The 116,529-nt window shown below is 43.8% G+C and overlaps 2 protein-coding genes across 2 annotated transcripts; both read left to right on the forward strand.

The window, feature by feature from the left end:
• The first annotated feature begins 52,265 nt into the window (after positions 1 to 52,265).
• Positions 52,266 to 93,824, forward strand: lsm14ab (LSM14A mRNA processing body assembly factor b). Its single transcript, XM_078400693.1, has 10 exons — positions 52,266 to 52,576; positions 76,694 to 76,857; positions 78,121 to 78,253; positions 79,908 to 80,030; positions 80,736 to 80,900; positions 82,137 to 82,217; positions 83,964 to 84,134; positions 84,293 to 84,470; positions 85,571 to 85,817; positions 86,518 to 93,824. Exons 1-10 carry the CDS (start codon positions 52,456 to 52,458, stop codon positions 86,539 to 86,541), a joined length of 1,407 nt encoding a protein of 468 aa, XP_078256819.1. The 5' UTR covers positions 52,266 to 52,455; the 3' UTR covers positions 86,542 to 93,824.
• An 8,352-nt stretch (positions 93,825 to 102,176) lies between these two features.
• On the forward strand, positions 102,177 to 115,167 carry ss18l2 (ss18, like 2). Its single transcript, XM_078400694.1, has 9 exons — positions 102,177 to 102,338; positions 103,995 to 104,071; positions 106,298 to 106,382; positions 106,868 to 106,985; positions 108,200 to 108,409; positions 110,488 to 110,589; positions 111,623 to 111,742; positions 112,111 to 112,238; positions 113,831 to 115,167. The coding sequence occupies exons 1-9, from the start codon at positions 102,270 to 102,272 to the stop codon at positions 113,855 to 113,857; spliced, it is 936 nt and encodes a 311-aa protein (XP_078256820.1). The 5' UTR covers positions 102,177 to 102,269; the 3' UTR covers positions 113,858 to 115,167.
• The last annotated feature ends 1,362 nt before the right edge of the window (positions 115,168 to 116,529 follow it).

Raw genomic sequence — 116,529 nt, forward strand, 5'->3', positions numbered from 1 at the left:
CTGATATTACAACAGTTACTACACTTAAATTGTAAAATAAAACACTCTGCAATTTGAGCAAGGCCTGTGCAATGAGAAAGAGTTCATATTTCTGCTTTTATTTAATATTTTCAAGATTTGCCATTTCTTTTGTGGTTTTCACACTTGAACCTAGAACTCCCTCCCCAACTACATAGTAGAAGACCTTTCAAAGAAAGATGCAGGGGTTCAAGGCAGAAGCTCACCACCACCTTTCTCAAGGGAAATTGAGGGTGAGTGATAAATGTTTTAATAAAGAAATAGTCCAAGAAAAAAAACCAATTGCACTATTAATTCTGGTTGTGAGTTTATTAAGGTGCAGAAGATGAGGAGGGGGATGGATAAGCTCACAAGGTTCCCAATATTCTAAAGCATAGGCTTAAGGTGAGGAGGAAGAGATTTAAGAGGGGACATCACAAGCAACTTTTTCCACAGAGGGTCGTCCGTATTGGAAATGAGCTGCCAGAGGAAACAAGAGAAGCGGATACTATCACAACTTTAAAAAGACATTTGGACAAATATATGGTTAGGAAGGGTTTAGAGGGATCTGGGCCAAATGCAGGTGAGACTAGCCCAATATGCCACATAGTTGGCATGGGCCTGATGGGACAAATGGCCTGTCCATGCTTTACACCTTTGTGATTCAGAGCTGAATTCAACAACCCAAAGTGAGCACCCCTTGCCTGGTTGAGTTGATTCTGACCTGGTTGCAGTTCCACAGATACAACCCAATTTTGATTCTTCAAAGATCCTCTACTATATTCATTAGCAAGTACTTCATGTGTAATTAAGGTCAGAAAAAGTCTGTTCAGCTTTTAAAATCTTTATCATCCAAATAGGAAATGCCAAACCATGAAGAATGGGAACCCTTGTAAATCCACGTTTACCTTTGATACTGCCTTGTGCTCTGAGCAGATCATTGATCAGCAAATATGGCAAACTATGAATCATCCTGGCCCGAAGCGTCCATGCCAACCTTTATGGCTATTTACACTAATCCCATGTTGATCACATCCTTCTATCTTAGGGAGAAAGTAAATGCATTGAAAGTAATTCAGAGAAACTTTACTGGAGTAATACATTCAGTGCATACATTGTCTTAGGAGAAAAGGACAGGCTGGGATTGCATCGCTAGAGATCAGAAAAATGGAAGGGAACTTGATTGAAGCAAAATGATTCTGAGGGTTTGACAGGTGGATGTTCCCTCTTGTAAAAACATCTCTTTTGTTTCTACTCTGAGATCAGGATCACTCCAGATGAAGGTTCACTCATTCTGAGATTGAAATTGACTTTGGAATGTTGTTGTTGTTTATTTGCGAATTATCTTAAAACCTAAAGTGCTGCGATAAGGTATAAATATGATGCTACTGTTGACACATGCTTCTCTCCAACAAGTAGAGGTGGAATTAACGTTTGCTGCATCCAAAAATATAAATGGTGACATTTTTATTTGGAAAAAGAATGGGAGAAATACTGAGAACTATATTCTGCACTCTGTATTTCCCCTTTTTCTCTACCTATTAATTGAGTTTGACTTGATTGTATTTATAACTAGACGGGCGTAACTAGACAAACCTCTCTCGCGGGCCCGGCAACCCTCCCCCAACTGATGGCCCGTGGACCCGTTGCTGGCCGGGGAGTCTCCCCCAGGGTCATGGGTGGGCGAGGGGGGAGAGGAAAGGGGAAAGGGAGCCACTCACCCCAGCACCTGGGCGGCCATCGTGACGGCCAGAGCGAGCCGTGGACCCGTTGGGTGGAAACCTTTCCTGCAGCGGCAAATCAACGGCGACGGCCATCTTCTTTGACCCTCTGCCACCGTGCTGCACCAGGGGAGGAAGGTCAGGCGCGGGGCATACCAGGATGGACGCTGGTCCTCCCGGCGGGGGGGGGGGTGGAAGCGCATTTATTGAAGTTTATTAAGTTAATTGTTTTTAAACTTGATCAATTGAGATGGCAGGGGAATGGAGAGTAGGGTTCCGCTATTGTTGTGCTATCGTGTACTGTTTTGGCTGTGTTTCAGGAACAAATATATCCACAAACCCCCAAACAAATATATCCACAAACAGACAAGATGAGAGTTTTAGTAATATATACATACTATCTGATTGGATAGCATGCCCATCAAAGCTTTTCACTGTACCTCAGTGGACATGACAATAATAAATCTGAACTTAAAGAACTGCACACAGTACTCCAAGTGTGATCCAGTGACTCCTACAGCTGCATCACGATGTCCCAACTCTTATACTCAACACACTTCCCAATGAAGGCAAGCCTGCCAAGCGCTCTGTCGCCGCTCCTCGGACCAACTGGAGCAAGTATGAAGCTGGATTCCAGACTGTCCTCCAGCACTGGCACAGCGGCAGCTGCCACTGCAGCAGACTGCTCTGCCACATCTCACTGCCTTCAACTCCTTCCCTCCTTCATCACAGAAATGCCTTTACCATCAGATTGTTGAAAGGCTTGAGAATCACTTTAAACCCTTTGCAATTTTAAACGTGGCACACAAATCTCTTCAGCCACAACCATCTGAGATGAATTCATTTTTAAAAGCTGAGGAAGTGTATATTTAGGCAGGCATTATTAAAAGTTGGAAGACATTTAACACAAGTGGAGACTGAATCTGAATGAATCATTTTGTCCATGGGAACTTACAAAGAGAATCACAAACATGGAAGATTTTCAGAAATAATTCATTAAGAAGTGCTGACAGCCCCACCATCGAGCCTGCAACCCACAGACGGAAGCCCGCTACAACCCGATAATATCAACACTGAACTCTCCAATTTCAAGTAAATTCCATCCCTCCTTCCCTGCCCACCATGCATGCACATTTCTCCCACCATCCAAGTCACCCTGCTCCTTTCCCCTCCTTCATGCACTCATCTTTCATCCCTGGGTCCCATGTTCCCCTCCCCCTCATCCCCTACTACCCATATTCCTCCCTCCAGTTTTACATTTCACTCCACCTCTTGTTTCACTATCTGACACCCTTTCACTCTTTTGGAACAGATAGAGATAGAGATAGAGATAGAGGGATATAAGAAAATAACTGCAGATGCTGGTACAAATCGATTTATTCACAAAATGCTGGAGTAACTCAGCAGGTCAGGCAGCATCTCGGGAGAGAAGGAATGGGTGACGTTTCGGGTCGAGACCCTTCTACAGACTGATGTCAGGGGGGCGGGACAAAGGAAGGATATAGGTGGAGACAGGAAGATAGAGGGAGATCTGTGAAGGAGGAGGGGAAGGGAGGGACAGAGGAGCTATCTAAAGTTGGAGAAGTCGACGTTCATACCAAGTCAAGTCAAGTCAATTTATTTGTATAGCACATTTAAAAACAACCCACGTTGACCAAAGTGCTGTACATCTGACCAGGAAAAAAAAGAAACATACAGTGGCAGAACGTCGAGGAGACAGACAGACAGAAAGAGAAAAATAAATGGATAATAGCTGGTTTAAAAACAAATGTCTAAACTGGCAGTAACAAAAAAAAGTAGGAGCCCCTGGTGCAGCATAATAAACAAGTTAATGCTCTAAGCTCTGTGGGTAATATTATTTAAAAATATTTGTGGGGAATAAATCTTTTGTTATGACTTAAATCACCTCCTAGATTCACGCAAACTCTGGGCAGGGGTGTGTATATGTTGAACACTCGTATAAAACACATATGTCCACCTTGTTCTCTTCAGTCACAGATTCAATATGAGATTGCCACCGGTTTAGGGACACTGAGCGTACTTTTCATGGGCAAGCTCAAAGCACACCAGTGTCACACAACAAGGCATTTCTTTGTCATTTTCTCTGTCAAACTGCAGTTCAATGGCACCAGGTATTCCCATCCAACCAACCTTAGTGGCTGTCTGAAGTTTAGGGAACCCACAGCATGCGAACTGACTGCTTTTCATGTAATTCACAGCTGTGTACAAGTTCAGCTGGTGAAAGAACTAAAGGAACATGACTGAAAGATAACACATTGTAGCTGGAGACACAGTTTGATTAATTCTCCCACAGTGATCAGAGTTAAATCTGAAACCCGCTACTCTTCAGCTCTGTGCAAATCAAAAAAATGTAGATGCTGGAAGCAGTGAACGAGTGAGATCACTGAGAAACCACAACACAAAGTGGTGGAGGGACTCAGCAGGTCAGGCAGCATCTGTGGAGGGCACGGACAGACGAGCCATGCCCAGCCTGACCTGGCCAGCACATCACCCACTTTCTCATGTCGAGGTTATTCCATCCATGTTCTCACTCGCAAATTGTTCCTATTCACTCCTGGACACCCCAGTTTGACCCTGTCAAAGACATCTCCCTGCCACTTTACTATCTACTTTTTCCTACTTTTCTGTTCTGACAAAGGTCTCCTCTCTGAACCATTGACTCCATGTCACTTGCCACAGTTGCGACCTGACCTACTGAGTAATTCCACCATTTTCTGGGGTTTTGTCTTGCTAAATGTGATGATTCTTCAGCTCAAAGAGCTTGTCCTTCAACTCGTTGAACAGTAACTCCAGCAGGCTCATTGGGCCAAATGGACTAGCTGGCTTTTGTTGCCCACAATTCTTCTTTATACTTCACCCCAGCCTATCAGCACAGTCTTCTGTTCCTCTCACCCAAGTGGACTGATTGAGCCTCGTCCTAAGTATTTCTCCTCAGCTTCTGTGCTCCACGGAATAAAGGCCTGGCCTACTCAAACTCTCCCTATAGCCTAAGAGTTCTGGCAACATCCTCGTAAATCTTTTCTTAATTTCCAGCTTAATGGCATTTTTCCTATAGCAGGATGAACAAAACGGAACCTAATGCTCCAAGTGCAGCTTCACTAACGTCTTGTACGGTGTGTTTCTATGAGCTGAACATACAAATCTCTTCATCAAATTCCAAAACCATAACCCATCTACAGCAGCTTTCACGTAATTCATTTTGTGTGTGGGGATTGAGTTACACCCCGTGTCTCTTCCAAACATAGAAGTTTGTGGAACCCGATTTCTTTGCGTCTATAAAACTGCTGCCATCTGACATCAAGCAGACCATCCGTACCTTCGCTGCTTTTAATAGAATTTCTCTCTCCTGATTGTCCTTCGTTTGTTTCTCGAGCTGCTCCAGATGTTCCAAGAATTTCAATTGTGTCTCTACATCTGTTGCTTGTTCATACTATTCAGGGTTCTGCGGATCATTTGGAAAGGAGAAAAATACCTCAGAAAATGTCTCATGCGTTGCCAACAGCAGCCCATCCCCCAGGTCCTCTCCCCACCAGCCCTGAGTAACGTTCCCTTGATTACACCCAGCAATTATCAGTCTGCAAACGCGATCATTCCATGTTTAACAGAGCTAACCAAATTTCACAGACCATTAGTTGATATTGAAAGCAGAGAGCATTTGGAAGCAGCAAAGTTTAGGTTTACATAAAACTTGCCCTCAGGTGTTTCACAGATAGGTTTCAGGAAAATGGTTGCTTAGCCAGGAAGAGCGGACGGGGAGGAATTTGAAGGATTGACCCAAAGGCTGGTTTTGACAAGACTATATATTTGAAAAGAGTGGGGAGTCGGAAAGGATCGGAAAGCAAATCTCAGAGAGCAGAGACCACATGAGATGAAATGATAGGATGATTCACAAAAACCACCGGGTGGCGCCAGCAATGGCTGCCTCGCCAATAGTCTGTCTCGTCCATTCACTTCTTTGTTGTTTTTTAGTATGTGTTAAATGTATGTTTTTAATGTTCTTTAGCTTGTCTTATGTGGGGCAAACTTTTTTAAATCTCTTACCACGACGGAGATGTGATTTTTTTCCATATACTATAGTATCTCTGTCCACACTGTGGCCTAACATCGAGGAGCTGGCGGCACCGACTTCGGGAGCTCCAGCCGCAGGAACCTGCAGGACTTAACATCGTGGAGCTGGCGATCCCTGGAGCTTTGACCACCCCGACACGGGATCTTCAATCGCCGGCTGCCGGGGCTTCGATCGGCCCGACTATGGATGGTTCGACTGCCCCAACTGCAGGAGAATAAAGAGGAAAGAAGATCCGACTTTATTGCCTTCCATCACAGTGAGGAATGTGGGGAATCCGCTATGGTGGATGTTTATGTTAACTTTTATGTAGTTGGGTGTCTTGTTGCTTTTTTTAGTATGGCTGTATGGTAAATCGAATATCACTGCACCTTAATTGGTACACGTGACAATAAAAGACCTTGAACCTTGAACCTTGAACCTTGAACTTCCCTGGAGTCGAGGGAAGTGTTGAGGATTCCTAGAGGCGGACACAAAATGCTGGAGTAACTCAGCGGGACAGGCAACATCTCTGGAGAGATGGAATGGGTGACGTTTCGGGTGAAGACCCTTCTTCAGACTAAAGAAGGGTCTTGACCCGAAACGTCACCCATTCCTTCTCTCCATTGATGCTGCCTGTCCCGTTGAGTTACTCCAGCTTTTTGTGTCTATCTTCGGTTAAAATAGCATCTGAAGTTCCTTCCTTCACATTTCTGGAGGCAGCAGGGTCAAGGTGCGGGAAGGCTATGGGGGGATTTGATAAGGAATTCCTTGTATATGCACATACTTGGCCAATAAACTTATTCATTCATTCATTCATTCATTCAAATTGATATAGTTATTGGTTGGCAAGTCATTGTTGGTCAGCAGGAGCTGAGTAAATCTTGTTTAAACCAAGATGCGGGTAAAATTGTAGACACTACAATATGTTACAAGCAAAACACCATGTATTTATATAATGGTTTGCATGACCTTGAAGCACTCCAGACTTATCATATCATATCATATATCTACAGCCGGAAACAGGCCTTTTCGGCCCTCCAAGTCCGTGCCGCCCAGCGATCCCCGTACATTAACACTATCCTACACCCACTAGGGACAATTTTTTTTTTTTTTACATTTACCCAGCCAATTAACCTACATACCTGTACGTCTTTGGAGTGTGGGAGGAAACCGAAAACCCACGCAGGTCACGGGGAGAACGTACAAACTCCTTACAGTGCAGCACCCGTAGTCAGGATCGAACCTGTGTCTCCGGCGCTGCATTCGCTGTAAAGCAGCAACTCTACCGCTGCGCTACCATGCCGCCCTTCTTCCCTTTGCACTACCTGTTGTACTTGTGTATGGCTTGATTGCACTCATGTACAGTATGGTTTAGCTGGGTAGCACAAAATGTTTTTCACTGTAATTCTTTTACCCTCTCCCGTTGGGTAGAAGATACAAAAGTTTGAAAACATGTGGCAACAGATTCTTCTTCTCCTCACTTCAATCTTGAACAGACCTCGAGTCACAGAGCTATACAGCATGGAAACAACCCATTTGGCCCACTAAGTATATGCTGACCATACAGGGCTGGTACCATTTAGAGTTTAGAGATACAGCACAGAAACGGGCCGTTCGGCCCGTGCCGGCCAGCAATCATCATGTACACTAGCACCATCCCACACACTGGGGACAATTTTACAATTTTACCGAAGCTAATCAATCTACAAACCTCACGTCTTTGGGATGTGGGAGGAATCCAGAGCACCGGGAGAAAACCCATGCGGTCACAGGGAGAACATACAAACGTTGTACAGACATCACCCATGGTCAGGGTCAAACCCGGTTCTCTGGCACTGTAAGGCAGCAACTCTATCGCTGCTTCACTGTCCTGTCCCTGCGTGCAATCGCATTTGCCTGCATTTGGCCCATAGCCTTCCTTCTGCTTCTTCTTCTTGCGTTTGAGGCAGCAGAAGTTATGTAAGACCCTCCAGGCACTGTAGCCAGTGCAATGTGCTGTTGTCGAGGGCCATGAGGTCTACCCCTCCACCGGGGAGGACAGCGCAGTCGAAAATGACCATAGCCCTCAAAACGTTTCCTATCCATAATCTATCCAAATGTCTTTGGAAAAGCCTTATTCCATCTGCACCCAACTTCCAAACCTCTAATCTAAAGTCTTTTCAGCCAATGTGATTATATTCCTCTCAAATACCAATCCAACACTTGACTTTCACTTATTAGTATCCTGATTGCATCAAACCTCTGCTGGCAATCTTCCACTTCACCATATTAAAAAACTACTCAATTTCACATGTTACTTAGATGCTTGATTCTTTTCTAATCAACTCAATTCACAGCACAGATTTTAATTTTATTTTTAATCCCTTCAAATATTTGTCCAACCTCTGGGTTACTTCTGTTGGGTTACCTGTTGGGTTACTTCTGTTGGGTTACTTCTGAAGCCACAACAATGACATAAAAGTCACTACATAATTATAGGATAAAGAACCCTTTGTGATTTTTGCACTGCCTTCCCCTGGAGGTTCCTTGATTGTTGCATTCTTTAGCCTTCCATTCCTTCTCTCCCGAGATGCTGCCTGACCTGCTGAGTTACTCAGCATTTTGTGAATAAATCGATTTGTACCAGCATCTGCAGTTATTTTCTTACACTACTGGTTTGTCCATGCTAATTGTTTGGCCCATCTGCACTAACCCCATTTGCCTGCACTAGGACTATATGCTTCTATGTCCTATCTACTTAAGTGTCTGTCTAAATGCCTCTTGAATGTAGTGACTTATTTTGACTCTATCACCTCCTCTGGCAGTGAGTTCCAGATACCAACCATTCTTTGCGTAAATAAATTTACCTCTCAGATCCCCTTTAAAATTCCTTTCTCTAATCTTAAACCTGTAGCCTCTAGTTTTTGACACCCCTTCCTGTGGCTATTCACCTTATCTAAGCCCCTTCTTATTTTATATATCTCTGCGAGTTCACCCCACAGTCTCTGAGGCTCCACGGCAAAATGCCACAACCTATCTACGGCACAGTGACATAACGGTAGAGTTGTTGCCTCACTGCATCAGAGACCGGATTCATTTCTGACTACGGGTGCTGCCTGTATGAAATTTGTACATTCCCCTGTGACTGCACGGGTTTTCTCCGGATGCTCCGGTTTCCTCCCACATTCCAAAGTCGTGCAACTTTGTCGGGTTAATTGGCTTCTGTCGATTGTCCCTAGTGTGTAGGGTTAGTCTACGGGTGATCATAGGTTGACATGGACTCAGTTGCGGAAGGGCCTGTTTCCACCCTATATCTATTAACTAAACTAAACTATCCACCCTCTCCTTATAAGCTTCTGAACCTGGTAATACCCCTGTAGATGTCTGCAATGTCATCCTTCCTATAGCAGGGTAACCAGAACAGAACTCCAACTGTGACCTTACCAACATGTTGTGCATCTGTAACATGATGTCCCAGCTCCTGTGCTCAGTACCCTGATGATGATGGACCACCTCCACATCTTCATCTGGCAACTTATTCCAAACACTCACCATGGAATAAGTTGCCCTTTGGTTCCTGTTAAATTGTTTCCTTCTCACCTTAAACCTATGCTCTTTTTGTTAGACTCCCCTGGCATGGGAAAGGACTGTGGATATTTACCTTAATTTTATTTTAATCCCATGAAATATTTGCCCAACCTCGATCAAATTCCTGTTGGGTTACTTTTGTGTCCAGCACTTCATGATTTTATAAACCTCTATCATGTCATCCCTCAGCCTCCTACACTCCAAGGAAAAAAGTCCTAGTCTATCCAGCCTCTCCTTATAAATTGTTGTCTATGTCCCTACCATGGGAATGCAATTCAGTCAGTTGCCCTGGCATCTGCACTGTTTGGTAATACATCAACATAATACCTTTAACATTGAGAACCCACCAAATAACATAATCAAAAATAGTTAGAATGGACTACTATCATATCATTAAAACAAAATGAAGCCTGCACTGGAATAAATGGTTGAGTGATAGTTTCACAAGCTACTAACCGGGTCACACCAGATTAACATAGATTACAAAATCCTGAGAGCATCCCTGTGCTTTCAAACCAATTAAGTAATGATAAAGTGTGCAATTTTAAATTAGCAAGAATAGGGGTTTGAAAGTGAACACAGAATGTGTTAATTGAACATGGAATAAATTTGAATACTAAATCAGAGCAGATTCCATTACAAAAAATATTTTTATTTCATTTGGTTTATTATTGTCCCATGCTTTGTTTTATAACAAATGCAAAGCTTTGTTTGCGTGCTATCCAATCAAAATCAGACCATACAATCAAGCCATACACAAATATAACAGGTAAAGAACATATAACAGTACAAGGGAGACACAAAATGCTGGAGTAACTCAACGGGTCAGGCAGCATCTCTGGAGAGAAGGAATTGGTGACGTTTCGGGTCGAGACCCTTCTTCAGACTGATGTCAGGGGAGGGGGCGGGACAAAGATAGAATGTAGTCGGAGATAGGAGGACTAGTGGGAGAACTGGGAAGGGTGATGGGATAGAGAGGGAGAGCAGGGGCTATCTGAAGTTAGAGAAGTTAATGTTCAAACCGCTGGGGTGTAAACTACCCAAGTGAAATATGAGGTGCTGTTTCTCCAATTTGCCCTGGGCCTCACTCTGACAATGGAAGAGGCCCAGGACAGAAAGGTCAGATTGGGAATGGGAGGGGGAGTTGAAGTGCTGAGCCACCGGGAGATCAGGTAGGTTAGGACGGACTGAGCGGAGGTGTTCAGCGAAATGATCGCCGAGCCTGCGCTTGGTCTCGCCGATGTAACAGCGGATACAGTAGATGTAACAGCGGATACAGCAGCGGCTAAATTAAAACAAAAGATGAAGCATACAGATTAGCCAGAAAAAGTAGCATACCAGAGGACTGGGAGAAATTCAGAGTCCAGCAGAGGACAAAGGGCTTAATTAGGAAAGGGAAAATAGATTATGAGGGAAAACTGGCAAGGAACATAAAAACAGACTGCAAAAGCTTTTATAGATATGTCAAGAGAAAAAGATTAGTTAAGGCAAATGTAGGTCCCTTGCAGTCGGAAACAGGTGAATTGATCATAGGGAACAAGGAGATGGCAGACCAATTGAACAAATACTTTGGTTCTGTCTTCACTAAGGAAGACATAAACCGTCTGCCGGAAATAGCGGTGGACCGGTGGTCTAATGAGATGGAGGAACTGAGGGAAATCCAGGTTAGTCGGGAAGTGGTGTTAGGTAAATTAAATGGATTAAAGGCAGATAAATCCCCAGGGGCAGATAGGCTGCATCCCAGAGTGCTTAAGGAAGTAGCCTCAGAAATAGTGGATGCATTAGTGATAATTTTTCAAAACTCTTTAGATTCTGGAGTAGTTCCTGAGGACTGGAGGGTAGCTAATGTAACCCCACTTTTTAAAAAGGGAGGGAGAGAGAAAACGGGGAATTATAGACCAGTTAGCCTAACATCGGTAGTGGGGAAAATGCTAGAGTTAGTTATTAAAGATGTGATAGCATCACATTTGGAAAGTGGTGAAATCATCGGACAAAGTCAGCATGGATTTACCAAAGGCAAATCATGTCTGACGAATCTTATAGAATTTTTCGAGGATGTAACTAGTAGAGTGGATAAGGGAGAACCAGTCGATGTGTTATATCTGGACTTTCAGAAGGCCTTCGACAAGGTCCCACATAGGAGATTGGTGTACAAACTTAAAGCACACGGTATTGAGGGGTCAGTTTTGAGGTGGATAGAAAATTGGTTGGCGGACAGGAAGCAAAGAGTAGGAATAAACGGGTCCTTTTCGGAATGGCAGGCAGTGACTAGTGGGGTACCGCAAGGCTCAGTGCTGGGACCCCAGTTATTTACAGTGTATATTAATGATTTGGACGAGGGAATTGAATGCAACATCTCTAAGTTTGCGGATGACACGAAGCTGGGTGGCAGTGTTAGCTGCGAGGAGGATGCTGCAGAGTGACTTGGATAGATTAGGCGAGTGGGCAAATGCATGGCAGATGCAATATAATGTGGATAAATGTGAGGTTATCCACTTTGGCGGCAAGAACAGGAAAGCAGAGTATTACCTGAATGGTGACCGATTGGGAGAAGGGGAGATGCAATGTGACCTGGGTGTCATGGTGCACCAGTCATTGAAAGCAAGCATGCAGGTGCAGCAGGCAGTGAAGAAAGCGAATGGTATGTTGGCATTCATAGCAAGAGGATTTGAGTTTAGGAGCAGGGAGGTTCTGCTGCAGTTGTACAGGGCCTTGGTGAGACCGCACCTGGAGTATTGTGTGCAGTTTTGGTCTCCTAACCTGAGGAAAGACGTTCTTGCCTTAGAGGGAGTACAGAGAAGGTTCACCAGATTAATCCCTGGGATGGCGGGACTTGCATATGAGGAAAGACTGGATAGACTGGGCTTGTACTCGCTGGAATTTAGAAGACTGAGGGGGGATCTTATAGAAACATATAAAATTCTTAAGGGGTTGGAGAGGCTAGATGCGGGAAGATTGTTCCCGATGTTGGGGGAGTCCAGAACCGGGGGTCACAGCTTAAGGATAAGGGAGAAGTCTTTTAGGACCGAGATGAGAAAACATTTCTTCACACAGAGAGTGGTGAGTGTGTGGAATTCTCTGCCACAGAAGGTAGTTGAGGCCAGTTCATTAGCTATATTTAAGAGGGAGTTAGATGTGGCCCTTTTTGCTAAAGGGATCAGGGGGTATGGAGAGAAGGCAGGTACAGGCTACTGAGCTGGATGATCAGCCATGATCATATTGAATGGCGGTGCAGGCTCGAAGGGCCGAATGGCCTACTCCTGCACCTATTTTCTATATTTCTATGTTTCTATGAGATTGGAGGGGGTGCAGGTGAACCTCTGCCTCACCTGGAAAGACTGTTTGGGTCCTTGGATGGAGACGAGGGGGGATGTAAAGGGACAGGTGTTGCATCTCCTGCGGTTGCAGGGGAAAGTACCTAGGGAGGGGGTGGGTTTGGGTAGGAAGGGATGAGTGAACCAGGGAGTTTCGGAAGAAACCGTCTCTGCGGAAAGCAGAAAGGGATGGAGATGAGAAGATGTGGCCAGTAGTGGGATCCCGTTGGAGGTGGCAAAAATGTTAGAGGATAATATGTTGTATGCGACAGCTGATGGGGTGGAAGGTGAGGACAAGGGGACTCTGTCCTTGTTACGAATAGGGAGAAGGGGAGCAAGAGCGGAGCTACGGGATATTGAGGAGACCCTAGTGAGTGCCTCATCTATAATGGAAGGGTGAACAGGCTCTTCAGCCCACAATGTCCATGCTGAACATGATGGTAAGATAAACTAATCTCATTTGCCCACACATGATCTATATCCCTTCATTCCCTGCATATCCATGTGCCTATCCAAAAGCCTCTTAAACACCACTATCGTATTTGCCTCTACCACCACCCCTGGCAGCATGTTCCAGGCACCCACCATCCTCTGTGTTAAAAACAATCTTCCCACACATTTCCTTTAAGCTTTTCCCCTCTCACCTTAAACCTATGCCCTCTAGTCTTTTACATTTCCACCCTTGGTAAAAGGTTCTTACTTTCTAAGAGAAAAGTACCAGATATTGTTTTAAAAATCTGACAAATTTACAATTGGAGTAGAGATTTTTTTTAAATGGAACTATAGGATCGGATTGTAAAGACAGCAAGTCTCAGAGTCAAAGCATATGGTGAATAAAGCTGAGTACAGCAGGGCTGGCTGGGCTTAGACTTTCACATCGCAAAAGCGTAACCTCGCAGCGATTGAGGGTTGTATGCAGTCGACGTTAAAACTTTGTCTCCACAGACCTGCTCCATTTCCTCTGTGTGACCTTACACTGTGCTCAGAGCTGCCATGTCTGGACTGAGCAACCGAGTAATGACAGAACAATGAACAAATGGTACAACAAATGCAACACCTCACACTTGTCAGAATTAAATTCTATTTCTTACCCAGGAGTGGGAACCAAAATGTGTCTGTGGCTCAGTTCTCAGCACATCTGCACCAGGCCCACAGTGGTAGTAGCAGCTATGTAGATACATGCCACAATCTAATAAACTGCTGGAGTTGGTGAGCATTTACTTCACCCCATTAAATGTACCGTCGAAGCCAAATATGTCATAGAACTTCCCTCAGGTTGTCCTGAAACAAAGGTCCAGCAAAATGACATCAGTCCCAACCTATGCTCAGTTTCCCTTGAAGTTCCTTCCAGAAAATCATTAGCCCTTTTGACTCAGTAAACAAAGGAGGTGAAGAAAGTAAACTGCAATCATATTTAAAGATATGATCCTTCTTCCACGAGCTCTCTTTAGTACTCATCCCTGAAACTCACCTTTGCACACTCCTACCAAAGTCAGTCCTTGGGTCTACACTGACTCTTCAAAAGAATTGCAATGACAATCATCCTGGTTCCACATCCACAAGATCACCTCGCTGGGATAACTGAGGATTTAGTTGAAAGGAAAGCTCACAGCTACTGTAGAAATCATTGCAACATGGCTAATCCGAAGAATGGAGAGGAATGATACTCAGAGGGGTTCCATCTATACGATTCAAACTTTTTGTTAAGGTCAATACAGCTATGGCGCAAAAAAATGATGAAAGAATAGGACAGTATGAAACAAGAAGATGGTTTCTCTTGGCTGAGGATTGAAGATGACAGACAACAGATAAATGGCTAAATTTAAAAGACTCGGATTAGAGGAAGATGCTTGTTCACAAAGATTTTGATCAAAGCATTCAAAGAAAAATTGGTTTGAGGCAGACACTATATCAACACAAATAACTGGAAGAAAGTGGGTAAGGCAAAGTGATTTGAGGATTGCAGTAAAGAGTACAGTAGTTGCAATGAAGATTTGGCTCACATTGAGCATGAACTCCACTGCAAACAATCTGGGGCAAATGATTAATCCTTCTCTCCCGAGATGCTGCCTGATCTGCTGAGTTACTCCAGCATTTTGTGAATAAATCGATTTGTACCAGCATCTGCAGTTATTTTCTTATAATCACCTGATTACTTGGACATTGAAAAACCACAATATATGTTTTTACACAATTCTCGGCAAGTCACGGCCCTGAGTTTTTCTTTGCTGTTCTGAAAATCTAAAAAGAATAATTTTAGTCAAGAGTTTGAAGGACATGAAACCGAAGTGAACAGATCAAGTTCAAGCTTATTGTGAAGCGTACAAGTACGGTGAGGTATAGTTTAGAGATACAGCACGGAAACAGGCTCTTTGGCCCACCGGGTCCACGATTACCAGCGATCCCCGGACATTAACACTATCCTACACACACTAAGGACAATTTTTACATTTACCAAGCCAATTAACCTACAAACCCGCATGTCTTTGGAGTGTGGGAGGAAACTGAAGATCTCGGAGAAAACCCACGCAGGTCACGGGGAGAATGTACAAACTCCGTACAGACAGCACCCATGGTCGGGATCGAACCCAGGTCTCCGGCGCTGCATTCGCTGTAAGGCAGCAACTCTACCGCTGCGCCACTGTGCCGCCTCTAAATAGAATGAAAAACCTTGCTTGCAGTAGCATCACAAACACATAGCCACTGTGTAAATTGTCCTTAGTGTGTGTAGGACAGTGTTAATGTGCGGTGATTGCTGGTCGGTGTGAACTCGGTGGGCCAAAAGGGCCTGTTTCTGTGCCGTATCTCTAAACTAAACTAAACTAAAGATAGACACCAAACAAATTATACATAAATTATACGTAACATTCTAAAAGAAAGACTGTGCATTGATGCAAAAAACAATTAGAAAAACAAGTTCATGGTCGTGCAAGAGGTCGTCCATTGTGTTCACTTGTTGAGGTGGGATTAGGGTTGTGCAGGTTGGTTCAAGAACCTGATGGTTGTAGGAAACTCGCTGTTCCTGAACCTGGTGGCGTGGGACTTCAGGCTTCTGTACCTCCTGCCGGACAGTGGCAGTGAGGAGAGGGCACGGCCTGGATGGTGGGGATCCTTGATGATAGATGCCGCCTTCTTGAGCCAACACTTCATGTGGATGCTTATGATGATGGGGAGGACTGTACTCGTGATGGACCAGGCTGAGTCCACTACTCTTGCAGCCTCTTGTGGTCCTCTGTTGGAATTGCCAAACCAAGCCCTGATGCAATCAGTCAGTATACCTTCTGCAATATATCTGTAAATGTTTGTAGAGTTTTTGGAGACATACCGAATCTCTTTAAACTCTTAAGAAAGTACAGACAGCGGCAAACCTTCTTCATGGTTGCGTTTATGTGGTGGGCCCGGGACAGGTCATCTGAGATGTTAACACCCAGGACTTTGCAGCTGCAAACCCTCTCCATCACCAACCCACCAATAAAAACTGGAGCCTAGTCTCCCGACTTCCCCTGACATCAAGATGCACTCCATCCACAACCTAAATGAATGAAGAAAAAAGGTAAATAAGCAACACTCCTACTCTCACGGAAATGTATACAAGTGAAGTCTAGAACAACAACTCCGCACAAGTTAACTGAGATCTGAGGCACATGTTTTGGACACATATGCAAAGAACGCCTCTCATGGAACGCTAACTGGAAAGGAGCAGAGAAATAGGCGACAAATCCTTTATTTTAACTGTTATAGTAAAAGCAAAATATAAAGAGTTCTGTCTCCAATAAATTCCTTAAACGTCTTCGTGCCATAATGAGTAAGGCAGGCAGCACACAAGCACTGTTTGATTGCACTGGGTGAGTCACTGTACTGAACAAGTAAAATGTATTTTTAAGTTATTTGCTGTTACCATCAGCTAGCTGCAGAGTGAGCAACGCAAATACAAATACTTGTGTTTACTCTATTCGTAACTACGCAGAACACAAGGCCACATCAAAACTGACCGTAATTTTATGCTTCCAGAGAGGAGTGTATTAATCGCACTACTGAGTGTAAGTGATATGAGGACATTGCTGGGAAAATGAGAGTGCAAGTTATCTCCATGCCCTTCAAGCATAATTGCGCCATTTATAAGAGACTGCTGGCCCACTTTCTTTCTCTTCACCAGCTGCTGCTGGGGTGATGTTCCATGCTACAGGCTGCTCATGACCAGGAATATGCATGACGTTAGGTAAAGCACATCAGATGATTTGGGCTCCTGAGGCAACATTGTCGTGACTAATCCTGCACCACCATTCCATTTACATCTCCCAATATCCTGAGCAAAACTCAAAGTGCTGGAGTACCTCAGCTGGACAGACAGCATTCGTGGAGGCAAAGGACAACCCACGTTTCGGATCGGGACCCTTCTTCAGACCCAAAGCGTCCCCTTTCCAGTCCCCCCACAGATGCTGCCTGACTCACTGAGTTACTTCAGTACTTTGCACTTTGCACAAGATTCCTGCATCTGCAGTTCCTGGTAGGATACAATAGCCCGACTGACACTTTCCTGCAACAATCAGCAGCTAGCAGCCATGAGCACGTACCCATAGGTAAAACACGTGAACCTCAAACAGACCACTTTGAGATCCACAGAATCAACATCTTTGCAGGTACCATCACAACTTTATGTAGGTACTATTGTAACGTTTAGCAGGTACATGGATAAGACAGGTTTAGAGGGATTATGGGCCGATTGGACTGGTGTAGATGGGACATGTTGGTCGATGTGGGCAAGTTGGGCTGAAGGGCCTGTTTCCACGCTGTATGACTCCATGACAGTGACTCTATGATCTCATGTTCTGCTCCTCGTGATTCCATTGCATAGTGGCTTCAGATAAAGAGGAGATTCGCAAGTTTCTCAACAAAATAAAATTAACCACACAATACATTTGCATGCCTCTGATTGGAACTCAAAAATTGATATTTCTAATATTTATGAGAGGCATGATCAAATTTCTAATTATTAGCATCAAGCAGAAGTCCAGATGTAAAGACAGAGGAGCCAGCAAAGGTACCTTCTATAGATAAGTGTGGCACGGTGGCGCAGGGGTAGAGTTGCTGCCTTGCAGTGCTTGCAGCGCCAAAGACTCGACTACAGGTGCTGTCTGTAAGGAGTTTGTACGTTCTCCCCATGACCGTATGAGTTTTTGCCGAGATCTTCTTACACTCCAAAGACGTACAGGTTTGTAGGTTCATTGGCATGGTATAAGTATAAATTGTCTCTGGTGTGTGTAGAATAATTTTAATGTGCTGGGATCACGGGTCGGTACAGACTCGGTAGGCCGAAGGGCTGTATCTCTAAACTAAACTAAGAACTAGACCTAAACCTCCATGCCTTCAGAGAAGGAAGCAAATTAAAAGGAAGGCTTGTATTTACATAGCACTTCAAGGAAAGCTAATTAAAAACATTTGAAAAGCAGTCACTGTTGAAGGAAAGACAGCAGCCTACTTGCACCGAACAAACGGTTGATAGATATAGACTTGTTCAAAATGTGAGGGGAAATTCCATTGCTTGATTTCAAAATAGTTCCTTGGGATCTTATACCAAAAGAAAAAACAGCTCTTGGTTTAACCTCTCATTGAAATGATAGCATCGCTGACAGTACTGCTCACTCAGTGAAGGGCCAGCCTGGATTACCTGCACAAGTCTCCACAGAGGTACATCTTTTATTTTATTTTTATTTATGTTATTTTTTTTATATCAAAAAATACTTTATTCAAGTAATAAATATTTACAAAACATCTTCTTTTTAACAAACCCCATCCAACATTTCCGGAGGTTACACATTCAATACAGGTATTCATTTCCAAATTTACATTGTACTTTACACAGTATCCAATATTTGGAGGGGCGTCTCCACCAGACCCTGCCCCCACAGTGGTACATCTGACCGACAAGTAAAACTACTACACGAGGCCACAGCTGACACCTTTGAACAATCAGTAGGTTCTTCAAAATGGCAACAGCAGCAATGAGACGTCACACGGAGCAGTTTAAAATAAGACAAGCAGATCTCAACACTGCTGCTGAGCACAGGGACACCTGCCACATGTACCATGTGTGTTTCCATTCCGTGTTGTGCTGTTGTTGTCAATTTTCCGATGACCATTTTTAGCTGTTCTTGTGCTGCGTGTGAAACTGTGTTTACCATGTCAATGGGAACATGCGTGACTCCAAACCGTATAGCTGCAAAACATTTTGTTTAAAATAGACTCTCAATTATTTTTAAAGAAAAAATCAATGATGACAACTCAACTGAATTAAAATAGTACAAAAAACAATGCCAATGTTCTTCATGTCACTCAGAGGCAAGCCGAGCTCAGGGAGATGTTGTAGTGCATTTACTGTGGGAAGAGTTTGCAGTGGGGCTGAGCACTGGGGCTGAGAGGAAGGATGGAGAAAGATTCAACTTTAGAATATATTTAAATATCCAAAATTGTATGGTGGCCGATCACATAACTCTGCACACTGTATTCCATTCTTAATCGATTGTAAAGCTTTTATCTATTGGCGTAGGCAGAAAAACGTACAGGTGATGGTGGCACAGTGGTGCAGCTGTAGAGTTGCTGCCTTACAGCATCAGAGACCCAGGCTCGATCCTGACTACGGGTGCCATCTATACGAGTTTGTACGTTCTCCCTGTGACTGAATGGGTTTTCTCCAGGTGCTCCGGTTTCCTCCACATTCCAAAGAGGTACGAATTTGTAGGTTATTGGCTTCTATAAATTGTCCTTCGAGTGTAGGATAGAACTAATATACGAGGTGATTATTGATCAGTGCAAACTTGGTGGGCCGAAGGGCCTGTTTCCACGCAGTATCTCTTAACCAAAAGGTACAAGCTATTAGCCAAGATTTCTCAGAAGCAACATATTCACTGTTTGCTGAACACCAGCAATGGCACTCTACTTACAGGAAAGACACAAAATGCTAGAGTAACTCAGTTGGTCAGGCAGCTCTCCTGGAGAACATGGACAGGTGACATTTTGTGTTGGGACCCTCCTTGGGAACCCGGAAGAGTGGAGGGGCGCATGAAGCAGGGCAGGTCACAGGTAAACACAGGTGAGGAAAGGATTTGATAAGCAGATGGTTGGAAAAAGACCCGAGGTTACCTAAAGTTGTAGAATTCAATGTTCAAGGACTTACATGAGGTGAGAAGCACACGAGGGAAGAGGAAGGATGGCAGGAGTCTCTGCATGATTGTTTGGACATCTCCCCTTGGCCTCCAAAGAAAATAGTAATAGTGAAAAGTTACTGGTGGGAGTCGTATAAAGGCCTTGTAATGGTAACTGTCAGCCAGGACAGGTATTAATCAAGAAATAATGTGTGCTTGTGAGAAAGATGCTGCACTAATCATGGACAATTTTAATTATCATATAGATTGGACAAATCAAATTGGCAAGGGGAGCCTTGAGGATGTGTTTGAGAATGGGCTCCAAATGACGACTTAAGAGCAATGCATTGATGAACCAGCCAGGGAGCAGGCTATTTTAGGACTGGTATTATACAAAGAGGCAGCATTAATTAATAATCTCGTAGTAAAGGATCTCTAGGAAGGAATGATCATAATGTGGTACAATTTCAAATTCAGTTTGAGGGTGAAAATCCTGGGGCTGAAACTAGTGTCCTCAAGTTAAATAAAGGCAATTTCTTCGGATGGAATTGGCAAAGGAGACTCAAATAGATGAAAGAATCAGCGGACCTCTCAAGTGAAGTCGAGTTTATTGTCAAATGTATAAGTGCAGTGAGGTGCAGGTACAATGAAGATCTTGCTTGCAGCAGTTTCACAGGCACATTAACAAATGCACAAAAACATAAATTATACATAAATTGCACAAATTCTGAAAGAGCGTGAAAAGAAAGAAGACAGTGCAAAAAACAAGAGAACAGGCCAAAACATAATTAGATACAAAACAAGAATTAGCTTGCAGTGATTAAGGGTCAAGAGTGTTCAATTGTCATAAATACGGAAACAGTACATTGAAATTCTTGCACAACAGCACAACAGGACTGTAAATACAGTACTCAATAGATAGCCTAATAAAACAAACCAAAATAAGTTCAATAAATAAAAACAATATTAGTGCAATTCAAAAGCATAAAGTCCCGAGTGCAACCGAGACAGGTCTTAGTTCGAAATTTAGTTAGTATTTGTAGTGTTCAATAGCCTGACGTTTTTTAGGAAGAAGTTGTTCCTGAACCTGAAGGTTTGAGGGAGGTTTAGGGTTGTGACGGTTGTAGAAAAGTCGCTGTTCCTGAACCTGGTGGTGTGGGATTTCAGGCTTCTGTACCTCCTGCCCAAACTGAGTAGTGAGAAAGGCCCAGATGGTGGGGATTCTTTTCTGACTTTTGCAATTCTGATCCTAGGTCCTAAACCTCAAACATGGATTCTGATTCTTCCCCCAAAGGATGCTACTTGACCTATGCAGAGCTTCCTCCATTGTTCTGGTTTGATTGCACAACTTACAGAGCCGTACAGCACAGAAGCAGACCCTTCAGCCCACCATGCCTACGTTGGCAAAACCCATCCAATCTCATTTAGCAAGATTTGGTCCGTAGACTCGAATGTCTTGGCAATTCAAATGTTCGTCCAAATACTTTGTAACTGTTTTAAGAGTGACTTTAAATGTGAGATTTTAAAAAAGCAATAATTAAACCCTTTAAATGCTCTGATGAAGCAAAGCATGTGCAACTTAATTAAACACATTCCAATTAATTAAAAACTGTAAACGAGCTGAAATCCACTTCTCCTTTCCCAGTTATTCCTCTCTCGAATTGTTGTACGGAACTGCTGAATGCAAGCCAGGTCAAACCTGGAACATGTTCAGCAGGCACACTGCCCAGTGTAAGTGCAGGGACTCAGCTGAAGTTGGCACTCTGCCACCTGGCTCCAGTAGAAGACCACAGCACAGCGGCAGCAATGACATCTCAAGATGTCCCACAATCCCAGGGACAATTTAATGGCCCTTGGAATGTTCTGGATTGTCAATCAAGCCTTACTTGCAAGAAGATTGGGCCTCTGTGATCCAATCTGTTCCACGTTCACACAGCTCAAACAAAGTTCCATCACGCAATTACCAACTTTCTGAACTTAAACTTAGAGAAATGGGTCAGATCACCTTAAAAGCTTAACAGTGATTTGCACTAAGATATCAGAGCATCTTGGTGCAAATGTAACTTCCAAACTGACAATAAAATGTTAACAATGAAAACTATGAAGATGTACAGAAATGAAAGGAGAAAAGGGGGAAGGAGACTTCCAAGGCTTGAGTCCCCACAGTAGTAGAGTCAAGAGACAGCAGATGCTGGAAGTTGGGGTCTACACTTGGAGTGCTGTGTGTACTTCAGCACGCCCAGCTCTAGGAAGGATATCATTAAGGGTCAGAAAGGGTGCAGAAGGACGAGGATGTTACCGGGCTTCCGGGCCTGAGTTATAAGTGGAGATTGGATAGGTTGGAACTATTTTTCTTTGGACCAGAGGGGCATGGAAAAAGTGAATGTTCACTGTCTTATTCCCAGGGTAGAGGATTATGAAGCTAGAGGGCATAAGCCTAAGGTGAGAAGGGTGAGATTTAACAGGGACCTCAGAGGTAACATTTTCATTCAGAGGTTAGTCTGTATCTGGAATGAATTGCCAGAGATATGTACAGATATGTAGGTACAGAGAACGTACAGATATGTAGGTTAATTGGCTGGGTGTATGAGTAAATTGTCCCTAGTGTGTGTAAGATAGTGTTTATGTGCGGGGATCGCTGGTCGTTGCAGACTCGGTGGGCCAAAGGGCCTGTTTCCGCGCTGTATCTCTAAACTAAACAAAAACTAAATTAAACCAGGTGAGGAAACAAAAGTACAAACACATCGATAGCAATATAACATTAAAGACAACTTAATCACGCAAACATTGCAGGCTTTGGTTTTTTTTTAGTGAATTTAGCCAATGCTGTACAGCCCTCGTGCCTCGAGCGACTAACAAATTCTGCACACATGCCGTGAATGGCCAGACCCAGTCAACATTCACAGGATTAATGGAGGCTACTAGCTGCATGCCTTCAGGCCCAACTCTCAGACACTGCTTTGGCCGTAGGAAAGGTTAAAGGTTCAAATGCAAATGACGTCCAATCTGTGTTTCTTTGTCATAGCATTCCACTTGCAACAGACGTGTTTTTGTTTCCCACCACCCAGGTCTCGAGGTTCAAGTTTTCAATTATTTTAAAATACTCGCTATCATTTCTCCTCAATGTTTGAAAAAAAGCAAAAACTTAAGCAGAGCTGTTAAAAAACAGCAAAAGACAAAATAAAGTCCCGTTTAAAAGGAGTTATGCCTGTGACAGATTAATTAACAAATTTAATAAAGATTTATCGATTTATTAGTCAAAGCCTTAAGCGCCTTTCTGCAATCGAGGACATTTGTAATACCAAGTAAGCCTCTTCAAATTAATATATTCCATGCAGGAACTTGATGTGATCAAACAGCTTTTACCAAACTCGTCAAATGCTGCCCTCCTGTGTGTAACTGGCAGTTTTACACCCTCAGACCTGTGCACTCTTCGAGATGAAAGGTAAAGAGGCGATTCTCCACCGGAATGAGCCCTTCTCAGATCGCTAAGCTCGTTTTTCAGACTATAGAAACAAGGAACTGTAGAAATTGCTTTAGACAAAAGGGCACAAAGTGCTGGAGTAACTCAGCTGGTCAGGCAGTAACATGGACAGGCAACGTTTCAGGTCCTGACTGAAACGCTCCCTATCTATGTTCTCCATAGATGCTACCTGACCTGCTGAATTACTCCAGCATCTTGTGTCCTTTTGTTTTTCTGACTGGTGGAGATCTGGAGGGATCCTTTGATTCCTTGCACCAACTGCAACTTAACCACAGAGGAGAGAAGTTGGCATGGCATCTTATTGCAAGCCTCCAAGTTCTTTGAGACCGGTGTAATATTCTGAAAGTTCTCCCGGTCTTTGTGCAAGGGTCAATACATTTTATTCACCGCTCAAACTCTCCTGCAGCCCACCTCGTTTCTAATTTCATCAAAAAGAAGATAACTGCGGGTGTTTTGTAGCCAGGTTATCTGCTGTTGCTTACAAGGGAACAAGGTGGGAGGTGGAACCTTGGCCAAAAGACAACGTTATTGTACTTGTGATACCTCTAAACTTATCGGAAAAAGTACCCCAAACATTTGGGGAAGAACACGGACAATACTGCATGTGCGGTGCTTACACCTGGAATATCCACCAAGATTACTGCTGATCTGAGTTTTAAACTGTGACCCTTTGACCAGAGGCAAAAGCATTACCAACCCTACACCTGGGAAATGGTCATGAAAGCTGCACCTGGACAACCTCCCTTACCAACAGTTCTCTTCAGTCAATCACGCTTTTATTCTCCCCATTTCATGCGCCCCATTTCACCCTGCACGTCTTTGGCAACGCTGCGCTTACAGACTTGGCCATGAGCATCTCTTTCTCACTGTCTAGCATTTACTCCCTGCAGCAAAAACAGAAGACTCAAGATGCAATGAATCACAGTTTATATCACACGGATATAAAGCCTCCGTCTCAGTCTTCACGTGCGTTGCAATCCCAGCTGAAACACCGTCCTTGTTAAGAAATTACATGGAACTGCTCTGTAGACAGGAACCATCACTCCGGTCTAATGTGATACTGATTACGTGACAATGAATTCTTAGTTTCATCTCATGGCTTAAAATGGATTAAAATAATTTTCCTGAAAGTGACAGCATTGCCTTCTTCCCCAGGCTCAGCTCCCAGGTTACCTCAACAATTCAATACTGGGCTCAAGGATTCCAGAAGGCAAGAGCAATCTGCTGCAGTGAGTACAGCCTGCCTGGACTTTTCCTGAGTGGGTTTGTGAATATATTGCAAGCACAGCACAAAAAGCCCACAGGCTTTTATTTTGAGTGATGTCCATCTAATTGGTACCACTTGGATTCCTATCGGAATCTGATTTCAACGATGGATATTCACCGCACAATTGGACATGCAGCTGGATTCAATGGCTCTGGCACAAACTTCCCCACCAACCAGAAACTCCCGCCAAACCCCAACGTATATGCTCACCATGTCCCTTATAAAAGGGCTCCACACATAGTATTTACAGACCACTGCAAGTGTACCAGTGCAGCGATTGCAAGCCCCAAAGCCACTTCACTGCTCGCTCTGTTCAGTCCCCACCATCTGCCAATGCTTTTTTTTTAATGTGGTTATATGACACAAAGTATTTCTAGCAGGGAATCAGGCCATTCAGGCCTCCTGGCTGATACCAGTGCATTACGTGAGCTGATTCCCAATCTACTTCAGTTAACCTTTCCTCTCTTTTATGGGTATGGGATTTTTTTAAATCTGCATCTCAGCTATTTACCTTTATTATTCCTTCGGATAAGTAAATGCAAGAGAGGTTGGTGATCAGGGGAGGCAAAGCAGGAAAGAGACCAGAAATATTTCTGCTCTGGGGAGCCTATAATGGGGTAACATTGTATAAAGATTATTTATTTCACAAAATGCTGGAGTAACTCAGCAGGTCAGGCAGCATCTCAGGAGAGAAGGAATGGGTAACGTTTCGGGTCGAGGCCCTTCTTCAGATTAGATTAGATTCAGGATGGTGAATGTAGATGCTGCTAAAAAGTAACAGGTTCTTCCCAAAACAGCAAAGGATGCCGAATCATTTGGTAATGTTAAAATCTGAGAACGATAAATTATTGTTCATTGAAGGTACAATAAATGAGCCGTTATTTCATTCAATGCCAACTCAGAGGCAAATTTTGTTTTAATGGAAAGACACATCAGGTTAGGCAGCATCCATGAAACATAAGACATAGTCAAAAGTCTGAGATTGAAGACTCTTGGTAGAGTTTCCATCATCCAGAGTGGTTTGATTGCTGTTTACTCGAGTTTCAATGGGTTTCTCCTATTTCGATGACCATTCCGAAGGATCATTCCATGTGGAAACATGTCTTCCACTTAGCCCAAGCTTTGTACATGCATTCAACTTACAATGAATGGAATCCACTTCCAGGTTCAGCAACTAACCTGCACAAGCAGGGATGAGATATTATGGCCGAGCAAAGCATCTTGGGTGCATAAAAAATGTTTTATGCTGTTAAGGCCCGGTGTGTTGAAGTTCATGCAACTGTGGGGTAAATGCATGATTTGAGCTCAGTGAAGGCACACTCCATCAACTGTTAACCATGTCCTTTCAACTAGGCACAGTCAAACAATTGTGGCACTCAGTTGAGAAAACAGTGCCACCACAAACTTTGGATTCAACAGAGAACAAAATCAGAATACAAGTAAATAAATGGATGGTAGAAATAAGGAACTGCAGATGCTGGTTTACAAAAAAGGCGCAAAGAGCTGGAGTAACTCAGCAGGACAGGCAACATTTCTAGAGAACATGGATAGGTCAAGACCCTTCACAATCAAATGGATGATATTAATATTGGTTTATTATTGCCATTTTTATATATTTTTTATATAGATATATAAACTGCGCTCCTCAAAATCACAAACGACATTCTCCTCTCCTCCGACGCTGGCAACCTCAACATCCTCATCCTACTTGACCTCAGCGCCGCCTTTGACACCATAAATCACTCCATTCTCCTCACCCGACTTGAAACCTCCCTTAACATCACCGGCACAGCCCTATCCTGGTTCAAATCTTACCTCTCTGACAGACACCAGTTCATCTCCATTAACAACTGTAAATCCCCCACCGCTCCCCTCCCCCAAGGTGTCCCCCAAGGCTCAGTCCTTGGCCCCCTCCTCTTCATCCTCTACCTGTTCCCCCTTGGTCAATTAATCCGTCGTCATGGTCTCAACTTCCACTGCTTCGCCGATGATATCCAGCTCCTCATCTCCACCAAGTCAATCTCCCCCACCACACACTCTGCACTGACAAACTGCATTACTGAAATAAAATCTTGGCTTCAATCAAACTTCCTCAAACTCAATTGCAACAAATCTGAAATCATCATCATTGGTCCAAAAACGCTCACCAAATCCACCCAAAACTTCATCCTCAACATTGATGGTCTCCCAGTATCCACCTCACCTCACATCCGGAATCTTGGAATCATCCTTGATCAAACCCTCTCCTTCGACAAACACATCAAACACATCACAAAGACAGCCTACTTCCACCTCAAAAACATTGCCCGTCTCCGTCCATCCCTCTCCTCCACAGCTGCAGAAACCCTCATCCACGCCTTCATCACCTCCCGTCTGGACTACTGCAACAGCTTCCTCTATGGCGCACCCTCAAAAATCATCAATAAACTTCAATACATTCAAAACTCCGCTGCCCGTCTACTCACCCACACCTCGATCCGTGACCATATCACCCCCGTCCTTTATAAACTCCACTGGCTCCCCATCCCCCAGAGAATCCAGTACAAAATCCTCCTCATAACCTACAAAGCCCTCCATAACCTGGCCCCATCCTACCTGACCGACCTCCTCCACAGGCACACTCCCACCTGCACCCTCCGCTCTGCCGCTGCCAATCTCCTATCCCCCCACATCCGGACTAAACTCAGATCCTGGGGGGACAGGGCTTTCTCCATCGCTGCTCCCACCCTATGGAACTCACTACCCCAAACCGTTAGAGACTCCCCCACACTCACCACATTCAAAACATCGCTGAAGTCTCATCTGTTCAGTACTGCCTTCAACCACTGAAGGTCACCTCACCTTCTGTCTCCTTTCTCTGTTCATTTATTTATTTACTTATTTATCTATTTATTCATTTCCCTATGTTCTCAAAATCTCTGTAAAGCGTCTTTGAGTATATGAAAAGCGCTATATAAATAAAATGTATTATTATTATTATTAGTTGTTGTTTTGCATGCAATTCAGGCAATTCATAGCAAACATGATTACAACAGGTAGTGCAAAAGAATAAATAAATGGTGCAGAATATAGTTTTGCAGTTGAAGTGAAAGTGCAAGGGTTGTAAAAAGGTAGATTGGGAGATCGGGAGTTCATTCTTAGTATATGAGAGGTCTGTTCAGGAGCCTGGTAACACAGCAGTGAAGAGCTTGTTCCTGAATCAGGTGGTATGTGTTTTCAATCCTTTGTATCTTCTGCGCAACAGGAGAAAGAATGACCAGGGTGTGAGTGGCCCTTCAATATGTTGGTTGCTTCCAAAAGCATTGTGCCATAGTGCCAACTGATGGAGGAGAGACATTCACAACTCTGCAATTTCTTGTGGTCTTGGGCACAACAGTTGCCATACTAAAGTGTGAAGGAAATCACTGGATCAGATGAAAGGTGAGCAACTTCCTTTCTGTTTCGCCACCAACCACACCCACTGCATAATACAAACATAGTTACAGTCGCCACGGTGCCATGACGATCAAGAAGCATATTATTAAAGCTGGTCAGGTCTATGTCAGCTCTTGGGAAAACAATCTACTCAGTTCTGCTCTCCTGACCTTTCTCCTGCAAATTATTATCTCGCAAATGCAGTGTCTATTTAGTTCCCTTTTGGAAGTTGTGACCAACTTCATCAGCCTTACGGGCAGCAAAGTCTACATCATGCCACTCTATGTGTGTAAAAGCTCACTTCTTCCCTTTGTTTATTTCCTCATTAGTGTAAAAGTCAGCTTCTCCATTCCAATCCAACTGTTGAAATCAATCTATTCTGCAAATAGAGTATTGTGTGTGGAGAAAAAATGAAGCTCCCATTAATCCTCTTCCTCTACCTTCCTTCATACGCCCACACCCCTCTTAGATCTTCCTATCACATATCTGTCCAAATGTCTTTTCAAAGTCAGAGTTGTACCTGCTTCTGTAGCCTCTTATGGCAGCTCATTCCAGATACTGGTGATGTTGAAAAATCAGAACAAAATACAGAAAACTGGAAATATTAATCAATTCGAAGGGTACTTGTGGAGAGAAGTGGGTTAATTTTTAAGGGCAGTATCCTCGATTAATATTTTTGTTAATGAAAAAAGAGGTCATGAGGTAGTATAGTACTTTGATTTAGGTCTTAAAACTGCCACAATCTCAATAGTGGGGAACAAGCTCAAGGGGTTAAATAACAATTGTTGTTATGATCCGACTTTTATTAAGAGATTGGATTGGTAGCTGAGCAAGGCTGAAACTGATCAGAAAGGTTTGATATGGCATTATGACTAGTTAACAGCAGGTTAGTGCTGATCATACCTGGTCTGATAGATGTGGTGATCACCACTGGTAATTCCACTCGAGTTATCAAACCAACAAATTGCGTCTTCAGTGCCTGTGCTGGAGACTGGACGATCTGTTAAAGACCAGGTACAGTGAGACTTTGCAAGAGAGTGTAATTGTGCACAACATTCTCTACCCCTTGCGACTGAGGGCTTCCTGGTCCACTTGTGACAGTATTTTTGCACAACCTGCTGTGCATACCTTACAGTTTCTTACATGCATACGTTGGCCTTTGAAAGGAATACAGATTATTGGGCACAAGGGAGCATTTTACTGCACGACTCAATGTTTCTCTTTCATATCAGTCAAATACAGCAGTTATGAAAATGGTGCCCACCTATCAGAAAAGCAGTCAGCTTCTTCAGCATATAAAGCAGCATGGATACTGCAGTTTAAATGCATAGCTTTTCACCAAAGCCACGATTCTACTATGCCTCCAAATTAAATTTTCTGTGAAGCCTGCAGGGTAAATCTCAGCCCAAGAGCAGAGTTTGCATTTTAGTGAAGCAGCAAAATTAAACAGCAGATTCTTCTCAATGCAGTTCATTATTGATTGAGCTCAGATTTTACACCAAACTCAATAAAAAAGGGGGGAAGTCCAAACTTCCCTGCCCCTGTGGGAAGGGGTATCTTTCATTCTATGCCCCTCTGGAAAATGAACTCCTCCATCCGCCTTTGGCAAAGGAGGCACCTCAGACCTGCTGCCTGTTATTAATCTTTAGCAGTTGAATTGTTTCTTTTCCAGCATCGTCATAGAGCTGTGCAGCACAGAAACAGGCCCTTCGGCCTACCTTATCCATGCCGACCAAATTGACATCGTCCCATTTGCCTGCATTTGGCCCATAGCCCTCTAAACCCTTCCTATCCACGTATCTGTCTTTTAAATTTTATAATTGTATTCACTTCTTTAGTTTTCTCTGGCAGCTTATTCCAGATACAGACCATCCTTTAAGTGGAAAAGTTGCGCCCGAGATCTCTCTGAAATCTCTCCCCTCTCATTTTAAGTCTCTGCCATCTAGTTTTAGAATCCACTACCCTGGGAAAGATTGTGAGCATACACTTTATCCATGCCCCTCATAATCTTGTACACGTCCAAGGTCACCCCCTCAATGTCCTACACTCTAATGGGCCAAATAGCCTTCTCCGGTTCTGTTCTTTTCACACTGCTATTATCGGGTATGAGATACACAAGCTTGAGGTCCCACACCATAGGGTTTAGGAACAGCTAACTTCCTACAACCAGGTTCATGAACTGCCTGCATAACCTAATGCAATCTCAACAGAACAGTACAGTCCACCTCTTACACCACTGTGGATTTGTTTTCTTTCAGGTTTTATTTTTGCACTAATGTTGTAGGGTAGAGAATAGTAAGGGCCAATAATTAATAAATAAGGATGTGGATTGTGCTAATGTGGTACAGGGAACCGTAGAAAAAGCCTAAAAGTAGAGACATGGAATGCAGCAGTGACAACACCAAAGATCCAGGAACCTTATTAATTATGTTATAGTGTACACCCATCAATGTAACAGAAAATTGGATTAACTCTTAACGAAGTTAGATTTGTGCATAATCATCTCATTCTGTTTGTCACCTAATTAAGTCTTTCTGAGTTCCATTCTGTACAAGACCCCATTTTACTATTTATCTAGTTTCTGTGTAAGATCTTGTTTTACTGTTAGTCAAGATTCTGTGCAAGACCTCACTTTATTGTTAGTCAAGATTCTGTGCAAGACCTCACTTTATTGTTAGTCAAGATTCTGTGCAAGACCTCATTTTGTTATTAGCGTTTCTGTAATTAAGACCTCATTTTACTGTCAGCTTTCTGAATCATCTTGTCATCAGAGAATATAAAAACTATACCAAACCCATACTTGGGAGATCAGCTTTGACTGGTCTCCTGGTGCACACCGGTTTTAATAAATCGCCTGTTACTTTGAACATCAACTCCACGTGGCCTTTCCATTTTGCTCCTACAAACAATGTCTTTTTCTGCAGTCTTTCTTTTAGAACTTTGTGTAATTTGTGTACAACTTGTTTTTGTCTGAATCTATATGGATGTGATGTTGCTACAAGCAAGATGTTTTCCTTGTACCTGTAGCTCACCATATTTGTGTATAGTAAACTTGAGTAAACAGGTTCTATGATTCAAAGTCTCCACAATTGCCAGAAATAGTCTCCATGCATCCCATCAATTCCCTTTAATATCTTGAAAGACCGTCCAAGTTGGCCATCATTTTAAATTCCTGATAAACATAGGCCTCAGGTGTTCTCTCATAATTCCACACTTGAAGTCCAGATTCAATCCTTTAATCCTAAGAAGCCCTTGTTCCTTCCCTTTGGTGCAAAGCTCTGGTATCCACAAACAAAATTGTCATTGTCTCTGTCTAAAAAGTTAAAGTGACCCTGAAGTAAACAGCTTCAGGGAAACAGGCTCCTCCACAGAGTTACAGACGAACCACCTGCAGAAGAAATCTTTTGTTCTTCAACCTCACTTTAATCTCTTTTGAACATTTTACACATCTGCTCACCTTTCACTGTGACTTTCTCATGACAATGTCCTCCCTCAGATTCATGCAACAAATCAGTGCGGATCTTTTATAAAAAAAGTACCAAAAACTGCACATGCCTCTGAGACTCTCACCTGACTAATACCAAGCACTCCAGAATGCCCCTTTACGCAGGGTGACATTGACATTTTCCAGCTTCAACCCTCACAAATGGATTAGTTCACCCTAACATTAACCCTCTGGTTGCAACACACCTCTTCAATCTCCTGTCCTCCTGCAAATCTTAGTCATACAAACATACAGCACTGAAACAGGTCTTTCAGCCCAATGTGCCTGTGCCAACAAGGTTTTGTAATTCAGTCCCACTTGCCTGCATTTGGCACATATCCCTAAACCTTTTATATCCATGTGTCTGTCAAAATGTCTTTTTATATGTCGCCATTGTACTCACCTGTACTTCTTTTAGTGGCCTATTCAAAAGAAGTGTTATCAAATTAGTGAGACATGATTTTTCACACACAAAACAGTGTCGACTATCCCAAATCAGTTCTCGTCTTTCCAAATTCTGGTAGATCCTGTCCCTCAGAATCCCCTCCAGTAACATGCCCACCACTGATGTCATGCTTGCTGGCCTGTAGATCCTTGGTTTGTCCTTGCAGCCCTTACATATAAGGGTACAACATTAGCCACCCATCTGTCTTCTGGTACGTCCCTCATGGCTAAAGATAATGGAAGTATCTCTGCCAGAGCCCCAGCAATTTCTTCCCTCACTTCCCACAATGTCCAAAGATAAACTTGGTCAAGACCTGGGGATTTATCCACTTTAATATTCTTGAAGAGTGGTAGCACCTCCTCTTTTGTAATTTGAGTTTGGTCCAACACATTACAATTCATTGCCCTCAATTCCTTTGCTTCTGTATTTATTCACAAGAACATGACAAGTGAGAGATATTTATTTAACGCCTGGCTCATTTCCCCTGGATCAACACAAAGATGACCACGTTGATCCTTAAGGATGCTCTGAATATAACTGTAGGGTCTTTCAGGATTTACCTTTACGACTTCCAGAGCTATCTCTTGTCTCTTTTTGCCCTCCTGCTTTCCCACTAAAGTGTACTCTTACATTTATTATATTCCACGTTAATTCGAAGGCACAAGTTAGTTTATTCCAGCCCCAAATAATTGCATCAACGGTGCCAACAGTAGTCAAAATATGCATTGCAATATTTTAGCAATATACCAGAGGAAGCTACAATTGTAACTTTCAAAAGACAATTGGACAGATATATGGATAGAATGGGTTTAAAGGGATATGGTGAAATGCAGGCAAAAGGGACTTAGTTGGCATGGACAAGGTGGGTCAAAGGGCTTGTTTCTACAATCCACGACTCTGTGATTATACTGCGCACTTTGTCCCTCTGGGTAGGCAGTCCCCCTCACAACACACACCACACCTCCACCTCACCCACACTCCCCACTGTTGCTCCTCACAGAACCTAATTCACACACGACCGATTCACACTCACGATGCTAAAAAAGACTGATATTACATCAAAACAAAGAACAAAAAAGAAACTGCTAAAATCTCTGTCTGGTGCCAACAAATCTGCACGAGGCTTTTCACATCCTGAGAGGTGCATGCTGACTGCCCACCGCAAGCTGTATGTTTGATCAAGGTTGCTAGAGAGTTCTCGTACTTCTTCATGTTTTCTTGCATTTCCTGGAATTGAAGAAACAGAGTTTGTACATAAATTAAAACTGTTTCCTCGTATTCTTTACATAACTTACTCCCTTCCCCCAAGGCATGAGTGATGCTGCACTTGGACTATCGCATTCAGTTTTGGTCAGCCTGCTATATGAAAGCTGCCATCACGCTGGAAAGAGTGCAGAGAAGATTAGGGAGAGATTGGGTAGGCCAGGACTTTGTTCCTTGCAGCCAAGAAACAAAATAGACTGCAGAAAGTGGTAAGCACTGCCTGGTCCATTACAGGTACTGACCTCCCCACCATCAAGGGGTCTACTGAAGGCGTTGCTTCAAAAAGGCAGCCAGTATCGTCAGAGAGCCACACCACCCTGTCTATGCTCTCATCTCGCAGCTACCTTCGGGAAAAAGGTACAGCAGCCTGGAAACCGTGACCTCCAGGTTCAAGAACAGCTCCTTCCCAATAACCATCAGCACAACACTGACCATAATCCTGCTTTTGCAACCATTATCCTCCTTGGACTTGGTTTTGGTTGCACTATGTACCTCAGTTTTGCACTACTTGGTAAGGTTCCCAGGTATTGCTGATTACTAGTCAATTGTGTTGTTGATTATTGTACATCTACCTGTGTGTTATTGTTAAGGGGCAGAAGATAAGAATTTCAATGTTCCATTGCTGGTACAGATGGCAATTAAACACTCCTGACTCCCCCAACATGGGATTCAAATTACCCCCTCAGTTACTCTTCACTTCCCTGTTCCTACGTCAAACCCTATGTCGCACAGAATGCCCACTCATTTCCCCCCATGCCAGAACACAACAAGCTCTCCCTAATCCCCGCATATTGTTAACCATGATAAATTAAAGCACAATGCTCACATCTTCTGCACGTAGCTGCTTTGGGATGTATTCACCCGCCATAGATTAACAACTGCAATCTCCCAGGACAATGCCACATCGCAAATGCAGCCTTACTACAGTCAATCTGAAGAAGGGTCCTAACCCAAAACGTGGTCTATCCATGTTCTTCAGGGATGACCTGCTGAGTTATTCCAGCACTTTGTGTCTTTTTTTTTTAATACTAATGCAGCCCGGCACTTACAATGTGAAGTACAAGAAGACATGCCACTGTTCCCTGCCAAAGCTTAACCTCAAAATTTAATTGTCCTTTTTCATGGGCAGAGAAATGTTATTAAGGTGGTGCGAGTGGGTTGATCCTGACTGGGTAATGAAATTGTGCAATCACCAGAAGCAAAGAAAGCAGGTCTGGGGAAGGTTGCTCTGGTAACCATTTCCAGAACAATCCGCCAGTCTGGAGGCAGGTTTTTCACCTAAGGCACTGGTTACAAATAGAAAAGGCAATGAGAGAGAGAGAGAGAGAGAGAGGGGGGGGGGGGGGAGAGAGAGAGAGAGAACGAGAGACAGTGAGAAAGGAGAGAGACTTCCTTAACCAGATGTCAATCAGCTTTGCAGAAACAACAACTGACAACCAAACAAAGCTGAACCCTTCTGAAGGCTTCTCAAAATTCGGCATCAAAGCCTTTTGTCAGCTTAGTTCAAATTGCAAGGCTGTTTGGAAGTTGGAGGGCGGCGGGAAGGTTAGAAGATGGAATTCTATGCCCAACTCCAGTAGGAAAGGTTAATGGTAGATCGTCCCCAGGAATGAAAACCCAAAACTTCAATTAACAACACAAACTCTAAATAAAGCACACACTTCAGAGCAGCAGCAGGCCTCAATGCACCGTTAATTTGCTGAGCCAGCTGCCTGCATTGCCCTTAGAGTAATAATTACACTACAATCTCCTTGGAGCAACACCGGAAAATAGGAGCAGGAGTGGGCCACTCGGCCCCTCAAGCCTGTCCTGCCAGTCAATATGACCATTGCTGATCTATGCCGGCCTCCCCTCCTGTGCCGTGCCACTTCCCCACACCCTCAATGCCTCCATCTTCCACCTACAATACATTGAATGGCCGCCTCCACTAGTGGCGTGATCTGAGACAGTGTTAACTGCAGCAACATCCAGCAGGCACTGACGATCACTTTAGTGAACATGCACTCGGTCCTCCAAGGCCTGCTGGATCTCTCGATTGCTCAGCGCATTCCCATTCCCACACCAAGCTTTCTGTCCTGGGCCATATCCATGGCCAGAGTGAGGCCACACGCAAGCTGGAGGAACAGCAGCTCACATTCCGCTTGGGCAGCTTACAACCTAGTGATATGAACGTTGAATTATCTAATTTCAGGTAATCTCAGGTACATTTCCACCCCCCTCACCCTTTATCTACCCAACTCCCCCTCCACAGGCACACCTTTTTCCCCCACTCTCCCTGCCTCTTCCATCTAGTTCCTTTCCCCTCCACCACCTGCTCAATTCCCACCCCCCTATCCCTACTCAGGCCCCCATTTTCCTCCACCCCCCCAGCCCCCCCATTTTCCTCCACCCCCCAGCCCCCCCATTCATTTTCATCCACTGTCCCGCCCTCTGGTTCTACATTTCTCTCACAACCTTCCTTCCTTATCAGATTCCACCACCTGCACCCTTTTGTCTTCTCCACTTCTCACCTCCAACCTTGGACACTATCTGCACTCTTCTCTCCCCACCTGTCACCTGCCAGCTCTTTTCCCATTCTTTCTGCTTACTTTTTAATCAGCTTTTTTTCCCTCTACTCCATCAGCCTGACAGGGACCCGACCCAAAACATCATCTATCCATTTCCCTCCAGAGATGGGCCTGATGGATTGAGTTCTACCAGTACTTTGCGTTTTGATCAAAGTTCCAGCATCTGCTGTCTCTTGTGTCTCTGATGTTTATAACACTTGCCACATACATCTCCACACCGCCACCTGCAGGAACTGAGCAATGCTGCATTAATCTAAATAATTCCACCTCTAACCATTACATCCAGAAACACACCCGTGTCAAACCATACAAAGCTCCACAGTGACTGAGTGAGAAATGAGGGGTTTGGCAGACAGTTGAGGGAGAGGTAGGGAGGAGTGAGAACGCAAGCACGTTTCAGACATCAGAGACAGAGAATGGGATGAACAAAGGGCACCTGTGATCAGCTGCAGACCAATGTTGTCAAGGTAACATTTGGTTCCAAACTCAGCTGTTGGAGACATTAAGGGAACAAAGAACTAACGGAAAGGAAGGTTTATAATGGAGAAAGTTGCCAAAAGGGATCATCTGATATTTTTAATTCAATATCGTCCCAACAGCTGTAACACTCCCAGACCGAAGGGTGAGGTTCCTCACGATGTACGAGGCACATGAGTGGCTGTGGGACCAAGACAGCAAGCTCAGGGTCAGCCTTGCAGAGTTAATGTGGGCAACCTATGGAGCGAGCAACCAATCTGCCATGTACAGGTAACCACATTGTGAACACATTGAACGGGATGACATGAAAATGAATCACTATTTCAGCTGGAAGGACTGTTTGCTCCCTGGATGTCAGGAAGGAGAGAGATAAAATGTTGGCATTGGCTCGCTGTGGTTGTTGGGGTGGTGCTGTGAGAAGGGGACTGATGGGGCATAAAGGTGAAACAGGCTGTCACGGAGAGAATTTTTCCTTGAGAATGAAGGCATAGAGGAGGGTCGTTGTCTGGTGGTAGAATCCCACAGACAGAAATCCTGGAGGATGCTCTGTAGAGTGTGGAGTCTGATGGTGTGGAAGGTGGGGACAAGGGTTCCGATTCCTTGTTCTGAATGGAAGAAAAACAAGTGCAAGCAGAGTGGTGGAAATAAAGCCGAGACTATGAAGGACCTTGCAGCAACCGTTAGGCTAGTTGGGTCCATGTTGTCATGGCATGTTGGCATTGCTCAATCCCATCGCTCCCATCTTATTTCTCCATAGCCCCGCAAATTATTATTTCTTATGTGCCCATCAGCTCACCTATTGATGAGTCTATTGGTTGCTTTGTTACTTGCCTTCACTAAGGACTCCTTTGCCATAATCAATTCACCCACTGACACACCTTTGGGATGCAGGAGGAAACTGGAGTATCCAACAGAAATCCACTTGGTCATGGCAAGAACAAACTCCACAACTTCATCACACAAGGTCAGAATGGAACCTGTGCTCCTGATGTTACAAGGCAGCAGCACTAACCAGTGTAGCACCATGCCACCCAAATCACACGCGTTATAGGCCAGTGAGACACACATCAGTGGTCGGGAAGCTATTGGGGAGGATTCCTAGGGATAGCAATAGGAAGAGAATGGGCTAATTGGGGACAGTCAACATGACTCATGTTTTATAAAACTGATTGAGTTTTTTGAGGAGTCAAATGTAATTGATGAGGGCAGTGGATATTGTCGATGTGGACTGACAATGTCCCTTATGGTATGCTGATCCAGAACACTAAGATGAAGGGATCCATGGTGACTTAGTATTGACTTGGATTCAGAACTGGCTTGCTAATAGAAGACAGAGAGTTAAAGATATGGCAGACTGCAGGTCAGGACTGAAATTACTCTAACTCCGTTTTGCGACTTGAAAATGGTGTCAAAAACTTGGTACCCTTGTACACTGTCTCAATGTACTATTCCTATATACCTATTGAATATAAGAAGAGCTTATGTATAGAGATATTTTTACCGAACAGGATGCACAAAAGAATTTCACTCTACGTCGATCGGTGCATGTGACAATAAAGTATCATTGAACTAACACAGTCAGCAGTGAAGTGAATCGCCACCAGAGGGCAGCGTCCAACCATTTCACCCTCTCACTGCTCTACTTTTCAGTAACTGGCAACGTGGAGCCAAACACCTGGAACTCTGCTCCTGTTGATAAGACACAAAATCTCTATTTCAGACCTGTGTCTGAAGAAGGGTCTCGACCCAAAACGTCACCCATTCTTTCTATCCAGAGATACTGCCTGTCCTGCTGAGTTACTACAACATTTGGTGTAAACCAGCATCTGCAGTTCCTTCCCACACACTGTATGCTCCTGTTGATCACCTTCACTGATTCCTATGGCCTTTGATAAGAATTCGTAAATGCTGATTGGGAGAGGTCGGCAGCGGATAAAGAGATGTCTGGCAAGTGGGAGGCTTTTAAAAGTGAGATAGAGTTCAGGGCCAACATGTTCCTGTTGAGAGTGAAGGGCAAAGCTGGCAGGTTTAGTGAACCCTAGTTGATGAAGGATATCATGCGCTGGTCAAGAAAAAGAAAGCTGTATATGTCAAGTGTATGCAGCTTGGATCGATCCATCCCTTGAAGGGTAGGAGTACACTGAAATGGGAAATAACAAGAGCAAAACGTTTTCTGATAGGCACAGTAAAGGAGAATTTGAAGAGACGACATATGCATATTAAGAGCAAAAGGGTAACCAGGAGAATAGGGCACCTTAAGGATCAATGTGGAGCCGCAGGAGAAGGGCGAGGTCCTCTGCCTCCGGACGGCAGGGCCCGCCAGGTCTTTTGCCTGTCAGGCCGGGCCATGTCACCAAATACTGGAACAAATGTTGACAGATGCTGTATCGAATGTATCCTGACTGGTCCCATCACAAATTCCAATGCACTGGGACACAAGAGACGGCAGAAAGGGGTGGACACAGCTTTACAAACAGCCAAGAGCTATTTAAGTCGTGAGAAAAAACAGAAAGTGCTGGAGTAACTCAGCAGTCAGGCAACTATGGAGGGAATGGATAGGTTTCATTTTGGGTCGGGACCCTCCTTCATTCTTGTCACGTATGAACATGATGATTTTTCATCCCACTCCCAAGTCAAAACGGCATTGTCCATTCCCATCAGTGATGCTGCCTGATCCACTGAGTTCCTCCAGCACTCTGTTTTGTTCAAGATTCCAGCATCTGCAGTTTCTTGTGTCCTCTTGGTTTAAAGATTAGAATGCATTCTTTGCCTCCAGTATATAGTTTCATTTCATAAACATCAGACAACAGGGCTCAATGTCTACGCACACAACATCAATACTTAACATTCCTTACAATTACTTCACGATTTTCTAAAAACACTGTTACTGAAGCACTCTTTTCATGGTATGCAAGAAATGTGTATTGTGACCAGTTCCCTAGTACTGGCACTATATTTACACAGCTAATCCTACATCCAGACGCCAGGCTGTTTTTTTAAATTTGTGCACTAATCTGCTGTGAGATTAGGGCAGCTATGTTATACACAATGTATTCAGAGAGCCATCCCCCTAACACCAGGTAACCGTGCATGTAATGAAACACTGCCCAAGCATAACCAGCTGATATTTTCCTCCTTTTGCATTGTTTTTGGTGTTTTATTTTTCAGCCGTATCTCCTCAGCTAATTGTTCACTTCTCTTGTTCACTCGGTGCAGCGGGGCGAGTAAGCAGTCAGCACGAGAATTAGGAACCAGCCCAAGCATCCCTCCCACCACACTGACAACCCATGATCAGAAATTCATTCAAGTGAAATAGAACTGCAACCGTGTATTCCATTTCCCTGCAACATCTTCCTTGTTTTGCATCAAGCAGCTCCTTTACTTTTAACTGACCAGCCGCAACAGTCTCTCACGCATCTTTGCTTGAGAACAATGGTTTAGGTTTTAGGTTTATTATTATTGTCATGAGTACCGAGGCACATTGAAAGGCTCTGTTTTGCATGCTATCCAATCAGATCAGATAATGCTACACATAGGTCAAACTCAAGTACAAAAGGTGAAGCAAAGTTGAAGATACAGAGTGCAGAATATAGTTCTGACCATTGTAGCACATCAGTCGGATAGGACAGAGAAGCGGGAGAGTTTGGACCAACCACTGACCCTGGAGGAGCTGACTGGCTCCATCCGTTCCTTTGACTCGAGTAAAACTCCCGGAGGCGATGGCTTACCGGCAGAGTTGTATTCGGCTCTGTGGGACTGGGTGGGCCCGGACCTGCTGGAAGTGTACAATGACAATCTTCTAGCCGGCAGCATGTCAGACTCTATGAGGAAGGGCAGCATCACCCTGATCTACAAGCAGAAGGGGGAGATGAATGACATAAGGAATTGGAGACCCATCACATTGTTAAATGTAGACTACAAGATCCTGTCTAAGGCCATCGCCAACCGGGTCAAGTCTGCTCTGGGGCAGGTGATCCACCCGGACCAAACCTGTGCTGTACCTGGCAGGAAAATTTCAGACAGCCTGGTGCTGCTGAGAGACACCATTGCCTACGTGCAGGACAGACGGGTGGATGCCTGCCTGTTCAGCTTGGACCAGGAGAAGGCCTTCGATAGGATATCGCACACGTACATGAGGGACGTGCTCTCCAAAATGGGCTTTGGGGAGGGAATCAGAAAGTGGATACACCTGCTCTACACCGATATCTGTAGTGCAGTCCAAATTAATGGGTGGGAATCAGACAGCTTCCCCGTCAGGTCTGGAGTCAGGCAGGGTTGGCCTCTCTCCCCTGTCTTGTTCGTCTGTTGCATTGAGCCCTCAGGAAGGATGCGAGCATAAGAGGAGTGACATTGCCAGGCAGGGGGGGCACTCAGGTCAAGGCCTCCCTGTACATGTACGATGTTGCCGTCTTCTGCTCGGATCCAGGTTCAGTCCGCAGACTGATCAGCATCTGCGACCAGTTTGAGTTGGCCACGGGGGCCAGGGTAAACCGCAGGAAGAGTGAGGCCATGCTCTTTGGCAACTGGCCCGACCGATCTTCCATCCCCTTCACCATCAAGCCCGACTTCTTGAAGGTGCTGGGGATCTGGTTCGGGAACGCTGAGGCGTGTAACAAGAATTGGCTGGAGCGGATAGCAAGGGTGGGGAAGAAGCTGGAGCTGTGGAAGCAGCTCTCCCTCTCCATCACGGTGAAAAATCTGGTCATCAGGTGTGAGGTGCTCTCGGGGCTGCTGTACTTGGCGCAAGTGTGGCCCGTCCCTCCGTACTACGCCAGGGGGATCACCCGGGCCGTCTTCCACTTCATCTGGGGGTCGGCGATGGACCGGGTGCTACGAGCCACAATGCACAAGTCGGCAGAAAACGGGGGTAAAAGCTTGCCCAACGTCGCCCTCATCCTGATGGCCACCTTCGTGTGTGGCTGCATCAGGCGGAGCATAGAGCCAAGGCACGTGGGCACCAAGTGCCACTACCTGCTGAGGTTCTACCTGTCCCCGGTGTTGCGAAGGATGGGCCTGGCGCGGATGCCACGCAATGTGCCAGTCAGCTGGACATTGCCGAACCATCTGTCGTTCGTGGAAAGGTTCTTCCAGACCAACACCTTTGACCACAAGTCCATCAGGCAGTGGTCAGCACGGAACGTCCTACAGGCACTGCAGGGGAATGACTCCATGGATCCTGTGGCGTGGTTCCCAGAGCAGACTGCCCAGCTTGTCTGGCAAAATGCCTCATCGCCAGAACTCACCAACAAGCACCAAGACCTGGCTTGGCTGGCGGTGAGGGGAGCCCTCTCAGTCAGATCCTTCCTGCACCGCCGGAACCTCACTACCGGCGCATGCTGCCTTCGGGACGGCTGCTACGGAGAGGAGACGGTGGCCCACCTCTTCACAGAATGTGGATTTGCAAAGAGAGTCTGGAGAGGTCTGCAGGGGTCCCTGTCACGATTCATTCCGAGCAGCTCCGTCACAGAGGACTCTGTGATCTACGGACTGTTCCCAGGGACGCATTCGGAGACTGACATCGAGTGCTGCTGGAAGGTCATCAACTCGGTGAAAGACGCTCTTTGGTCTGCACGAGCTTTGTTGGCCTCCCGGCAGAGCGAGATGTCCGTATAGGAATGTTGCCGACTGGCCCGCTGCAGACTGCAGGAGTACGTGCTGAGGGACGCACTAAAGCTTGGTGCAGCCAACGCCAAGGCCCTGTGGGGGAGGACCACAGTCTAGGGTCCTTCCGCTGCTGGACATGGGGGGCAGGGAGAGAGACGCCCCTCCAAATAAGGGATACTGGGTTAATGTCTGTAAATGTAAATAAATGTATGTAAATTTGGAAGTAAATGCCTGTATTGAATGTGTAACATCCGGAAATGTCGGATGGGCTTGTTAAAAAAAGATGTTTTGTAAATGATATTTATTACTCGAATAAAGTATTTTTTGATATAAAAAAAAAAGGATAGGACAGAGAAACAAGGAATTGTGGAATGGCTCAAAAACAATCTTTGCATCTGCAAGTACCACTCATTCTCTGTTAATGATTAACCACATGGCAGCAATCCAAATAAGATCATTCTTTAGAAACATGGAACAGCAGATGCTGGTTTAGACTGCCCAAGTTGTCCCTAATGGTTTCCACCTTTTCTCTGTTTCTTCTTTTACCCTTAATGTACTTAGAGAGCACCCTTGGATTTACCCAAATCCTGACCGCCATTGGTTTTTCATGACCCTTCCTGGCTGACCTAACTTCCTTTTTAAATGCCTCCCTACACATTTTTTATAACTCTTTTCAGGCATCCCATGTCATTAGTTTTCTATACCTGTTATATGCTGTTTTTTCTCTTTATCCCACTGTACTCCTTCACATATTGGTCTTGCTTTTTTATTGTCATTTATTTGTTATTCAGTGAACAGCTTTGTTTGTGTGCTAACTAGTCAAATCATACTGTACTATCAAACAATACTCAAGTATTACATGGAGAAAAATACCAGAGTGCAAAATATATTATTGTAGCATTGGTTCCAGAGGAAAAGGTCAAGCATTGCAATGAGGTAGTTTGGAAGATCGGGACTACATCCTATCTTATGGGAGGATTTTTTAGATTTAGAGATACAGTGCGGAAACAGGCCCTTCGGTCCACCGGGTCCGCGCCGCCCAGCGATCCCCGCACATTAACACTATCCTACACACACTAGGGACAATTTTTACATTTGCCCAGCCAATTAACCTACATACCTGTACGTCTTTGAAGTGTGGGAGGAAACCGAAGATCTCGGAGAAAACCCACGCAGGTCATGGGGAGAACGTACAAACTCCGTACAGACGGCGCCCATAGTCAAGATCGAACCCGAGTCTCCGGCGCTGCATTCACTGTAAGGCAGCAACTCTACCGCTGCGCCACCGTGCCGCCCGTGGACCGCAATGAGAGAAAGCAAATGCAATGCTAGCATTTATTTCAAGAGGGCTTGTATACAGAAACAGGGATGTAATGCTGAGGCTCTATAAGGTGCTGGTCAGACCGCATTTGGGATATTGTGAGCAATTTTGGGCACCATATCTGAGGAAGGATGTGCTGGCTCTGGAGAGGGTCCAGAGGAGGTTTACAAGAATGATCCCAGGAATGAGTAGGTTAACATATGATTAGCATTTGACGGCATTGGGCCCGTACTCGCTGGAGTTTAGAAGAATGAGGGGGGGACTTCATTGAAATGTACAGAATAGTGAAAGGCTTGGATAGAGTGGATGTGGAGAGGATGGTTCCACTGGTGGGAGAGTTTAGAACTAGAGGTCATAGCCTCAGAATTAAAGGATGTTCTTTAAGGAAGGAGATGAGGAGGAATTTATTTAGTCAGAGGGTGGTGAATCTGTGGAATTCTTTGCCACAGAAGGCTGTGGAGGCAAAGTCAGTGGATATATTTAAGGTAGAGATAGATTCTTGATTAGTACGGGTATCAGAGACTATGGGGAAAAGGCAGGAGAATGGGGTTAGGAGGGAGAGATAGATCAGCCATGATTGAATGGCAGAGTACACTTGGTGGACTGAATGGCCTAATTCTGCTCCTATCACATGATCTTATGAGGACTATTCACAACTCTCTGCAATTTCTTGCAACTTTGGGCAGCGCTGTTCCTAAACTAAGCTGTTATGCAACCAAACAGTATGATTTCTATGGTGCATCTGTAGAAGTTTAATATTGATGAGCAGCCATACAAGTAGTATGCTTCAAAGAAAATGTTTACTAACAAAAAATATATTACATCAAAATGTTAAAAGTGTTGATGGGCTGAATATGCCAACTGCGGCTAGTAGCATGCACCCAAGAAGATTTTAGACTTATGACATAGACACAAAAAGCTGGAGTAACTCAGCGGGACAGGCAGCATCTCTGGAGAGAAGGAATAGGAGACTTATTGGACAGTCCAGGATGAACACAGGCACATCTGACATCCTGTTCCCACTCCATTCAGTAACAAGGTAAATTATCTGAATAACAGGCTGATTCATTCGGGCTTCACTACCATCCTAACTCAATTCTTTGATTTTGAAAAAAAGACAAATTTGGTTTCAACCACACACACAGGTAGGTGAATCCAGAAGCGATGGGCAGATAATAAGCTGTGGGGTAACAATACAGAGATGGATCCACTACAGGGCAAAGAGGCTACAACTGACTGGCCAACGCTTTGAGTAGCCGCGACACTGTAGTGATTCCAACATGAGGATGTGCGATCAGGTTGAAGACTGTTGGTAACTGTAGATTGTGTGATTGTTGGAAAAGTTTGTCACAGGAATGTTAACCGTCGTGCTGATTAATTGGGTCAGGGCAATACGCTGAGATTGTGAATATGGAACAAACTCAGTCTGTAATCAGCATGAAGGGTCCCGACCCGAAACATCATCTATTCATGTTCTCCAGAGATGCTACCTGACACGCTGAGTTACTCCAGCACTTTGTGTTTTTTTGCTGTCTCTGATGGTTACAGGACATGGTTAAATAATTGTGTCACTGCTGTACCCTGACAGATGGTGGTCCGTGACCAACTTGCAGCAGTCCAGATGCATTACATTGTTACGGGGATGATCCCATTCTGCGACAGCACAGTCCCGAAAATGGTACTGTTACTTAATTTGTAAGGCAATGGTAGGGGTGTCGATATCTTCAGTAGTTTGAGACTAGGGAACAAACTCAGAAGTGAACTGTCTGAAAAATTATGCCATCCCTAAACGTTACTTGTCCCTTCCCTCCACAGATGCTGCCTGGCCCACTGAGTTCCTCCAGCACCTTGTGTTTTGCTAAGAGGTAAGGGAGTCAGTTGAGGAGAGCAGCAAGAGGAGCTGATGTTGGTGGTTATGAGGATAGTGGGGACACAGCAGCAGCAATGGCAGTCCCAGAGTAAGATAGTAAATTATTTAAATAACAAGCTGCTTCATTCAATACCAACAGTAAATGTCGATGAGTCGCAATGGGACAGGTTGGAAGATGTTTACTAATACCAAAGAGGTTGTGAAAGCTGCTGTTTCCTACAAGCCCGTTGACAGTGCGTGGCAGGGTGTGGGGAGTCTGGACAGGGGCCGGGGCTGTTCCTAGGCCAAATGGCTGCAGGTCTGTCCCGGGGGTCGGGGTCGGTGCCGGCCAGAGACCATGGGGTTGCCCTTGGTGGGTGAGCTCGTTGGCGGCCGGTTCTGAGCGTCTCCGCGCCAAAGACTGGGCTCCGGGCATGAGCAGTGGACGAGGACGAGGACGATGGCGCCAACCCGCTACCGGCCCCGACCTCACGTTCCCCACGAGGGGTTACCCTGACCCTACGACCGGCCAGCTGCTAGTCGAGCGATGGCCGCAGCTCACTGCCCGCCTTTTCATCCCCTCAATGACAGGGCGGAGAACCGTCCCGACCAACCGCCATCTTCCTCTGGCGGTTACTGCGCATGCTCAGCCCTGCCGACTGGCGCCGACGTGACCTCTGGGCTGAGCGCCGCCCCTGTCACGTGATGCGGAATTGGAGCCGAGCCCCGCCCCCCCGGTGATGTCTCGCCCTGGCAATCTCGGGCACATGAGGGGGGGGGGGGGGGGGGGGGAAAAGCAATAAGCATCATTGTCCCGATCCTCCAATCTGCCCCGCTGCGTCCCTTGCACTTTCTTTAATCTCCATTTTCTCTGTTGCTGGATCACGTTCTGCACTCTGATTATTTTCCCTTTTGCTCTACCTGTTCTACTCATGCATGGAATAACAAGGAAGTGCAGATGCTAGATTATACCAAAGAAAGACACAATATTCAATATGATAGAATTATTTATCCCGGGAAGACAATAGACAATAGACAATAGGTGCAGGAGTAGGCTATTCGGCCCTTCGAGCCAGCACCGCCATTCAATGTGATCATGGCTGATCATTCTCAATCAGTACTCCGTTCCTGCTTTCTCCCCATACCCCCTGACTCCGCTATCCTTAAGAGCTCTATCTAGCTCTCTCTTGAATGTATTCAGAGAATTGGCCTCCACTGCCCTCTGAGGCAGAGAATTCCACAGATTCACAAAAGTTTTTCCTCATCTCTGTTCTAAATGGCCTACCCCTTATTCTTAAACTGTGGCCCCTGGTTCTGGACTCCCCCAACATTGGGAACATGTTTCCTGCCTCTAACGTGTCCAACCCCTTAATAATCTAATACGTTTCGATAAGATCCCCTCTCATCCTTCTAAATTCCAGTGTATACAAGCCTAGTCGCTCCAGTCTTTCAACATATGACAGTCCCGCCATTCCGGGAATTAACCTAGTAAACCTACGCTGCACGCCCTCAATAGCAAGAATATCCTTCCTCAAATTTGGAGACCAAAACTGCACACAGTACTCCAGGTGCGGTCTCACTAGGGCCCCGTACAACTGCAGAAGGACCTCTTTGCTCCTATACTCAACTCCTCTTAACATAACATAACATAACATAACAAAACTTTATTGTCACTCGGCACAACACCGAGCGAAATTTCAGCAGTCACAGCAAAAAAAGAAAAGAACACAAGACACACGACCCCAACACAAACATCCATCACAGTGACTCCAAACACCCCCTCACTGTGATGGAGGCAACAAAACTTCCCCTCTCCTCCCCCCGCAACCACGGACAGACAGCTCGACCCCTACCGAGGCAACCGACACGCACAGTCCCCGCAAGGGGATGGAAGGCCCCCCGGCCGAGCCGCCCCGGGCACTGAAACGTCCCGCGGCCGCACCGGGCGATGTTAAGTCCAGCGGCCGAGCCGCACCGGGCACTGAAACGTCCCGCGGCCGAGCCGCGCCGGGCACTGAAACGTCCCGCAGCCGATCCGCGCCGGCGATGTTAAGTCCCGCAGCCGAGCCGCGCCGGGCACTGAAACGTCCCCCAGCCGAGCCGCGCCGGGCACTGAAACGTCCCGCAGCCGAGCCGCACCGGGCACTGAAACGTCCCGCTGCCGAGCCGCGCCGGCGATGTTAAGTCCCGCAGCCGAGCCGCACCGGGCACTGAAACGTCCCACAGCCGAGCCGCGCCGGGCACTGTTAAGTCCAGCGGCCGAGCAGCGCTGGGCGATGGAAGGCCCCGCGGGCGAGCTGCGCCCCGGGGAAGAGACCTAATAAAAGAAAGGTTTCCCCCGCCCCACCCCACCTCCCCAACACCCCCACACATACACAGCCAAAAACAGAAACAAAAACCATCCCAACACCGACACAAACAAACAAAAAGAAAAAAAGACAAACAGACTGCCAGAGAGCCGCAGCCGTTAGGCGCAGCCAACTCCTCCCTCACCGATCCCTTCTCTTGTTATGAAGGCCAACATTCCATTGGCTTTCTTCACTGCCTGCTGTACCTGCATGCTTCCTTTCAGTGACTGATGCACTAGGACACCCAGATCACGTTGTACGTACCCTTTTCCTAACTTGACACCATTCAGTTAATAATCTGCCTTCCCATTCTTACCACCAAAGTGGATAACCTCACACTTATCCACATTAAACTGCATCTGCCAAGCATCCGCCCACTCACGCAACCTGTCCAAGTCACCCTGCAACCTCATAGCATCTTCCTCACAGTTCACACTGCCACCCAGCTTTGTATCATCTACAAATTTGCTAATGGTACTTTTAATCCCTTCATCCAAGTCAATGATGTATATTGTAAATAGCTGCGGTCCCAACACCGAGCCTTGCGGTACCCCACTAGTCACTGCCTGCCATTCTGAAAGAGACCCATTTATCCCCACTCTTTGCTTTCTGTCTGTCAACCAACTTTCCATCCATGTCAGTACCCTACCTCCAATACCATGTGCTCTAATTTTGCCCACCAATCTCCTATGTGGGACCTTGTCGAAGGCTTTCTGAAAGTCGAGGTACACCACATCCACCGGCTCTCCCCTGTCAATTTTCCTAGTTACACCCTCAAAAAATTCCAGTAGATTAGTCAAGCACGATTTCCCCATTCGTAAATCCATGCTGACTCGGAACGATTCTGTTACTGCTATCCAAATGCTCCGCAATTTCGTCTTTTATAATTGACTCCAGCATCTTCCCCACCACTGATGTCAGACTAACTGGTCTATAATTGAAGGAAATTGATCTGTCAACAGTCATAAAACACAAAATACATGAAACATGAAATTAAAGTGATGAGTGGAAAGGATTGGGGGCGTGCAAAGATTGGGGGGCGGGGGGTGTCAGCAGTCTACCCCACGACAGAAGGGGGAAGTCATACAGTTTGATAACCACAGGGAAGAAGGATCTCCAGTGGCGTTCTGTCCTGCATCTTGGTGGAACCAGTCTGTTGCTGAAGATACTCCTCAGGTGGACCAGTGTGTTATGGAGGGGATGAGCTGTATTGTCCAAGGTGCTCCGCAGTCTGAGGAGCATCCTCCCCTCCAAGACCACCTCCTATGAATCCAACTCAGCCCCAGGATGGAGCCAGCCTTCTTGATGAGTTTGTTAATCCTATTGGCATCTGCGGACTTCGCCCTGTTGCCCCAGCACACGACAACAAACAAGATGGCACTGGCTACCACTGATTGGTAGAACAACTGCAGCATCTTACTGCAGACGTTGAAGGGACGAAGCCTTCTCAAAAGGTACAACGGGCTCTGTCTCTTCTTGTGCAGGGCCTCAGCGTTCCTGGACCAGTCCAGTTTACTGTCCAGGTACACTCCCAGGTATTTGTACTCCCTGGTAAACTGCACATCTACACCATTGATGGAGACAGGGGACAAGGGTATTCCTTTACTCCTAAAGTCCACCAATAACTCCTTAGTCTTGTCGGTATTGGGCTGCAGCCCACACCACTCAACAAAGTATTCAGCTGCCCTCCCCTCACTTATGCAGCCCACAATTGCAGTCATCTGAAAACTTCTGCAGGTGGCAGGAGTCCGAATTACATCTGAGGTCCGAGGTGTAGATGGTGAACAGGAAGGGAGAGAGGACTGTCCCCTATGAGCCTCTGTGTTGCTCACCACCATGTCCGAGACACAGTTCTGTAGCCTGACATATTGTGGTCGTCCAGTCAGATAGTTGATGATCCAGGACACCAATGGTGTGTTCACCCGCATCTTCGTCAGTTTGCGCTTGTGCTATGGGGCCACTGATTGCTCATTTCTGGGGATTCCTGGGAAACTCGGAAGAGTCAGCAACTCTGCTGAACTCTATACTGCCCCAGATACCTTCCCCTGCAACCGCAGGAGATGCAACGCTTGTCCCTATACCTCCTCCCTCAACTCTGTCCAGTGACCCCGACAGTCCTTTCAGGTTAGGCAGAGGTTCACTTGCACCTCTTCCTACCTCATCTATTGTATCCGTTGTTCAAGATGTGGACTCTTATACATCAGCGAGACCAAACATAGACTGAATGATCATTTTGCTGAACACCTTTGCTCAGTCCGCCTGGACCTACCCAATCTCCCAGTTGGTAAACACTTTAATTCTCCTTCCCATTCCTAAACTGACCTTTCTGTCCTAGGCATCCTCCTTTGACAGAGTGAGGCAAAACGCAAATTGGAGGAACAGCATCGCATATTTCGCTTGGGCAGTTTACAACCCAGCGGCATGAATATTGATTTCTCGAACTTCAAGTAACCCCTGCATTCCCTCTCTCTCCATTCCTCCCCCACCCAAGTCGCACCAGCTTCTCTTTCTCACCCAACAAACAGCTAACCTGCAAACTACAACAGCCAAGGCGTTGTGCCATTCAAATGATGTTCACACAAGGCGTGGATTTCCCATGCTGCCAGCAACAAAATGCAGGGGACTAATTGCTCATTCCTGTTTCCTTTATCATCGTTACTCTTTTGCATATCTTTCGTTCATTGTTCTATATCTCTCCACATCATCGTCTATATCTCTCATTTACCTTTCCTGTAACTTTCAGTCTGAAGGATCTCGACCAGAAACGTCACCCATTCCTTCAATCTAGAGATGTTGCCTGTTCCGCTGAGTTACTCCAACTTTTTGTGTCTATCTTCTGATGAATAACAATTGTACAAATACTTTCTATCGATCCACATCCACCCTCAGAAAGTTAAAATAATACTCCAGGGTTACTCAACTGTTGGCAGACCAATTTCCCTCCTGGGATAAATAACATTCTATTGTATTGTATCGTATATCCCTTCTTTGTTTAGTTTAGATTAGAGATACAGGAAACAGGCCCTTCAGTCCACCATTGATCACCCGTTCACACTAGTTCTATGTTAACCCACTTTCTCATCCGCTCCCTACACACTCGGGGCTTTTTTGGTTTATAGGGACCAATTCACCTACAAACCCAGACTTTTTTGAGATGTGGGAGGAAACCAGAACACCTGGAGGAAGCTCACATGGCCACAGGGCGTGTGCAAACTCCACACAGCCAACACCCGAGTTTCTTCCTGTACAGCGATTTAAAACCTGAGAGGAATCAAAGTACACAAGAAAATACGAGCAGGAATCGGCCACCAGCCCCCTCAAGCCTGCCCTACCACTCAATATGACCATGACTAACTTTTAATTTGCCAGTTCCCCATAACCCTCAATTCCTCGATCTTTTGAATATTTAGCTATCTCCACCTTAAATATATCTAATCTCCACCACTCTCAGAGGCAGAGAATTCCAGAGATTCACCACCCAATGAGAGAAGAAATTTCTACACAACTTAGTTTTAATTGACTGGCCCCTTATTTTATGGCAAAATTCTCTAGTTCATGACTCTCCCACTAGTGAAGACAGACATCCCAACTACACTGAAAAGTCCATTTATGATATTATATGTTTGAATAAGGTCATTCCATATTCTTCTGAATTCCAAAACGCAGGAACACAGTCCCAAACGGATTAGCCTCGCTGATCAACTCTCTCATACCCGGACTTAGCCTTGTTAATATCCTTTGGATCATCTCCAATTTTAAATTGTCTAAATTTGCATCCTCTTCACAGCTGGCATTCCCTTATCTATTCAACCTGTTACAGCCTCAAAAATCTCCAGTATTATAGCATTCTATCCACTTCTAATGTTCATATTTTCACACAGTACACATGCCTTTGGCCCATCAAGTCTACACTAACTCAGAGTAATCCCATCAATCCTGTATACACATCCCCACCCATTTCATTTACCTGCAACCCATTTTCTCTCACACATCAGCTCCCTTTCTGATTCTTCTGTCACCCACCTCCATTAAGGGATAATTTAAGTAGCCAATTACTAGCATGTCTTTGGGAGTGAGTGGAACCAAAACACCTGGAGGAAACCCTCATGGGCCACAAGGAGAATGTGCAAACTCCACACAGGCAGCTCTGAAAATCAAGATTGAGCTTGGGTGCTAGACACAAAGTGTTGGAGTAACTCAGAGTCAGGTAGCACATTTGGTGAAACATGGATAGGTGACTTTTCGTGATAGGACCCTTCTTCAGGCTTGTCAAAGTTTGAAGGAGGGTCCCGACTCAAAATGTCACCTATCGATGTTGAGCCTGAAGGGTTGCAATCTGAAATGTAAACATAACCATATTCCCAGCTGACCCGCTGAGTTATTACAACAGTTTGAGTCTTTTTGCTGGAAATCGGCATCTGCAGTTGCTTGTGTCTGCCCAGACGTCTACCCTGGTTATTTCCATGCCTTGTGTCAGTGTGCAGTTTGCACATTCTCCCCATGTATGTGTGTTTCTGCTAGTTGATCCCAAATTCCTGCAGGTGAATTAGCTCCTGTAAGTTATCCTAGAATTAAGGCTAGTGGGAAAAGAATTAAAAAGTCCATGTATCAGCATGAAAGCAGAAACACAAACTGTATAGGATAATGGGACAGTTGCACACGGTGGACTGAATAGCCTCCCAAATACATTTACTTCATAAACTTGTAATATTGTGCCTGGATTTTTTTTTTAAACTGTCTATATCTCGCAAAATAAGTTAAAACACCAATTAACGAAATTAAAGAGCAACGTCGCTTTGCATTGAGCTTCACCAGACTTTCTTCCAACTTAGACCTGCAAAAGGACATGTTTATTAATCCACGGCTATCTTTCGAATAGCTGGACTACCTGGGATCAGATCAGGAGCTGCTAGTCAAGGTTGCAGTGTTGGTGTGGCGGCAGGCTGTGAGGGAGGCCCGGCCTGCTCCCTGGGATTTAAAGGCCGCCATGTTGGCCGCTGCCTGAGCAACGTCACAGAGCAGTGAGAGTGAGAGTGAGAGGAAGAGGAAGGGACGCCGATAATCGGCGTCCATCTGCTGTTCCACCAGCTCGCAGAGGGCCAGCCAGCGCACGGCGAACACCATGAGCGGCGGCACTCCGTACATCGGCAGCAAAATCAGCCTCATCTCCAAGGCGGAGATCCGATATGAAGGGATTCTGTACACCATCGACACCGAGAACTCCACCGTCGCTTTGGCCAAAGGTAAATGGCGCAGAGCGTGAGGCCCGGGCCTAGTCACGGCCTGCGCCAGGCCCAGTTCACCGAGCCCGCCTTACAATTCCTTCGCACTGCAGGCATGCCATTTACTCCAGAGACCAGCAGAAATGCCGATTATCGTTTATTTTACCCTCGAATTTAGCGAATTAAAAAAAACATGATTTAAAATGGCGGGTTTTGTCAACAGGATCCTGACTCCCTTCACTTTCATTTCATGTTGTCTCGCTGCGAGTTTTATTATGTTCTGATTTCTTGTCGTTTGCATGATTACGTGTTTTACAAATTTATGATTTGTTGTGAGTGTTTTGAGGTTTGGGTGAGTTGGTTTAAACGTAATCGCCATCCACACGAACAAAACAACTTGCTTTACTTTTGTTTATACCCTTGTCAAACTCATTGCTTTGTGGCTTCTGAATCTTTCTGACTACTTTTTAAATCAAATGTACTCCACCACTCCGATTCTTATTCCAAATTATACCCACGGATTCTCTTGATTTTGTTCTTGAGAAGTGAATTACTTGGACATTTGTGCACAACTCCACTGAAATGCCAGGAATTTGCAGCAACATTAATTTGTTTTTTTCAAAAGAAAAGACCATAAGGTGTTGTTTTAAACTTGCTTTCAAAAATGTTTCAAGTTTTTTTGACCAAATTGTTTGCAATAAGCTTGTTTCTGATTTCTACATTCTTAAAAGGAGCAGTACCAGAAAAAGAGTTGAACTTCAGTGTAATCTGCGAATGAATTGTTAGGTTGGTTTCTGAAAGCAGTTTTGTCTGTGAGTGTTTTGTTTTGGAGGAAGAGGGTTTGTCATTTGAGTCTAATAGATAATAGACCAATACTATTATAATTATGATATCTGATTATCTTGTTTATACCCCTGTCTGATTTTACATCGAAGGGGTTGATTTTATTTTGGTCCGCAGAGAAGACTTTTGGGTTGATTGCTAAGCGCATCCTTTGTACTCTCCATTATTGATTTTCTTTTGGGTTTGTAAATCCCATCAAATTTTGCCTGACATTTTGTTTATAATATCTCAATATTGTAAAGGAATTCATTTTAAATGTAACTTTTAAATGAGCAGTAGGACAAAAACAGACCATTTAGTCCAATGTTTGCACTTTGCCTCTCCTCCCCACACCCTGTCAAAACCTACTTTCCCTATCATTTTTTGCTCTGTAGACCTCAAGTACTCCCTGTGGCATAGAGTTCCAATAAGTCATTCTTTGGATATTTTTTTCTGAATACCCTGTATTTAGTCTTGTTCCTGATTTTAAAGTTCACTGATATATCCCATGGCTGTGTAATTGAACTATTTCATGGGGAAAAGTCCTGAGGTTCTTATTCTTTTCTGTCAAACAGTCTTGGACTACAAGTTTAACCATCACCTCATCAAGCCTCACTAGCACCATTTCTTAAAATGTTCAGTCAACAAATGCTACATTCTTGCACTGGTGGCCACAGTGAGAGCGATCTGAACCTGTTGTCCTCAAAGAGCTTAAACTACAGTCCATTTTGAAATGTTGTAGATATGGCATCAGTGTGCAGTGAACAGTTTGTCCACTTCCCAAGCATTTTTTTTGTACATACTTTGAGATTCACTGCATTGCTGGAGTTCAAGAGTGTTGGTTTGAGGGAGAATTTTAGTGTTTGCGTTATGGAGGGTCTGGAAGTTGTATGAAAACTTTCTAACAAATGGTTGAGATCTGAAATCTTGCAGCCTGTTTGCTGCAACAACAAAAAAAACTGCTGGAGGAACTCAGCAGGTTCTGCCTCTTGCATTTGAATCTTGAGCTAGCAGTTGGCACTAATTGGTTATGTGGGCTGAAATTTTAAAGTAAATGCCGGTCTGTCATGTTTGGTTTATTTACAAGTGATACAAATACACTACTGATGACAACAGATGAAAAGCAAAAACCTTAATGTTGGAAAGCTGAAATAAAAGCAGAATGCTGCATATACACAGCAAGTCAAGCAGCATCTGTGGAGAGAGAAACAGTACAAACATCTTCTAATGAGTGATGATAGACTGGAAACATAAATCAGTTTATTTTTCAGTACTTTGAGCATTTTTTTTGTATTCGTACTTTCAGTAAAACCAATTCCCACTACTTATGTGCATGAATAGGGCTTTGATGACATTGCACTTGGAGGAGGTATCACAAAAAGCTGGAGTAACTCAGTGGGTCAGGCAGCATCTCAGGAGAGAAGGAAGGTGACGTTTCGGGTCGAGACCCTTCTTCAGATGATGTCAGGGGGGCGGGACAAAGAAAGGATGTAGTTGGAAAGACAGTGGGAGAACAGGGAGGGGAAGAGAGGGACAGAGGAGCTATCTAAATTTAGAGAAATCAATGTTCATACCGCTGAGGTGTAAGCTGCCCAAGCGAAATATGAGGTGCTGTTCCTCCAATTTGCGGTGGGACTCACTATGACACTGGAGGAGGCCCATGACAGAAAGGTCAGACTGGGAGTGGGAGGGGGAGTTGAAGTGCTGAGCCACCGGGAGATCAGGTTGGTTAAGGCGGACTGAGCGAAGGTGTTGAGCGAAACGATTGCCGAGCCTGCGTTTGGTCTCGCCGATGTAGAGAAGTTGACATCTGGAACAGCGGATACAATAGATGAGGTTAGAGGAGGTGCAGGTGAACCTCTGCCTCATCTGGAAAGACTGTTTGGGTCCTTGGATGGAGTCAAAGGGGGAGGTAAAGGGACAGGTGTTGCATCTCCTGCGGTTGCTGGGGAAAGTGCCTGGGGAGGGGATGGTTTGGGTAGGAAGGGAAGAGTGGACCAGGGAGTTATGGAGGGAACGGTCTCTGCGTTAGCAGAAAGGGGAAGAGATGGGAAGATGTGGCCAGTGGTGGGATCCTGTTGGAGGCGACGGAAATGTTGGAGGATAATTTGTTGTATACGCTGGTTGATGGGGTGGAAGGTGAGGACAAGGTGGACTCTATCCTTGTTACGAATGGGGGGGAGGGGGAGCAAGAGCGGAGCTGCGGGATATAGAGGCGGCCCTGGTGAGAGCCTCATCTATAATGGAAAAGGGGAAGCCCCGTTTCCTAAAGAATGAGGACAGCTCTGATGCCCTCATCACCTCTGATGAGGTGAAACACCTCATCCTGGGCGCAGATGCGGCGTAGACAGAGGAATTGGGAGTAGGGGATAGACTTTTTGCAGGAGGCGGGGTGGGAAGAAGTGTAGTCAAGATAGCTGTGGGAGTCAGTGGGTTTGTAGTAGATGTCGGACACTAGTCTGTCTTCTGTGATGGAGATAATGAGATCCAGAAACGGTAGGGAGATGTCGGAGATGGTCCCCCACTTGGAGGATATATTCCTGATCTTCCAATCTATTTTGTTAGGGCTGGTGCACTACTTTATCAGCACTTTCTCTGCAGTTGTAATACTTTTTTCTGCGCTCTTGTTTATTTTCTCTTTTGCATTACCGGATGTGCTCATGCGTGGTATAATTTGCCTGGATGGCGCGCAAAACAAAGTTTCTCACTATCTCGGTACCTATGACAATAATAAACTAATACCAATAAATCAATACCAAGACCAGTGTTCACTGCAGTTTAGGGTGTACTTTTCTTGGGACAGGTGGAGCTGAAGTCCCTTGGATAGCTCTAAAGATGGAAGGTTGAGGAGAATGTGCCTTTCTTTAGGGATTATAGGAACAATTCTAGCCCTAGTGTTGCCTTGGGTAAGAGCTTTTCTATTCTGAACACAATGGATGATTGAAGAAGGCCCATGACCCGATATGTTGCCTGTCTATTCCCACGCCAGATGGTGCCTGAGTTCCTCCACCTCTCTTGTATTTTGATCAAGATTCCAGCATCTGCAGTTTTTTTGTGTCTCCATGACAGATTTCTTAACTTGGTGATTATGGCTGTTTGGAATTGTCTGCTTCAAGGGCTGTGGATGCTCAGCTTTTGAAAATATTTGTGGATCGATAGATATTGGACATGAAGGGAATCAAGGTGTGGAGTGGGATTCGGTCCAAAGATTGTGGTTGTGAGTCATCTATGATCCTTTTGCAGCTTGGTCAAGCTTTATTTATTGTGTACTTGCATCTGATACTGTTCTATTTTCCAAAAAAGTAAGGGTTACAAACTCTGAAGCTTTGCTTAAATTTGTCTTGTTTTTGCATGATGTGTTGCCAGACCATGGCATAGTCCAGCCATGCATCAAATTTGCCTGAACTGCTGAGTTACTCCAGCACTTTTTTTGTGAATCAGCATCTGCAGTTCCTTCGGCCCAAGTTGTCTATACTGAAATGGTTGGCATACTGGGCTAGTTCCATTTTGCCCGCATTTGGCCCATATTTCTCTTAAAGCCTTCCTATCCATATATCTGTCCAAATATGAGGTGAAATTTGAGAATTTGAAAATCGTTACGATATCTTCTATAGCTCCTTCTGTCAACTCGTACCAGATACAAACTTCCCTTTGAGATAAAGTTGCCCTGAGGTTCTTCTAAATCTTTTTCCTCTCACCTTAAACTTATGCCTTCCAGTTTTGGAACCCTCTACCATTTGTAAAAGCCTGTGAGCTTTCACTTTTATCCATGCCCCTCATGATTTTGTATATTTCAATAAGGTCACCCTCAGACTCCTACACTCCAAAATAAAGTCCCAGTCTAACCAGCCCCTCCCTAATTATCCTACACACAAAGTTGATAGTTCTTATTCTGAATTCAGGATGTTATTAAAGCATGCAATGGAAAGGCTGCCCCTTTAACCCAGGCCATATCAGTATTCTGGATTGGGCTGCTAGATTGCAGTTAACACTTGAGCTATACAAGTTACAGCCAATGAATGTTCCCAACACTAATCAACTCTCCTTAATGCTCTGAACATAAGGAACTGCAGGTGTTGGTTTGCTGGAGTCTGAAGAAGGGTACTGACCCAAAACGTCTTCTATCCATGTTCTCCAGACCCACTGAGTTACTCCAGCACGTTCTCTCCAATGCATGGCTTCTGGTTGCTCTTCCATCATGATTTTGATGACCGTTTTAAAATCTTCTATTAGTCACTTCTCCAAGAAGAAAAAATATATATTTTCCAATTATCCTGTCATCATGTTGAACATGTGTATACCCCAGAAAGTCTTGATGTTCTTGCTAAAGTTAGATCTTCATTCTAGCTGAGACTGAATGCAAGTTTGTTTTGTTTGCATTGTCCAAGTTTGCAAAGCAACTTTCTGAAACCTTAACTGACCTGCCAATTTGTAGGAATGCGGTTATTCCACCATCTGCAATTATTTAAAAATAGTTATGCAGCATGGAAACAGCCCCTTCGGCCCACTTCGGCCCAACCTAGTATTGGTATTGCATTATTATTGTCACGTGTACCAAGATACAGTGGAAAGCTTTGTTTACGTGCTATCCAGTCAAATTATACTATACATGAGTGAAATCAATCAATACACAAGTACAACAGTTCAAAGAGAAAAATATCAGAGTACAGAATATAATGTTTTCAGCATTATAGCATTACATTTACAGAGAAAAAGTGCAAGGCCCATGATGAGGTGGTTTGGTAGATTGGAACTGCACCTTAGTTTATGGCACCTCTAACCCAACCAAGTTGCCTACCTTAATACCCATATCCTGTGCCACTGACCAGGCCTGCTTGTGCTGATTTGTTCCTTCAGTGTCTTTGTATTCTTAGCTATGACTTCAATTAAGTTCTAGAAGTAAACACAGTCTGTCGTCTGCTGTTTTTCAAAATCACTGCTTTTACGTAGGCTACAATCTTAGTGCAAATTCCCTTATTTAACACCTGACTTTACCATTGCTGTGTGCATGGTATGCTAGAGAGTATCTGCCCTCATGCTTGGGGTGATTCCATCCTGTTCAGAAAATGTCTCCTTTCCTTCCCAGTGATGATGAAGGAACTATTATTTTAGAGCCCAGAGAGTGGGCATCAATAGAGTGAAGGGTCCCATTGTCACTTGAGGTTGCTCCTCTTGCTGCATGCATACAATGCTGTGATTGCTTGAGGAAGTTGTTTTATTTCTATTTAATTAGTCTTAGCATGTACACCATGCTGTCCAGACTAGCAGTTATTGTCCAACCGTTGAAAAGTTTGATATGGGCACTTTTTTTTACTGTAGCAATTTCATGTTCTTCATAACTGTTTAATCCAAGTAGTCCTCGACACAGGGAAATTTACTATCGTCTAGTGTAAGAATCAGGGTTTGGCTAGACAGGAATAGGATGACTGCTCTCCTTCCTTGAAGCATACAAGTGAACTGGTGGCTTATCATGGCAATCTTGCAATTTCACTGTCACCTTTTCTGAGACTTTTTATTCTCAAATTGTTTTCAAACTAAATACAAGCTCTGACTGCTGCGGAAGATGAATTTGTGGTCTGTTGATTCACAGTCCAAAACCATGGGAGCCCATGCTTCTTGCAGGCAGAGTTCAGTTACTAACAATGGCTCCAGCTACCTTTATATTGGAGACTAAACTGGGACTGAAATTGAAATAAGCCAATTTGCTTTTCCCCTCTTCTGTCATAGGTGAGACCCTCACACGTGTCTCCTCATTACCCTGCAGCTCTGCTCTTACCCACCCCCCCCCCTCCCCATGCACCTTATACAGGGCAGCGTACAACCTAGCCGTATGAATGTTGATTTTTCTATCTTCAAGTAACCTTTGCATCTCCTTTCTCTCCGTACCACCCCCACCCTAGTTGTCATATTAGCTCTATTGTCAGAGTGAGGCCCAGCGCAAATTGGTGGTCTGCTGTCTAAACACTTTAACTCCCCCTCCATTCCCACACTGACCTTTCTGTCCTGGGCCTCCTCCATTGTCAGAGTGAGGCCCAGCGCAAATTGGAGGAACAGTACCTCATATTTTGCTTGGGCAGATTACCCCCAGCGGTATGAATATTGACCTCTAAGTTCAAATAACCCTCGCTTTCTCTCTCTCTCCTTTCCTCCCCCTTCCAAGTTCTCCGACCAGATTGACTGTCCCTCTGATTACATTGTATCTCTGTTTGCTTTGTTGTCACCTTCTCCTAGCTAACAATGGTCTATTCTACATTTTCCTTGATCTGAATCTCTTTTGATCTCTTATACTTCCTTACCTCTGTAACTCCGCCTCCCGTGATGCTCAGTCTGAAGAAGGGTCTTGACCTGAAACGTCACCCATTCCTTCTAACCAGAAATGCTGCCTCTATCTTCAGCATAAACCAGGACCTGCAGTTCCTTCCTACACATACTAGTTTCACCGTCGACCTGTTGAGTTCCACTGTCTGTGTAGCTCGTTATTACCTATCCCACAGCCAACAATGGATGATTGTGGGCTCCACAGTGCCTTGATTATCATATCATTGATATCTTCTATTCATTTGTCCTAAGTACTGTCTACATCCTTCGTTTCCCTTTCCTCAGGCTCTCTGTCTGAAGAAAGGTCTCGACCCGAAAATGACCTATTCCTTTTCTCCAGATATTTGGAATCTTCAATAACAGAAAAAATGTTTGAGAAACTCAGTAGGTTAGGCTGCATTCATGGACCGATTGCGTGAATGTTTCTGTTCACGGTCACTTACTGAGAAGTAACGCCACTGAAAGGTCATTGACTGACAAGTTGAGCTGCATTGTGTTGACTGTCCAGCTAGTCCCAAAGGGAATACTGGCATTTAGCTGCTCCCATCTGTCAGTGGAAACCAATCTTAAGGGCCTGTCCCATAATCTTAAGGGCCTGTCCCATGGTGGACATAGGTTGACTTAGGTTGTCGTCTGTGTGGTCATAGGTGAACGTCCTACTCGCGACGATTGGGTCGCCGGTTGTCGGTAGCTTGTCGTAGACATTGTCATGGGGGGGTCCAGTCGCCAGTTTTTCGGGGTCCTGCTACGACTATGACAGTCGCCAGCAGTCGCCTAAGTGGGACAGGCTCTCTACTGCAACCTGTCATGCTGGGGTAGTCGCTTGTGAGACCTGCCATGGGATCAGAGACTTTCCAATGGGAATTATCAATGGGTGTTAGGAGGAATAATCAAATTGGATTTCATTTACTTCATTGTTTTTAATGATTTAACATAAGAAAAAAAAGATGCATCACTCAGTCATCCAACTGTTTGAGATAACTCCAGTCTTCAAGATTATAGCTGATCTTCCACCTGAGCGCATTGTCCTGCACTTTTCTCACATGCCTTGGTTACTTTAACATCAATAAATCTTTTGAATGAACAAATGAGCTTCCACAGCTATCTGAAATACAATGATCACCATCGTCTGATTGTAGAAATAACTCAATAACAGTCTTATGGAACCTCCCTCTTATTCTGATGCTGTGCCCTCTGGTTCGAGACCCCTTGCGCAGTCAGAAGAAAGATTGTCCTGCATTTGCCCTCTCTAACCTCTTTCAACTCTAATTCTAGAGATTATAGGTGGAGTCTATTCATCCTCTGCTCACTTGACCATCCTGCCGTTCCTGGCAATCAGTCTAGTGAAATTTTGCTACCTTTCCTATATGACAAGCACATCCTTTCTTAGACAAAGAAACTAAAACTGTACATTGTACTTCAGGCATGATCTCGACAAGCTCAGTGTAATTGCAGTAAGAATTGTTACATCTTATATTCACATCCTGTCATAATAGAGGTTAATGTAACATTTGACAGTGTATGCTGCTGACTTTGAGCTCCAGGGACTCGGATTTGATGCTGACCTCAGGTGCTGTGTATGCAGACTTTGCATATTGTGTTGATGACTGCAAAGGTTTCCTCCAGGTGCTCCAATTTCTGCCTGCAACTTAAACATTTGCCAACTGCAGATGTAAGTAAATGGACAAGGTAATTTCATAAGAGTTGTAACCTACAAGTCTACGCGCACGTCTTTGGGATGTAGGAGGAAAACGGAGTATCCAGAGGAAACCCATGTGATCAAGATGAAAATATGCAAACTCCACGGATAGCACATGAGGTCAGGATCGAACCCAAGTCTCTAGCAACTCTACTTATCACGTGTGATAGTTTGCTCACAGCAAGACCGAATAAAGAAAAATTTAGCAGGCAAAAATTATGCAGGCATTGCAAATTTAAGCTAAAAACAGAGTGCCAGAAGTACTCAGTTCTGATGAACAGGTATGGAAATATTTTTCTTCAATTACTAACTGACAAATAATATTACTAAAATATTGAGCATTTTCAACATATTTTGTGTTTGGGTGTTTTGCTTCAGATGCTAATAGGACTATTTACAACATTTTGCACCAAAGATTTACAGCTGAGCAGGTATGGTTAGGCCTTGGCATCTTTACCAAGTTATAGCAGACTTATATCAACTAAGATAAAAAGATAACACTCAAGTTAGCAGAAATTTTGGAATTGGCATCTATTTTAGTCTAATTCTGCAAATTAATTATTAATTGTGACAGTCTGAAGGAAAGGCAAATTTAAAATTGTGTGGAGATTTAATTTTTTTTAAATTTGAAAACAAAATTGTGTAGATAAGCTTGAATTGTGTTGTTTTGATCTTCAGTATCAATCACAGTAATGTCACGAGAATTTAAAGATAGTGTTAGATCAAAGGAAAAGGCTTATGTTGCCAGAAGAGCAATGAGCCTCAGGATTAGAAAAAAATCAGAATAAGCAAAGGAGGCGCAACATATTGTGTAGGAAGGAACTGCAGATGCTGGTTATACACCAAAGTGGGGTAACTCCGGGGCAGGCAGCATCTCTGGGGAGTAGGAACGGGTAAGGTTTTGAGTCGAGACCCTTCTTCAGGCCCAACATATTAACAAGGAAAGGGGAAATAGTATTTATAGTACTCTAGCAGGATACATTAAAGCAGACTTACAGCAACTCTGTGACCTACTGTGCCTTCCAAATGGGAAGACTTGAAGGATGTTAGTGTTCAGAGAGATCCGTGTGTCCTTGAACAATTTCTCTTGGAAATTAACATGCAAACAGTTGCAAGACCAGGACATTGGCCTTGGTTACAAGAGAATTTGAGTTCAAGAGCAGGGATTTCTTGCTCCTGAGCTCTGGAATATTGGAAAGGAAACAAAAAAATGCTGGGACATCTCTGGAAGTCTTGGATAAATGAGTCCCTACCAGAAACGTCTTCTTCATAATCTTCTGACTGAAAAAGGACCATGATCAGAAGTGTCACATGCATGTTTTCCAAAGATGTTGCCTGACTCATTGAGTTACTCCAGCATTTTGTGTGTTTTTTCTTGCAAACCAGCAACTGCAGTTCCTTGTGTCTGAAATATTATATGCAGGTTTGACGAGCTTCCTGAAAGAAGGAGAGTTAAGTGCCCTGGGCCAATCTAGAATTCATAAGAATGAAACATCACATAAAATAGTTGCAGAAGTTCAGACGGTAGAATGATATTTCTCCTGGCGGTGGAATCTAGAATCAGAGATCACTGTCAAAGGGAACAGCTACTTCAAGACAAATGTGATAAATGTCTTAAGAATTGTGAATTATCACCCAAGGAGGCTTTGAAGACTCTTTTGTATATTCTAGTCAGAGATCAATATTTATTTTTGGTATGAAGGCTTATGTGGTTAGAACAGGAAGTGGTGCTGAGGTAGAAGAGCAATAAATATATTGAATAGCAAGAACAGGTTAAGGGTTAAGTTTGTCTGATCTGTTCCTATTTCTTGTATCTCCTTGGTCATAGAGCTAAACAGTCCTTTCGGTTCAACTCATTCATGCCGACCAAGTTGCCTGACCAAGCTATTCCCACTTGCACCTGGCCCCATCCCTCCAATTATTTTCCTAAAATGTTTCTGATCAGTTGTCTTAAATATTGTAATTGTGCCTGCCTCCACTGGCAGCTTGTCCCATGTATTCATCACCCTCTGTGTATCTGATGAACTTGAAATATCTTCCCATTTTCACTGCACATTTTGGGAGGAAAAGGTTGCACTTCACTGTTTACGCTTCTTTCAGAACATAGTTCAGTTAGTTTTTAAAAATGTACAGGCTCCGTTTAAGTGTTTGATTTATTTACTCTTGGTCCAGGAAAATAACTTAGCTGTGCTTAATGTAGCTACTGTATGTGAGAAGAACTGGATGGCCGGTTATGACTTGTTTGCATTGTGTTCTTGTGTTCAGTTCAGTAATATTGGAAACAGGCACTTAAGTAATGTTTTTCTTGACTTTAGAATGTTTGGGAGCCAATGTACTCTTTTTGATATAATGTTGCTGTTACCAGACAAGGAAATGTGGTGTCTAGTTTGTTCACTGCAGAAAACCTAAATGCAGACTAAAAATTCGGTCTGACTTTGTGTTAATGTGATCTTGAATGCGAATTTTATCTTTACGTTCACTTGGGTGAGTAGGCAGTCACCTGGCAGAGAGATTTCTTCATCGAGCTGTGGACAACGTATTTGGCAAAGGGATGAGCAAAAAAAAAAAGTTTTTACAAAGGATGTTCAAAAATGTGAAAAGAGCATTTTCTGCCAAAAGTTGTTAGTCTTGTGCACTTCATTACCTAAATGTGGCACAGCTGCTGCAGTTGGGTGATTGCTGTGGCTTTCTGTAATTGTTTATTCCGTTTTGAAGATTGTCTCATGCTAAGACTATGCAGCTGGGTGTTAATCTGCATCTTCTCATTTGCATTGTAATTAACCTTGGTGCATCAAATGTAGAATGAAGAGAATTCTGGCTGTTTCAGTGCACGGTTAACAGGAGTTTGTAATTTATTAGATCAGGAGGATAGGTAAACAAATTTTCATTTTTCCACCCACACTTTTTCTCCATACCCACCATTTCCCTCCACAATGCTGCTGCATCTCTTTGTTGAATGATTCCAAGATTTTAATCTTCCAAAAAATGTTTCTGAAAATCTATTCCAGTTACAATTTAATTCAGATGTTTATACCTGGTACTCTATTGATCTTCAAATAAATAAAAAACAGTGCTGGAGAAACTCGACGGGTCAGGCAGCGTCTGTGCAGGAACGGTCAGATAATGCTTCGGTGTAGGGAAAAAAACTGCAGATGCTAGTTTAAATCGAAGGTAGACACAAAATGCTGGAGTAACTCTGCGGGTCAAGCAGCACCTTGGAAAAGAAGGAATGGTCTGAAGATAATGCTTCGGGTTGGGACGCATCTTGTTTAATGATATTAGCCACCACCTTTCCAACCATAAATAATGTTTTCTGTTTTTCCTCGCATTGGTTATTCTAACTGTGAATTAACTTCAGGAGATTAGTTTTCTTGTCTCACTGTCACAGGTTACTGGGTTCACTCAAGGTGAGCAGAAGAAAGTGGATCTGCTGATCTGTCGCAGTGCTGAGGGGTTGGCAATGCTGTAGTTTCGGTGACTTGTTATACTGAAGCTGCTGCACTTTGATGGTGAACTAATTCCCAAGGCACCATTGAGTAAACCAACATAACAGAATCAGATGATCGGTTCACGATCAGATGTATGGTTGTGTTCGGATTTGGCTTCTGGATGACCTACTAAATTTACAATGGTGATGATACTTCAAACACTCGATTGGCTATAAAGTAGTTTTGAATGTCACTGAAAGGAAGCATGCAGGTACAGCAGGCAGTGAAGAAAGCCAATGGAATGTTAGCCTTCATAACAAGAGTAGTTGAGTATAGGAGTAAAGAGGTCCTTCTGCAGTTGTACAGGGCCCTGGTGAGACCGCACCTGGAGTACTGTGTGCTGTTTTGGTCTCCAAATTTGAGGAAGGATATTCTTGCTATTGAGAGCGTGCAGCGTAGGTTTACTAGGTTAATTCCCGGAATGGCGGGACTGTCGTATGTTGAAAGACTGGAGCGACTAGGCTTGTATACGCTGGAATGTAGAAGGATGAGAGGGGATCTTATTGAGACATATAAGATTATTAAGGGGTTGGACTCGTTAGAGGCAGGAAACATGTTCCCAATGTTGGGGGAGTCCAGAACCAGGGGCTACAGTTTAAGAATAAGAGTAGGCCATTTAGAACGGAGATGAGGAAAAACTTTTTCAGTCAGAGTTGTAAATCTGTGAAATTCTCTGCCTCCGAAGGCGGTGGAGGCCAATTCTCTGAGTGCTTTCAAGATAGAGCTCTTAAGGATAAGCGGAGTCAGGGGGTATGGGGAGAAGGCAGGAACGGGGTACTGATTGGGAATGATCAGCCATGATCACATTGAATGGTGGTGCTGGCTCGAAGGGCCGAATGGCCTACTCCTGCACCTATTGTCTATTGATCATGAAAAATGCACGTCTTTTCATGCACTTTGTACTGGGACAGGCAATTGTTGTGACTGCCTGACAAATGCCACAATGATTCAGTCTGAGCTGAGCTATAAATTGGTTAATTATCTTGCCTGGCCTGATTTGTCTCTATAGATAAACATTACAGCATGTGGTGTTTATATTTATGGTTAAACTAAATTATACAGCTTGTTATGGTAGGGTAACTCATTACTGTTTTGTTGCTGACTTCGCCATGATGGTTTAGGTTTATTATTGTCTCCTACCAAGTACGGTCAATAGCTTTGTTTTCCATGATCAGATACTCTATATAAATACAATCAAGTCAACCTCAAGTACAATAAATAGAAAAAAAGGGAAGGGTACTGGATGGAGCATCTCGGTTCCACAGACAGTGAAATGTCCACAACAGGGTAATGGTGAATTGCACAGTGCCCTGGCTTATGGAAGGACCATTCAGAAGCTTGATAACAGAGGGGGAGGAAACTGTTTCCTAGGTTGGTGATACACCCAGAGATATTTTATTCCAAAGCCTTATTTTTTAAGACCATGAAGCTGAACATCTGAGGATAGGATATGATTCTAGTGCTGTGTTTGGGTTTGGTTTCTCCTGTGCAGTGCTCACATGAGAGGTAAAACTGACTCAGTCCCAGCTGTAGGGGAGGCTGAACAGTACAGGATCACCCTTGCTTGTTGGTCTGACCTGATCTGTCCCGGCACTAATTTGATATTCTAGATGCACCTTGCTATTTGTGAGCCAAGGGACTTTGTGACACCAATGTCAGGTAATTTTTTTTCTTGCAGCAGAATTGTTCAGTCTTTCCTTGAATGACTTGGATTTTTGTTCCCAGCCATTGAATGCTAGGATCATCTTGGCGCAGCAGCACACTTTGTATGGAGTTACAATGAATGTTGCATGTTTTTCTCCTGGTGTATCTTATTCGTTTAGTGGTGCAGATTATAAAGTACATTGATTCTTCTTAATGTGGATGAGACTTGTCTAGATGAGAGAAGACATTTTTACATCAACCCAGTTGCCTATCTGATTTGTGAACAAATAAAGCATTTACCTGCTGTCTTCTTTCAATGGATTTTGATTTAAACAGTGTTCATACATTTTCCTTGTTATTACGGACTATCAGAATCTAAATAGAAATAGAATGATAAGTAATTTATGTAAATTGCACCTCAGCCCAACTGAATAATGTAGGTGTGGATTTTGCCCATCAGTGTCTTGAGTTGTGTTTTATAAAATAGCGTTTTTAAGGTTCTGACAATGCTGGTGCACTGTGATAATTAGTTGTCAACTGTGTGGATGTTTCCCCTCTCCCTGTTTTTCTAAGCAAGATTAGTGTTCGCCATATACACCTGCTCTCTGCATGTTGCTATACACTGTGTTGTTCCAGTATATACTGTGTGTTGTTCCTGTCTGCTATACTTGATTTCTAAGCAAATTGTCATTCTGCAAAGTTCTCATAGATTAACATAAATACATAGAACTGTACAACCTATCGTTCCTCGATGTCTGTGCTGACCACAATGCCAATTTAAACTAATCCCATCTGCCTGGGCAAGGTCTATATCCCCCTATCCTCCGCCTGTTCATGTGCCTGTCTAAATGCCCCTTAAATGTTGTATCTGCTTCCACCACCTGACCGAGAAATGCGTTCTACCACGCTCTGTCTAAAAAAAAAACTAACTTTGCAGATCCTCTTTCAACTGCCCCCCCTCCCCTCATCTTAAATCCATACCCTGTTATTTGACATTTCCACCCTGGAAAAGAGGCTCTGACTGTTTACCCTAACTATGCCACTAAAAGATTGATAAGTCAAAAACGGGTTTTTGACTCTTGTTGGAGGTTGAAAGGGAAAGCTACGGGTTGATTCAGTTTGTAAGATGAGAATAATTATTTTAACATCTCACACGATGAAAACTGACAATGTAGAATGCCTCGTGTCAAACAACCACCAGCAAGCAGTAAGTGTAGCAGTTACTCCATTGCCAGCTGTAAGTCCACTCATTCAGTTTGAAGATGTGGGTTTAAAATATGCCTCAGCATTGGAGTATGTAATGTGTTTGAGTTGGGATGACTGTGTGTGTTTGTGTGGGCAAGAGAGAGGGAGAGAGCAGAGCATATGAGGTTTTGGCTGGTAGTACAGGGTACAGTGGAAAAAAATAATGCTACGTTGTGGGTTGAGTGAGAGAATTGGAAAGAGTGGGTGGAATTTAATCTTGCACGAGGAGGATATGGGTTGGCATTGTTGATTGTAAAAACTCTTGGAAAAACTATGAAAAGGTGCCAAACTGTCTTTCCACCACTTTCTCCTTCCCACCCACTCCAGCAGTTCACAAGATTCAGGTGAATTTGAAAAATCCCACTGCATCAAAAATGGGAGTTCCTAATACATGCCCAGTCATTAATCTTGCTTTTAGTGAAATGTTACTATACTGAAAGCCGCTGTTTAAATTCCTGTATGGCTAGCTTGCTCACTCGTTTCTTTACGGTTGTTGTGTAACTTCCCATCACAGCGTGTCTGCACCCCTGCCCTTCTCCTGACATCCCTAACTTAATTCTCCACCGACCTCAGATCTTTCCAGTGAGCTGAAAACCTTGAATCAACTTGATCACTAGGCAAGTTACATAGGGCATTGAATTAAAAAAAACGAATGACCATTTATGGATGTGCATTGCTTTGTGCCTATTCTTATTAATGTGCTCTGACTTTGATTGTTTTGAAAGAACGTAACTGTTAAAACTTTAAATTTTTTGCAGGGTTCTTCACTGGGAACAGTATTGAGCCTTTTGCTGCTCGAGAGTTGTAGAAGATCAGTCATTTTCATTCAAAATAGAGGGCTTCTAGATTTCTGTACATAAAGGGTAAAAGGGGTATGGGAATGTGCAAGAAAATTGGATTGAGGTAAAAGATCAATCAACTGATTTTGGGAGTGGTGAGTTAGGCTAGACAGGGTTATTGGCCTACGTGCTATATTTGATAAATGGTATCGGGAGCAGTTTGACCAACAATTGAGTCCCTTCAATTCCTGTGTAGGAACAATTGAGGAAGGAAAATAATCAATCTTTGGTCATTTGGAGCAGTGTTTGTGCTGTTGCTGGGGCTAGCTTTCAGTTGGCTTGAGCTTGAATCTGCTTTGAATCTTTCAGGTAGCTCAAGTGCCAGATGTAAAATGTCATTCGAGTAGCCCAGGGAATTCTCCTTAGCTAAGTTATTGATCAAAGGTAGCTATCACTGTTAATTTAGAACTGGCTCCTTCAACCTCTACACCTCTAATACTGAGCAACATTTGACAGAAGGGATGCAGTGTTTATTGGTTTGCTAAGATATGTGTGTGCCATTGTGTTTGTTCGCTATTCTATTTGAAGATTTCCAATTTACACCTGCTCAGTGTTTCTTTCACAGTCAAAGTTACAAGAGACAAATTAGGTAATGAAATGTTGAATTGCTGTTTGCTGTATGTCTGTGAATAAATTGTGTAAGTGTGCTTGCAAATAAGTTTCTCCCAAGTGAAAATAAAGACGAGGTCTTTTTTGCATGCATACCCCTTTTTGAAGTTCTAAAGCATGTTATTTTTTAAGAGGGAAGATGATAATGGTAAGGAGATTGGCATTTCTCTGTTAATAACAGTTATATAATGCTGTCTTTTCAGCCCATCTGTTCTGTGGTGAGCATCAAATACCCACACTAATCCCATTGGCCGGCACTTGGTCCATAACCTTGATGATTCAAGTGCTTGTTCAGATACTTTGAGATTCTTTGTCTTCTCTACTGAATCAGACAAAATGTTCCCGATTTCCTCTAGTCACTGGATGGAAAAAAATCCCCCTAAGGTCCTCTTTTAAACCTCTTGCGCCTTACACTGATCCTGCACCTTTTGGTTTTGGACAACTCTGCTTTGAAGTTTCCAGCTTTCTTCCCTAAATAAATACCATTCTTCCTTGTCCACCCTTCAGGTCACCTGGTGCAGATGTGATATTGCACTAATGGCACACCATTTGGAGTCCTTGGGAAATGAGACAATGAGCAAAGCATGACTTGTTATTGATTTGGTTTGTTACTTTTGATGGTAAGGACACAAGACAGACATTGTTAGAGAGTGAAAATTGTATGATACACCAACAGGCCACCCGGCCCATTACCTGGATGCCCACCATTTTTCCAATCTACACTAATCCCATTTCCCACATTAAGTTAATATGTTGCAATGCAATGCCTGTGTGAGTGTCTCTCAAACGTAGTGATTGTATCTAATCCCATCACCTTCTCTGGCAAAGAGTTCCAGCTATCATCCACTGTGTATTTAAATACTTTGTCCAAAATCCCCTTTAAGAATCTTTATCTCTCACCTTAAACCTATACCTTTTTGTTTCTGATACCTTTACCATGGGGGAAAAGGTTCTAGCTGTCTATCCTATTTTTGCCCCTTATAATATTCTCTATCAGGTCACCCTTTAGCATCCTATCCTCTAGTGGAATCATCCAGCCTGTCCAAACTCTCCCCATAACAGGAATCTTCCAGTTCAGATCACATCCTGGTGAATCTCCTCCATACTCTCTCCAATGCAACCAGATCCTTCCTGTAGTGTAGCAACCGGACTGGAGATGAGAACTAAAGACTTGAACCCCAAGATCCTTCTTTATATGTCTTACCCCTATTTGACTTCTCAAAATGCATCACTTCACACTTGTGTGGATGAAATATCTGCCTATGCTCCATCCAACTTCCCGACTGACCTGAATCCTTAGGCAACCTTTCTCACTATCCCCAACACCTTTCATATCATCTATAAACTTCCTAATCAAGATTAAAATCACAGGATTAAGGGTTGGGTGGGACTGGAATTTATTCAGATCATGGGATTCTGAGGAAGTTGGCAATGGAGATCTTCTCATAAAGGGGTGCTGGGATTTTCATAGAATGTTTGATGTAGAACCAGACCATTCTATTCTGTTGACGTATGGCTGGTCTTATCTATATTCTATTCTATATAATATTACCAAAACTCTCATCTTGTTTGTGGATATATTTGTTCTCGAAATACAGCCAAAACGGTACATGATAGCGCAACAATTTTAGTCCTACCCTACTCGCCATTCCCCCGCAGAATCAATAAATCAAGTTTTGTTACTTTTTAAAAACAATGAACTTATTAAACTTTAATAAATGCGCTCCCACTTTAGTAAATGCGTTCTCCCCCCCCCCCCTCAGCTGGGAGGACTGGCGCCCGTCCCGGCGTGCCCCGCACCTGACCCTCCCATGGTGCAGCGCAGCGGCAGAGGGTCAAACAAGATGGCCATCACTGCCGAGCTGCCACTGCAGGAAAGGTTTCGCTCTCGCTGATGCAATGGACGCCCGGGGCCGATGTGAGTGGCTCCTTCTCCCCTTCCCTGTCCCCCCTCGACTGCCCACAGCCCCGGGAGACACTTCACGGCCAGCAACGGGTCCACGGATTGTCAGTTAAGGGAGGGTTGCCGGGCCCGCAGGTGAGGTTTGCACCCAACGGGGGTTGCCGCGCCTGCAGGAATGCCCGCAGAAGAGATTTGGACTAGACGGGTCCATGCCCGTCTAGTGCTCCAGAAAGGCCAGTTTCAACTTGGTTGATAATACTCTGTTAACCATCACCTTTGTCCATTGTGCAATCCAACATCAGCACTACTTGCTTTTAACTTATGGTTGTGAGTTAAACTCTTTGAGGAAGGTGATATGTGGGCTTTAATTTTGTTTCCTTCATTGGTGAAAAACCTTGTCTACATTTACCCTCGCATGTCCATAGCAACCTCATTTTGTCCACCAAATTCTGCAGACCTTGGAAATCTGAATGAAAAACAAAAAATGCTGGAAAAACCTTAACAGGTTGCCAGCATCCGTGGAAAAAGAAGCAGTTCATATTTCAGGTCTGATTCCCTTGGTTGGAACTGAGAAAGAGAAAAACACATTTCATTTAATTTTTCAGTTATCTAACCCAAAGAGTGTTTTCTTTAGCAATTTTAAGCACAGGGGGAATTGAGTGACAAGTGGGTAGTACAATGGTAAGATTAGTTCTTTAAATTGATTGAATATACCAGCAAGAAAAAAAAGATGTTTGCATACTTGTCAAGCAGTGTACCATATCAAGTGGAAACATCTTAGTGAATGGTAGAGGAGTTCAGGTGCCGAATGAATGCTCTGTTTCTATTTCTTATGGTCTTATATCCTGTCTTAGATGAGGAGGCCAAAACTGTGCACATACTGTATAATTGTGGTCAGACATGTTTGCTTCTGGATTCAACACCTTGCAGTGAAGGCCAATGTGCCATTTATCACTTTAAATGCTTCACTGGCCTGCATGTTTGCTTTCAGTGATTGGTTTTGAAAGATACCTAGGTGCATTTGTAGTTTAGTTTATTGTCACGTGTACAGTGAAAAGCTTTTGTTGCGTGCTAGTCAGTTAGTGGAATGACAATACATGATTACAATCGAGCCTTCCACAGTGTACGGATACATGATAAAGGGAATAATGTTTAGTGCAAGATATAGTCCAGTAAAGTCTGATTAAAGATAGTCCAACGGTCTCCAATGAGGTAGATAGTAGCTCAGGACTATTCTAGTTGTTGATGGAATGGTGCAGTTGTCTGAAAACAGCTGGGGAGAAATTTATATGTCAGCATTTCCCTTATGTTTCACATTTAAATAACGCTTGGCCTTACTGCTTTTCAACACATTTATCCATGTCCTACAATAATAAATGATGCTAGACACAGGCAGGTTGCCTTCTGAAGAATTTGGGTAGGCTTTTGCATCTGCTGGAGCTTAGAAACATGAGGGAGGAACTTGATTGAAATGCGTAGGTTACCAAAGAGTCTTGTCAGGATGAAAGTGGAGAGGATATTTGGTCTTATTGGAGCATCTGGAACAGGTCGTCACTGTTTAAAAATAAGGGCTTTGCCAGTTTGAGAGGCAAGAGTTTTTTGAACTGTCTTCCTCAAATGATACGGAAAGCCGAGTCTGATGATTTTTAAGGCAGAAAACAGTTATTGTGGATTGATAGGAAGGCAGAGTTGAGGTTTCACACAGATCAGCATGATCTTATTAAACAAGAAGAGGTACCAGGTGTCTAGATAATAATGTGTATTAACTATTCAAAGAAGCGAGGAAAAATCAGATAATTCTCAGACAGTGAGTTATTATCAATGTTAGGGTCATTATTGGGAAGAATTTTGGAAGACAGGATTGGGAGTGACAGACTCATTAAGGGTCATTGTTACAAGGTCAAGAACTTTAACATTGGCGCAACGGGAAGTGGGTGCTCAGATCTGGCAAGTATAGCTGCGTACTTGTAGCCGGCTCTGCCACTTCCCGCCTGGGTAAGCTTTTTGTGTTTTAAATTGATTAGCGTGTTTGTCTATTTGTTACAAGGTCAAGAACTTTAACATCATCAGCATGACTTTGTTACTGGAGGATGTTGGTGTTTTGGTGCATGAATCACATGGGTAGATGAATCACTAAAAGCTAGCAAGCAAGTCAAACGAGTAGTTAAGAAGGCAAAGAAAGGACTTTTGGCCGCAATTGCAAAAGGGTTGGAGTTTAAAAATAGCAAGGTTTTGTTGGAATTGTGCAGGGTGTTGCTGGGGCCTGGAATAATGCATACAAGTTGGTCTCCTTACGTGCAAAAGATATAATGACATTAGAGACAGAACAAAGAAGATTTGCCATGATAATTACTTGGAGGGGAGGGTTGTCCTACTAAGAGAGACCAAATAGTTTGGACCTGTATTCCTTGAAGTTCAGAAGAATGATAGGTGACCTTATTCAAACGTAAAAGATCCAAAGGGAGATTGACAGTCTAGATTTTGGAATGTTTTCACAAGTGGAAGAATATTAAACAAAGAGACAACACGACCGTTCTTTCACCAATTTTACCGTTATGTAAAAAATGTCTTCTTGCAGAAGGCGGTGAAATGTGATTCTCCGCTTGTTGGTGGTGTAAGTTAGAGAAATGTTAAGGTGGAGCTGGATAAATATTAAATAGGAAACAGAGGAGTATAGAGAAATGGCACAGAGAGGAGACGAAGCCAGCATAGATCAGCTGTGATCATATTAAATGACGGGACAAGCTTGAAGGGCCTGATAGCCTGCTTCTGTTATTTTCTTGTTCTTGTGATATTGTCTGATTGTTTTGATTGAAATAGTGCTGTTGTTGGAGTCTCTGTGAACTTTAGAAAGGCCTATGACTTGGTCCCACATGGAAGAATGTAGGAGTAAGAATCAATGGAGTGCAGGGCAGTTTGGCGAATTGGGTCTGAAATGGGTTTGATGATGGGAGGCAGAGAATGATGGTGTAGAATTGTTTTGTAATTGGAAGCCTGTAACTAGTGGTGTACCATAGGGATTGGTTGAGATCCTTATATATCTGGATGTGCATGTAGGAGTTATGATTGGTAAATAATGACACAAACACATGAAGATCCATGGTGTTGAGGAGGGTAGTCTTTGGCTGCAATATGAGATTCATTTTGCTAATATGGCCAGGGCTATAACAGGTGGAATTTAAGCTCAATATGTGAGCTGTGGAACAAATGAGTAAATTCATTTGGTAATGATCAAACTGGTTGGTCACAATGTCCAACAGCAATGTTGTGGGCCTAGGCTCTGTGTGAGCAAATGCTAACAGCCAGCTCCAGCTGCATAATGGACGCTCGTCTTCCCGAGTGTCCGTGGTGGTTCAGTTGTAACACTTCAGATTGTGCCAGAATGTTGTGTTCTATTCCCACTCCAGGTTTCCAAATCAGCGTTTGGTATTTAACAGAGGGAGAATGGTTCCATAAAAGATGCAAAAGATACAATGCACGTATTGCAAAAGTTTGAAAGATCGTACCACCAGATTCAGGAACAGCTTCTTTCCTTCTGTTATTAGACTGAACGGTCATCCCATAGGGTGTTCTTCTGATCTCCCAACCTGCCTCATTGCCAATCTTGGACTTTTTCTCTGTAACTGTAACACTGTAATGTTTTAACACTATATTAAGCACTCTTGTATTTTTCTCTTGTTGTATTCATGCATAGCATTATTTGATTTTACTACTTAGCATGCAAAGAAAAGCTTTTCACTGAATCCATGTGACAATAATGAACCAGTACTGTTACCAAGATGCAGCTTTTTGGATTAGAAGCTGAACCATGGACTGTATCAAATGATGTAAATTATCTTATGATATTTTTAGAAATTAAAGTAAATTAATCCTAATCCAAACTAAACCAGAATTTTAAGTTTGATTATTTTTTTAATCTCATTGTTGTCTGGAGGTTTACGTGCAAGTCAGGTGCAAGAGACAACTCGTTAAGTTAGTGTATTCTGTACAACTTGATATCCTGACAAGCATTTTATTAATGCAAGTTTATGCAAGTTAATGCTTTTCTAACTTTGATATAAATTGCATTAATCTATCACTAGTTTACTATTATTGCATATCATTCCATTCTGATACATCTTTGGCAACACAGCACTATTCAATGTACTTCATTATTCACAGTGTGCATGGCTATGGATCTTTATTTAATGCATAAACAGTGCCACCTGCTGCCTGTGCTTCAACAGTTCCATGGGTTGAACTTCATTCCATATAAACATCAGGATTAGAAGCAGCATTGGCCATGGCTACTTGGCCTGTCTGCTGCAGAATAAAATCTCTGTTATCCAATGATAACTTGAACTGCACGTTCCTGTCTGCCCACAGTAATCGTTCACCCCTTCCTTTTCAAGATTTTTTTCTTGTTTTCCTTAAAAAATACTCCTGGACTTTGCTTCCACTACCCTTTTGTGTTAGGACATTCCAAAATGACCCTCTGAGACAGAATACCACATTCCCTGTCTTAAATGTGCAGATTGTTTTTGTTTAAACAGTTAAGTCCTGATTCTTGTTTGTTTGATTCTCTTCACACGCAACTTTCATGTTCGTACTTTTTAGTCATGTCAACTCTCACTTTGCAAAACTCTAGCCTGGCCTGTTCAGCCTTTACCCATAAGACAACCTGCCCATTCCAGGTATTAATTAACCTAGTGAGTTTTCTCTGACTTTTTCCCAACATCTTTCTTTATGTAAGGAGTCCAACGCTGTTGCAACTTGTACTCAATGTAACCGACCCATAACCGCTCTACTTTTGTATTCAATTCCCGGTGCAATAAATTAGTATATGTTGCTTCCATCATTCTTCCCACCAAAACATAATTCTTCACAGTTCTCAGCATTGAATACCACGCCAACTTAAATCTATTGGGAACCTCCCTACTGTTTGATGTCTTCATGCTTCCAAGTTTTCTATCATCTGTACCAGTAGAGCCTGCACTGCGTCGCAGTCCAATTAATGTTTTGATTGATCCTTGGCCGGTGTCTGAAACTAGTTTGTTGGAGTCGCACTTGTAGTCTGAGACTGTTGGTCTTTCTTCCCTAAAGAACATGGATATGTTTTTATAACAATCTGACATCCTTGTCCCCTTGTTCTTTAACTGATACCAAATGTTCCTGTAGATATTTGAGTTCTTTATTCGTTCAGGGTTGTGGATCACTTTATCCTTTCATGCATAATTTTTGTTTTCCCCTCTCTCCCCATACACAGGAATCTACACTTCTCTCTTGATATACTGCAACCTGTTAGCAGAATATTTAAGTTTGGGGTATTGCTAAACATTTCTAAGTGTCAGTGTGTGGCTTTCCAATAAAGCTAACAATCAGCAACGTGTAGCCACTGCCTTTCCCTGCCAGATTCTCTGGACTCCATATAGTTTAGCCAAAGTCATCAGCATGATCAGAACTTGCTGTAGACAATTAAAGAATGTGTTATATTGATCCAAATTGCAATTTATCCAGATGTAATTTTATGTCAATTTTGTGCTTGAATGCTACACTGTGACTTGCTGTAATGTAAGTGCTTTTGTCTTGCAGTTCGCTCGTTTGGGACTGAGGATCGGCCTACGGACAGACCAATCCCACCACGTGATGAAGTGTTTGAGTACATCATATTTCGGGGCAGTGATATCAAAGACCTCACTGTCTGTGAGCCTCCAAAGCCACAGTGCTCTCTACCACAGGATCCTGCCATTGTTCAGGTGCGTTTAGATGCTTGGGTAAATGCAGCCGATGCACTGTAGATTGAGACCAGCAATCTCTTGTGTTTCTGAGATGCATTTGAAGAATGGTTGTCCAAGATCACCATTAAGGCACCTCTCAATAGCTGATGGTGATCATAGATGGAGGAAGTGATGCAAAGGATCAGCAGATTGATTCCGAGGATAGCAGTTTGGTCATAATTAATGCACTGGGCTTATTCTAAACTGGAGAGTAAGGGAGATATCGGTAGATACAAAATTTAATTCTGAAAAAGTGGGTGCAGAGGTCATGATTTCCCTCTATCTGAGGCAAGGAGATTGCAGTCTCAAAAATGTGTATTGTGTCCAGTAAGGATAGAAGTAAAAGATTTGTGCACCATGAGAGTGCTGCTTCTATATTTGCTTTCCTAGGTAGGATGGGTATTGATAGATTTTTATTTGATAAAGGAATTAAGCTATTTGGTGCAGGCAGGAGAATGGAGCATGGATAAAAGATTAGACATGATCTGGAGAAATGGCAGAGCAGGTACAAGTGGCCAAATGACATTTTGTGCGCTTGCCAGCCTCTGCCCTCTTATCTTCCAAACAAATCCTGGAACCAAAGTAAAGTTTTGTTAAGTTTCCTCCCTTTCATCCCCGCCTGATTTGAATACACCTTGATGTGCCATGGTCTGGATGTCAATTTGCTTTCAGGACTATTTTTAGATTTCCCTCCATCGATTTCTGTTCAATATACTTCACAAAAGTGGGCTTTTTAGCTCAACTGATTTGCATACCACATGGATCTACTCTGCCATGTTTCAATCTTGTTTCTTCTGAATTTCATTGGTTTAATGATGGCTTTTACTCATAGCATTAGACATGATCAAATTAAAGCTTCTCTGCTATCTGATTCTATCTTGTTAAAACTGTCAGTGATCTTAGAACTTGATTACCACGAATCTGAAGAAGAGTCTCAACCTGAACGTCACCCATTCCTTCTCTCCTGAGATGCTGCCTGACCTGCTGAGTTACTCCAGCATTTTGTGAATAAATACCTTCGATTTGTACCAGCATCTGCAGTTATTGTCTTATATTAGATCTTGATTAGGTCACTCCCTCTGTCTTTTTTCTTGGAAAAGTATTGAGCAGTATTGCTTTTGAACTCTTGGCTTAACCTGCTAGTGGCTACTGGTTTAGATGGTGAAGTTGTATAGTAACTGACTTGGGATCGGTCTGGGACTGGTATTCAGCTCACAAACATATTTTCCTTTGTTTATGCAGTCTTCCCTTGGGTCGTCCTCAAACTCATCTTTTCAGTCAGTTGGCCCCTATCCACCATTCAGCAGAATGCCAGCATACAGCCAGTTTGGACCAAGCCCACTTGTGACACAGCAATACAATGCTGTGGGTGTTGGTAAGTGTTACTCTGTTTTCAAATAAAGATTAATCCAAATTAGAAGTGGTTATGAGCAATAGTCACTACTTCCTTCATCTGATATTAACATTGTCAACACCACCATTTGAGATATTGAGTGTGATCAAATGATGAACAAAATCTGAAGGCCCATATGCATGCCAGGAGAGACGGGAGAACCTACAGCACAGTGAGAAGAACAATTGAACTTGTTTATCTGTCAAAGCCACTAAACAGATGAACTAATTGTGGATTTTATTGGTGTTTTTAATGATTTATAATGTGCAGATAGATGTCAAGCCAGCCACAAAATAGTCTTGATCATACTCAAAAAGAATTACTGCCATAAAATATACTGTGTGAATGCCAGCTTGTTTATTTGCCTTGAAAGCACGTCTGATGCGTGTCTTGGGATTGAATGGGAAATGTAGCTTTTAATTCTTGATAATTAAAAACACAATTTCTCACCACTTCTATCACCCTACTCCCTCCTTCCCACCCAATCTATAGGCTCATCTCCCATCCCAGTGTCCCATATTTTCTTTTATCCTCTTCCCCCTGTCCCCTTTCACACATATTCCTCCCTCTGGCTTTACATTTCATTCCTCTCCCCTCTCCTTATCTGACATATTTTTGTCTCCCACCTGTACCCAGCTATCACTTGTCAAGCTTTGCCCCAGCCCACCTCAGTTTTCCAGCTTCCTCTACTCCCATCAGTCAGATGAAAGGTCCCGTCCTGAAACATTGTCTGCCCTTTCCCTCCACAGATACTGCCTCACCGCTGAGTTCCTCCAGCATTTAAGTAATACTTCCTCCAGCTTTTTTGCCTAATTAAAACACGCCACGGGTAGTATGTATTTCTACAGCATCATGACATCTATTATGTACATAGAAGACCCTTGTTGTGTATTTAATACCTTTATAGTTTCCAAGGAGAAACTTGGGGATTCATATTTGAATTATATGATCTGTTTTTTGCTGTAGCTTTGAATAAAGCTGCACCAAATCACTAGGATGGCAGTGTGCTATACCAGAATTACATGTGCATTTATCAAAACACCTGCCAGCACTCCCAAATGAATAGCCATTGCTCTCGTCATCTCTCTCCTTGCTCCCTGTGAAGCAGAGGCAGTCATGAAGCTATGGTTTGTCTCTGCCTCATGTTCACGTTCCTCCAAAGTATCCTTCTTGAATGAAGAGTTATTCTCAGAAACATTGAGGCCTTGTAGAATCTCAGTTCTAAAAATAAAACTATCCTCCACATGCTGCATACCAGTCTGGTTAAACAATCCCCTTTAGGTGATAGGTTTATTGCACCTACATTTTAATGTAGATGAGTTTCATTTTATTATGACCAGGAGCAGGATGCAGTTAGTTTTGTGCCGGTAACCTCGCCTTCCCAATGTGCGGGAGTAGTAACGTTCATAGATTCAAAACTGAGCATGATATTTTTGAATTTCTGACAATTTGGGATAAACTGTCCTTGAGTTTACATGTAACTGTGGAAAAGTAATTTTTTAACATTTGTTAAATAGCTTGTCTCATGTGGGTTATGTTTTGTTATTGTTGTTGATGGATGTTGATGTCTCGGGCAGGGCTGTATTCATAACTTTTAAAATTTTGACTTTCTCTCCTTGTTCCAAAAAACAAACAGGAGGCCCCTCGTCTTCTTTCAACAGCAACAAAACCAGCTTTGCATCACTTACACAGACCAGCTCTCTGGGTTCAACCATCAAACCCGACACAAGTTCGCTGAAATTGCAGTTAGCTTTTCAGGGTAAAGTCTTTCGCATTTTCAGTCATTCTTTCAAATCCATTGCTTTTAAGTCCATGCTTTCCCAAGCATAATTTAAAATTTAGAGTTGATTCAAAATCCTCAGTATTGCTCTGATGGGCCTGTCTGGATTTTTCTGCTTGCCCTCTAGAGTGGGACTTGACCCTGGATATGAATGATACCGGATGCTACCAGCTGACAATGATACCTCTTCTCAGCTGGTTAGAGCTCCCCAACTAAATTCTATTCCTAACAATCATTGGCAGAGAATTCCCTGCAATGGCTTCCCTTCACGCTTCACCAACTGCCTCTGTTAATGATGCTTACTTGAAAACAAGGAGCCATTTTAAACAACAGACCATCAGTTGATGGTGGATACAAGACGGAACTTGGACAACTCATTCTGATGCATGCATGCATCTCCATTAAGTTATTAAAGAAAGATCTGTTGAGTTTGGAGCTGCTCGTGCAGTTCATGAGCAAGCAGAGGACCAATGAAGATGCTAAAATCCAATATTGGTGTAGTTTTTTAAACCACCTTTCTTTCAGTGACCTTTAAGCTAATCCTCCAGTTAGCTGTTCTGCTTTTCCATTTGTATAAGAAAATAACTGCAGATGCTGGTACAAATCGATTGATATATTTGCACTCTGCAGCCTCGCTGCATCTTAATTTATTTTAAAATTAGTCATTTATGGATTATTTTTCAGGGCGATCGAGTCCAAAACTGGAGTCCTTAAGGAAAAGTCCAACAATGGAGCAGGCAGTGCAGACGCATACTTCGCAAGCACCTGTAGGTAGGAGGAGCCCTGTGCTAACTCGGCCTCTTCCATCAGTCCAGCATAAACCAGTGGATACTCATGATTCAAGGAAAGGTAAGAATGGAGACGATTCATGTTTACAGTCTGAACCAAACAGATGCTGGGTGTTTGCCTGTTGTCTAAAGGGGGATATACAAAGTTTTGATGTCACACTGATGTATTGCAACTCTACTTATTGTGTAGCTGGTGAGAATTTGCAACCTATCAATATCCCAGTGAGGATTTGTTCACCACCAATGGTGCTCAGACTTGTTGAAAATAGCTGCTCTTTCTTTCTGGCTTTCGATGTATCTCCCTTAGTGTCAGGAATTGTTTTAAGGCAGGCTGGAGTCCGGACTGCTCGGGCAAGTTTTATATATTGCTGAGATGATTACATTACCATGGTCTCGTTGGTCGCAGTAGGCCTCGACATAGCTATCACTGGTCGGGCCCATTCACATCCAGGAGTAGGGTGGGGAGGTCACTTTCCCTGGTGGGCAGAAGATCACCAGACCTGAAAGCAGATTTAAAAGAACTTTAAAATGAATTTTAAAGTAATTCTGACGGCAAATACTGAGTAGAACAATTGTAATAGCTGTAAGTGGATCTGCTGGGCATGACGCACAAATAGCCACCACGCTCCAGCACTGCCATTGTGCAGAATGAGCTATGTTCTGTTGCTTAGCATGTGTTCTTTGAAGTGTAAATATCGAGCACTTTTAATAGCTGTTTGCTATTTGTTGCAAATTGTTTTGGAAAGAAACTTGCAATTGTTTTTCACTACAATTCTTGAGGATAGAGACTTGTGACTCTTTATTGGAAGCAAAATAATTTCCCTCTGGCATCAGTAGCTCTGAATTCTTTGTAGACTGTGACATATCTAATGTCTAATTCTGTGGAATGTTCTGCCTCAGAAGGCAGTGGAGGCCAATTCTCTGAATGCTTTCAAGAGAGCTAGATAGAGCTCTTAAGGATAGTGGAGTCGGGGTATGGGGAGAAGGCAGGAACAGGGTACCGATTGAGAATGATCAGCCATGATCACATTGAATGGTGGTGCTAGCTTGATGGGCCGAATGGCCTACTCCTGCACCTATTGTCTACCTGCTGTCAGTATTCAGAGTTGTTCTTTGTTGCACTCATTTCCCACTCCCCCACAACCAAAGGTCTGATTTTAATGCTTTAACCATCATGTGTGGAATGTTCTGATAACAACACTTCATTAAGAGCTGAAGTGTTGGTGACAAGCAAGATTAGAAATGTCATGTTGTCGTTGCCAAGCACCATAATATATTGCATTTTTGTCTTAATTAGTTTTTGAATCACAGAAATGTCTGCGGCCAGAGAATGCTCACTTTAAGAATGAAAATCGGGAACCAAACAGGAGGCCATCAGGTACCTTACCTCACATGCGTAATAACGGGTTTTCTGTTCTGTGCAGCTCATGCACGGGTACAGTTGGAGATCAGTAAAACAGGGAATCGGATGGATATGCATGAAATAGAGAAATATGGATCACATACAAGCTGAGGAGATTTGTTTAACATGGCAACATCTTTGGTACAGACATTGTGGGCCAAAGGGCCGATTCCTGTGCTGTACTATATGTCCCATGATGCAGACACTAAATGGTGTCAACATTTGACTTCTGCGATTTATTTGTTTTGGAGCTTTTGCAAGTAATCGACTACAAGTCAGAGACTTTTTTTCCAGGTTGGAAATATCAAGTACCAGTGGGTAGAGGTTTAAGGCCAGAGGGAATGTTTAATGGAGATTTGTGACTTGGTTTTTTTTTACACAGAGTGCGGTAGGTGCCTGCAATACACTGCCAGGGATGTGGTAGAAGCAGATACGATAGCAGCATTTAAAAGGAATTTAGATAGACCATAAACAGGCAGTGATTAGTTGGATACACTACGTTCAGGCAGATAGGATTAATTTACATTGGCATCATGTTCAGCACACACTTGGTGGTCGGATAGGCCCGTTCCTTTAGTATTTAACGAAACAAGCCCTTCTTCCCACTGAGTCCACACCATCCTACACCAGGGACAATTAATTTTGTTTCTTACCGGAGCCGATTAACTTGCATACCTGTACACATTTGGAGTGTGGGAGGAAACCGGAGCACCAGGGGAAAACCCATGCAAACATATGGAGAACGTATAAACTCCGTACAGACAGCACCCATAATTGGGATCAAACCTGGGTCTCTGGCGTTGTAAGGCAGTAACTCTACCACTGCCCCACTGTGCCACTCCTTTGTGTGCTGTACTATTCTAAGTCTACTGTAATAACATGGTTCCTGTGGCATTGTAGTACCCAACATTCAAGATTCAACATGGTGTTGTGGTGTTACCCAGACCAAAGTATTGCCTGTCTAATAATAAAAAAGAGATTGCATTTTGAATGTTGTAACATTTTCTATTCAATTAACACTTAAAATGGTTCAAGAACATGAAGGATTATAGATATGAGCTATGGTAAAGATTTACTTAAGCAAGGAAGGAGATATCAAGAGGATTTGTTTGACTGGAGAATGGGCTTTGGGTAGGTGAGAGAGGCATGGTTAGGTAGCCCAGGGGTTCAAGCTTTACTTCATTTTGGTTGGAAGCCTTGTTTATTGGTGCAGACATAATATCTGCACTTGTCTATAAAATCTGTTATTCAGGAATCAACTTCTTAATGCTGTTTCATCAGCAGAGTAATTGCAGTTCTATCCTCTGCTGAGATTTGCCTGGTCACAGAGTGGCCTCCGCTCAGCATGGTCACTGAAGATAATTTGATTTTTACTTCAGTCTCAGATAGCTGCTTCTCTCCAGTGACGAGCAGCTCATCTACAAAATCAACCTCTCAGCCTGTCAATTGTGATTTTGTGAGATTTAATTGCAAATGTCACAGTCACACAGCTCAGAAACAAGCTCAACTCGTCCATGCCAACCAAGAAATCCAATCTAACATAGTCCCACCTGGTTCATCTAACCAGACTTGGTTCAAAAGGGTCACTTCTGTTGGGTACCGTTCATTTAAGCCTGGTCTGGCTGAGCTAGCGCTCTGGTCTGGTATTAGATGCTGTATCGGTTAGGGTGGTGATTTAGAGCTGACCTCTGATAGACTGACATTGCTTTTGCTTGCATCCAGGGGGCCAGAATGCCCGGCGAGGCCGTGGTGGAAGCCGAGGAAGGGGCAGGTTTGCTGTCAGACGGGACGGCCCAGTGAAGTTCGAGAAAGACTTTGACTTTGAGAGCGCAAATGCACAATTTCACAAAGAGGATATTGACAGGGAGTTCCAGAATAAACTGAAATTGAAAGGTAATATTCACTTTTTTATGTTTATTGGCTTTGGTTTTCTCAGAGGCAAGAGCTTCCATGCTCTTAATTCAACTGAGGTCAAGTGGCCATCTGATGGCATTGGTTCCACTGTTCCCCAGTACCTTCTGGTGTCCTACCATTCATGTTTTCCTCAATAGATGATAAGCAGCCAGATAAAACAGAGAAGGCAATAAATGGCGAAGATAAAGGAGACTCGGGGATTGAAACGCAGAACAGCGAAGGGAATGCTGACGAAGAAGACACTTCAGGACCGAAATGCTATTATGACAAAACCAAATCGTTTTTTGACAACATCTCTTGTGATAGTGCGACAAGGTACTTATTCTTTGCAGAATTCCTGGGGTTTTGTCTGTGTAATTCCATCTCCTCTAACCATAGTGTGTGTTGTGAGTAAATTAGTTTAAAAGGCATGTAAAGGGGCCCTTCGGCCCACTGAGTCCATGCCGACTATTGATCACCTGGTCACACTAGTTCTATGTTATCCCACTCTCTCATCCACTCCCTACATACCAGGGGGCAATTTGCAGAGGCCAAGTAACCTACTAACCAGCACATCTTTGGGATGTGGGAGGCAACTAGAGCACCCGGAGGAAACCCATGATACCCATGGTCACAGGGAGAACGTGCAATTCCACACAGACAGCACCCATGGTCAGGATTGAACCCGGGAAACATTTTGGCACAAGGATGCTCCCACAAACAACTACATGGTAACTTGGGCAGAAGGGTACGGAGAGGGAGGGAGTGAAAAATTATCTGCTGAATTACCACGTGGCGACAACACTGGTATCTGAGAGGTGCCTTGTTTCCAAGGACATGAATGGGACGGCCCAGTTGCATCGTCTCAGATTGAATTGCATGAACCAAGCTGACCATATCTCCCAGCAACGGGCGTCGTTGCTCAAACCCACATTTTAGGGCAGTGGTGGAGTTTGGCTGCTTGGATGGGAAACCTTAGTGGCTTAATTAATCCTTTAAGACTTGGGGACATAAGAAACTGCAAGTGGTGAAATCTTGGAGTAAAATACAAAGTGGTGGAGGGCCTTTCTGTCCCGTGCCTCCTTCAATGTCAGAGTTAGGTTTAGGTTTATTATTGTCACGTGTACTGAGGTACAGTGAAAAGCTTTGTTTAGCATGCTATCCAAACAGATCAGGTAAACTATACGTGATCCAAAATGTCACCCATCCTTTTTCTCCAGAAATGCTGCCTGACCCGCTGAGTTACTCCAGCACTTTGTGTCTATCTTGGTAGAAACCAGCATCTGTGGTTCGTTGTTTCTACAACTTCTCCAAAGTGGTCTGTGTTTCATGTGACGGCCAAGTAGAATCCAGGATCTGAAATGCCTTGTACATAATATTAGGAACAAGTGAAGACTTTTGCGTTCAGCGAGTAAGCTGTTTAACTCTCTCTGCAGTTACTATTCTTCCAGGGACCGGAGACCCACTTGGGCCGAGGAGAGGAGGATGAATGCGGAAACGTTTGGAATCCCCCTGCGTTCGATGCGTGGTCGAGGAGGTTACAGAGGCCGCGGTGGCTACGCATACAGGGGTGGGCGAGGCCGCGGGGGCAGAGGGAATTATGGCCCTCCCCGTGGAGGTTACCGTGGAGGATTTCGAGGCGGCCGCGGTGGAGACAGAGAGTTTTCAGACTTCGAATACAGGGTAACTCTTCCCAAAATGTAATCATGTATAAAACTGCCAGAGAATGAAATGCATCACTACAACATTTCCAAGCTTATTTCAGAATCATGTCATGCATTCTATATTTAATGTTTAGTGGCATATCATATTACATTGTTGCAGAGCCCTTCGGCGTGGCCCGTCATCCCAAGCACCCAGTTACACAAATCGTGTTTTACTTTAGTTTAGTTTACTTTAGTTTATTGTCATATGTACCGAGAAACAGTGAAAAGCTTTTGGTTGTAAGCTATGCAGTCACCTATTCTAATATTCCTATCACTTCCCCACAGATTACTGTCATGGAGTCATATAGCAAGGAAACTAGCTCTCTCGTCCAACTTGCCCATGTCGACCAAGATGACCCATCTAACCTATTTTCATTTGCCTGTGTTTGGCCTATATCCTTCTAAACCTCACCTATCCGTGTAAAATGTATTCTGCCACTCACCTGGCCAATTCATCCACCAATCCATATATCTTTGGATATGCAGTCACAGGGATGAAGTGCAAAGTCCACACAATCAGCGCCAGAAGTCAGGATTGAACCTGTTCACTGGAGCTGTGAGGCAGCAGCTCTATTAGTTGCACCAGTGTGCTTAGGAAGTCCCAGGCTACAGGGAAAACTGAACACTGTTAACTAGTGTAAATCATTTATTGACGTGTTTCCATTATTTCCCCACAGAAGGACAATAAAGTCGCTGCATAGTATACAAGATGATGTTCACAAAAGAAGGACTTAAGATCTATTCGGTCCAGAGAATTTGTTTAGTTTCAAACTTATTTTTGACAGCAAGGATGAAGAATTGAACTTGCTGTTCATCTGTCACCAGCACTGGTATTTACGTGCTTGACTTCAAAGGGGGAACGCGCAATATCTTGTTGTGAAGAAGGTTCGTCTTTCTGATGTTGAGCATTAAATATTTGTCTTTGAAATAGAAGGAAGATTTGTAAATGTATAGATGAGACAAAAAATACAAGTAGTACGTTGGAGCTTTCCAGTATTTTTGCATTGATAACGAGAGCGCTTTCTTATTCCTGAAAATGTTTGATAAAATGCTGCCAGTTGCAAGAACTACTGTATGCAGCCGGCCATCTACTGTGATTGCATTCTGACCCGCTGAGATTCACAGGAAATTACATTGAAAGCTTTTAAGATTTATTTTTCTTGGTGAAACAGTAAAACAGCTTTATTGTGCGTAGGACAAAAATACTCAAACTTAACACACGGCTGTGCTTATTTTAAAGAGGGAAAAGATTGGATCAGACATGTGTCGTGGCACGCTCCTCTGGAGATGTCTCATCGTAAACCACCCCCTCCTTTGGGAGGGTATGTTGCAAATTTCTGCTTTCGGAAGGTGTTCCCCATAGAATTTATTTGATTTTGAACAAAAAACGTGAGAGGAAAAAACATTTAAAAATTCATAGTTTTCTTTTAATTCAGTAAATTTAGCTAAGACACATAAAGGGATCCAAAGAGGAATAATTTGAAATAATGTAGATATTATGTGAACAATTTTTGAACTCCATTGTTGCAAGTAATATATAGTGTATGGTTAGTCCCCTGATGATGTATTCCCACAGATCGAGGTTGAAGGTACAAGAGAAGAAATTCCTCTACTGTCGTTGTTCATCTGTCATCTATTCCTTCCTGCGCTTGCCATATAACAATAAAAGTAACTGTACACTAAGTATAATTGAATGGCTAACTAATGTCAGTCGTGAGTTTGAGGAAGTAAGTTCAGTCACTTGAGACTTTGCGCTTGTGCTTCATGATATCCAAGCTGCTTGATTTGAATTATATTTGTGGTACTTGCAGCAGATCTAATCTGATTTTCGTTTTATTTGAATTCTTCATACGCTCTGGGCGGGGGGAAATAAAGTTCTATTTGATCAGGGATGAGGTGTAACTAGGAATCCAGGTTAAAAGCTTCAGATGTAGTGGAAGCTGCCATCATTCTGGCCTTCGATGGGGAAGATGTCATTCCAGCTCCCTGCTGCACCACATTAGTCTTCCTTTAATTTAAAAATAAAGCAGGAACATCATGCTTAGGAGGTGTTAACAAGTTTATAATTTCATGGGAATTTTATGTATTAAAAGAGGGGTTGGGGGGCAGGGATTGGGAACACAGTGGTTAAGGGACGGTGAGGAAGTGACTCTTTGCAGTTCAGGGATGACTCGCACCAATAAGAAGTCCAACTTTGACCCACCTACGTGGCATTGTAATGAGTTCACACATGTTGACTGGACACTTAGTTTTGGTAGATGTCATTCATGTCCCACTTAGTTGTACATGTGTGTTCAGGAAAAAAAATGAAAACTGAATTCCTACATAGCTAGTGTTTTTTACAGAATGAATCCCAAATATTTGAAAAGTTGAATTGATTGAGTAATCCTGACCTGTGCGCTAACAACTTTGAAAGATTCCATGAAAATCCAGACCGACCAAAGATTGGTGATAATATGCCAGTGTTAGGATGGTACCTGATGCTGCTTTAAATCGAACTGCCCCCTCCTGAGATTTGACTGTAAATAGGGTGATTTCTGTGAAGATAAAACTTTTCCTACGTTTCCATCCTCCCCCACTTTGCTCTCAATACTAGTCAGTGCTCTCGATATTTACAGTAAATATTTTGGTGTACTTATACCTCACTGACTTGACATGCAGTTATTATTCAATGATGATAAATAAACCTGCTGCTTGGCCACATGTTTGTAGGTCTGCATTTTTTAGTGGAAAAATGACGGTCCAATCAGTTTGTTGGTGAAAACCAGGTAAGGAATATTTGAAGACCAAATAGTTTTATTACAAATAGGGTTTCCAATTTGCCTTCAATGGCCTGGAAATAAGAGAGGGAACAGCAAGAATTTGCAGTGCTGTTTGCTGTCCGGTTGGATAATGTACAAGACAAGTCAAACAGGGTCAAAGGAACAGTATTAGGTCCGTACGTCCTCTCCAAAATGTGTTTTTTTTTTTTCTTTCTCCGGGCTCACCGCATTGACCCTGATGAAGCTAGACTTGAGTGGGATATGGGAGAGCTGTTGATTAGGTTAGAGTGACACTTCATGAATGTTGCATGTGGGTGGGAAGCCAAATGACCTGCAGGTAATGAACTGGAATGGAAGTTTTTTCAGTGATAGAGACCTCGATTGTTAAAGCTGTGATCTATGGACCTGATGGGTTGAGTCGCTCAGGGTCACATTGAGGCTATTGTTGTTTTCCAAACTAGGGTTGATGGGGGGAAAAAATAAAGCAACTAACTTTCTAGCCCTTGTCAAATGAGTTGAACCTTTGCAGGTGTGAACAAGATTCAGTGGTAGGCATGTATAGAGCGACATTGGCAACATAACTATTTGAACACCTCGAGGCAAACTGGGTGGGGAAGTGAGATTTACCATGCCTGGGTTTTACGGTGTAAAACAAGACACCCAATCACTGGGGTGACTTTCACTGTCTTCTCTGTGGAAGGAATCCCTTTAAATGAGTCCATATGAAATGACCCAACATCTGTGCATTGTGTCCCTACTGCATCTGTTGACACCAACATAGTGATCTTAGTATGATGTCTGATGTGAAACTGGAAGAAACTGCACATTGATTAATGGGCGGCTCATGTTAGGGTCGGATTTGGAGGGTGAAATCTTTTATTCTGTACTGAACCCTTGCTATACTTTGAAAAAATGTGACACAAGTTTGGTTTTAATCATATAAAAATCCCCTTCTGTGGTGGCATCATTCTGTTACCTGATCCTTTATAGGAGTTTGAAAAGATGGTCTCGGTTTGCTTTCCCTCCCCGCCCCCCCCCCCCCCCCCCCCCCTCTCATTCAAAGCAGAAGCCAGGTGTCGATTAGACATTGTTCAGTAACATTTTACCAGAGATATTTTGTTTCTCTCTTTGTTACTTAGCAGGACTGGGACAATTTCATTGCTTAACCCATCAACTATAATCAAGTAGGTTTGCAGTATATTTAATCAGGTCTCATCTTTGATATTGTCTCAAGGTGCATCTTCATTTAGATTATATATACAATGCCCTCCATAATGTTTGGGACAAAGACCCATCATTTATTTATTTGCCCCTGCACTCCACAATTTGAGATTTGTAATAGAAAAAATCACATGTGGTTTCAAGTGCACATTGTCAGATTTTAATATAGGCCATTTTTATACATTTTGGTTTCACCATGTAGGAATTAGAGCTGTGTTTATTCATAGTTACCCCCATTTCAGGGCACCATAATGTTTGGGACAGAGCTTTGTCATGTAAATGAAAGTAGTCATGTTTAGTATTTTGTTGCATATCCTTTGCATGCAATCTGCGATTCAAATCTGCTTGAAATCTGCGATTCATGGACATCACCAGTTGCCGGGTGTCTTCTCTGGTGATGCTCTGCCAGGCCTGTATTGCAACCATCTTTAGCTTATGCTTGTTTTGGGGGCTAGCCCCTTCAGTTTTCTCTTCAGCATATAGAAGGTATGCTCAATTCGGTTCAGATCGGGTGATTGACTTGGCCACTCAAGAATTGACCATTTTTTAGCTTTGCAAAACTCCTTTGTTGCTTTGGCAGTATGTTTGGGATCATTGTCTTGCTGTAGAATGAACCGCCGGCCAATGAGTTTTGAGGCATTGAGGCATTTGTTTGAACTTGAGCAGATAGGATGTGTCTATATATTTCAGAATTCATTATGCTACTACCACCAGCAGTTGTATCATCAATGAAAATAAGTGAACCAGTACCTTCAGCGGTCATACATGCCCCGGCCATAACACCCCCACCACTGGGTTCACAGATGAGTTGGTATGCTTTAGATCTTAGGCAGTTCCTTCTCTCCTCCATACTTTGCTCTTGCCATCACTCTGATATAAGTTAATCTTCGTTTCATCAGTCCACAAGATCTTTTTCCAGAACTGTAGTTACTCTTTTGTACTTCTTGGCAAACTGTAGCCTGGCCATCCTATTTTTGCGGCTAACCAGTGGCTTGCATCTTGCAGTGTAGCCTCTGTATTTCTGTTCATGAAGTCTTCTGCGGACAGTGGTAATTGACAATTCCACACCTGACTCCTGAAGAGTGTTTCTGATCTGTCGGACAGGTGTTCGGGGATTTTTCTTTATTATAGAGAGAATTCTTCTGTCATCAGCGGTGGAGGTCTTCCTTGGCCTGCCAGTCCCTTTGCGATTGGTAAGCTCACCAGTTCTCTCTTTCTTAATGATGTTCCATACAGTTGATTTTGGTAAGCCTAAGATTTGGCTGATGTCTCTAACAGTTTTATTCTTGTTTCCCAGTCTCATAATGGCTTCTTTGACTTTCATTGGCACAACTTTGGTCCTCATGTTGATAAACAGCAATAAAAGTTTCCAACGGTGATGGAAAGACTGGAGGAAAGACTAGGTGCTGAGAGCTCTCTTATACCTGCATTAAGGAGGCAATTAAACACATCTGAGCTATTTCAAATACCTGTGAAGCCATGTGTCCCAAACATTATGGTGCCCTGAAACGGGAGGACTATGTATAAACACAGCTGTAATTTCTACATGGTGAAACCAAAATGTATAAAAATGGCCTTTAATAAAATCTGACAATGTGCACTTTAACCACATGTGATTTTTTTTTTTCTATTACAAATCTCAAATTGTGGAGTACAGAGGCAAATAAATAAATGATGGTTCTTTGTCCCAAACATTATGGAGAGCACTGTATATGTGCTAATGTGAAGTAACCTTTCTTTTTGAGATGATTTCAAATCTGGAAGCTTTAAACCAAATGGCTATGTAGATCAAGGTCCTATCGTCTTGCCTGAAGGTCTGAATCCACTGATGTGAACAAGATTTAGCTTTTGTTTTGCTTTTTCTTTTTGTAATTTTAAAATTGTAAAATAGAAAAGCTGGGTTTTGTAACAGACTTGCAGATCAACAAATTGATCTGATACAAGAATTTGTATGCAAAGTTGTGATATTTTTTTTGTACGTGACCTGGGTTGTGGGAACTGCTGAGAAGTAATTTGATCTTCACCTTTCTGGTGCTCTTTGGATTTTGTTGGAGTTGCAACAAACTGCTTCTTAATGCATTCACTTTGAGGTCATTTGAGTCCAAATATATTTAAGGATGCCTTGAAAGTTTTGCCAGTGCAAGAGATTCTAATGTTGCACGTGGTCTGATAAGAATTGCATTGGTTTTTTGGGGGGTTTGGATTGGATGTTGGACTAAAAACCATCAATTTATTTATTTAAAGGTTTTGTGTAGTTTGATATAAATATGTCGATGAAGGTTGGGTGCCTGTTGCTAGTCAGTGCTGGATTTTGTTGTCATGAACAGTAGGTTCCACCAGGATATAACTTGGCTCAAGACGAAAATAATTACTGCTCCTCTTCTTTACATAATGTACGTACAACTAACTGACCACTGGAGAAAGCGGATGAATGTTAAATCAGTTCACATAAAAAGGGAGACGGATAAATCACAAACGGGATTAAAGACTGCTTGGTAGGGATGGTGTGAGGCAATCTCGTGTCCTGTGGAGGTTAATGGGGCTTAAAACGGGCTGACAGGAATGGGGTGTTGAAAGAGCCACTATTGAACAATGGTCCATTTTAAGATAAGACCAGAGCTTGTCGTACTTTTATTATAGATGTTTTTCTTAAAATAATCTAGTTCATTAAGTAAGTTTTATATATAATGAACATTAAGATGAAGCATTGATTCCTATAGTCAGGTGTTGAATAAAAAATATTGCCTCTTTCCAATTTTTTTTCTTTGAGGAGCACCAAATCAGTGTACAAATTCTGTGCTTTGAAATAAGTCCATTGTGACTGTGGAGTGTAGCAGTGACAGGATAGAATTTAATATGTGAATGGAAATGTGAGGATAGATACACCTGTTAATCTTAAAGGTTTATGATGTTTTTGTGTCATGTTTTCCCATAAGTTGCATTGGTCTTCAAAAGCAAAAAAATATATATCTTTTCTATGATGGGTGGGTGGGAATTGGTCAACATTGGGCAGTTTTGTGTTCCTTGACATTTAGTTAAGAGATCTAATAGCTACAAGTTAAAATTGATAAACTAATACTTTTTATTTGAGTTGGGGTCTATTCAATCTGTCCTTGGTATTTTTAATGATAAGGAATTGTGTTACTATTCACTATTTTGGTAATTATCTAGATTTTAGATCATCTCCAATTACTATCCTTTCCCGTTGGGCTGAGTTGAGTGTCTTGCTAATTGCCAACTGTAATCGAAGAAGAGTGAAGAAGAACCATCAGGACACCTCAATGTTGCTTTTACGGGCCGGTGCTCTTGTTGAGTTAGGTAATGGGTCGTAGGAGATGAGACATATATTTGAAATTGAAGATTTAACTATTAACCAATTCAACTTCAATTCCATCAAATGGGCCTTCTGGCTTCACTAAAAATTGTACTGGGATAATGGGGGGAGGGGAGGCCTGTAAACCTAAAACCACAGTAATGGGCTCACATCTGGTAAATTCACCTAGGAATAAGAGGGCCTCCAGTAAAAAGAACAAGAGATTAATCCTTTTTTTCATCAGGAAAATAAATAGTGATGTTTGAAAATTGTGAGCAGTGATTAAAGATAGTCTCTATAACCATTAAGAACAATAGTGTACCTTCAAATCAAAGACATGATCAAGTAGCAATAACAGATTTCATGTACTATTCTGCCAGAGAGGTCGCTCTCCTGAGATTTGGTGGCTGGTTTGCAGGGTCTCTTTTGTAAACACTTGTTTCTAAAACATGAGCACCTCGTTTCTCCCCATCACACGTGCCCTCCCCCCACCACCACCCCATGGTGCAGCGTAATTAAAACAAGACAGTTGGGTTTTACATTTTTAAACAAAAAAAACTGGGCATTAATGGACTGACTTTGACCTGAAAGCATAACATTTCCTAATGAGCTTTCTTGATAAATTGTACCTCTGTGTCTATGTATGTACTTCGAACACCTTAATAATAAAAAAATAAATTCACCAAGAGTTTCCATGTGTGAAATTTCTGTACAAATTCTTGATTGATTACAAAACACTGTGTTGGAAAGTAGATATTTATGCCTCAAATATTTTTAAATGTCTCATGTTAAAACATGCACCATTGAGGAGATTGTGCAGGAAAGAATTGCAGATGCTGGTTTAAATCGAAGTAGAGACAAAATGCTGGAGTAACTCAGCGGGACAGGCAGCATCTCTGGAGAGAAGGAATGTCACTCATTCCTTCTCTCCAGAGATGCTGCCTGTCCGCTCGCTGAGTTACTCCAGCATTTTGTGACTACCATTGAGGAGATTGTTGGGTATGTTTTGCCAGTGTTCCTCTTTCCTCATCTTTTATCTTGGCTCCACAATTTTTAATCCACTTCCTCTTTGGAACTTGATATTGGAAAGTTTCCTTTGGCTTTTGGACAGTCTTGTAGGGGGACAAGCATAATCTCTCCCTTGTTTTGTTCTTGCCTGTTACCTTAACTTTCATTTCAATGCAGTCACGTTTGAGAATTGAGCAACAGCCAAACTCAGTAATGACTTACAGATTTGTAATGATCAAAGGAAAGGATATATTAACAAAGAACTTGGTGTTGGAGGTGATTTAGCCCATCCTGTGTTCAAAAATACTTGTCATGGTCAAATCATTTACTTTCCCAGATGCCGGTTAATACACAAAAGGACTCAAAGTGACAGAGTAATTCAGTGCGATAGTTTTTTTGGCTACTGCTAATGCAATTTTTATAAATTCTTTCTGATATTTATTCATTTTAAGTTGTGGTCTTATTCCTTCAACATCACCCAATAACAAAAATCTTGGGTTGTATGGAAGTTGTATTCCGATAATCTGTTCTAGAAAACTTCATAAGTTTGTCCAAAAAGGTTGTATTTTTGAACAGGACCAAGTAGAATGAAAAAAAGTACCAATTTCTTGATTGCACCGAAAACATTGGTCAGATAAACTTGAATTTATTCTCTTTAATTTTTGTGGTGTGATATATAATTGATGCAGAAAGTTATATTGTACTAGTCTAAACCGAACATTTATTGTATTTTTCATACTGCAAGGCATAGTTTTGACCAATTTGTTCCATCAATATTAATATTCAAATCCGTTTCCCATTTTCGCCTTGATATATGAATTCCTTGTTTAGGGGCCTTTTTTTTAATTAGATTATATATAATAGAAGTAATTTTTTTAATTTGTCCTTTTTGAATTAGGTTTTCAATTTCCTTAGATTTCAGCAATAACATTGTTTAACCCAGTTTATCTTTTAAATAAGCTCTTAATTGAAAGTAACAGAAAAGAGAAATATTTGATATATGATATTTATTTTTCAATTGTTCAAATGACATCAATATACCTTTTTCAAAGCAATCACCTATATATCGAATCCCTTTTTGATGCCACCTATATAGAAGCTGGTTATCCATTGTAAAAGGTATCAATCTATTTTGAATCAAAGTAGTCTTTGCTAATAAAGATTTTTTTGTTTCATCCTCAAAATTTACCTTATTCCATAATCCGATCAGGTGTTTTAATAATGGAGATTCTTTCAGTCCCCGTATCAATTTAGGTTCCCATTTATATATAAAGTCTTCTGGTATATTTTCTCCTATTTTGTCTAGTTCTATTCTTGTCCATGCCGGGTTTTTTTCTTCAAAAAGAGATGCAATAAATCTAAATTAGTTTGCTTTATAATAATTCTTAAAGTTCGGAAGTTGTAATCCTCCTGAATCAAACTTCCATGTCAATTTTTCCAACGATATTCTTGACATCTTACCTTTCCAGAGAAATTTCCGCACATATTTGTTTAACTCTTGAAAAAACTTCTGTGGTACTTGTATTGGTAATGTTTGGAATAAATATTGTAACTTCGGAAATATATTCATTTTAACGGCATTAACTCTTCCTATTAATGTTATTGGTAATGTCATCCATTTATCAAGGTCTTCTTTTATTTTTCTTAGTAATAATAAATAATTTAATTTATATAAGTTCTTCATATCATTATCAATTCTTATACCTAAATACTTTATACCAATTAATGGCCATCTAAATTGGGTTAGTAATCGACATTGAGTATAATCTCCTTTAGTAAGGGGTAAAATTTCACTTTTATCCCAATTTATTTTATAACCTGATATTTTTCCATATTCTTCTAATCTAAAAGATAGTTTGCGCAATGAATCTAATGGTTTTGTTAAGTATATCAAAACATCATCTGCAAATAAGTTAATCTTAAATTCTTCCTGATTGACTTTAAAACCCTTAATATCTGGGTCAGTTCTAATTAGTTCAGCTAGCGGTTCTATCGCCAGGACAAATAAAGCAGGTGATAATGGGCATCCTTGTCTAGTTGACCTTTTTAATTGAAACGGTGTTGAAATTTGGCCATTTGTCACTACTTTAGCTTTGGGATTCACATTTATAGTTTTAATCCAGTTTATAAAAGTTGTTCCTAACCCATATTTTTCCAATACTTTATATTAAAAATCCCACTCTAACCTATCAAATGCTTTTTCTGCATCCAGAGCTACTGCTACACTTATTTCATTCCTCTTTTGTGCCAAATGCATTATACTAAGTAACCTAGTTACGTTATCTGCAGAATGTCTATTTTTAATAAATCCAGTTTGATCCATATGTACTAATTTTGGTAAATACTTAAACAATCTATTAGATAAAAATTTTGCTACTATTTTATAATCTGTATTCAGCAAAGATATAGGTCTATATGATGTTGGTTTTAAAGGGTCCCTATCCTTTTTTGGTATTACTGTTAAAATCGCTGTCGTAAAAGACTCTGGGAGGTTATGACGTAGGCACAGGTCATGGTCTTCCAGCTCCTCCGAACAAAATTTAGAAAAGTGCCGAGTAAGTTAAAAAAAATTGAATAAAAGTTTCTTTAAAAAGTTTATAATTGTCTACAAATATCGGGGGATTATTTAAACATGTCTCCTAAATCTAAATCGAAGAAACCTACCGGTTTAAAGAGATCGGGTGAGAAGAAGGAAGGAGGCCCTGTTGCGATGGAGAATCCTCGTGCTCAAGTTGAGACCATGTCTGAGATGACTGGTCCCGAAGATCGGCAAGCAGGAGCGGCGGCATCCGGGAGGAAGAAGCATACCCCGCGCGAATACGGGGAACCGCGCATGCGCGAACAAGGGGAACCGCGAATGCGCGAAGCGTCACAAATGATTTTAAAGAAACTACAATCCCAGGATGCCTCTGCCACTACAGACAGCGATATCGACCAGGACCAAGAACATACAGATGATCAAGAAGATTCATCAGAAGACGAATCTTGCCTATTTGTCAGACCTAAAGGTAAAATCGAAAGTAAAAAATATCGGGGAAGTATGGAAGTACAACAAATATATGACCAATTAAAATCACTCGCATTGACAGTCAGTAATAATAACATTGCCATCAACAGAAGTTTTAAAAAAATTGATAAATTGGATAAAAAAGTTAAATTGGATAAAAAAGTTTAAAAATTGGAAGTTATAACTGAAGATACTACTGATAGAGTGAATAAGATCGAAGACAACGCAACTGCCTGGATAACAGAAAGGAAACAGATATTTGAAAAACTGGACTTGTTGGAGAATACCAGTGGACGAAACAATATAAAGATTGTTGGTCTTGAAGAAGGCGCAGAGGGAGAAGATCCAATAGAATTCTTTCAAAAATGGATTCCGAATATTTTGGGAATGGAAAAAAGAGAAATCGAAATTGAAAGGGCACATAGGGCATTAAGACCAAGTCCAAAACAGGGTCAGTATCCGAGATCAATTCTCATAAAATGTTTAAGATATCAAGACAAAGAAAGAATTTTGAAGGCAGCTGCACAAAGCAAAAAGAATTCTACTCCACTGAAAAGTGGAGAAAATAAACTTTTTTTCTATCCTGACATAAGTCATGAGCTTTTGAAGAGAAGGAAGGAATTCAACCCTGCGAAAAAAGCCCTGTGGGGAAAAAGGCTATCGATTTTACCTGCGATACCCTGCAACACTGAAATTTTTTTTAGAAAGAGAAGGAAACAAATTTTTTACTGATTACCAGGAAGCTGAGGAATTTGCTTTAAAACTTCCAAAGGCTCCCCAGATATAAGATGAACGAGAATGAGACATGGATTGAAACGGATATGAACGGAGAGAAGATAAAGGATATGAAATGTAAAGATTTAATGAATAATGATTGGGAGAAAAAGTTATGTTAGTTCGGGGGGGCTGGAGAACCACCAATTGATGACTGCGGGATTCATGTGTGTATTCATGGCGTATGCCATGACCCGTAAAATGGAGGGAGGTAATGCTGTTTTCTTTTTTATAAACACCATTAGTAGGGGGTTATTTTGGGTTTCTTTAATTATTTCTTTTTCTTTTTTTTCTTTTAGCCTGGATGTTGGGGGGGGGGGTGTACAGCAACATGGTGGATTTTAAGGAAACTCCCCAAAAAACCATGAGAAACGAGGTGTTAAGTAATGTTATAGATTGGAGTAATTTTGTTAAGAATAATGGTTAAATTACTGAACTTTTTGAGTTTTAATGTTAATGGGTTAAATGGGCCGGTAAAAAGAAAAATAATTTTAACATATATTTAAAAAATGTAGATAGATATAGCTTTCTTGCAGGAAACTCATTTAACAGAGATAGAACATCAGAAATTAAAAAGAGACTGGGTGGGAACGATTACTGCAGCTTCATTTAATTCAAAAGCGAGGGGAGTTGCAATTTTGATCAATAAAACATTACCAATTAAAATACAAAATACAATTATTGATCCTGCGGGAAGATATGTGATTATACATTGTCAACTCTTTTCGGAATTATGGACCTTGATGAATATTTATGCACCAAATGAAAATGATATAAAATTTATACAAGAAACTTTTTTGAATCTGGCCGATGCCCACGATAAAATACTAATAGGTGGAGACATTAATTTTTGTTTAGACCCAGTTTTAGATAGATCAGTTAGGACAGTTACAAAAACGAAAATAGCAAAATTAACTTTGTCATTGATGAAAGATTTAAATCTAACCGATATATGGAGAAGACTTAACCCAAGAGAAAGAGATTATTCTTTTTACTCATATAGACATAAAACTTATTCAAGGATTGATCTCTTTTTATTATCAACAAACATACAGGACAGAGTGAAAAATGTTGAATATAAAGCAAGAATATTATCAGATCACTCCCCTTTAACAATGTCAATGGTAATGATGGATAAAGAGGAAATGACATATATGGAGATTTAATTCAACATTATTAAATCGAGAAGATTTTTGTGAGTTTATGAGAAGACATATTCAATTTTTTTTAGATACAAATTCCAACTCAGTTGATGATAAATTTGTTATATGGGATGCAATGAAAGCATATTTGAGAGGACAGATAATAAGTTACACTTCCAAAATTAAGAAAGAATATATGGCCGAAGTAGAGCAATTGGAGAAAGAAATTACACAATTAGAAAAAGAATCTCAAAGGTATGTAACGGAAGAGAAACGAAGACAACTTATCAATAAGAAGTTACAATATAATACATTACAGACATACCGAACAGAAAAAACAATTATGAGAACTAAACAGAGGTACTATGAGTTAGGAGAGAGATCACACAAGGTCCTTGCCTGGCAGTTGAAAGACGAACAGTCTACGAGAACGATTAATGCCATTAGAATAAATACAAATAAAATTACTTATAAACCTTTAGAAATTAATGAAACCTTTAAAAAAAATTATTCTGAACTATACCAGTCAGAATCACAAAAAGATACTAATGAGATAGAAAGATTTTTAGCACAAATAAACCTTCCTAAATTAAATTTAGAAGAACAGATGGGATTAGATATACCTTTTTCATTAAAAGAGGTCAAAGAAGTTTTAATATCACTACAGAGTAATAAATCCCCAGGAGAAGATGGGTTCCCACCAGAATTTTATAAAAAATTTAAAGAATTATTAATTCCTCCTTTTATGGAGGTAATACAGCAGGCGGAAGGAACCTACTTTCTCATTCACTCCCTACACACTAACAGCAATTTTGAGCCTAATTAATCCACACGCCTTTGTAGGAGGAAGCCGGAGCTCTCAAAGGAAACGCACGCGGTGGTCACGGGTGGAACATGCAAAACTCCACACAACATCTGAGGTCGGGATTGAGCTCTGATCTCTAGTGCTGTGAGGCAGCAGCTCGATCAGCTCCTTTGATAACTGGGATGAGAAAGGACCAGGCCAGGATAAAGTGGAACTAAGTGCTGGTATGTTAAAAACAACAAACTTGGAGGATATATTTCAGGCACAGAACAGACCGATACCCCCAAGATCAGGGTCAGAGCTCTCTCCATGATGGAAATGGGGGAGAAGATTGTAAGAAAGTTCAAAGATACATGTCAGGTGACCATGAAGAGGGAGAGTTACGGCCAATTTTATCCAATTCTATTCACCACCCTTTAGGAAGAATGTGAGACGGAGGATGTTGTGAAGAATTTGCAAGATTTAACAGGCCAAGCAACATCTGTAGAAGGAAAAAGTTAACGTTTTAGATTGAAGATCCTTCGTCAGACTTTTAATTCTCCCTAGATGCTGCCTGACTTGCTGCGCGTTTTCAGCCTTTTCTCACTTTATCTCAGATTTCTGCCATCTGCGGATATTGATTTTCATTGATATTTCTCGAGCGTAAAGGACACAAGTAGGTGTTGGAGCCTTGAGCAAAACGCAAAGTGTTTTTGGAACTCAGTGGGTCAGGCCCCATCTGTGGAGGGAACGGACAGACGAGGTTTTGGGCTGAGACCCTTCTTCAGATGTGAATCCAGCAGATGACTTGTGCAGGTTCATAACAAGACAGACATCGGTTCCACTACTTGGTTGCGTGGGCAGCAATGTTCCAGGATTTCCATTCACATTGGTTTGCAATTACTCACCTGCTATAACTCCACACGTAATGTCTAACCCCTTAATCCATCCACACCCCACCTCCCAGTTTGTACTGCTCACTCCCATATGGGAGAGCATCTGGGCAGGTACTAGGAGTGAGGCAAAAAACTGAGCCACGGGCTGCAAAGGCGGGAAAGATGTTGGCGTAATCGCTGAGTTGAGTGTGTGAAGGAGGTAGAGTATGAGTAATGAGGGGATGTGTGGGACGGCCATGGAGTGACAGGAGAGGGAAAGAAAAAAAAATATGAGAAAGGATGATGTAAGAGAGATTTACGGGGGAATTCAGGAGGGTGGGTTATGAGGATTTGGAGGGTGAAAGGAAATAGAATGTGAGTGACAAGAGAGTGGAGGATGGATGCGTCATTGATAATGAGGGGTAGTGAGGAAGGGATGTGAGAAAGGACAAGGAAAGTGAGAAGGCAAAGGGAGGAGACGTCACAGTGAAGGGGGAATTCAAGGTGGCGGGTTGTGAGAACGACAGGGAGGGAGAATGCGAGAGTGATAAAGAGAGTGGGGAAGGGAGAGTTACGGGCAGGGAGGGAAAGTGAAAGACGGAGGAGAGTTGTCACAGTGAAGAGGACGAGAGAGTGGGAATGGCTGGGAAGTCGGTAATACGGCGGGCAGGGACGGGAAGGGGAGAGTTGTCACAGTGAAGGGGGGAGAGGGACGGGAAGGGGAGAGTTGTAAAAGTGAAGGGAGGGACACGGGGAGGGAGGGAAGGGGACAGTTGTCACAGTGAAGGGGGAGAGACGGGGAGAGTTGTCACAGTGAAGGGGGGAGAAACGGGGAGGGGAGAGTTGTCACAGTGAAGGGGGAGAGGGACGGGGGGGGGGAAGAGTTGTCACAGTGAAGGGGGAGAGGGACGGGGGGGGAAGAGTTGTCACAGTGAAGGGGGAGAAACGGGGAGGGGAGAGTTGTCACAGTGAAGGGGGAGGGGAGAATTATCACAGTGAAGGAGGGGAGAGTTGGCACAGTGAAGGGGGGAAGAGACGGGGGAGGGAGAGTTGTCAGTGAAGGGGGAGAGGGACGGGGGGGAGAGTTGTCACAGTGAAGGGGGAGAGGGACGGGGAGGGGAGAGTTGTCACAGTGAAGGGGGAGAGGGACGGGGAGGGGAGAGTTGTCACAGTGAAGGGGGAGAGACGGGGCGGGGAGAGTTGTAACAGTGAAGGGGGGAGAGTTGTAACAGTGAAGGGGGGAGAGTTGTCACAGTGAAGGGGGAGAGGGACAGGGAGGGGAGAGTTGTCACAGTGAAGGGGGGAGAGTTGTCACAGTGAAGGGGGGAGAGTTGTCACAGTGAAGGGGGGAGAGTTATCACAGTGAAGGGGGAGAGTTGTCACAGTGAAGGGGGAGAGTTGTCAGCGACGCGGCGAGCTGGAATCACGTGAGAACGACGCGTCACGTGGTGTGCGCGTCACGTGGGCGGGGTTGCCGGGGTGACGGAGCGGGAGCCGGGCCTTGGGGGGAGGGACCGCCCGCCCGCCCGCCGCTGCTGCCATCATGTCGATGGTGTTCGTGCCCCAGCGGCTGCGGGGCAAATGTGAAATAAACCAGGCGACTATCCAGAAGGTGAGCCGAACTGGGGCATCGCGGGGCCGCGGCGTGTTGGACCTAGCCCCGGGTGCGGCCGCCCTCGTGTGGAGAGCCCCGGGGCCGCCTCGGCCGAGGGGGAGGTTGGGAGCAGGGAGTCTGGCTGAGGGTGGAGGCACCGGCCCTGGGCTGAGGAGGGGGGGCAGTCTGGTTTTGGGGGGGGGGGTGTTGGTACCGGGCATTGGGTGGTTGGGGTGGGGTGGGTGTTCTTTGGGGGGTTGGGAGGTACTGGTAGTTGTGCGCCAGATTAGGGGGGGGGGGGGTGCGTGGGGTTCGGTGTGTTTGGGGTTCAGTGGGGTTGGAGTGAAACTGGGTTAGGTGGGTTGAAGGTAACTGTAGATTGGGTGTTGGGTGGTATTTGGCTTGGTTGAGTAGGATGGGTTTGAGCTGGGGTTTGGGGGGTTAGGTATTGGCTGGAATGTGGTATTGAGTCTTTCAGCCCCCACCACCATCTCTCCCCTCTTGTTTGCTGTCAAACACCAGGTTTATTCAGTCCAACTGCTCCAGCTCTCATCTAGTGTCGCGACTTTGCCCGTGTCAACGTGGCTGGGATTTGGGGCAAGGATCAGTCAAGTCTCCTCGTTGTTGTCCAGGCCTGTCTGAAATGTGGGAACGTGTGTCTCAGTGGTTCAGCCATGAACTACTGACTGGAGGATTCCACCTTCTCAAGCAGTGTATTCCAGATCGCAACCACCCTTTATCTCTAAATCTAAAAAAAAATCACCCTTTAGGTGAAAAATAATTTCCTCTGATCCTCTGATCTGAATAATTTCCTCTAAAACATGTACGGCACACCTTAAACCTGTGTCCTCTTTAGAAAGATGAGATGTAATATTGTAAGGTAATTACAGTGGCAAAGTTTGAAAGGCATGTAGACAGGTAATTAGAAAGGAAAGGAGTAGGGGGCTACTCCAGGCAAGTGCGTAGGCATTGTGGTCGGTGTGGATGAGTTTGGTCCAAGCGCAATTGTCTGTGCTGTATAACTCTACAAAGTAATGAGGACATAGCCTCTCACCTAACATTCCTTTATTGAAAATATATGAAATCTAATTAACTGCAGCCAGTAACACCATGCCTCGTGATGTATAATTGTTGGAGGTACATGGGCAATATACACTGCAACCAGTGGGCATGTCCTCAAGGCATGGGAACTAGGATGCATGCATAGATTCTACCAAACTGCCCAGCTGGGATCTTGCATAAATACGTGATTCCTGACTGCCCTGACCAGGTCTGAAGAAGGGTCTCGACCCGAAACGTCACCCATTCTTTCTCTCCAGAGAAGCTGCCTGTCCCGCTGAGTTACTCCAGCATTTTGTGTCAATCTTCTGTGCCCTATCTGTTATTCCCATTTGCCTGCATTTGCCCCCGACATTCTTAACCCATCCCATCAGTGTACCTGTCCAAATGTTATTATTCATCCTGCCAACATAACAGCCAACAGAGACAGCAGTTGGCCAATAAATGTGTACCCCACCTGTTGTGTCAGCCAATGTAGTGGCTGAAATTCTGTCCTTGTTGCCCAACACGATTAACTTCATATTGAAATATTTCTCGGCTCCTTGTCTTTGCGTTGACCATTGATATGATGGATATGCGCACGTTATTGAAAGCGACAATGTTTTGTGATTTCAGTTACTGGACGAGAACAACCAGTTGATTCAGTGCATTGTGGAGTATCAGAACCTCGGCAAGGCTGCAGAGTGCACCCAGTGAGTCGACCAGCTTCTCATTCCCTCGGAGGGAGGTGGGGATTGGCACATCTACAAGATTTTGTTTAGTACAGATTATGATTGTCATGTGTACCGAGATACAGTGAAATCCTTACACTTTTTCTTATATCTCACCAGCACACATTTCTTAAACTGTCCCCCACCAGCCCCGTCACTTTACTTCTTCCCCGCACACTTTCTGACAAAACCTAGTGAATTGCGTGTCAGGCAGTTTAGTTTAGAGACACAACACGGAAACAGGCCTTTCAGCCCTGTTGACCAACGATCACCCATACAATAGTTCTATCCTACATACGAGGGACAGTTTACAGAAGCCAATTAACCTACAAACGTTAATGTATTTGGGGTGTGGGAGGAAACAGGCCATTCTCTCTCTCTGACCTATGTGGTCAGACGGAGAATGTGCAAACCTCGTACAAACAGCACAGGTAGTCAGGATCAAACCTGGGTCTCTGGCGCTGTAAGGCAGCAACTCTACCGCTGCACCACTGTGCTGTCCCTAAACTGCAGGTGCACAGGGAGCTTCAGTCTGAATCTAACCTGTGTTGTGCTTGGCATGAAAGTGTTGCATGGGACAGTGCAGTGGAAACTTCAGTCTATGTACAGCCTATACTAGGCCAGAGAGAGGTTTAGAGGTGGTTCAGGTTTATTATTGTCACCAAGATACGGTGAAAGACGTTCTGGCCTTAGAGGGAGTACAGAGAAGGTTCACCAGATTAATCCCTGGGATGGCGGGACTTACATATGAGGAAAGACTGGATAGACTGGGCTTGTACTCGCTGGAATTTAGAAGACTGAGGGGGGATCTTATAGAAACATATAAAATTCTTAAGGGGTTGGAGAGGCTAGATGCGGGAAGATTGTTCCCGATGTTGGGGGAGTCCAGAACCAGGGGTCACAGCTTAAGGATAAGGGGGAAGTCTTTTAGGACCGAGATGAGAAAACATTTCTTCACACAGAGAGTGGTGAGTCTGTGGAATTCTCTGCCACAGAAGGTAGTTGAGGCCAGTTCATTGGCTATATTTAAGAGGGAGTTAGATGTGGCCCTTTTTGCTAAAGGGATCAGGGGGTATGGAGAGAAGGCAGGTACAGGCTACTGAGCTGGATGATCAGCCATGATCATATTGAATAGCGGTGCAGGCTCGAAGGGCCGAATGGCGTACTCCTGCACCTATTTTCTATGTTTCTATGAAATGTTTTGTTTTGCATGTTATCCAATCAGATCAGATAATTCTATACATCAATATCATCGTCAAACTCAAGAATAATAGGTAGAGCAAAGGGGAAGATACATAGTGCAGAATATAGTTGTCAGCATTGTAGCGCAGCAGTTCCATAGACAAAGTCCAATGTTCGCTAAGGGGAAGATACATAGTGCAGAATATAGTTGTCAGCATTGTAGCGCAGCAGTTCCATAGACAAAGTCCAATGTTCGCTATGGGTTAGAGTTGAATCTGATAGTACCCTGACTTCTAGAAGGACTGACTGTTCAGAAGCCTGATAACAGAGGGGAAGAAGCTGTTCCTGGGTCTGGTAATGCGCACTTTCAAGCTTCTGTACCTTCTGCCTGACGGGAGTGGGGAGATAAAGGAATGACCGGGGGTGGTGAATTGGCATATTGGGTAGAATGGGTGTCAGTTTGTGGTGGGGTCAAGTGGCAGTGTCTGGAGTGCAGCTGCTGCTTCATGCTGCCAGTGTTGTTGAATGTGGATGTGTCTGGACTTGACTGTAACATGACACCAGCGGCCACAGTTGCAGCTGTTGTTTGCGCAGGGATGTGTGGGAAGTTTCATCCTGTCCAACAGGTTCCTGAAAGAAACCTCCACATTCGTGCAGCTCTTGGCTTCTAATGTTGTGCAATCCTTCTCATCTTTCACACCTATTGGCTGTCCCAAAGCACTTCATGCACAGTGGTGCATTTAAAATGCAGCTGCAGTTGGAAGCACCAGGGAACAGTGATGTAGTAACGCCAATATCTGCCTTTACCACCACCACTGACAGCGGGTCCCAGGCACCCATCACTCATTGTATCTAAAAACTTTCCCAGCATCTCTCCTTTAATCTTTGCCCCTTTCCAGCACTTTGTGTTTTGCTCAGGGTTCCAACATTTATAGTGCCATGTATCTCTGTTAGTTTGTGGGGTTTAGCAGGAAGAAGAGAAGAAGTTGGATGAAAAAATCTGATCCCTTTATTGTTGTTACACAGATACCAGCAGATCCTGCACAGAAACCTCATCTACCTGGCTACAATAGCAGACTCCAGCCAGAATCTGACCGGTGCCCACCCTGTGGTAAGTGAGGGCAAACTGGCGAGTGACAGATGAATACAAAGAGCCAGACAGCTCCAACCCTGGTCCCCTGTCCGTCCCTCAATCATCCCCCCCACCCCCAGCATGTCCATCCCCCATCTGCTCCCTCCCCTCCGGCCTGGTGAGAGGGGCAAAGTTTAAAGGAGATGTATGGGCCAGATTGTTTACACAGATGGCAGCGGCTGCTTGGAACGTGCCACCAGAGGTGGTGGTGGAGGCAGATACGACGGGGGCATTTAAGAAGCTTTAGCATAGGCACGTGGATATGCAGGGAATGGAGTGATATGTGCCACATGCAGACAGAGGAGATCAGTTTAAGTTGGCATCATGTTTGGCATAGGCATTGTTCCTGTGCTATACAGTTCGATGTTCTATCTCCCTTCGTACTCCCTGCGTTCATCAAACTCAATGACCTCAGCAGGAAAGCACTGATCGCATCTTCAACATCTTACTTTTCTCTCCTCCAGCCGCTTGGCCAGCCAATGGGGATGGGCCCCATGGGGATGGAGCCTGTCCCGAGAACTGTCGACCCCATGGGAAATGGAACTCCTCCCCCCGGACCGGGGAACCCTCACCAGATGGCAGGTTAGACCACTATCTCCGACGGAGCTTGGGGATGAAGGGGCAGGAGCAGGACATGCCACATCTCCCACAGAGCCTGGAGCTTGGGGAGGAGGGGTGCAGAGTCAGAACATGACAGAACACGGGGCTACTTCCTCATCTTCCCTCTCCTAAACATTTTTCTGGGCTGGGACGGGGAGAACTGAGATGAGGTGGCGCAGTGGTAGAGTTGCTGCCTTACAGCGCCAGAGACCCGCTGTTCGATCCTGACTAAGGGTACTGTCTACAGAGTTTGAACATTCTCCCTGTGACTGCATGGGCTTTATCTGGGTGCTCTGGTTTATTCCTACATCCCAAAGACGTGCGTGTTTTTAGGTTAATTGGCTTTAGTAAAATTGGATATTGTCCCTAGTGTGTAGGATAGTGCGAGTATATGGAACGATTGCTGGCTGGCGTGGTCTCGGGCTGAAGGCCTGTTTCCGCGCTGTATCTCTCTAAAGTTGTGTGGGTCATGAATCAAGATCACAAAGGTTACGGTATTACAACAGAACCCTGAGGCAGACACCAGGAACGTTCAAATCCCAGCTTGATCATGGAGAGGTCCAGTCAGGGAGAGTGACCATGGAATGACAGGATAGTCTTGAGATCATCTGGTTCACTGATCCCTTCAGGGAACGGCCCTCTTTACCCGAGAGGGGGGGACGTGAATCAGATTCACTATGAATGTGACATGATTCCCACATCCTCCATGAGCCGGGCAGTATTGGAGTGGGCAGGAAGTTTGGATCTGTACACCATGTCATGTTGAGTAATGCACAAGGGGCTGCAGTAAATCATCAAGTTAAGCAGCATCTCTAGCGGACATTGAAGGTCCCAACTGGAAACGTCGTCTGTCCATTCTCCCCACAAATGCTGCCTGACCCACTGAGTTCCTCCAGCACTTAGTGTTTTACCCAAGATTTCATCATCTGCAGATCCTTGTGTCTCTTCGTATTGTTGTCCTGGATCTTGCTGGCAAATTCTAGATTCTTCTGAGGAATGGTCCCATTATGAAACGGCATCTGACCATTCCCTGCTCAGCTGTGATGTTTCCATTTTGTGGGGCAGAGGTTGGTGTGGTGGGAGGGAAGCAGTGAGATCTCTCGTCCCCTCGGCAATGGTGATGCTGCGTGCTGGAAAACAAAATACCCTTGCTTCACTCCTAATCACTTTTTTTCTCTCTCTCACTCGCACACCAGCTGGAGCTCCCTTTCCCCAGGGGCAGACTCACTGTCAACAGATTAATCCAAGCACCTCCGTGGCTTTATTTGCCGGTAGCCAAGGCACCATGGGGAGCTTCAACCAGCCGGTGGCTCCCCCACAGGGCATGACTGCCCAAGAGCAGCTGGGCATGAGTGTGGGCTCTACCCAGGCCACTCATCTACAGCCAGGTGTGCAGCAGGGCCCAGGTAAGTCATGTGCTTTATCCCCCTCCTTCCCATCTCCGCTCTTTGCCTTTGAGAAAGCGGCGATGCAGCAGATTGCCGAGTTATACCCCTTTAGGTTTTTATTGTCACATGTTACCGATTGCATGCTATCCAATCAGATCGGATAATATACATTTAATCAAAACAAATTCAAAAACAATAGGTAGAGCAAAAGGGAAGATACAGAGTGCATAATATAGTTCTCAGCATTGTAGCGCATCGGTTCCACGGACAAAGTCCAATGTCCGCAAGAGGTGCTTATGGAAGGACCATTGAGAAGCCTGATAACAGAGGGGAAGAAACTGTTCCTGAGCCTGGCTGTGCACGTTTTGAAGCTACTGCACCCTTTGAAGATGGGAGTGGGGTCGTTCTTCAGTCTGACGAAGAGGACCGACCTAAAATGTTGCCTATTTAAGTATACTTTATTTATTGAGGTTCAGTATTCTGCATGCCATGCAGTCAAATCATGCTATACATGAAGATAATGGAAATGCAGCACAGCGGTGCAGTTGGTAGAGCTGCTGCCTCAAGGCCTAGAGTCGCAGAATTGCCCAAGGCACCAGGACAGCTCCAAGGTCACCTTGTGGACTTTATCGACAAATTATTTCAAGATAAACTGACTGGAAACACTTGTACAGCTGTGGTACAACTTGTACTCGCAGTCTTTGGGTAATTAGTTCCACAGCACAACTTTGTATTGGCCATAGTGTGTGAGAGCTTCAACAGAAACAGTCTGAAGAAGGTCCCGACCTAAAACTTGTGTTTTGCTCAAGATTCTAGTACCTGCAGTTCCTCGTGCCTCCTGACCGACAATCCCCAGAGACTGCAGATGATGGAATCTTGAGCAAAATACATTGCTGGAGAAGCTCAGCAGGTCAGACAGCATCTGTGGAGCAAATGAACACGCAATGTATCAGGTCTTGACCATTCTTCAGGCTGATGGAGAAGGGGGGGGAGAAAGTTGGAAAAGAGGGGCGGGGCAAAGTCAGGCAAATGATAGGTGGGTACAGGTAAAGGGGGGGTTGATTGGCAGATGGGTGGAGTAAGTGACAAAGGCTGGAGCTGAAAAGGAGACAAAAAGATGTCAAATAGGAAGAGGAGAAATGTAAAGGTGGGAGGGATATAGGTGAAGGGGTAGGGAGGAGGTGAAAGAGGCGGAATAAAAGGGAAAATGGGACGGATGGGAGATGAGCGTACAAAGGAGGGAATGCAGCTGTCTGGTGGGTGGAGTGTGTGCACCAAGGTGAGGCACAGGGATGGGGCAAAGCCTGGCAAGTGATAGTTGGAGAGCAGCAGGAAGTACAGGTGGGGGGGGGGTTCATCACTTGTCAACTGGAGACTCTGCAGGTCCGACTATGACTGGCTATCATTTGACGACTGGATAGTGCACACAAGCTTTCGCTCTCTCTTGGTACATGATACCAAACACATTCTACGACAGCACAAGCTGACGAAACTCAAATGTTTAATGGTCAAATGTACCTAAAACAGAACAATGAAATAGTTGCTTGCAGCAGACAGATCTGTAAACACAGTATTCATAGACAACATTATATTAAAATAATTCAATCAATTAATAACCCCGAAATTAGTGCCAAAGGCCCGAAGTCCTGAGTGCAACCAAGACAGTTCATAGTTGATAGTTTAGTTGGTGTTGTGTCGTGTTCAAGAGCCTGATGATTGTTGGGAAGAAGCTGTTCTTGAGCCCAGTGGTCATGGTTTTCAGGCTCCTGTACTACCTTCCCGATGGTAGCGGTGAGGTGAGAGCCTGGTCAGGGTGGCGCGGGTCTTTAACACGGGTTGCAATAGCAGTACCGTAGGTGGCTGCTATTTGCATACATTGGGTATGCAGCAAAGAATTTCACTGTGCCTAGTCACATGTGGCAATAAAGTATTCCATTCCAATCAATGATAAAGGTCCAATCTCCGAGCGGAGCTGTCTCTGTTGGAAGAGTTTGGAATTCCTCATCTTGTCTGTGTGGGGGGAGAAGCTGCTTCACAGTACACGTTGGGGAGCCTCGCAGGGAAAGTGCTTTACCCCTGTTTCTCTCTGCTGCCAGCGCCTGCACAGCAGCCAGCACCTCAGGGAGAATTCTTCAACCAGCAGTTCAACCAGGCACAGCCCCCCACTGAGGGTATGAATATGCAGCTCTATCCAGAAGGTAAGCAAGCGACTGTGGCAAGGGTGTGGCGTAAGAAACAGGATATTTGGCCCCTCTTGTCTGCGCTCCCATTTAGCAATATCATGGCTGACGTCCTCTCCTCGATCAAGTGGCCAGAGCAGTTGAGTTTGGGTTTTCAAAGGATGTATTTCGGCCAGGGAGGGGGTTCCAAGTGATATAGGCTCCTGGACAGCTTGCTGGGTGTGAAGTTTGTTCAGTGTATGGGCAACAGAAGTAAACTCCGGCAATTGTACAATCCAAAACGTCGTCTGTCCATTCCCTCCACAGATGCCGCCTGACCCGCTGAGTTCCTCCAGCACTTTGTGTTTTGCTCATGCTTCCAGCATCTGCTACTCTTGTCTGCAATTAAATAGAATCTGTCATTCGGCAAATGCTGGAACCCAGTGTTGTGATAGGGGTAGCAGGACAGTTAGGCAAGGAAAAGATGTAAACATGGATTCAACATCGTTGTGTAAAAGGGAATCATTTGACAATGCGATAAAGGAATAACTGCAGATATATTGTGTGTTGGATTTCCAGGTTAAGAGGCAAGAGTGTTTAATTGTCATGTATACCAAAACAGGACAATGAAGCTCTTACTTGCAGCAGCAGAGCAGATCTATAAACACAGTACTCATAGATTACATAATAACAAAAGAAATTCAGAGGGGCAGATGCTAAAATTATGTGCGGCATTGACACGATTCCAGGGTTGAAATATCAAATGCTAGAGAGCATCGTTTTTAAGGTCAAAAGGTTTAAAGGAGATGGGCCGGGGAAGTTTTTAAGAGAGAGGGCGGTGTGAGCCTGAAACATGCTGTCGGGGGTGGTGTTTTCGAGGCTTTGGGATGGGCATGGATATGCAGAGAATCGAGGGATATGGATCACGTGCAGGCAGAGGAGATTCGTTTAACGTTGTCATGTTCAGCACAAACATAGTGAACCGAAGGGCCTGTACTGTACTGTGTTCATGCTCTCATGTGTGTGAAGGGTGGAGGCAGTCCTTTGGCTGATGTTCCTTCTCTTGCTGCAGGCAGTGGCTGGTATGGACCGCAGCAGGGGCAGTTCCAGCAGAACCCCGGTGCCCACCAGCAGACCTTCTACCAGCAGTACAGCATCCAGCAGCCAGTGACCAGCACACCTCAGGAATTCAGTGAGTTGCTCAGCCTCCCGGGGCACAGAATGCAGGAACCACTCGAGGCAGGACAGCCGCACTACCCGTGCTGGGACACTGCTGGTTACTGACGGTGGAGTCTACAGAGGGCCAGAGCTCCATCCAACCTTAACGTCACCACAGCTCAAGTGTCATTCATAGAGCTGCACAGCACGGAAACAGGACTTTTGGCCTACCATATCTATGCTGACCAAGTTGGCAAACTGGGCTGGTCCCATTTGCCTGTATATGACCCATATCCCTCTAAACCCTTCCTCTTCATTTATCTGTCCAAAATTCGTAATTGTATCCGGTGCTGTAGCTCTTTGACGTGTCAATGCATTAATTACATTTTCTGCTTGCTGCAGATTCTGCACAGAACTCTCAAGGACAATTTAGAAGCTTCCAGCAAGATCCAGGGCAACAATACGTGACATACAGAGCTCAGCAGCCTGCCCCTACCCCAGGCCAGCAGCAGGCATTCCCATACGGCCAGGTATATGCAGGATGCGGGAATGCAATGGGATTCCAGTCATGATTACGGTGTCACGTATCCCTCCCTTCCCAGTCACACTGAAATGCCCCATGTACCCCATACCACCCTCCACCACCATCTGAAGATAGCAAACGCCATCTATCCTTTCCCACACAGATGCTGCCTGATCCTCTGAGTTGCTCCGCCACTTTGTGTATCAACATAGAACAGTATAGCACAGGAATGGGCCCTTCGTCCCACGATGTTTGTGCTGAACAGGATTTGGAGATTTTGCTCAAGATTACAGTATCAGCAGTTTTTGGTGTCTCCCTCCTCTTCTCCCAGTGATTTCCACACTGCCCTGTGACCCCTCACAGCAAGGGCAGAGGCATAGCCGGGGAGACCCTCAGTGTTTTTTCTAACGGCCGCTGACTGCCCGTCTGTCCTTGAGACCACCGCTGATGCTGGGTGTCGGGGCTGACCACTAAAGACTCTGCCCACGTGACAGTTGTCGGTCAGCACCCGGCTATCCCCCACCCTCTCCACTCACCGCCTGTTCTCTGGGGCCCTCGGGAGTAGTAGAGCCCTGTCCTTTCCCTTACGTTGGGGTGTATTTCCGTTCAGGAACACCTTGTGCTTGTGGTTAAGGACCACCTGAACCTCCCAGCTGTTCTCAACAAACCCATCCTGATGTTTCCTGGAGTCTCTCCACAGCATCTAACAAAGTGCTGGAGGAAGTCTTCTGTCTAAAGAAAGGAATGGACAGATGACTTTTCAGGTTGGAACCCTTCTGATGGAATGTCGGGGGGGGGGGAGATAGAGAAAGCTGGATGTCAGTGGGGGTAGGACAAAGTCTGGCAAGTGATGGTTGGATACAGGTCAGTACATCCACTGATGCTGTCTGAACTGTTGAGTTCCTCCAGCATTTTGTCTATTGGTCCAGATTCCAGCATCTGCAGTTCCCTGTGTCTCCACTCTCCCCACAGTGCTAATTTGTGGGCTTTGGGGTAGGTGACCACATGGTTCCTAGGGAGTTGGTAGGAAACCCCATGTATTCACCTCCCTTCAATCCGTTACCAAATCCCAGAGCCCTACCTCCCCCTCCAACCTGAAGCCATGGAATAACTCGGCGGATCAGACAGCATCTGTGGAGGACATGGATGGTGATGTTGCGAGTCGTGACCTTTCTTCAGACTGATTGTATTTGAGGGGAGAAGGCTGGAAGGGAGATGGGGGGCAGGACAAAGTGTGGCAGGTGGATACAGATGAGGGGGATTGATAGGCAAAGGTTGGACCAAAGTTGTGGGATGAAGATAGAAGATGTTTAAAGCCAGAGCAAAGAATATAGGTGGAAGAGGAGGGGGATAAATGGGTACGTCCAGGTGGAGCACAGGAAGAAGGGGGGGTATAAAGGGAGGGTTGCCGGCAGGTTAGTAAGTGAAAATTGGAGAATTTAATATTCATATCATTGGGTTTGTAAGCTACCCAAGCTTGTGCTGTTCCTCCAGCGTGTGGCCTCACTGGCTATGAAGGCCCAGGACAGAAAGTTTAGTATAAGAATGGGGATCGGAGTTGGGCTGTGCTCGTTGTGACTCGAGTCTTTTGTCTTGCAGGGAGCTGCGTTCGGGGGCTTCCAGTGAGGGGCCGCTGCGACACTGCGTCTATGCAGCAGTGACAATCCCTCCCAGCCCAGTCTCAGCCGCGCAGCGCTGTAGAAGGCAGAGTGGTGAGAGCTGAGGCCATCTCGCCTGCCCCCACACCTAAGGGGATCTTAGCGCGTCCACCTCCAGTTTACACCCACCCAATCTCCCCACCCCTTGCCCCATCTCCACCTTCAACCAACCCCACCCCTGGTCGCTCCCCCTGCACCTGACCCAGAGATGTCACCATGTCCCACATGTGGCCTCCTATCACCAGCCCTACCACACCCACCCCCATCACTAGTTGGCCCACCTGCACCAACCCCCACCTGCCCCATCACCGGTCCACCTCCCACCCGCCTCCCTACCCACCCCTGGCCCACTCCCCCCATCCCCCACCTGCTATGGCCCATCGACCCGTCATGCAGCTAACTCCTCCCACCACGCCCCAACCCTTTTAGCCATCTCTACCCTATACCACCCCCCACCCCCTTGCACCCCAATCTCCCGACCCTCTCAGCCACCACTGACACTCCTCTCCTATCCCATGAGGGTGGGTGTCCCGTGCCGCGTTTCTCCTGATGGTTGCATCAGTGCAGGTTTCCACGATGCTGCCTCTTGGTTCAGCACCAGCAGTGGCCATTCCAGTGCTGGCTCTCGTGAACAAACTGAAAGCTGTGCTGTTGAATCTGCTCCCACCGCTCTGATCGCTGCGGTGCAAGTTAACAGCAGTTCCTGACACCTCCCCTCTCCCTCTTCAGCTGTTTGCCTTCGATCTGACCCCTGCTGCCCACCAGGGATCATCTCCCACCCCCCCCCACTTTAATCGGTGGGACCCATGCTCTCCAGAAATGTCCGCAGTGAGCAGAATGAGGGCATAGGACAGAAAACGACCAAGTCAGGATCTTGGCTTTAGCGTGAAAGATACTGCCTTCGCCCTGCCCTTACAGCCCATCCACTGGGAACTAGCGGGGTCAGGGTGAGGGGGGAGTCTTCCAGCTGTAAATACACTCCGAGCATGTCGGTAACAAGGCAACGTGGAGGATGTCGAAGGCAAGCACCGATCACTTCGACTGCGCATCCAAACCAGCCTCTGCTCACCCTCACTGGGCCACAGTGCTAATCTGTTTTAATCTTGGGAAGTAAATAATTTGGGTGTTTGGTGCTTTTAAGGTGACATGGTTTGAGTAGGTTAAAGTGGCTGGAAAGTTGATTGAAGAGCCAGGTTGGATATATCTGGGAATCTGTTTGTGTCAGTAGTGAAATTGTTAAATTGCTGCGGATTATTAAAATGTTGTTAATAAAATGTTTACCACTGATCTGTGCACACATTATAACTGCAGCTAGTCAGAAACACGTGCCCGGGTTCTTCAAATGAAGAAGGGTTCCAACATGAAATGTCACCTATCCATATCCTCCAGAGATGCTGCCTAGTTCTTCAAACTCTGTCCAGGGACCCCGACAGTCCTTTCAGGTTTGGCAGAGGTACACTTGCACCTCCTCCAACCTCATCTACTGTATCCATTGTTCAAGATGTGGACTCTTATACATCGGCGAGACCAAACATAGACTGGGCGATAATTTCGCTGAACACCTTCGCTCAGTCTGCCTGAACCTACCTGGTCTCCCGGTTGCTAAACACTTTAATTCTTCCCATTCCCACACTGCCCTTTCTGTTCTAGGTCTCCTCCATTGTCGGAGGCTAAACCCAAATTGGAGGAACAGCATCTCATATTTCGCTTGGGCAGCTTACAGCCCAGTGGTATAGATATTGATTTCTCGAAATTCAAGTAACCCCGGCATTCCCTCTCTTTCTATCCCTCCCACACCCAAGTTGCACCAGCTTCTCGTTTTCAACCAACAAACTGCTAACAATGACCTGTTTCCTTTATCATCATTACTTTTTTGCATATCTTTCATTCATTGTTTTTTTATCTCTCTACATCATCGTCTATATACTAAAACTCTCATTTGTTTGTTTGTTTGTTTGTTCCTGAACTACAGCCAAAATGGTACACGATAGTGCAACAATTTTAGGCCCACCTTACTCACCGTCGTCCCTTTGGGGTGCTAATGGAAGAAGTTTCATTGAAATCAGTTATATTTTTTAAGTTATTCATATTTTAAAGCTTAAATCTATCTCCTAGGGAGGGAGGGAGGATAAGGGGTTACTTGAATTTCCCTTTTCCCTAACTAGTCCGAAGAAGTGTCTCGACCGGAAACTTCACCCATTCCTTCTCTCCCGAGACGCTGAGTTACTCCAGCTTTTTGTGTCTACTTCAAATTAAAGTTGGTTATCAAAATTTGACTCCAGCCCACAATCGGAAGATCCAATGGTTTGGTTAAACAGTACATTTGAGTGTGCTTTAAACGATGGGAGGGAGGATGAAAGAGAGGGGTTCAGAGCTCCAACTATGTAGAGAATGGTATTGGTGTGAGAAGACCAGGAATTGCAAATGCTGAATTCTTGAGGAGAACACAAAAAGTGCTGGAGCAACTCAGTGAATCAGGCAGCATCGCTGGAGGACATGGATAGGTGATGTTTCATGTTGGAACCCTTCTTCAGACTGGGATGTGTGAGGGTTGGAAGCAGAACATATTGTAGAAAGAGGATTACAGGGAGGTGAAGAGATGGCCATTGGAAACTGGATTAGAATTGCTGACAAAGTACT

This window comes from Rhinoraja longicauda, chromosome 6 (genome assembly GCF_053455715.1).
Source record: "Rhinoraja longicauda isolate Sanriku21f chromosome 6, sRhiLon1.1, whole genome shotgun sequence".
In the NCBI taxonomy this organism is placed as follows: Eukaryota; Metazoa; Chordata; class Chondrichthyes; order Rajiformes; family Arhynchobatidae; genus Rhinoraja; species Rhinoraja longicauda.

Excerpts from the sequence above, each read along its gene's own strand:
- lsm14ab (XM_078400693.1), top strand. The coding sequence starts at position 52,456 with ATGAGCGGCGGCACTCCGTACATCGGCAGCAAAATCAGCCTCATCTCC. Across the intron at positions 82,218-83,963 it reads ACCAAACAGGAGGCCATCAG|GGGGCCAGAATGCCCGGCGA; the intron begins GTACCTTACCTC and ends GCTTGCATCCAG. Across the intron at positions 84,471-85,570 it reads TCTTGTGATAGTGCGACAAG|TTACTATTCTTCCAGGGACC; the intron begins GTACTTATTCTT and ends CTCTCTCTGCAG.
- ss18l2 (XM_078400694.1), top strand. The coding sequence starts at position 102,270 with ATGTCGATGGTGTTCGTGCCCCAGCGGCTGCGGGGCAAATGTGAAATA. Across the intron at positions 108,410-110,487 it reads AGGTGTGCAGCAGGGCCCAG|CGCCTGCACAGCAGCCAGCA; the intron begins GTAAGTCATGTG and ends CTCTGCTGCCAG. Across the intron at positions 112,239-113,830 it reads AGGCATTCCCATACGGCCAG|GGAGCTGCGTTCGGGGGCTT; the intron begins GTATATGCAGGA and ends TTTGTCTTGCAG.